The sequence below is a fragment of the Gossypium arboreum genome, chromosome 5 (genome assembly GCF_025698485.1).
Source record: "Gossypium arboreum isolate Shixiya-1 chromosome 5, ASM2569848v2, whole genome shotgun sequence".
In the NCBI taxonomy this organism is placed as follows: domain Eukaryota; kingdom Viridiplantae; phylum Streptophyta; class Magnoliopsida; order Malvales; family Malvaceae; genus Gossypium; species Gossypium arboreum.
The window spans coordinates 36,037,266-36,181,444 of NC_069074.1; the positions used below are offsets into that span (position 1 = coordinate 36,037,266).

The 144,179-nt window shown below is 35.1% G+C and overlaps 1 protein-coding gene, 7 long non-coding RNA genes and 1 other non-coding gene across 10 annotated transcripts; 6 read left to right on the forward strand and 3 right to left on the reverse strand.

The window, feature by feature from the left end:
• Positions 1–11,118: 11,118 nt before the first annotated feature.
• LOC128293140 (uncharacterized) lies at positions 11,119–11,672 on the reverse strand. The gene is made up of 2 exons (XR_008283219.1): positions 11,473–11,672; positions 11,119–11,297 (listed from the first exon to the last, which is right to left on the reverse strand). It is a non-coding gene; the product is annotated as an uncharacterized LOC128293140 (long non-coding RNA).
• LOC108451943 (uncharacterized) lies at positions 11,205–11,890 on the forward strand. Its single transcript, XR_001866326.2, has 2 exons — positions 11,205–11,339; positions 11,672–11,890. It is a non-coding gene; the product is annotated as an uncharacterized LOC108451943 (long non-coding RNA).
• Positions 11,891–24,568: 12,678 nt separating this feature from the next.
• On the reverse strand, positions 24,569–25,264 carry LOC128293149 (uncharacterized). The gene is made up of 2 exons (XR_008283228.1): positions 25,065–25,264; positions 24,569–24,888 (listed from the first exon to the last, which is right to left on the reverse strand). It is a non-coding gene; the product is annotated as an uncharacterized LOC128293149 (long non-coding RNA).
• On the forward strand, positions 24,799–25,663 carry LOC108451927 (uncharacterized). The gene is made up of 2 exons (XR_001866319.2): positions 24,799–24,930; positions 25,264–25,663. It is a non-coding gene; the product is annotated as an uncharacterized LOC108451927 (long non-coding RNA).
• A 43,889-nt stretch (positions 25,664–69,552) lies between these two features.
• LOC128292770 (uncharacterized) lies at positions 69,553–71,767 on the forward strand. The gene is made up of 3 exons (XR_008282682.1): positions 69,553–69,693; positions 70,610–70,653; positions 71,528–71,767. It is a non-coding gene; the product is annotated as an uncharacterized LOC128292770 (long non-coding RNA).
• Positions 71,768–74,543: 2,776 nt separating this feature from the next.
• On the forward strand, positions 74,544–76,577 carry LOC128292611 (uncharacterized). Of its 2 annotated transcripts, none has more exons than XR_008282597.1 (4): positions 74,544–74,597; positions 75,715–75,772; positions 76,091–76,204; positions 76,320–76,577. It is a non-coding gene; the product is annotated as an uncharacterized LOC128292611 (long non-coding RNA). The 2 variants fall into 2 exon arrangements; XR_008282596.1 differs by having other exon boundaries at positions 76,091–76,200.
• Positions 76,578–88,312: 11,735 nt separating this feature from the next.
• Positions 88,313–89,097, reverse strand: LOC108451284 (uncharacterized). The gene is made up of 3 exons (XM_017748989.1): positions 88,916–89,097; positions 88,670–88,856; positions 88,313–88,567 (listed from the first exon to the last, which is right to left on the reverse strand). The coding sequence occupies exons 1-3, from the start codon at positions 89,095–89,097 to the stop codon at positions 88,313–88,315; spliced, it is 624 nt and encodes a 207-aa protein (XP_017604478.1).
• Positions 89,098–108,154: 19,057 nt separating this feature from the next.
• LOC128293021 (uncharacterized) lies at positions 108,155–109,658 on the forward strand. Its single transcript, XR_008283042.1, has 2 exons — positions 108,155–108,256; positions 109,422–109,658. It is a non-coding gene; the product is annotated as an uncharacterized LOC128293021 (long non-coding RNA).
• Positions 109,659–121,007: 11,349 nt separating this feature from the next.
• Positions 121,008–121,114, forward strand: LOC128293652 (small nucleolar RNA R71). The gene has a single exon (XR_008283831.1). It is a non-coding gene; the product is annotated as a small nucleolar RNA R71 (small nucleolar RNA).
• Positions 121,115–144,179: the final 23,065 nt, after the last annotated feature.

Genomic DNA, 144,179 nt, shown 5'->3' on the forward strand with positions numbered 1-144,179 from the left:
ATATATATATATATGTTCTATAGCAAGGTATACTTACAAATTTGGAAAGTTTAAGTTCTTGGATAGTTCTAATGCTGACAAATGGCACCATTGGTTGTTTGACACCTCAGCTTTTTAAATATTATGATTAGTGGACCCATTAGTATTTAATAAATTAATTTAATTTTAATGTTTTAAATAAATACTAGTTTTCTATATAATAATTCATGGAGTTACACCTATCATAGTTAATTTTGAAATCAAATAATTATATTTACATTTAAAGTTTACAAAATTTAGTCACTTATATTACAATTTAGCCAATGAAAGTAAGAGAATTTTAACCCTAATTTTAGTCTATCAATTCTCCATAGGATTAATTATTGATCTTGGATGCTATAAAAGAAATTAAACAAAGAAAAAATTGAATTATAAAATTAGCAACATCAAAATTTGCCATCAATTTTAGGTTTTCAAAGAAATAGCAACCTATTTTTTTATATTCTACTATTATTAATACTACATGTAACTATTTAAATTAGAATTATTTTATACTCACCAAAATTTCTATGTACAATTACAGCAAAAACAATTTTAATTTATTAAATAATAAATTTCAAAATAAAATAGCATATATTAAGGCATGCTACATAAATCAACAAATAAAAGGGAATTACCAACCTTTTCTATAACGATTATGAATATCATTACAAATTAATGAAAATTTATTCCTTAATTTCATACCTTAATTTTTGCAACCACATATTTAACTTAAATATCCAATTAGTTCTACTTATCAATAAATTATTTCTTTGCAAGTCTTAACCTAAAGGAAAATACTCTACAACCATTTTATAATTCATGTCACATCTCGAAAACTAGGTTGGAAGAAATTGGGTTAGTGAAACCCAAAGGGGTCACATTATGATTTTTAAGTTAAGATTCTGAAATTATGCTAAGTAATTTGCTTTAGTTAAGAGGTTAGTGGTTGTACTTGTGTGAGGAAGGTTTTGGGTTCGAATCCTTTCGCTTGTATTTTTGCCAATTTTGTCTAAATACCTAGTTTTTGGTATTTGGTTTAAGAAATATTTGAGTGCATCTATTAATGAGAATGAGCTGTTAGTTTGGTGGTAAGGTGATTGTTAACTTATTTTTTGGTCCTGTGTTTGAGTACTTGTGTGTGCAAGTGGAAATTATTTTTATTTTGAACTATGAGGGAATCTAGTGGGTGGTTATTTGTGGGACTTAGTGGGATGTGGATGGTTAATTATGGGACTTAGTGGGATGTGGGTGGTTAAGAAATTATCCCAAATTGTCTCTCCCACTCTCATGTTCTTTTCTTCCCCTCTTTCCATTTTTCTTCTGTCTTTTCTTTTATTTTCTTTTCTCCGTTTCCATTGGTTTTGCTTGTTGTCCTTTCAATTTTATTTTGTGTAAGTGTGTAAGATTCACTCTTCGATTATAGTTCAAAGTGTGGTGTAAGTTTGTTATTTTAGCTTTAATTTGTTCTTGAATAAGATTTGAGGTGTTGGTGTTTAGTTTTCATTCCAAGTTGTGTTAAGTGTGTTTGTTATTTTGATTAGGCGAAAGCTATGAAAACCAAAACCCTCCAACGGAGTAGATACAGTTACAACGTTGTTTCGGAGAAGTAAGTGTTTGAATTTAGTATTAGGGGCTAAACGTTTGGTTTATGGATGCTATTTTTTGGACAAGTTTTGATGATTAATTAGTGAGGTTTGATGAATGATTGTAGGATTTAGAGTGTGATATTTGTGTGTTTTATCAAAATTATCATCAGGTGTATGATTCTAACCCAAAACGTAATTTAGAACTCGAAAAATTCAAGAAAACTGAGGTGTTTTCTTTTTTAGATAATCCATCGGATTTCCTTTTTATTCAATCGAGACATTTTCTCATAACATCAAATTATTCATGAATTATCATACATTAAATATTTCTATTATAAGTCATACATGAACATACATTTTAGTATATTTTGAAATAGTTTACATTCGAGTTACCTGAACTTACTTGGAAGATGTTTTCATAATCTAATTTCAGTTACTCCGAAACCTATTATTTTCCACGGTCGACCTCCGGAACTGGTCTCTCGGGGTTTATATAAGCAAAATTGAATCATTAATATGTCACATTATTCATATTGAGCCTAATTTACACCTCGGGAAAAATGACCATTTTCCCCCTAACATTTCACAATTTTACAACTTAGTCCTTAAACTCGTAAAATGAAATACATGTAATTCCTTAGTTACCCAAGCCTAGCTGAATGTATCCTAAGCTCATAACAGCCCAAATTTTCCTCTATTTCGCATTTCTACCACACATTTTTACACCTTTTGCAAAAAGGTCTTTTTAGGGGTTTTTCATGAAAATCACTTAGGAAAAGATGTTTAACATACATCAAACTTTCATATTCCTCCATTAAACATCAAAATACAAACATGTCACACATGGGTCATTTTTCATTCATGAACCCTAGCTCAAAATATGGGTAGAAATGGAGAGAACATGTTACAAGGATCTAAAAAATACAAAGAACTTACTATTGAGCTTGAAAATGTTGAAAACCCTAGCTATGGAGAGCTTGAGAATTTTGGCAGCCACAAGGAAGAAGATGGCTTATTTTAGCTCTCTTTTTCCCTTTTTATTTCATTTATTACCAAATGACCAAAATGGCCCTCTTTACTAAACTTTCAAATTTTTCCATGCATGCCCATTTTTGTCCAAACTCTTAGAAATTGGGAAAATTCCTATTTAAGACCTCCTAATTAATATTCCAAATCTATTTCATACAAATTTCTTCTAAAACCTAAGTTTTACAATTTATTCAATTTGGTCCCTAATTTCCAATTGGACATCTTATACTTAGAATTTCTTCATAAAACTTTAACACATGTTTATTCTCATATCCTAAGCCTCATAATAATCATAAAATAAATATTTTAACGTCGGATTTATGGTCCTAAAACCACTATTTTGACTAGACCCTAATTTGGATGTTACATTTCTTCCCCCTTAGGGACTTTTGTCCTCGAAAGTCTTACCAGTATACAGGTTCGGATATTGAATTTTCATGGCTTCTTCAGGTTCCCATGTGGTTCTTCCACTCCATGTCTATACCGTAGAACTTTCACCAAGGCTATATTCTTATTCCTTAATTGTTTGACTTCTCGAGCCAAAATCTTAACAGGTTCTTCACTATAAGTCATATCCGGTCTAATATCAACTTCCGTCTGTGAAATCACAAGAGAGGGGTTTGATCTATATTTTCATAACATGGACACGTGAAATACATCATGAATCTTTTCCAATTCGGATGGCAAAGCTAAACGATAGGCTAATGGTCCAACTCTTTCGGTAATCTTATAAGGCCCAATAAACTGCGGGCTCAATTTGCCTTTTCGACCAAATCTCAAAACCTTTTTCCATGGAGACACTTTCAAGAATACTTTATCTCCAACTTGAAACTCAATTTCTTTCCTTTTCAAATCAGCATATGACTTTTGCCTATCCGATGCCGCTTTTAAACAGTCGCATATCACTTTAACTTTTTCTTCTGTATCCTTGATTAAATCAACTCTGTGAATCTGGTGTTCCTTGAGTTCCTTCCAATACAATGGAGTCCGGCACTTCCGGCCATACAATGCCTCATAAGGTGCCATTTTCAAACTCATCTGAAAACTATTATTGTAGGCGAATTCCACCAATGGTAAGTATTTTTCCCAACTACCCTGAAATTCAAGGGCGTAGCACCATAACATATCCTCAAGAGTCTGAATCGTCCGCTCAGATTGACCATCAGTTTGTGGGTGGAATGCCATACTAAAACTCAACTTCATTCCCAAAGAATCTTGTAGTTTCTTCCAAAATCTCGAAGCAAATCTCGGGTCCCTATCTAAATGATCGACAACGGTACCCCGTGTAGTCTCACAATCTCAAATATGTACAAGTCAGCCAATCTATCAAGATAATAATCCATCCGTACAGGAATAAAGTGAGTCGACTTCGTTAGCCTGTCAACTATAACCAAAACAACATCTTTCTTTTTCGGGGTTAACGGTAATCCCATTACGAAAACGAAATCCATGGTAATCCTATCCCATTTCCATTCAGGAACCATCACAGGCTGTAATAAACCCGAAGGTACTTGGTGTTCTTCCTTGACCTGTTGGCATATCAGACATTTTGATATGAATTCAGAGATATCTCTTTTCATACTATTCCACCAGTACATTTTCTTCAAGTCATTGTACATCTTAGTACTTCCCGGATGAATAGATAAACGGCTATCATGTGCCTCTTGCAAAATTTTCTGAATAAGTTCATTATTTTTGGGTAGATAGACCTGATCTCAAAATATCAAGCAACAATTAGAATCAATCCAGAAATTTGATTCAACACCCAATTCATATTGTGCTCTTTTGACTTGTAAGTCACTATCATTGATTTGAGCTGCGCAAATCTCTTGGAAAAATGTCGATCTGGCTCTTAACTCCGCCAAAATTGAACCATCATCAGACAATGACAATCATGTGTTCATAGACCTCAATGCAAACAATGACTTCCTACTCAAGGCATCGGCGACTACGTTCGCCTTTCTAGGGTGATAATCAATTATCAACGCATAATCCTTAATCAGTTCTATCCATCTCCGCTGTCTCAGATTCAATTCCTTTTGAGTCATTAAGTACTTCAAACTCTTATGAACGGTGAATACACGGCAAGTCTCACCTTACAAATGGTGTTTCCAAATCTTCAAGGCAAAAACAATGGCAACTAGCTCCAAGTCGTGAGTCGGATAATTTTTCTCGTGCGATTTCAGTTGCCTCGAACCATAGGTTGTCACCTTGCCCTCTTGCATAAGTACACAACCTAGTCAACTTAAAGACGCATCACTGTGGACTGCAAATTCTTTTCCTGGTTCAGGTTGCACTAAAACTGGAGCTTCAGTCAATAATGTCTTCAACTTATCAAAACTCTGCTGACATTTCTCCAACCATTCAAACTTAACATCTTTTTGCAGAAACCTCGTCAAGGGAGTTGCAATCATAGAAAAATCCCTTTACAAAGCGTCAGTAATAACCGGCTAAGCCCAAAAAGCTTCTAACCTTTCTTACGTTCTTTGGCGGCTTTTACTCGACAATAGCAGAAATTTTATTCGGATCAACTCGGATGCCATCACTCGACACAATATGACCGAGGTATCCAACCTCTCGAAGCCAAAACTTACTTTTGCTAAACTTAGCATATAGTTTCTTATTCCGTATAGTCTGTAAAACAATCCTCAAGAGTTCGGCATGGTTGGACTCATTTTGGGAATAGATCAAAATATCGTCTATGAATACCACAACAAACTTGTCCAAGAACGGTCGGAATACATGATTCATTAAATCCATAAATGTAGCTGGGGCATTTGTTAGACCGAAAGGCATGACAAGAAACTCGTAGTGACCATATCTCGTCCTGAAAGCAGTCTTAGGCATGTCTGCCTCTTTGACTCACAACTAGTAGTAGCCGAATCTCAGATCTATTTTTGAAAATATGGTGGCTCCCCTCAACTGATCGAACAGGTCATCAATCCTTGGTAAAGGATACTTATTCTTAAGACTCACCTTGTTGAGTTACCGGTAGTCTATACACAACCTCATCGATCTATCCTTCTTTTTCACGAACAATACAGGAGCACCTCAAGGTGAAGAGCTCGGTCTTGCGAAACCTTTGTCAGTCAATTCTCGCAACTGTGAGTTTAACTCTTTCAACTCAGTTGGGGCCATTCTGTACGGAGCAATGGAGATAGGCATAGTTCCCAATACTAGCTCAATACCAAATTCCACCTCTCTAATAGGAGGTAATCAGGTAGCTCTTCTGGGAACACGTCGGGATATTCACAGACTATCGGTACTGACTCAATCTTCAACTCAGATTCTTTAGTATTCAATATAAAGGCAAGGTAAGCTTCGCACCCTTTTCTCATGTACCTTTGAGCCATCATTGAAGTAATCACAGCTGGTGGTGCATTCAACTCATTCGAATCAACCAGAAGAATTTCACCATCTGAGCATTTTAATTCTATGTACTTACTATCGCAATTTACAATCACACCATGGACGGTCAACCAATCCATGCCAAGTATTACATCAAATTCATCAAATGGAAAAAGCATACGATTTGCCAGAAAACAATGACCTTGAATTGTCAAAGGACAATTCTTACAAACCTTAGCTACTAGTACCGACTTGCCTAGAGGGTTTGATACTTTAATTACAAATTCTGTTGATTCCACCAACATGTTCATGCTAGACACCAATTTTATGCATATGTATGAATGGGTGGATCTTAGATCAATCAAGGCAATAACATGAGTATTATGGAGAGAAAATGTACCCGTAATGACATCGGTAGTTAAAGCTTCCTCTCTAGCGCGTATCGTGTAAGTTCTCGTTGGGGCTCGAGCCTCTGATTTTGTTGTAACACCCTGAATTTGGGCCTAGAAGTTTTGGGCCTTGAGCATGGGAGCGGTTGAAGGCAGCTTATAATATTCTGATGTGCGTGAAAATTTTGTAGTTGAAGGCTTGTTTTAGTGGTTAAGTATGCTGAGAAGTGTAGGAGAAGTCCTGGGTTCAAACTTAGACTCTAGCAAAAATTTTGGTTTAAGCTGAATCAAACCCTGGGTGTAGTAGGTAGGCCTTAAGAATATTGTTGGAGAAATTGTGACAAAAAGCCTCGTGGCTTATTGGCAAGTAGCATGTGGAGCATTTAAGGGAGGCATGGGTTCGAATCCCATGGCAAGCAAAGAGCATTTATTTTGCTAACAGGGGGCTGCAAGAGTTGGTGTTGAATTTAAACTCTGATGATGGAGGGATCCCACATCAGGAAGCTAACATAAGAGTGGATGCGTAGCTGGCTTTAAATAGAGAGAACCATGAGGAGAGTAAAGGTACCCTTCTTGGCTGATCCCTTTCGCTTTGTGGCGTGCTCGGTTGGGTTGGGCGCCGACTAAGAGTGCTCGGAGCGTGGATTAACTCCAGTCTCCAATCAGGTGTGTATTTCTCACTACTCTAGCTGTAGGGTGGCTACTTCGGGCCGCGATGGGCCGAAAGGTGCCATGTGGGCCCAATAGGCCTACGGGCCCAATTGGATAAGTTGTTTGATTGTGTAGTAAATATTGAACTAGGCTAGGTGAATCTCATGTCTGTTGCTAGATTTGGGCTACAAGGGTCACACGAGCGTGTGGGTCCATTTGGGCCGAGAAAGGGCTTTAGGCCCATTCGTATTGTTATCCCTGTTTAGAATACTTTAGTTTACAAAATTATCGAAATACCCTTGTAGGGTAGAAATACCGAAATACCCTTGTAGGGTAGAATTACTAAAGTACCCCTGTAGGGTAGAATTACCGAAATACCCCTGTAGGGTAGAAATACTAAAATACCCCTGTAGGGTAGAAATACTGAAATACCCCTGTAGGGTAGAATTACTAAAATACCCCTGTAGGGTAGAATTACTAAAATACCCCTGTAGGGTAGAATTACCGAAATACGCTTGTAGGGTAGAAATACTGAAATACCCCTGTAGGGTAGAAATACTGAAATACCCCTGTAGGGTAGAATTACTAAAATACCTCTGTAGGGTAGAATTACTAAAATACCCCTATAGGGTAGAATTACCGAAATACCCTTGTAGGGTAGAAATACCGAAATACTCCTATAGGGTAGAATTACTGAAATACCCCTGTAGGGTAGAATTACCGAGATACCCTTGTGGGAAAAATTACCATTTTACCCCTAGGGTGTTAAATGACTGTTTTACCCTTGTGGGCAAGTGACTGACTTGGACTGTGTCGTTGACGGATTTGATTGTGAATATATGTTGGTGATGTGAATGACTTGACTGTGATTGTTTGATTCAAATATGGACATGATATTTTGATTCTGTATGTTGTATGCGATGACATGTATATCATTGCATGTGATATGGGTTATATTGATGGAGGAAGCGTTACAGCGACCTTTTGCAACTGTGGCCTCGCCACATATATCTGTTCTGGTGACTTCGTCACAATATCTGGCAGCCTCGCTGCAATCTAGTGGCCTCACCACATATATCTATTATGGTGACTTTGTTACAATATCTGGCGCTTCATTGCAATCCGGTAACCGCCACATATATATATCTGCTCGGTGGCCTAGCCACAATATCTCAGATCTGGTGACTTCATCACAATATCCGCAGACCTCGTTGCAATTTACGTGGTGTGTAACGGTTGGGTGGGTCGAGTAGTCTCCTACATGGTGTAAGGTTGGTACGGGGTGTATACTACCGGATTGGGTTGGGATAGCATTCACATTCGATTTTGATTACATTACGACATCGATTCTATTTCGATTCATCACCGATTCGATTCGATTCGATTCTAGTTCGATAATATTTCTTATTCGTAATGGGTTAAAGCCCATCTGTCTTGTCTGTTATAGTGGGCTAAGGCCCAATTGATATCGAATCGTAAGTAAGGTGGGGCGGACTTTTAATTCTTTTATATGACCGATTGTTGCTTTTTATAGTAGGGATTTCACACCTGAGTTTTCGTAAACTCACCCCGCTTATTAACCTTTCGGTAATTTCCACCTTAGACGGATCGGAGTCATGCGAGGGCTAGGAGGAAGCCACACACTTGTTTATTTTATAGTTTTGATTATTACTTTTAAATGTTTTATGTGGGTTGTAGTAAAGTCATTGTAATTTTCTAGATTTCAAATTTGAAATTTTACTTATTGTTCTTATAATTGTTAGAACACGGTTTTCCAAAGCAACTACTATTGTTCAAAACATTACGTATCCGCAATTGTTTTTAAATTAAGCTTCCGCAACTACCAAGATTTTTACAAAGTTGTTAAGAATGTTATTCAGCTGAGGTTTTCTCACAAGGTTTAAAAAGGGTATAAGTTTTTAATTATTAAGAAGGGTTTTTAAAGGAAACATGGTTTTCAAAATACACTTCAATGTGACACGCCAGATTCGAGCCAAACTTCCAGGCCAGGTTTGGGGTGTTACATTTAGTGGTATCAGAGCCTGGGTTGCAACAACTCGGCTGTGGATTGGGTTTTCAAAGGTTGAATTTCAGAAAATTGGTACCAAATTGATTTACTGCTATCTTTATATCAAAAGTTTTAAAGGAAAAGATTTCCCGAAGTATGATTTTTTTTCTTAAAAATGTTTGAATTGCTTAAATTAGTGGTAAAAAATCTCTCGTTTCAAAGACATGCGGTTTCATACCCAGTACGATTGGATACGATCCCTTACACCTTTAAGATGCGATCAATTTTCAACTTTTAAAAAACTCGTGCATTAAAATTATAAAAGGTTATCTAAATATTTGGTTCACCGGAAAAGTCATACCCAGTACGATTGAGCACGATTTTCCGAATTCCCCAAATATTAGATATTACCTTATTTCAGATTTTTTGAATAACAGAAAATTGAAAATTTTCTCAAAAACACGTTTATTTGCATAGAAACCTGGGATACATGTTTATTGAAATTGTTATTACAAAATACAAAGTTCAAATCAAATTATATATGAAATATTTAAAACACAAATCCATTCAAAAATTGATAATTCTCATGATACCTTAAATAATGTATTAAGAATGACAATACATGATATAAAATAATGTACAAAATAAATTTATGAAACATGTATATACAAGTAAAAATTGGGTATATTTATTTGTAAAAAAAATTAATAATGTATGAAAGAAATGAAGTAAATATATAAGTTATATAAGTAACAATATATATATAAAATAAAAATAAAACATAAGGATAATATGAGAGTGTATATAATAAATTATATAGTTTAAAATAGGGTTCTTAAAAAAATATTATACACATAAATAATTTTAAAAGAGGATATATACATAGAAAAATATTTACATAAAGTTACATGAAAATAATAAGATGTACCATAGTAAAAATAATTTAATATGTGCCATATACATGTGAAAAATGTTAGAAATAATTATATGTCAAAATATCATTTAATTAAAATATGAATTATAAAATTAACCATAACTTATATACGTAATAATTTTAAAAACACCATTATATGAGTTTATTTAAAAATATATATGTATAAGAATGTCTTGGCTTTAATAATGAATACAAATTAAATATAAGTTCTAAATATATGTTTAATAATAACTTAAATAATACACAAAATATGTGGGATTTTCTTTTGAATAAGAAAGATATGTGAATAAATCTAAAAGAAATTATATGTATAAAAATACTAATGTTTAAAATGTATTTAAATTATATATACCAATAATTTTGTATATGTATAGTTAAAATTTAATTAATGTATACAACATGCGATTTCATTTTGAAAAACATATACATATATAACATTAATATGTGAAAAAAAAGTTAAATGTATATAATAATTTAATGTTAATAATGTTCATGGAATAAAACCAATTATTATGAGGTATATACGTGTATAATAACGCATAAAACACTACATAAAATAATATGCAACATGGGGAACTTCAATTATTCAAATTACAACAAATAAGTAACCAACAATACAAATAATACAATTAATATTAACATTACAAATAATATAAACAATAAAAACAAAACGAAAATAAAATAATGATGAATATACATACATTAATAAAAGGACCGAAAATATATGAGTGAATAAACCCAAATTTATAAGATAAATCTAATAAAATACTTAATTGAAATCAAAGTAAAAATAAAAGATAATTTACAAAATAAGTAAACTACTAATGGAGACTCATATATAACACACATGAATTCACAGGGATCAAGATTGAAATAATCCCTGATCCTGAAACATTGTGTTGAGATGCGGACTAAAACATAAAAATACTTCAAATTTTGGGAATAATCTAAAAGAAAATAAAGCAAATCAAATGCAAATGGGAGCAGATTACAACGCGGTGCAAGGAGGAAGGATCAAACATGCAAATTATCCATTTAAATAAAAAGGCACAAATCCAACTTCTAAATCAGGTTTTCACGCAAACCTTTACCTTTCTCAAACGGTGCCATTTTGTTTGTTTTATAAAAATCAAAAGGAAAAAAAAACCTAAAATACTAACAAAAGAGAAAAGACAGAAGCACTCTAATTCACTCCTCTCCCTTTGGCTGATTCCCATAGCCCCCTTATCTGCATGTTCTTGCTTCGTTTTGATCAGTGACTCAAGATGCACAGAAGAGCCATGGAGGGTTAAACCTTGAAGACTATTTGCTTCGATTTCAAAATCCCGTCCCTGCTTCGATTGCGACGAAGAAGACAGTTATTGACTACTAAGGTAAATCCCTACTTTTTATTTTAAAATTTCATGTAAATCCCCTTCTTTCTTTTGTTTTAAAATTTCATGTAATCCTAAAGAAGAAAAACGCGAAAAAAAGAAAAAAAAGGAAAACAATAAGACTGGAAATCACCTTTTCGATTTTTATTTCTCTTTCAATATGCGTCTGTATTTCTGTTGAAAAAAATAATAATCCCCCATTTACAGTATACAATTGGCTTTATATAGCCAAAATCAAGATTTACAAATTTCCCCTTTTTCCCCCTTAATTTGTTTGCTATTATTCTGTTATATTATCTGTCATTTGCTGTTGTGATTTCCATTTGTTGCAGGTATGGAGCCAGCTGGCTGATGGCGCACGTGGGACTGGCCGGAGGTAGCAGCGGTGTTGGAAGCTGCTGGAAACCTGTTAGGCGCAAGGGAACCTTAGGGTTTCTGCTGAAAATTTGGTTTAGTTTTGGGCCATGGGGTGCTGGGCTATTTGGGTTAATTGGATTAATAAATGTAAATGGACTTGACTTTTAAATTATTTTGGTTTTATTATTTTTCTATTTTGGTTTTGGTATAGGCCCGGGCGAAATGGCCCTATTACACAGACCTCAGCCTTTTACTACTACTAGAAGTAGCTCATTGTACGAAAACTGAAGTATGGCTCTCAGCTCTTTCGGACTCATGCTGGGCTTGATTGGAAGACATTTACTATATTCAAATACAATTAAAAAGGTTAAGAAATGTCACACTATCATAACTTGTATAATGGCATGTATAGCTAGACCCGATACACGCTACGTTAGTCCGAGAATTGACTAAACTGTAGCTCTGATACCACTAAATGTAACACCCTTTACCCGTACCCGGGACCGGGACAAGGTATGAGGTATTACCATACAAAAACGTGAATGTTCCGAGAAAGACGGGTTATAAAATTTCATTCCAAATTTAAAACCAATCAAAAAAAATCATGTTGTCCCTATTATGGACCTACGAGGTCCAAAACGTATGTTAGAAGCGGTCAGGGACTAAACCGAGAACATAAGAAAATTTTTAGAAAAATTTCATGATTAAGCCTCACACGCTCGTGTGGAGGCAATGCACACGCCCGTGTGCTTTGGAACACTCCCGTGTCCTTTACTCGTGTGAAATTATTAAAATTTTATTTTTCTTTTTGAACCTACAAGGGTTTTCACACGGCCGAGCACACGCCCATGTCCCTCACACGGCTTAGACATACCCGTGTTGTCACCCGTGTCTAAAAACCTGGACATTCTGTTTATGACGTCATCACTCATTTAGGGCACATGGCCAAGACACACGTCTGTGTGTTAGGCTATGTCCTCCACATGGTCGAGACACATGGCCGTGTCTCTACCCGTGTATTTACTACCATGCATTCTGACTTTAAAATTTTAGGTGCAGAGGACACACGGCCGGACAACACGCCCATGGGTCGATCAGTATGTCACACACGGCCTAGACATACGCCTGCAGTGTCTACCTGTGGACCATTTTGGTGGCTATTTACCAAGCCTTTGGTCACCCACACTCACCATACGCACTTATACCTCCAATGATGTTTGACATGGTAACTTGTACACTCATATCTCTTGTTAACCTATGTTAACATTACCCTTTTATGTTAGGGTTACCATTTCAAAATCAGAAGCACCCCAAACCCGCCAGACGTTAAGGTAGAATCCGACGTGCCACTTTGAAGTCAAAACCCGTGTTCCCTTTTAGTGTTTTAAAAAACCGAATTTTGTCAAACTAACCAAGTGAATGGAAGTGGGCACCGGTAGGTATCCATAACAGAGGAGGTGAGCCATGAAGGTCGCTTAAGTACCAAGCTCTCCGATTGGATCCAATCCTGACATGTCCACATCCATTGCCACACTTGGTTATAACAAGTTGAAATTTCTTTGAGTGGTTAACTTTGGTAAATTGAATATTCGTGTCATCATGTTATTTAAAAAAAATATCGTTTTGAAATCGTGTTCTAAGTCTAGCCCATTTGAATTATTATTATCCATCAATTTAAAGTTGTTTAAAATAATATAATCCCGTAAAATCAAAGAAGAAAATAAAGTTAAAATGGCCTTATTACATCCCAAAACTTAAATAGTAATTAAAAATAACTTAAGAAAACCACCACTTTTTCAAACCTAAAAGTGTTCACAATGGCCACTCTGAATCCCTCCCATTCTAAGTCACCCACATCAAGACTCACCGCAAGGTTAAAGAATGGGTGAGTTTGGGGAAACTCGATGTGTAAGGAAAACCCATTCAAAGCCCAAGTCGGCTCAAGCCCATTGGGCCTAAGCCCATTCAAGTAATGATGGTATTGGGCGAGCCCTTTTCAGATTATAATAAAGCGGGCCTTAGCCCTTATTCAGATAATGAAGATGGCCCATAGGCCCATTTCAAAATACATGCAACATCAAGAAACATATGTAAGCCCATTTGGGAGACTACTCAACCCACCAACCACTACACTCCACCACTGCACCACCATACGCTCCATGTGGGGAATAGATCAACCCACCCATTAACACTCCACGATTGCTTGCCTTACTTCGCTCGATTATCGAAGAATTGAGGCAAAGCCTCCATTACGTGGACAAGCCATTTTCATGCTTCCTCCGTCAATATCCCAGTCCATGCATCGATAATAACAACATGGCATGCATAAATAACAACGATCAAACATGCATTTAGGTCAATTTAACCCTAGGGTATTTGGTAATTTATCTCCCGGGGTAAAAGCGTAAATTTTCCACTTTTAAAGGTATTTCAATAATTTATCTATTTTAGGGTTTTTCATGCATATTCCTACCTTTCACGTACTAATGAGAATCACTACTGAGGGTTCTTACCAAATTGGGCCGTTGGCCCATCATTCCAATTTTGGCCCATTAAGCTCAAAAATATCGAGGGCACGTAAATCATGCACTTTGCGGTCCAAACATTGCAGCTTACCAAAACATTAATCGATTTACCTCACGAGCATTCGCACACTCGTAAATCTACAAAATACGGTTTTCGGCATTTGACTTTTCGACTTTTGCCGATCTAGACTAAGAAAGAGGGTGTTAGTTACCGCTGTTTATGCACGATATCTTGACGAGATCCACACGAACCGCCTACAATTGGATTACTAACACGTTAATCTAACTATTCAAATACAAACTACATATTAACCCCTTACAATATTCGCCAACCACACCTATAGATCATAGTGAGCTTATAAGAAATTAATAAGCAACTCATTAACAAATTTTTGTCAATGTTTACCACATAATCATAATTTCACTGCAAGCTGTCTTCCTGAGCAACAGTCACTAAATCATTTATAACTGGAGCTACGAAACTCCAAATCAAGTGCCGTTAATTTTCCCTGAAAATAGACTCATATATCTTCTATCCATAAAATTTTCAGAATTTTTGGTTTAGCCAATAAATACCAGATATTTCTCAAAGTTTCCCATGTTTCACTGTTTGACTAATCTGACCACTCTTCATTACGAATCAAATTTCTCATTGTACAGAATTCAAAATATGTTCTAGTTTATTTCATTTGAAACTAGACTCATTAAGCTTTAATTACATAATTTATTCAGCTTCTAATTCATCTCCCACAATTTATGGTGATTTTCCAAAGTCACATTACTGCTGCTGTCCCAAGCAGATTTATTACCAAATCACTCTTTCGCACCTAACTTGCATGCTTGTTATTTAAACATGTATATCACCAATCAATCATCACATATCTATGATTTTACTTAAGTATAATCTCCATTTCATCATTTTAAAGCACAACATGTTAGCCGATTTTTCCCTTTAGCATCTAAGGCACATGCATGCTCATTTGTTTGGCTCAACTTCACCTATCTTCCATTTTTCATCAAAAGAACATGAAACAACAACCAAAAACTAAAATATGCTTCATGAGTTAGGGTAGAATCAAGAAGAACTCATGAACATCAAGATAGAAGCAAAGTACCAAGAACTTACCTTCAATTTTTCCTCCTCCTAGTGATCGAATATTCAAGGGTTTCCTCCCCTATTTTCTCTCTCTCAAATTTAGCTATGGAGAACAAAGAATGAACAACAACCTTCCTTTACTTCCTTTTGTTATTCTTATCACTCAACATTTTATGACACATAAATGATATACTAATATTTGTGCCATACTCATGCCATAATTCCAATAAAAATATGCCCATAATGCTTATCATGCCCATCATCCATTAACTATTAAAATTTCATGTAATCCTAAAGAAGAAAAACGCGAAAAAAAGAAAAAAAAGGAAAACAATAAGACTGGAAATCACCTTTTCGATTTTTATTTCTCTTTCAATATGTGTCTGTATTTTTGTGGAAAAATAATAATAATCCCCCATTTACAGTATACAATTGGCTTTATATAGCCAAAATCAAGATTTACAAATTTACCCTTTTTCCCCCTTCATTTGTTTGCTATTATTCATTATATTATATGTCATTTGTTGTTGTGATTTCCATTTGTTGCGTGTATGGAGCCAGGTTGGTGATGGCACGTGGATCTGGTCAAGGTAGCAATGGTCTTTGGAAGTCATTGAAACTTGTTCGCATAAAGGAACCTTAGGGTTTCTGCTGAAAATTTGGTTTAGTTTTGGGCTATGGGGTCTTTGGGCTATTTGGGCTAATTGGATTAATAAATGTAAATGGACTTGACTTTTAAATTATTTTGGTTTTATTATTTTTCTATTTTGGTTTTGGTATAGGCCCAGGCGAAATGGGCCTATTACAGCTGCCCCTCTTTGCTTATTGTTGTGCAACGAGAATAGAGCAAAGACTTCAAATAGGGCCAATTTTGCCCGATTTTTCTGAATCTGGACTGTAACTTAAGGGAAATAGGCTTGATGACTTAGATCTGCTCCATTGCCAATACATAGAGATAAGAGTCGCCATTCTCGATCTGCTCCACAACTGCTTAGGGAGATAAGATCTTCAAACTTTAGTCTACTCCGCTGCAATCTCAGGGAGATAAAATCTTCAATTCTTAGTCTACTTCCTTGCTACCTCAAGAAGATAAGACTCATTCTTCAACCTGCTCTCTTGTTACCTCAGAGAAATGAGGCTAGTAATAAAATCTGCTCCATTGCCAATACATGGAGATAAGATTCATCATCTACGAAGATCTGCTCCGCTGCAACTTCAGGGAGTTAAAATCTTCAATTCTTAGTCTACTTCCTTGCTACCTCAGAAGGATAAGACTCATTCTTCAACCTGCTCTCTTGCTATGTTAGAGAGATAAGGCTTGGTGGTAAAATCTGCTCCATTATAGATACATGGAGATAAGATTCACTATCTTCAATCTGCTCCACTGCAACTTCAGGGAAATAAATCTTGGGGCTTAAACCTGTTCCATTGCCGATACATAGAGATAAGATTCGCCTCTTTCGATCTACTCCGTTTCTGCTCATGGAAATAAGATCTTCAATCTTTAGTCTGCTTCCTTGCTACCTCAGGAAGATAAGACTACAATCGCCAACCTGCTCTCTTGCTACCTCAGAGAGATAAGGTCAATAGCTAAAATCTGCTCCATTGCCGATACATGGAGATAAGATTCTCCATCCTCGATTTGCTCCGCTACTGCTTAAGGAGATAAGATCTTCAATCTTCAGTCTGCTTTCTTACTACCTCAGGAAGATAAGACTTGTTATGATTTGCTTTACTGCAACTGACACTTCAACCTGCTCCACTGCAACCTCAGGGAGATAAGGTTTCTAATCTTCGATCCATTCCGCTGTAACTTCAGGGATATAAGATCTGACTTCACCGATATTACTACACCATCCTCTTGACATGTCCTGTAGTCTCGGTTTCATGTATCATGCTTATGCCAAATAATTAGGATGTTATGATCAAAATGAATCAAATGCTCCTAACTAGATGTGATGTTTATGTCAAATAATTAGAATGCTATGATCAAAATGAATCAAATGCATCTAACTAGATGTGATGAATGATATATGAACGCAAAAAATGAAAATGATCTTTTTTCTTTTTTCTTCTTCTTAGTAAAAAATGCTTAAGGCATCATTGCTCGTTGTTCACCAGAGCATTATCACTGATTTATTATGCTGTCATCTTGTTCAGCTGGTATTCTTGACAAAAAACCCAAAGAAACAATCACATTCTGCTCAGTAAGCTTGACCCGCTGTAATTCCAGAGTCCCTTACAATTTAGCTTCTAGGACATTTGAACGTCCCACTGCGACCTTAAGGGAATAATCATTTGATTTCTTCTATCCATCCTGTAACCATTCAGAGGTATAGAATTTTCATTATCTTCAATCAATTTGACCTATTACACCCTTCTCTAGGTATAATAAACAAATGTATATGCTTGATATCTGCATGAATACAGAATACCATTTTCTTTTTCTGAGAACAATCCCATTGCTCATTCTTTGCTAGGATCATAACACCAATTAATATTTCTGACAGAAAATCCAAGGAGATAATCTCAATTTGGGCTTAAATATTTCCAACCCTTAAGCTTAGTGAGTTTTAAACAATAGTCCATTTTCAGGCTCCTGTATTATTTAGAAACTCCCTAAAGCAATATGCGAAACTTCCTTTATGAAAGTATTATTAGTCCAAAAATTGTTATTTCAATCTAAAATTCTTGAAAAAGATCATAACCATGAACAAGAAAGGAATTAATTGAGAACATAGCTTGAAACAAATAAGCAAATGTAACCAAGAAAGAAATGTATTAGGACGTGACCAGAAAAGAACAAGGTAATTAAAGATAACAAACAAAAAATGGGTAAAAATGGAAAGCTAGGTGCCTCAGATATTGCAGCTTGAGCTTCTCTGTACCAACTTCTTGAGGACCATTCTGAGTTCAATCTGTGTTTAGGGGATCTGAAGTACTTTGTAAACGCCCCAAGACGTAACATACTTCTTTCATTATTAACTCAAGCATAGCAAGACTACTGTATGCCCCATTTTGATCCAAATTTGAGCCGCCCTTTTCGGGTTTTCAGTACAAATCCCCTTTGGTCCCAAAGCGCCCTTTGCGGGTTTTCACCCTGGCCTCTCCTTTTTCTTTCTTTTTTCAATTTCTTTGATTGATTCTTTCTTCTTCTTTTTTTTTTGATTTTTATTTCTTTTTTTGATTTTTTTAATTCTTTTTTTTTTGAATTTTTTAAGGTCTCAAGGCGCCCTTTGCGGGTTTTCACCTTAGCCTCTCCTATTTTAGGTAGAATACTCTGTGACTGTATTTTGAATTCCCCAAACTAGGCAAATCCTTTAGTTCAATATCAATGCTCCTCCAAAACAAGGCTTCTTTACATAAGGTCTTTCTTAGTTTGGCATATTTCTTCCTTTGAAGTCCTTTTGTATAGGAAAGATCTTCTTAAATATCAAGCTCCCCTCATGAAATTCTCGAGGATAAACCTTTCTGTCATATGCCTGCATCATCTGACTGTGACGGATACCCTTTAAATTTGACTGATCATATCAGGATTGAACCCATTCTGATTCATCCAACTTTAATTCTGCCAAGACTCGAAGAAAAGGAATCTCATTTTCAAAAATTATTTCAGTCCTATAAATTAATGTGTTGCCCCGGTGAAGGTTTCAGCCCACGTTCGATAAACATAAAGGGTAAATGATAACTTATTTATGCCAATCCTTACAAGACTCAGTCATTTTTCACTATGACCTTTGTTCTATTATTTGCTTTTCCTTTTTTTTTCTATTTTTGAACTTTTGTTTTTCTTTTTGAATGCCTTTACTGCACTGTGATATAGTGTCTGATCTTTGAACAAACTGCAAACTTTTGACATTGTGCAGTTGTATTTGAAAGTGATCCTTTCTGACATTACTTGTCAGCAACCCCTTTTTTTTTTTAAATTTGATAACTATTGATCTTGTAATATTGACATATGAAGCGACCTTCACCCCCTTCGTGAAGTAATCAATGACTGCCAAGATGAATTGATGAGAATGGCCTGATAACATCCTTACCCCATATAGAGAAAATCTGTGAAGAAATGAATGTGGCTTTAACCAATGCAATCCCCTTCCATAGTGGATCAACAATACCCAAACCTCATGATTAGCGTGGCTACCATAAAACCTTTAACATGTGTCCTTCTAACACTGTATAAACATTTTGTATCATCCACAGATCTTAATATCTCAAATATATCTCGACATGATCATGTGAAAACATCTTTGAATTTCTTGAAGTAACTCAAAGACAATTCATTTTGTCCTTGTGGTGACTCAGGTTTCAATCTTTGCCTCTTGTTCACAATGTCCATTGACCCTTTGTAAAGTAGGATCTGTTTTTTCATCTTTTAACAAATCAAGAAATAAGTCACAATCTCTGTCATCTTCAAAGTCCTGAGATCCGCTTAAACACCTATCTCACCCCAAAAGGGAGTCAGTTACAGCGCTGCTCATGTCATTGATATCTGGGGACCTATAGTAGGTACAAAGGCAAATTCCAAGGATAGTTATTTGTATGGTATGATCGTGAATGAAGAATGAAAGAATATTTTAAAAAAAAATAGTCCAAAGAACAAAAGAATATATAAAGAATGAAAGAATATTTATTCAAAAAGAATGCATTTTATTGAAATAAAAATTTTTGGACACAAGCCTATTTCACAAAAAGATTCTTATTGCCCCTAGGCAAAAAGCAACAAGCGCATTTTGAACATTACTTTAGATTAGCTCTAAAAATACAAGGATCTCTTCCACAGTCCTATTGCTTAAAATATCCTCAAGTACATAAGGGTTTGAAAACTTTTATTCCCTGGACCTCTCTTTGAATATGTCATTCAAATTTTCTTTAATAACTAGTGATTATAACCCTTGGCTGGCCTATGTTAACCAATTTGGAAGGCATGCTCACGACGTTCACTTCATTTTCCTTGTTTCCCGGGGTTGACCTTTTAGCACTTTCTCCCATATCTATTTTCCCATTTCTTATCGCATCTTCAATCATCTCACCGGACACTACTATATCTGAAAAGCTCAAAGTAGCGCTTCCTAACATATAATCAATGAACGGGGCTTTCAGAGTATTGATGAAAAGCATCGTGGTATCCTTTTCCAAAAGAGGCGGTTGGACTTGTGTTGCTACCTCTCCCCATCTTTGGGCATATTGCCTGAAGTTCTCATTTCGCTTCTTTTCCATACTTTACAGGGTAATTCTGTCGGGTGCCATGTCTGTTACATGACTATACTGCCTCATGAAGGTTTGTGCTAAATCTTTCCATGATTTGATTTTAGCACGACTCAATTGATTATACCATTTAGCTGCTGACTCGATCAGACTATCTTGGAAGCAATGGATTAACAATTGATCGTTATTAACATACCCTGTCATCTTTCGACAGAACATTGTGATGTGAGCTTTAGGACAACTGGTCCCATTGTATTTTTCAAACTCTGGAATCTTAAATTTTGGCAGGAGTACCAGATCGGGGACCAAACTTAGATCCTTAGCGTCAATCCCACAGTAGAAGTCAACATTCTCCATTGCTTTCAATTTTTCCTCCAACCACCTATACCGATCCTCAAGTTGTTTTGGCAATTCCCTCTCTATTTTTTTCCATTTTATCTAGATCAAGAACTTCAGGATTAGTTAGATTGCCCCCCAGATTAGAGCCTGAACCTGTCGGATAATCAAAGGTACCGGCCTGATATTGCTGATTTTTGACAATAGGTACACCTTCAGGATACGTCTGAGCACTTACCAGGGTAAAACCCGGAGGGTCCTCATTGTCTTTCCCAATATTTATCACTGAACTTTTTCTTTCTTCAAGACCCTTTTTCAGCAATTGAGACAACTGGTTCAACATATTCCTTTGAGACTCTAGCACCAGATCTCTCATATCTTGCCTAATTTTCGCCAGTTGCTCTTCTATCTGTATTTGTAACTGGTCTTGCATCTCTCTTTGAAGTTGTTCAAGTCTTTCCAATCTTTCATCCATATCTTTTATCTTAGCACGGGTACAGTAACGACGCTTGGTTGGTAAGTTTTTATTGGTCCCCAGATTAACTGAAATGATTTCAACTAATTAGGGACCCCTTTTATGACAATTTAATGCAAATTATGAGATGATGCAATGCAATGCAAATGCATGAGATGAATGCAAAAGAAAGAGGTGTTGATTTTGAATTTAATTCCACTAGAACAACTTTTCTAGAAAACAAATTCCTTTACATAAAACGGACTACATATACGGCCTTGCTTTCATATTCCAAGTGAGGACACCGATTCCTTTTCTTCGTGAAATCCAAATCTCTCAAGCCTCTAATAAATGCCTCCACTAGCTCTTCTTTGCTTGATCCAGGCCACGACTCATTATCCTAATGACGTTGATTAGCTCCATTAAGAAAATTGAGATGTGACGGCTCTCAAACAATCTTTATCGGCTTGAATCTTCAGGTAAAGACTTGTTTTTCTCCACAAACTGTCAGCCTTCTTCCGTCAATTCAGACAACCGTATTATAATCTACTTTATCAGGAAATTCATTTTCTTATGACAAACTGTTCTATTTAGTAATCAAATATGAATCAACACCTCCTTTCTATGATGATGTAATGCAATACAATGCAATTATAAACAAAATAAAAACAAAACACGTTAGTACAAGTGAGATAAATATCAAATAAAGTACCTATTCAGGTAATCACTAAATTTGGGCAAGGTTCTACTTAAGATGGGTTCTTAAAGTTCACTATATGTAGCTCGGTTCTAGAGAAAGGGTACCTGAACCAGCAAATTCCTCAATTCTCACCCATTATAGGCTCATATGGATCGAGTTCGGTTCAGGGGAATACATTTCCCTATGACCATGCGGAGATGAAAATCTCACGAAATCATAGGTACGGATGTATCCCGGAAGCAATCCACTAGCCCATGCGGAGGTGAAAACCTTACGAAAGCATAGTTTCTTACTCCCACTTAACGGGTATAACCATAGCGGTCATGCAATGCAATGTAATATTATTCTACAAGACCCACAATCATACCAACAATTGCAATCAAAAGAATCATAATTTCTAAAACCAATTTACAAAAGGACAGCAATTAATCAATTTTATGGCCTGACTCTCTTGTTCAATCCCCAGTGGAGTCGCCAAGCTGTCGAAACCTTTTTTTATTTTGAAAACAATGGGGATCGACATTTGAAAACAAAAATATGGAGTCGCCACCAATCTCTTGATTTAGGTGTGATTAGACCACCTATTAAAACACTTTATTCAATGAAAAATAAATTTGGTTTAGGTAAAAATAAAAAGAAACGGGTTCGGGAGCCGGTTACGCATGAGAAAGGGTTAGCACCCTCATTACGCCCAAAAAACTGGTACCAAATTGATTTACTGCTGTCTTTATATAAAAAGTTTTAAAGGAAAAGATTTTCCGAAGTATGATTTTTTTTCTTAAAAATGTTTGAATAGCTTAAATTAGCGGTCAAAAATCTCTCGTTTCAAAGACATGCGGTTTCATACCCAGTACGATTGGATACGATCCCATACACCTTTAAGATGCGATCGATTTTTGACTTTTGAAAAACTCGTACATTAAAATTATAAAAGGTTATCTAAATATTTGGTTCACCGGAAAAGTCATACCCAGTACGATTGAGCACGATTTTCCGAATTCCCCAAATATTAGATATTACCTTATTTCAGATTTTTTGAATAACTGAAAATTGAAAATTTTCTCAAAAACACGTTTATTTGCATAGAAACACAGGATACATGTTTATTGAAATTGTTATTACAAAATACAAAGTTCAAATCAAATTATATATGAAATATTTAAAACACAAATCCATTCAAAATTGATAATTCTCATGATACCTTAAATAATGTATTAAGAATGACAATACATGATATAAAATAATGTACAAAATAAATTTATGAAACATGTATATACAAGTAAAAATTGGGTATATTTATTTGTAAAAAAAATTAATAATGTATGAAAGAAATGAAGTAAATATATAAGTTATATAAGTAACAATATATATATAAAATAAAAAATAAAACATAAGGATAATATGAGAGTGTATATAATAAATTATATAGTTTAAAATAGGGTTCTTAAAAAATATTATACACATAAATAATTTTAAAGAGGATATATACATAGAAAAATATTTACATAAAGTTACATGAAAATAATAAGATGTACCATAGTAAAAATAATTTAATATGTGCCATATACATGTGAAAAAATGTTAGAAATAATTATATGTCAAAATATCATTTAATTAAAATATGAATTATAAAATTAACCATAACTTATATACGTAATAATTTTAAAAACACCATTATATGAGTTTATTTAAAAATATATATGTATAAGAATGTCTTGGCTTTAATAATGAATACAAATTAAATATAAGTTCTAAATATATGTTTAATAATAACTTAAATAATACACAAAATATGTGGGATTTTCTTTTGAATAAGAAAGATATGTGAATAAATCTAAAAGAAATTATATGTATAAAATACTAATGTTTAAAATGTATTTAAATTATATATACCAATAATTTTTGTATATGTATAGTTAAAATTTAATTAATGTATACAACATGCGATTTCATTTTGAAAAAACATATACATATATAACATTAATATGTGAAAAAAAGTTAAATGTATATAATAATTTAATGTTAATAATGTTCATGGAATAAAACCAATTATTATGAGGTATATACGTGTATAATAACGCATAAAACACTACATAAAATAATATGCAACATGGGGAACTTCAATTATTCAAATTACAACAAATAAGTAACCAACAATACAAATAATACAATTAATATTAACATTACAAATAATATAAACAATAAAAACAAAAACGAAAATAAAATAATGATGAATATACATACATTAATAAAAGGACCGAAAATATATGAGTGAATAAACCCAAATTTATAACATAAATCTAATAAAATACTTAATTGAAATCAAAGTAAAAATAAAAAGATAATTTACAAAATAAGTAAACTACTAATGGAGACTCATATATAACACACATGAATTCACAGGATCAAGATTGAAATAATCCTGATCCTGAAACATTGTGTTGAGATGCGGACTAAAACATAAAAGTACTTCAAATTTTGGGAATAATCTAAAAGAAAATAAAGCAAATCAAATGCAAATGGGAGCAGATTACAACGCGGTGCAAGGAGGAAGGATCAAACATGCAAATTATCCATTTAAATAAAAAGGCACAAATCCAACTTCTAAATCAGGTTTTCACGCAAACCTTTACCTTTCTCAAACGGTGCCATTCTGTTTGTTTCATAAAAATCAAAAGGAAAAAAAAACCTAAAATACTAACAAAAGAGAGAAGACAGAAGCACTCTAATTCACTCCTCTCCCTTTGGCTGATTCCCATAGCCCCCTTATCTGCATGTTCTTGCTTCGTTTTGATCAGTGACTCAAGATGCACAGAATAGCCATGGAGGGTTAAACCTCGAAGACTATTTGCTTCGATTTCAAAATCCCGTCCCTGCTTCGATTGCGACGAAGAAGACAGTTATTGACTACTAAGGTAAATCCCTTCTTTTTATTTTAAAATTTCATGTAAATCCCCTTCTTTCTTTTGTTTTAAAATTTCATGTAATCCTAAAGAAGAAAAACGCGAAAAAAAGAAAAAAAAAGGAAAACAATAAGACTGGAAATCACCTTTTCGATTTTTATTTCTCTTTCAATATGCGTCTGTATTTCTGTGGAAAAAAATAATAATCCCCCATTTACAGTATACAATTGGCTTTATATAGCCAAAATCAAGATTTACAAATTTCCCCTTTTTCCCCCTTAATTTGTTTGCTATTATTCTGTTATATTATCTGTCATTTGTTGTTGTGATTTCCATTTGTTGCAGGTATGGAGCCAGCTGGCTGATGGCGCACGTGGGACTGGCCGGAGGTAGCAGCGGTGTTGGAAGCTGCTGGAAACCTGTTAGGCGCAAGGGAACCTTAGGGTTTCTGCTGAAAATTTGGTTTAGTTTTGGGCCATGGGGTGCTAGGCTATTTGGGTTAATTGGATTAATAAATGTAAATGGACTTGACTTTTAAATTATTTTGGTTTTATTATTTTTCTATTTTGGTTTTGGTATAGGCCCGGGCGAAATGGGCCTATTACACAGACCTCGGCCTTTTACTACTACTAGAAGTAGCTCATTGTACGGAAGCTGAAGTATGGCTCTCAGCTCCTTCGGACTCATGCTGGGCTTGATTGGAAGACATTTACTATATTCAAATACAATTAAAAGGGTTAAGAAATGTCACACTATCATAACTTGTATAATGGCATGTATAGCTAGACCCGATACACGCTACGTTAGTCCGAGAATTGACTAAACTGTAGCTCTGATACCACTAAATGTAACACCCCTTACCCGTACCCAGGACCGGGACAAGGTATGAGGCATTACCATACAAAAACGTGAATGTTCCGAGAAAGACAGGTTATAAAATTTCATTCCAAATTTAAAACCAATCAAAAAAAATCATGTTGTCCCTACCAAAACGTATGTTAGAAGCGGTCAGGGACTAAACCGAGAACATAAGAAAATTTTTAGAAAAATTTCATGATTAAGCCTCACACGCTCGTGTGGAGGCAATGCACACGCCCGTGTGCTTTGGAACACTCCCGTGTCCTTTACTCGTGTGAAATTATTAAAATTTTATTTTTCATTTTGAACCTACAAAGGTTTTCACACGGCCGAGCACACGCCCATGTCCCTCACACGGCTTAGACATACCCGTGTTGTCACCCGTGTCTAAAAACCTGGACATTCTGTTTATGACGTCATCACTCATTTAGGGCACATGGCCAAGACACACGTCTGTGTGTTAGGCTGTGTCCTCCACATGGTCGAGACACATGGCCGTGTCTCTACCCGTGTATTTACTACCATGCATTCTGACTTTAAAATTTTAGGTGCAGGGACACACGGCCGGACAACACGCCCATGGGGCTGACCGTATGTCACACACGACCTAGACATACGCCCGTGTGTCTACCTGTGTGGACCATTTTGGTGGCTATTTACCAAGCCTTTGGTCACCCACACTCACCATACGCACTTATACCTCCAATGATGTTTGACATGGTAACTTGTACACTCATATCTCTTGTTAACCTATGTTAACATTACCCTTTTTATGTTGAGGTTACCATTTCAAAAATCTGTAGCACCCCAAACCCGGCCCAGACGTTAAGGCCGAATCCGACGTGCCACTTTGAAGTCAAAAACCCGTGTTCCCTTTTTAGTGTTTTAAAAAAAAAACCGAATTTTGTCAAACTAACCAAGTGAATGGAAGCTGGGCACCAGGTAGGTATCCATAATGAGGAGGTGAGCCATGAAGGTCGCTAAGTACCAAGCTCTCCGATTGGATCCAATCCTAGACATGTCCACATCCATTGCCACACTTGGTTATAATAAGTTGAAATTTCTTTGAGTGGTTATCTTTAGTAAATTGAATATTCGTGTCATCGTGTTATTTAAAAAAATATCATTTTGAAATCGTGTCTAAGTCTAGCCCATTTGAATTATTATTATCCATCAATTTAAAGTTGTTTAAAATAATATAATCCCGGAAAATCAAAGAAGAAAATAAAGTTAAAATGGCCTTATTACAACCCAAAACTTAAATAGTAATTAAAATAACTTAAGAAAACAGTCTCTTTTTCAAACCCAAAAGTGTTCACAATGGCCACTCTAAATCCCTCCGGCTCTAAGTCACCCACATCAAGACTCACTGCAAGGTTAAAGAAGGGTGAGTTTGGGAAACTCAGTGTGTAAGGAAAACCCATTCAAAGCCCAAGTCGGCTCAAGCCCATTGGGCCTAAGCCTATTCAAGTAACAGTGGTCTGGGCGAGCCCTTTTCAGATTACAATAAAGCGGGCCTTAGCCCTTATTGAGATAATAAAGATGGCCCATAGGCCCATTTCAAAATACATGCAACATCGGTAAACATATGCAAGCCCTTTTGGGAGACTACTCAACCCACCAATCACTACACTCCACACCGTACCAGCCATACACTCCATGTGGGAATAGCTCAACCCACCCACCCAACACTCCACGATTCTGACCTTGTTGCTCGATTAAGAATTGAGGCAAAGCCTCCAAGACGTGGACAAGCCATTTTCAGTACTTCCTCGTCAATATCCGGTCCCATGCATCGATAATAACAACATGGCATGCGATAAATAACAACATCAAACATGCATTTAGGTCAATTTAACCCTAGGGTATTTGGTAATTTATCTCCCGGTGGTAAAGCGTAAATTTTCCACTTTTAAAGGTATTCACATAATTTATCTATTTTAGGGTTTTTCATGCATATTCCTACCTTTCACGTACTAATGAATCACTACCGAGGGTTCTACCGAATTGGGCCCGTGGGCCCATCATTCCAATTTTGGCCCATTAAGCCCAAAAATATCGAGGGCACGTAAATCATGCACTTTGCGGTCCAAACATTGCAGCTTACCAAAAACATTAATCGATTTACCTCACGAGCATTCGCGACACTCATAAATCTACAAAATACCGATTTTGGCATTTCGACTTTTCGACTTTTGCCGATCTAGACTAAGAAAGAGGGTGTTAGTTACACACTGCTTTTGCGACGATATCTTGACGAGATCCACACACGAACCGCCTACAATTGGATTACTAACATGTTAATCTAACTATTCAAATACAAACTACATATTAACCCCTTACAATATTCGACCAACCACACCTACAGATCATAGTGAGCTTATAAGAAATTAATAAGCAACTCATTAACAAATTTTTGTCAATGTTTACCACATAATCATAATTTCACTGCAAGCTGTCTTCCTAAGCAACAGTCACTAAATCATTTATAACTGGAGCTACGAAACTCCAAATCAAGTGCCGTTAATTTTTCCTGAAAATAGACTCATATATCTTCTATCCATAAAATTTTCAGAATTTTTGGTTTAGCCAATAAATACTAGATATTTCTCAAAGTTTCCTATGTTTCACTGTTTGATTAATCTGACCACTCTTCATTACGAATCAAATTTCTCATTGTACAGAATTCAAAATATGTTCTAGTTTATTTCATTTGAAACTAGACTCATTAAGCTTTAATTACATAATTTATTCAGCTTCTAATTCATCTCCCACAATTTATGGTGATTTTCCAAAGTCACGTTACTGCTGTTGTCCCAAGTAGATTTATTACCAAATCACTCTTTCACACCTAACTTGCATGCTTGTTATTTAAACATGTATATCACCAATCAATCATCACATATCTATGATTTTACTTAAGTATAATCTCCATTTCATCATTTTAAAGCACAACATGTTAGCTGATTTTTCCCTTTAGCATCTAAGGCACATGCATGCTCATTTGTTTGGCTCAACTTCACCTATCTTCCATTTTTCATCAAAAGAACATGAAACAACAACCAAAAACTAAAATATGCTTCATGAGTTAGGGTAGAATCAAGAAGAACTTATGAACATCAAGATAGAAGCAAAGTACCATGAACTTACCTTCAATTTTTCCTCCTTCTAGTGATCGAATATTCAAGGGTTTCCTCCCCTATTTGCTCTCTCTCAAATTCAGCTATGGAGAACAAAGAATGAACAACAACCTTCCTTTACTTCCTTTTGTTATTCTTATCACTCAACATTTTATGACACATAAATGATATACTAATATTTGTGCCATACTCATGCCATAATTCCAATAAAAATATGCCCATAATGCTTATCATGCCCATCATCCATTAACTATTAAAATGCTAATGCCCATCATTCATTAACTATTAAAATGCTAATGCCCATCATCCATTAACTATTAAAATGCTAAAATGCATACATTATCAACTATCCATCACCTTGGCTGGCCACTACATTAAAAGTGGGGAATTTGACATGCAAATCCTCCTATTTTGCACTCCTATTTATTTGGCCACTACAAATTAGCCTATAGCATTTTCAAACATTTTCACATAGGTCCTATTTCATAATTTCACTCCTTTTTCTTATGGAACAAAAATTAACTAAAATTACCGGGTTCTATCTTAGCTTGGGCCTTCTAGAGGCCCACTAACATAATTAAACCTATGCCAACATTCACGAATTCCCGAAAATTGGGGCGTTACAACTCTACCCCCCTTAAAGAAATTTCGGCCTCGAAATTTACCTGATCCAAATAGTTGAGGGTATTGTTGATGCATAGTCTCTTCTGATTCCCAAGTAGCTTCTTCTTTCCCATGATTACGCCCACAAGATTACTTTTACCAATGAACCAACTTCCTTCTTAGAACTTTAACCTCTCGATTTAAAATTTGTATGGGTTCTTCTTCAAAGGTCAAATCGGTCCTTACTTCAATCTCCTCCTTTGGCACAACATGTGAGGGATCCGATCGATATCTTCTTAACATAGACACATGAAAACGTCATGGATTCATCTAACTCGGTGGTAACTCTAACTGATACGCTACTGGCCCTACCCGCTTAAGAACTCGATAAGGCCCTATAAACCGCAGACTCAATTTGCCTTTCTTGCCGAATCTCAAGATCTTCTTCCAAGGTGAAACCTTTAAGAAAACCATATCCCCAACCGCGAACTCTATCTCTTTGAGCTTTAGGTCCGCATACGACTTCTGTCTATTAGATGCCTCTTTTAATCGATCTCTTATCAACTTAACCTTACTTTCAGTATCTACCACCAACTTCGGTCCAAGCACTTGTCGTTCACCCAACTCTGTCCAACACGTAGGCGTACGACATCTCCGCCCATAAAGTGCCTCATATGGAGCCATCTGAATACTTGCTTGGTAGCTGTTATTGTATGCAAACTCCGCCAATGGCAAGTAGTCCTCCCAACTCCTACGAAAATCGATGATACAACCCCTTAACATATCCTCCAAAATCTGAATAACCCTTCCGACTGTCCATCCATGCGTGGGTGAAAGGCGATCTTGAAATCAAACGTGTACCCAATGCCTCCTGCAACTTCTTCCAGAACTGAGATGTAAACCTAGGGTATCGGTCGGAAATAATCGACACTGGCACTCCATGTAGTCGCACTATCTCTTCCACATACAACCTAGCCAACTTTTGTAGGGAGTAATCAGTACGAACTGGTATGAAATGGGCAGATTTTGTTAACCTATCCACCACTACCCACACAGAATCTTTCTTGGTGGGTGTCAAAGGTAGCCCACTCACAAAGTCCATAGTGACTCTCTCCCACTTCCACAATGGAATTTTCACCGGTTGCAGTAATCCAGAAGGAAATTGATGTTCAGCTTTCACTTGCTGGCATGTCAGACATTTCCCCACGAACTCCATTACTTCTCGTTTAAGCCCGTGCCACCGATGCAGTTCTCGCAAGTCGTGATACAACTTATTCCTCCGGGATGCATGGCACAAAGTCCTCCATGAGCTTCCTTCAATATTGACTGTCTCAAGTCGAGTCCTTGAACACAAATTCTTCCTCGGAAGCATAAAACTCCTTGAGATTCGGTCCAAAATCCTCATTCTCACCCTTCTCAACTTGTCAAACCGAAGAATCAACGAGTTATCCTTCAACTGTTTTTCTTTAATTTGTTCAGTCCAAATAGGCCTCACTTGCAATTCTGCTAACAGACTTCCATCATCAAACAGACTCAAACATGCAAACAAGGCTCTCAAATCAGAAACAACCCTTCGACTCAACGCATCAGCCACCACGTTAGCCTTACCTGGGTGGTACTCAATCGAGCAGTCGTAATCCTTAAGCAACTCTACCCATCTTCGTTGCCTAAAGTTTAACTCCTTCTGAGTTAACAGATACTTTAGGCTCTTATGGTCCGTGTATATGATACACTTTTCTCCTTATAAATAATGTCTCCAGATTTTCAACGCGAATATCACTGCTGCTAGCTCTAAGTCATGCGTAGGGTAGTTCGCTTCATGAGACTTAAGTCGTCGGAAGCATAGCGACCACCTTACCCTCTTGCATCAAGACACATCCTAACCCCACATGTGACGCATCGTGTACCACAGTGAAGTCCTTCCAGACTCGGTTGAATCAACACCGGTGCTTGGTCACTACCTTTTTCAAATGGTCAAAAGCTTTTGTCGACTCTCACCCAGACAAATGCTACCCCTTTCCTTAACAGTTTCATCAATGGTGCAGTAATCAGAGAAAATCCTTCTACGAACCTTCGGTAATAGCCTGCCAAACCTAGAAAACTCCAAATTTTCGATACTGATTTTGGTGGTTTCCATCCCAGAACTACCTCAATTTTTCGAGGATCCACTCTAATTCCTTCAGCAGAAACCACATGACCTAGAAAAGCCACTTCTCGCAACCAAAATTCACACTTACTAAACTTTGCATACAGTTCCTTCTCTCAAAGACTTGCGGACTGTACGTAGATGCTCCTCATGTTTCTCCTCGGTTTCGAGTATACCGAATATCATCGATGAAAACTACCACGAATCGGTCCAAGTAAGGTTGGAACACTCGATTCATTAGATCCATAAGCGGCAGTGCGTTCGTCAACCCAAGCGGCATAACCAGAACTCGTAATGACCATATCGAGTCACGAATCTTTGTCTTATGAATATCCACTTCCTTTACCCTTAAGCGATGGTATCCGGATCGAAGGTCAATCTTGGAAAATACCGAAGCTCCTCTAAGTTGGTCAAATAAATCATCAATCCTTGGCAGAGGGTATTTGTTCTTTATCGTCAGTTTGTTCAACTGGCGGTAATCGATGCACATGCGCATTGTCCCGTCCTTTTTCTTTACAAATAGCACCGGTGCTCCCTATGGAGACACGTTTGGCCTAATGAAGCCCCTATCCAACAACTCTTGAATTTGAGCCTTTAACTCCACTAACTCCTTCGGTGCCATCCTATACGGTGCGATGGACATAGGCGCCGTTCCAGGAAACAAATCTATTCCAAACTCAACTTCTCGGTTCGGAGGCAATCACGAAGCTTCTCGGAAAAACATCTTGGAACTCTTTACGGTCCTAACCTTATCCACTTGTCGGTCCCTCCTCTTCGACCGACTTACAAATGCCAAATAGACCTCACAACCTTTCCGAATCCACTTTTTGGCTCTTAATGCCGACACCACATTGGACAAATAATCCCTTCGCTCACCTATCACCTTAACCTCCTCATCCTTTGTGGTCCTTAACACCATTCGTTTAGCGGCACAATCCAGTCGCGTTATGCTTAACAAGCCGACCATTCCCAAAATGAGATCAAACTCTTGAATGGTAACTCCATCGATCTCCGGGAAAATCTTACCTTGAGTTTCTAAGGGTACATCCCTATACGCTTTGTCTACCCTAACCAAAGTGACCCAAAGGACTTAGTACAGATACCCCACTCACAATCTCCTCGAGTGCACACCCAACGACCCAGATATGGCACATGCAACATAGGAATGAGTAGATCCAATATCCACCAAGGCAGTATACGACATGCTAAAAATAAAAAACGTACCAGTTATGACGTCAAGTGCGTCACCCTCCTCGCGGCGACGAGCATCATATACCAAAGCTGGCTGATGAGCCTCAGTGTTAATAGTACCCTTGCCAGGTGCCCCACGTCCATGGCCATTTCCACCGCGACCTCGGCCATGACCTCTCAACGGAGACGGTCCACCTCGCGCTGTTTGCACAGGTTGCACAGCCCTTTGTTCAACTAACCAAGTGAATGGAAGCTGGGCACCAGGTAGGTATCCATAACAGAGGAGGTGAGCCATGAAGGCTGCTTAAGTACCAAGCTCTCCGATTGGATCCAATCCTAGACATGTCCACATCCATTGCCACACTTGGTTATAACAAGTTGAAATTTCTTTGAGTGGTTATCTTTGGTAAATTGAATATTCGTGTCATCGTGTTATTTAAAAAAAAATATCGTTTTGAAATCGTGCCCTAAGTCTAGCTCATTTGAATTTTTATTATCCATCAATTTAAAGTTGTTTAAAATAATATAATCCCAGAAAATCAAAGAAGAAAATAAAGTTAAAATGGCCTTATTACAACCCAAAACTTAAATAGTAATTAAAAATAACTTAAGAAAACCAGTCTCTTTTTCAAACCTAAAAGTGTTCACAATGGCCACTCTGAATCCCCTCCGGCTCTAAGTCACCCACATCAAGACTCACTGCAAGGTTAAAGAAGGGTGAGTTTGGGAAACTCAGTGTGTAAGGAAAACCCATTCAAAGCCCAAGTCAGCTCAAGCCCATTGGGCCTAAGCCCATTCAAGTAACAGTGGTACTGGGCCAGAGCCCTTTTCAGATTACAATAAACTGGGCCTTAGCCCCTTATTCAGATAACAGTATGGCCCATAGGCCCATTTCAAAATACATGCAACATCAGTAAACATATGCAAGCCCATTTGGGGAGACTACTCAACCCACCAACCACTACACTCCACCCGTACCAGCCATACACTCCATGTGGGGAATAGCTCAACCCACCCATTAACACTCCACGATTGCTTGACCTTCTTTGCTCGATTATCGATAAATTGAGGCAAAGCCTCCAAGACGTGGACAAGCCATTTTAGTACTTCCTCCGTCAATATCCCGGTCCATGCATCGATAATAACAACATGGCATGCGATAAATAACAACAATCAAACATGCATTTAGGTTAATTTAACCTAGGGGTATTTGGTAATTTATCTCCAGGGGTAAAATTGTAAATTTTCCACTTTTAAAGGTATTTCAATAATTTATCTATTTTAGGGTTTTTCATGCATATTCCTACCTTTCACGTACTAATGTAATCGCTACCAGGGTTCTTACCGAATTGGGCAGTTGGCCCATCATTCCAATTTTGGCCCATTAAGCCCAAAAATATCGAGGGCACGTAAATCATGCACTTTGCGGTCCAAACATTGCAGCTTACCAAAAACATTAATCGATTTACCTCACGAGCATTCGCACACTCGCAAATCTACAAAATACCGATTTTCGGCATTTCGACTTTTCGACTTTTGCCGATCTAGACTAAGAAAGAGCGTGTTAGTTACACACATTTTGCGACGATATCTCGACGAGATCCACACACGAACGCCTACAATTGGATTACTAACACGTTAATCTAACTATTCAAATCTGAACTACGATTAACCCCTTACAATATTCGCCAACCACACCTACAGATCATAGTGAGCTTATAAGAAATTAATAAGCAACTCATTAACAAATTTTTGTCAATGTTTACCACATAATCATAATTTCACTGCAAGCTGTCTTCCTAAGCAACAGTCACTAAATCATTTATAACTGGAGCTACGAAACTCCAAATCAAGTGCTGTTAATTTTCCCTGAAAATAGACTCATATATCTTCTATCCATAAAATTTTTAGAATTTTTGGTTTAGCCAATAAATACCAGATATTTCTCAAAGTTTCCCATGTTTCACTGTTTGACTAATCTGACCACTCTTCATTATGAATCAAATTTCTCATTGTACAAAATTCAAAATATGTTCTAGTTTATTTCATTTGAAACTAGACTCATTAAGCTTTAATTACATAATTTATTCAGCTTCTAATTCATCTCCCACAATTTATGGTGATTTTCCAAATTCACGTTACTGCTGCTGTCCCAAGCAGATTTATTACCAAATCACTCTTTCACACCTAACTTGCATGCTTGTTATTTAAACATGTATATCACCAATCAATCATCACATATCTATGATTTTACTTAAGTATAATCTCCATTTCATCATTTTAAAGCACAACATGTTAGCCGATTTTTCCCTTTAGCATTTAAGGCACATGCATGCTCATTTGTTTGGCTCAACTTCACCTATCTTCCATTTTTCATCAAAAGAACATGAAACAACAACCAAAAACTAAAATATGCTTCATGAGTTAGGGTAGAATCAAGAAGAACTCATGAACATCAAGATAGAAGCAAAGTACCAAGAACTTACCTTCAATTTTTCCTCCTCCTAGTGACCGAATATTCAAGGGTTTCCTCCCCTATTTGCTCTCTCTCAAATTCAGCTATGGAGAACAAAGAATGAACAACAACCTTCCCTTACTTCCTTTTGTTATTCTTATCACTCAACATTTTATGACACATAAATGTTATACTAATATTTGTGCCATACTCATGCCATATTTCCAATAAAAATATGCCCATAATGCTTATCATGCCCATCATCCATTAACTATTAAAATGCTAAAATGCATACATTATCAACTATCCATCACCTTGGCTGGCCACTACATTAAAAGTGGGGAATTTGACATGCAAATCCTCCTATTTTGCACTCCTATTTATTTGGCCACTACAAATTAGCCTATAGCATTTTCAAACATTTTCACATAGGTCCTATTTCATAATTTCACTCCCTTTTTCTTATGGAACAAAAATTAACTAAAATTACCGGGTTCTATCTTAAGCTTGGGCCTTCTAGAGGCCCACTAACATAATTAAACCTATGCCAACATTCACAGAATTCCCGAAAATTGGGGCGTTACAAAATCACATACATTCTTGGCCAATTATCTAATTCATACCATTTATGGCCTAATACAGCTCTATGTGATTTGGCCACATTCCACATATTCCTTCATGATATATCATATTAACCATCACAAGAAACATTCAAGCATGAACTTGTATAATTAGTAGGTTTACAACCTACATCAATGTAAGCCATATCTCATGGCCATTTACAAAATGAATAAACATATCATTCAAGCCCTTACATTGGCTAGCCAAATGACACATATAACCAAAATGACCAAAATACCTATACATGCCATTATAACAAAATAAAAGTTTCTATATACCAAGTAAGACAAGTTGATAGTGTAGACAATGCTCCTATCATCTTCCAATCTTCACGAGTCCACAAGCTCTGTAAAACAAGGGAAAGGAAAAGGGGGTAAGCATTAACATGCTTAGTAAGTTCGGTAACGAGAAGGTAAACTTACCGATTATTTAACGTACATTCATATTATGTATTCATACCCAAAAAGTATAATATAATCCCATATCACAATCACTCAAACATCAAGTTAGTCCCATGTCAATAAATTATGACATCAACATTTGATGAGCTCATCCATTTCAAGAATTTCCATTTCCATTTCTTAGGTTAGTCCCATTGAATTTTCTCGGAATCTCGATGGATATCCATTTACCCTTAAATCATGCCAATGATCATTTCAAGTACGTACTCCTACGAACCTCGCATCTTACGGCGGGATTATTAGTCCAGGCTAAATCCCCCGTAATGTAACTCATAGAGTAGATGTCAGATTACCAGTCCAGGCTAAATCCCTTACAAGGACATGTACTCTAATGAGCTCGAATCTGAATTACCTGTCTAGGCTAAATTCAGACCCTAATCGGATTACCCGTCCGGGCTAAATCCATAATTGCACACATATTCTTCTGGAGGCTAGATCACATGAGGAACACCCGTCTGGTCTAGATCCTTTTTACCGTCAATTCATTTTTAGATAATCCATCAGATTTCCTTTTTATTCAATCGGGACATTTTCTCATAACATCAAATTATTCATGAATTATCATACATTAAATATTTCTATTATAAGTCATACATGAACATACGTTTTAGTATATTTTGAAATAGTTTACATTCGAGTTACTCGAAGTTACCTGGAAGATGTTTTCATAATCTAATTTCGGTTACTCTGAAACCTTTTGTTTTCCACGGTCGACTTCCAGAATTGGTCTCTCGGGGTCTATATAAGTAAAAATGAATCATTAATATGTCACATTATTCATATCGAGCCTAATTTACACCCCAGGCAAAATGATCATTTTGCCCTTAACATTTCACAATTTTACAACTTAGTCCCTAGGCTCGTAAAATGAAATACATGTAATTCCTTAGTTACCCAAGCCTAGCCGAATGTATCCTAAGCTCATACCAGCCCACATTTTCCTCTATGTCACATTTCTACTACACATTTTTACACCTTTTGCAAAAAGGTCCTTTTAGGGGTTTTTCATGAAAATCACTTAGAAAAAGATGTTTAACATACACTAAACTTTCATATTCCTCCATTAAACATCAAAATACAAACATGTCAAACATGGTTAATTTTTTATACATGAACCCTAGCTCAAAATATGGGTAGAAATGGAGAGAACATGTTATAATGATCTCAAAAATACAAAGAACATTAAAAACGGGGCTAGAGAGCACTTACTATTGAGCTTGAAAATCTTGAAAACCCTAGCTATAGAGAGCTTGAGAATTTCGGCAGCCACAAGGAAGAAGATGGCTTATTTTAGCTCTCTTTTTCCCTTTTTATTTCATTTATTACCAAAAAACCAAAATGCCCCTCCTTACTAAACTTTCAAATTTTTCCATGCATGCCCATTTTTGTCCAAAATCCTAATTAATATTTCAAAGCAATTTCATACAAATTGCTTCTAAAACCTAAGTTTTGCAATTTATTCAATTTGGTCCCTAATTTCCAATTGGACACCTTATACTTAGAATTTCTTCATAAAACTTTAACATATGCTTGTTCTCATATCCTAGGCCACTTAATAATTATAAAATAAATATTTTAACTTCAAATTTGTGGTCTCAAAACTACTATTCCAACTAGACCCTAATTTGGGATGTTACAAGAAATGTGACTTGGAAAATGGCTTATTTTTGTCCACACAGGCAGAGACACGGGTGTGTGTCTCAGCCGTGTGTGACACACGGCCAGGTGACACCGCCATGTGTCCCCTGATACTTCTATAGATATCATGTCATTAGCTTCACATGGCCTAGCACATGGGTGTGTGGCTTGGTCGTTTGGCACAAGTCAGTATCCCCTCCAGTTTTTACACGGCTTAGCACATGGCCTGGCACACGGGCGTGTGAGGCCATTTCCAAGGGTACATGGCTTGGCACACAGGCGTGTGGGTTGGCCGTGTGACCCAAGTCAGTGAGTTACACGAGGTCGGACACGGGCTGGGACACGTCCGTGTGTCCCCATTTCGAATGCCCACATGGCTTGAGACACTGGCTTGTCTCCTGGCCGTGTGAGACACATGGCCTGGCCACACGAGCGTGTTTCCCCTGCACTTTGAAAAATTTTAATGTTTTTCTAAAAATTCCTTGAGTACTCGGTTTAGTCCCGAACCATTTTTAATGACTATTTTGGGCCTCGAGAACTCGTATTAGGGACCATATGAATGTTTATGAATGGTTTTTGATTTGAATGAGAATTGTACTTGAAATTTTTGAATGATTGAGTTATATGTCTGGTAATACTCTGAAACCCTATTCCGGCGTCAAATACAGGTTAGGGGTGTTACACGTAGCACGTTAAATCATCATTTCAAACAAAAATTTTAGGTTAATTTATACATTTAGTCTCCATATTTTTTCATTTTGAGTAATTTAATTGTTTTCTTCTATGTTCTTTTAATTTTTTTTCTTTATTCCCATTCTCTTCTACTTCTTCCTCTGTTATCCTCCCTTCTCCATTTCTTTTAATATAGTTTTTCTATATTTTTCATTTGTTAAAACTAGTCCCTATATTTTTTTTAAAAAATTTAATTTTTTTCAAGCGAGGCAAGCTTGTGGAATAGTTTTAACAAACAAACAAAAAAATAAAAAAACTACGTCAAAATAAATGAAAAAGGGAGGAAAACAAAGGGAGAAGCGGAAGAGAATGGAAAATAAAGAAAAAGAAAGAAAGTTAAAAGAACATAAAGAAAAAAATTAAATTGCTTAAAATGAAAAAATATAGGGACCAATTGTAGAATTTAATCTAAATTTTTTGTTTGAAATGATGATTTAACGTGTCACGTCAACTTACTATTACACCATTAACAACAATTAATGGCTCAATGACTAAAATATTACAACACGATAATATAAGTGACTAAAATGTAATTCGAGGCAGATAAAATTGACTATTTTGATAGTTTCCCCTATTTGTTATGTTTAAAAGATTTGGTAGAAATATTTCATTAATTTAAGATACGTTGATTTTCTCTTTATTTTCAAAATAGTTTAAACAAATTAAATATTAGTATTTATCATTATGTTAATTAGATATCAAAATAGTTTAAATATACTATACATTAACTGTAGTTAATTAAATGATATCAATATTATTTATGTTTATTTTATTATCATGTATATTTTATTTTATGATTAGATGTATATATAGTTTAACATTCATGAAAGTTAATACTTCTTACATTGTATGTTTTCACTAGTGAAATATTTAAAATTACAATATTGTTAAAACATTTATTAAATTTTACTTATCACTTATTATTATAATTTACATTTTACAACAACTATTTTTCAATTAAATTATATATTATTGATTATAATATACGTTGTAAATTTTTTATTAAATTGTTATTTAAATAATAATTTTATAAAATGCAATAATAATTTGCGCATCGCACGAGAAAGAAAATTAGTGTATATTACCCTATATTCACACCAAGTGACGTTCTCTCAATTTTTTTCATTTAATTTCTATTTTTATTTAATATTTTTTAGACTTATGAAATATACGATTGTGTTTTTTAGAAAATGATGGAATGTATATCTATATTTAAGTCTTTTTAATTTTATATTAATTCAGTTAAAAATTAAAAATTAATTTTATAATTTTATAAAAGTATTTATATATTTATAATTTTTAAATTAAATAATTCAGATTATAGTTTTAAGAAAATCAAAATGGATGAATAGTTAAAGTCAATAAATTCAAGTACATCTGCTCATAAATCACATTGATTTTACTAACTAAAGTTATGTGTTGTGCATACATAACTTTACCACAAATTTATTCTAAAAGACTTGAGAACCATGCGTGTGTTAATCTAAAATTTTCATAAAATTAAAATAAATGACATTCATATACATTCATAAGGAAAGGATATCACATTTAAACAAATATAATAAAATATGTTAGTAACTATACAAGGAAAGGATATCACATTATTCAATAAACTTGAACATTAAACTGCTTTTTCAAGATTCACAACTGCCCTTTATTTGGAATAAGTAATACTCTGGTAATCAATCATTATCATAAAAATAGGATTTAATTATTGTATTATAAAAATACTTAAATTGTTATGAATATCTTATTAAGTGGGATGTCTATCAAGATCAAAATAGGTTTTGATATACTTTAAATTCTAATAGTAATGAGAAGTAGATCTCTATTTCATTTATACTTATGCCTATAAATAGAGATTTTGGAGAAGCTTTGTAAATATCTCCATTGATCAATAAAATATGCTCTCCCATTTTCTTTGTTCTTTACTCTCTATCTATTTATTTTATAACACGTTATTAGCACGATTATGTTTTAATTGATTTTCTCCATAAGTCACAAAAAATTTTCCCTTTCACCAAGCCTTACCCCTTTCAAGCAACAACCAATGGAATAGCTAGTCACTCAAATTTGCTACTCAAGCTATTGTCGATTACCTTCTAGAGCTACTATTATATCAGTCTACAGTTAAGGCTTGCACATTATGGGTAATCATTATGCAAAGAAACTTTATATAATCCTTACATGTGCTCGTTTAGAAGTTTAGAAGTTTGTCCTACCAAATTTGTTGCATTCCCTAAAGTGAATGCAAACATAAAGAAAATAAAATATATAATCATGGACCACTAAAAGTGGGAATATAGTAATAAATAAGAGAACAATGAGAGTTCTCAAGATAACTCTTTAAAAGGTAAAAATAATCTATGTTACCAATGTGATATGAAAGATTATTGGGCACATTATATCCAAATATTTTGTTTTTGCTAATATTCTTTGAGGAAGGATATGAGAATGTATTAATGAATTCTATCATTACAGATAGAAAATATTTATCTTATTTGGTACTAAAACAAACAAATATAATTCTAATATTTGATAGTACAAAATTAGATGAAAGCTCCAGAAGAGCAGCTAATATATCAGTATCTAAAAGAACAAAATTTGTGATAGTTGATGCACTGGTTTGAAAAGATATTTATTGTAATGGATATCATATTGAGATTATGAATGAGGAAAATATTATATTTCACATAAATCACTATTGCTATAAATATCTACTTTGAAAAGGTAGAAAAAAAGAAGGAAGATTGAGTTATTGATTACTCTTGTTATTAAATTGAATTGATTGTAACTATCTTTGTGATCTTCTTTTGTCATCATCCCCATTAAGGGGTTGAAAGCAAAATATTTGACTGTAAAAGATCTTGTAACACCCCAAACCCGGCCCAGACATTATGACCGGATCCAACATGCCACATCGAAGCGTTCAAAACATTTTATATTGTTGATCCAGAAAAACTTACTTAGTGTTTTAAAGATAATTTCATTATAGGTTAAAGTGAATGGAAGTTGTGCACGGTAGGAAGCGGAAAAGAGGTGGTGAGTCCATCGGATTGCTTAAATACCAAGCTCCTTCGGATCCAATCCTAGACATGCATCTTGCCATTGCCACACCTTAACGTCATGGATATTTCTAGGAAACCGATTTGATTAAGTCATTTTAGGAAAAGTGATTAATTTTGGAAAATACTTTCATTATGGAAGCTTTGCTTGTTGTCGTGTTATTTTGAAATCAATTGTTGTTTTTGAAAACACGCCTAAAGCTATCAATTTCAACAGTTAAAATAAGTAATACCTATCTTAATAATACATATTAAAACCATCAAAAATAATTAAGCGGCCTTATTACAACTTAAAACCCAAATCATAAAAATAAAAGAAAAGATGTCCAATTCATAGGAAGAAAAGCAGAATTTGCGAGCGTGTGGCCACTCAATTCCCTCATAGCTCCAAGCCCACTATGGTTGGGGATTTCTGCGTGGATGAAAATAAAAGGGTGAGTTTGGGGAAACTCGTGTGTAAGGAAAACCCATTCAAAGCCCAAGTCAGCTCAAGCCTATTGGGCCTAAGCCCATTCAGTGTGCATGGTCTTGGACGAGCCCTTTTCAGATTACAATAAACTGGGCCTTAGCCCTTTATTCAGATAACAGTATGGCCCATAGGCCCATTTCAAAATACATGCAACATCAATAACATATGCAAGCCCATTTGGGGAGACTACTCAACCCACCAACCACTACACTCCACTCCACCCGTACCAGCCCTACACACCATGTGGGGAATAGCTCAACCCACCCAGCCCAACACTCCACAGTTGCAGCCTTGCTGCTCAGTTAACAGTAAATTGAGGCAAAGCCTCCAGTACGTGGACAAGCCACTTTCAGTACTTCCTCCATCAATATCCCAATCCCATGCATCAGATAATAACAACATGGCATGCAGTAAATAACAACAGTCAAACATGCATTTAGGTCAATTTAACCCTAGGGGTATTTCGGTAATTTATCTACTAGGGGTAAAGCGTAAATTTCCACTTTTAAAGGTATTTCAGTAATTTATCTATTTTAGGGTTTTCATACATATTCCTACTTTTCACGTACTAACAGAATCACGTCGAGGGTTCTTACGAATTGGGCCGATTGGCCCATCATTCAATTTTGGCCCATTAAGCCCAAAAACATCGAGGGCATAGAAATCATGCACTTTGCGGTCCAAATTTTGCAGCTTACCAAAAACATTAATCGATTTACCTCACGAGCATTCGCACACTTTCATAAATCTACAAAATACCGGTTTTGGCATTTCGCTTTTCGACTTTTTCCGATCCGGACTAAGAAAGAGGGTGTTAGTTACACACATTTGCGACGATATCTTGTGAGATCCACACACGAACGCCTACAATTGGATTACTAACGCATTAATCAAACTATTCAAATACGAACTACGTATTAACCCCTTACAATATTCGGCCAACCACACCTACAGATCATAGTAAGCTTATAAGAAAACAATAAGCAACTCATTAACAAATTTTTGTCAATGTTTACCACATAATCATAATTTCACTGCAGCTGTCTTCCTGAGCAACAGTCACTAAATTATTTATAACTGGAGCTACGAAACTCCAAATCAAGTGCCGTTAATTTTCCCTGAAAATAGACTCATATATATTTTATCCATAAAATTTTCAGAATTTTTGGTATGGCCAATCAATACCAGATTTTTCTTAAAGTTTCCCATGTTTCACTGTTTGACTAATCTGAACACTCTTCATTACGAATCAAATTTCTCATTGTACAGAATTCAAAATAAGTTCTCGTTTATTCCATTTGAAAGTAGACTCATTAAGATTTAATTACATAATTTATGCAGCTTCTAACTCATCTCCCACAATTTATGGTGATTTTCCAAAGTCACGTTACTGCTGCTGTCCCAAGCAGATTTATTTCCAAATCACTCTTTCACACCTAACTTGCATGCTTGTTATTTAAACATGTATATCACCAATCAATTATCACATATCTATGATTTTATTTAAGTATAATCTCTATTTCATCATTTTAAAGCACAACATGTTAGCCGAATTTTCCCCTTAGAATCTAAGGCACATGCATGCTCATTTGTTTGGCTCAACTTGACCTATCTTCCATTTTTCATCAAAAGAACATGAAACAACAACCATTTCCTTCATTTTAATTCATGACTAAATGCTCACAACACAACTAAAAACCAAAATATGCTTCAAGAGTTAAGGTAGAATCAAGAAGAACTCATGAACATCAAGATAGAAGCAAACTACCATGAACTTACCTTCAATTTTCTTCCCCAAGTGACTGAACATTCAAGAGCTTTCTCCTCTCCTTTCTCTTCTCTAACTTTAGGCTATGATGAACAAAGATGGACAAAACTTTGTTCTTTTCACCCCTTTTTCTTTTAATAAAATTTCATATTTCATCCATTTAATTCTTTAATACAAAATATATGAAATTCCCATCATGGAACATTTACCTAAACCATTATCATGGAACATTTACCTAACCCATTATCATGGAATATTTACCTAATCCATTATCATGGAACATTTACCTAACCCATTATCAATTTGTACCATGAATTATGGATATCAAGTGCTCATATTGTCTACAATAACATGATGGCTGGCCACTTCATGTAAAATGGGAGGTTTGTCATGCAAATCCTCATATTTTGCACTCCTATTTATTTGGCCACTTCAATTTAGCCTATAGCATTTTCAAACATTTTCACATAGGTCTTATTTCATAATTTCACTCACAAATGACAAAATTAAAGCATGAAATTTTGCCAACATTCAAAGAATTCCCGAAAATTGGGGGGTTACAACTCTACCCCCCTTAAAGAAATTTCGGCCTCGAAATTTACCTGATCCAAATAGTTGAGGGTATTGTTGACGCATAGTCTCTTCTGATTCTCAAGTAGCTTCTTCCCTTCCATGATTACGCCACAGTCCTTTTACCAACGGAACCGACTTCCTTCTTAGAACTTTAACCTCTCGATCTAAAATTTGTATGGGTTCTTCTTCAAAGGTCAAATCAGTCCTTACTTCAATCTCCTCCACTGGCACAACATGTGAGAGATCCGATCGATATCGTCTTAATATAGACACATGAAAGATGTCATGGATTCTGTCTAACTCTGGTGGTAACTCTAACTGATACGCTACTGGCCCTACCCACTTAAGAACCCGATAAGGCCCTATAAACCGCAGACTCAATTTGCCTTTCTTGCTAAATCTCAAGATCTTCTTCCAAGGTGAAACCTTTAAGAAAACCATATCACCTACTGAGTACTCATTCTCCTTACGCTTCAAATCTGCATACAACTTTTGCCTATCAGATGCTTCTTTTAACCTGTCCCTAATTATTCTGACCTTATCCTCAGTATCAGCTACCAACTCTGGTCCAAGAACTTGTCGCTCTCCTAGTTCGGTCTAACAACTAGGTGTACGACACCTTCGTCCATACAGTGCTTCATACGGTGCCATTCGAATACTCGCCTGGTAATTGTTATTGTACGTAAATTCTGCCAACGGCAAGTAATCCTCCCAACTACCTCGAAAGTCAATCACGCATCCCCTCAACATGTCTTCCAGAATCTGAATAACCCTCTCTGACTGACCATCAGTTTGGGGATGGAAAGCTGTACTAAAATTCAATCGCGTCCCCAACGTCTAATGCAACTTTTGCCAAAACCGAGATGTAAATCTGGGATCCCGGTCAGAGACAATCGAAACTGGGACTCCATGAAGTCGTACAATCTCCGCGACATACAGCTTGGCTAGCTTTTGAAGCGAAAAGTCAGTACGTACAGGTATGAAATGGGTTGATTTGGTTAACCTATCCACAATCACCCACACCGAGTCTTTCTTTGATGGTGTCAAAGGCAACCCACTCACAAAGTCCATGGTTGCCCTCTCCCACTTCCAAAGTGGTATCTTCACCGGCTGTAATAGTTCAGAAGGTAATTGATGCTCAGCTTTCACTTGTTGGCATGTCAGACATTTTCCTACAAACTCCGTTACTTCTCGCTTAAGTCTAGGCCACCAGTACAATTCTCGCAAGTCGTGATACAACTTATTCCCTCCAGGATGCATGGCACATAGTCCCCCATGAGCTTCCTTCAATATTGTCTGCCTTAAATCAAAGTCCCTCGAAACACAAATTCTTCCTCGGAAACACAGAACTCCATCACCATTTAAACCAAACTCAGAAGTTTCCCCTTCCTTAACTTGTTGAAAACGAGCAACCAAAGACTCATCTTCCAACTGCTTTTCCTTAATCTGGTCCACCCAGGTTGGCCTTACTTGCAATTCAGCCAACAAACTGCCATCATCATACAGACTCAAACGAGCAAATATTACTCTCAGATCAGATACGGTTCTACGACTTAAAACATCGGCTACCACATTAGCTTTGCATGGGTGATACTCGATCGAATAGTCATAATCCTTAAGCAACTCAATCCGTCTCCTTTGCCTAAGGTTCAACTCCTTCTGAGTCAACAAATACTTTAGACTCTTGTGGTCTGTGTATAAAATACACCTTTCTCCGTACAAGTAATGTCTCCAAATCTTAAGTGCAAATATCACTACTGCCAACTCTAAATCATGAGTCGGATAGTTCCCCTCATGAGGCTTAAGCTGTCGTGATGCATATGCAACCACCTTACCCTCTTGCATTAACACGCAACCCAAACCCACGTGTGATGCGTCATTGTACACACTAAAATCCTTCCCAAACTCCGGCTGAATTAACACAGGTGCTTCAGTCAGAACTTTCTTCAACTTCTCAAAAGCTCCCTGCTGCTTCTCAGTCCATACAAACGGTTCTCCTTTTCTTATGAGTTTTGTCAGGGGTGCTGCCATAACAGAAAAACCTTCCACAAACCTTCTGTAGTATCCTGTCAACCCTAGGAAACTTCGAATTTCTGACACCGTCCTAGGTGGCTTCCATTCCAAAATTGCTTCAATCTTTCGAGGGTCCACCTTAATCCCTTCGGCAGAGACCACATGTCCTAAGAAGGTTACCTCCCTCAACCAAAATTCACACTTGCTGAACTTCGCAAAGAGTTCCTTCTTCCTTAACACTTGCAGCACTATACGGAGATGCTCATCATGTTTCGCTTCAGTTTCAGAATATACCAGGATATCATCAATGAAGACGACTACGAATCGATCCAAGAATGGTTGGAACACCCGATTCATCAGATCCATAAATGCTGCAGGAGCATTCGTCAGTCCAAATAGCATAACCAAAAACTTGTAATGACCATACTGAGTCCTGAATGTCGTCTTATGGATATCCGCCTCCTTGACCCTTAACTGATGATATCCAGATCGGAGGTCGATCTTGGAAAATACAGAAGCTCCTCTAAGCTGGTCGAACAGATCGTCAATCCTTGGTAGTGGATACTTATTCTTAATCGTCAGTTTGTTCAATTAGAGATAATCAATGCACATCCGCATCGTACCATCCTTCTTTTTCACGAATAGCACCGGTGCTCCCCATGGAGACACGCCTGGCCTAATGAAGCCCCTATCCAACAACTCTTGAATTTGATCCTTTAACTCCACTAACTCCTTCGGTGCCATCCTATACGGTGCGATGGACACAGGCGCCGTTCCAGGCAAAAAATCTATTCCAAACTCAACTTCTCGGTTCGGAGGCAATCTTGGAAGCTCCTCTAGAAAAACATCTTGGAACTCCTTTACGGTCCTAACCTTATCCACTATCAGTCCTTCCTCTTCCGACTGACTTACAAATGCCAAATAGACCTCACAACCTTTCCGAATCCACTTTTTGGCTCTTAATGCCGACACCACATTGGACAAATAATCCCTTCGCGCACCTATCACCATAACCTCCTCATCCTTTGTGGTCCTTAACACCATTCGTTTAGCAGCACAATCCAGAGTCGCCTTATGCTTAACAAGCCAATTTATTCCCAAAATGAGATCAAACTCTCCGAACAGTAACTCCATTAGATCTCCAGGGAAAATCTTACCTTGAGTTTCTAAGGGTACATCCCTATACAGTTTGTCTACCCTAACCGAGTGACCAAAAGGACTTAGTATAGATACCCCACTCACAATCTCTTCAGAGTAGTCCAAGTTGTCCATAACCCGTTCTGTGGCCTCCAACCAATATTCCGCCACATTCGGGGTTATACCAGACACGCCCCTAAAGATCTTCGCTCTGTTAGCCTAAAGTCGTTCAGAAATAGATCCCCGAATTCCGTTGCCCATACTTGCCCCGGCAACTCTTTTCAGAACACGAAGCATTGCCTGTGACAGGGCATCATCCTCGGCACCGCAGTCATGAGACTCTACCTCTGTTGCCGGTGGTACCGGTGCATCCACCGCTGGCATGTCCCGAAGACAAAGATCTGGCTCGAGCACTTCCTCGGCCCCGTCCACGGCCTCTTCCACGAGCGGCTCTTGTACTCATATCGTATTATCTTGATTATGAATTTTTATGCATCAATTAATATTCTAGTGTTTATTACAGATGTTTTATGAATCAGATAGTAATTCAGAGTTTGTTTTCGCAGAATCGAAGTCTAGCTACAGTTTCAGTCTCTTATCAAATTTTTCTATGGTTTTAGTATCATCCTATCTAGAGTATCCTAGCAGGATTTTAGTACAGACAGATAATTCAGAAAAATATTCAGAGAAGTTCAGAGTAATACTTACAGACTTGAGCCAGAGATTCGGAATGCCACCTTCTAAAGATCTAAATTTTGAAAATCGCGTTTTTTGCAAAAAAAAATTGTTTTTGAAAATCTTTGTTTTTTTTGTAAACCCATTCCACAGTCGAGTTGTTGCAACCTAGGCTCTGATACCACTAAATGTAGCACCCCAAACCCGGCCCAGACATTATGACTGGATCTAACATGCCACATCGAAGCGTTCAAAACATTTTATATTGTTGATCCAAAAAAACTTACTTAGTGTTTTAAAAGATAATTTCATTATAGGTTAAAGTGAATGGAAGCTGTGCACCACGTAGGAAACCGGAAAAGAGGTGGTGAGTCCATCGGACTGCTTAAGTACCAAGCTCCCTTCGGATCCAATCCTAGACATGCATACCACCATTGCCACACCTTAATGTCATGGATATTTCTAGGAAACCGATTTGATTAAGTCATTTTTAGGAAAAGTGATTAATTTTGGAAAATACTTTCATTGCGGAAGCTTTGCTTGTTGTCTTGTTATTTTGAAATCAATTGTTGTTTTTGAAAACACGCCCTAAAGCTATCCAATTTCAACAGTTAAAATAAGTAATACCTATCTTAATAATACATACTAAAACCATCAAAAATAATTAAGCGGCCTTATTACAACTTAAAACCCAAATCATAAAAATAAACGAAAAGATGTCCAATTCATGGAAGAAAACAGAAATTTTGAGCGTGTGGCCACTCCGAATTCCCTCACGACTCCAAGCCCACTATGGTTGGGGATTTCTGCGTGGATGAAAATAAAGGGGTGAGTTTGGGAAACTCGGTGTGTAAGGAAAACCCATTCTAAGCCCAAGTCAGCTCAAGCCTATTGGGCCTAAGCCCATTCAGTAGTAACAATGGTCTTGGACCGAGCCCTTTTGATTACAATAAAGCGGGCCTTAGCCCTTATTCAGATAACAAGATGGCCCATAGGCCAATTTCAAAATACATGCAACATCAATAACATATGCAAGCCAATTTGGGAGACAACTCAACCCACCAACCACTACACTCCACTCCACCGTGCATTCAGCCCTACACTCCATGTGGGAATAGCTCAACCCACCCAAATTTAACACTCCACGATTCTTGATTGCTTTCGCTCATTAACGATAAATTGAGGCAAAGCCTCCAAGATCGTGGACAAGCCACTTTCAATACTTCCTCCATCAATATCCCAATCCCATGCATCGAGATAATAACAACATGGCATGCAATAAATAACAACGATCAAAAATGCATTTAGGTCAATTTAACCCTAGGGGTATTTGGTAATTTATCTACTAGGGGTAAAGCGTAAATTTTCCACTTTTAAAGGTATTTCAGTAATTTATCTATTTTAGGGTTTTTCATACATATTCCTACTTTTCACGTACTAACGAATCACGCATCGAGGGTTCTTACGAATTGGGCCGATTGGCCCATCATTCCAATTTTGGCCCATTAAGCCCAAAAATATAGAGGCACGTAAATCATGCACTTTGCGGTCCAAATTTTGCAGCTTACCAAAAACATTAATCGATTTACCTCACGAGCATTCGCACACTCGCAAATCTACAAAATACGGTTTTGGCATTTGACTTTTCGACTTTTGCCGATCCGGACTAAGAAAGAGGTGTTAGTTACACACCTGTTTGCGACGATATGCTGACGAGATCCACACATGAACTGCCTACAATTGGATTACTAACGCATTAATCTAACTATTCAAATACGAACTACGTATTAACCCCTTACAATATTCGGCCAACCACACCTACAGATCATAGTAAGCTTATAAGAAATCAATAAGCAGCTCATTCACAAATTTTTGTCAATGTTTACCACATAATCATAATTTCACTGCAAATTGTCTTCCTGAGCAACAGTCACTAAATTATTTATAACTGGAGCTACGAAACTCCAAATCAAGTGCCGTTAATTTTCCCTGAAAATAGACTCATATATATTTTATCCATAAAATTTTCAGAATTTTTGGTATGGCCAATCAATACTAGATTTTCTTAAAGTTTCCCATGTTTCACTGTTTGACTAATCTGACCACTCTTCATTACGAATCAAATTTCTCATTGTACAGAATTCAAAATATGTTCTCATTTATTCCATTTGAAAGTAGACTCATTAAGCTTTAATTACATAATTTATTCAGCTTCTAACTCATCTCCCACAATTTATGGTGATTTTCCAAAGTCACGTTACTGCTGCTGTCCCAAGCAGATTTATTACCAAATCACTCTTTCACACCTAACTTGCATGCTTGTTATTTAAACATGTATATCACCAATCAATCATCACATATCTATGATTTTACTTAAGTATAATCTCTATTTCATCATTTTAAAGCACAACATGTTAGCCGAATTTTCCCCTTAGAATCTAAGGCACATGCATGCTTATTTGTTTGGCTCAACTTGACCTATCTTCCATTTTTCATCAAAAGAACATGAAACAACAACCATTTCCTTCATTTTAATTCATGACTAAATGCTCACAACACAACTAAAAACCAAAATATGCTTCAAGAGTTAAGGTAGAATCAAGAAGAACTCATGAACATCAAGATAGAAGCAAACTACCATGAACTTACCTTCAATTTTCTTCCCCAAGTGACCGAACATTCAAGAGCTTTCTCCTCTCCTTTCTCTTCTCTAACTTTAGGCTATGATGAATAAAGATGGACAAAACTTTGTTCTTTTCACCCCTTTTTCTTTTAATAAAATTTCATATTTCATCCATTTAGTTCTTTAATACAAAATATATGAAATTCCCATCATGGAACATTTACCTAAACCATTATCATGGAACATTTACCTAACCCATTATCATGGAATATTTACCTAATCCATTATCATGGAACATTTACCTAACCCATTATCAATTTGTACCATGAGTTATGGATATCAAGTGCTCATATTGTCTACAACAACATGATGGCTGTCCACTTCATGTAAAATGGGAGGTTTGTCATGCAAATCCTCCTATTTTGCACTCCTATTTATTTGGCCACTTCAATTTAGCCTATAGCATTTTCAAACATTTTCACATAGGTCCTATTTCATAATTTCACTCACAAATGACAAAATTAAAGCATGAAATTTTGCCAACATTCCCAGAATTCCCGAAAATTGGGGCGTTACAGATCTACTTATGAGCAATAGAATATGGTAAATCTATCTAAAGCTCGTTATGATTGGATGCACCTGAAGGTGCAAGTTTTTAAAACTATGAGTATAACTCTATAATATACAAAATAAGTTCTCAATTAAAATTATGTGGAAAAATATTACTGATGATAAATTTGCAAGAGAGGACTTATTCAACTTTTCATAATTCAAATATTCTCCTACGATAGTAATATCATGAAAAAAATTTACTTATGATTGAACAAAATTTTTTAATCACGAAACCTAACCATTCCCTAAAGAGAATGTAGCAATATGTAATAAATTAGAAAGACATAATCTTTAATGTGGATGTAGTAAATTGGACTATAATAATAGTCAAGGGGGATTGTCGTAATAAATTTTCTCACCACCAGAAGAAGAAAAATGAAGAAAGCAAGAAAAGAACAAGAATTTCCAAAAACTTTTTAAGAATAGAGACAATTTGTTTATGAAGAGTCCTTGGTTATGTACCTATTGTACACTTGAAAAATAAGATCCACTCTCAAAGTTTGCTATTAATAGATTTTGATTGGATTCAAAGTCTACTACTGAAATTTAATTTGCTTACTTCTTATCTTCAAGACTCAACTATGAACAAAAAAATGTACGTCTTTAAATATTAAATCAACTTGATATATAGTTTAATGATTTGAGATGGTCTTCTTTTTAAGTTTTGATTACATGGATTACATATTGTTTTAAGCATTTCATTTGTTCATGAAAATGAATATTAACTGATTTATTTATGTCGCTATTGTAGGTTTTATAATTAAATAATATATTTGATTAAAACATATCTAGTATGCAAATTTATGTTAACAAACCAATGAATTTTATGGTTATTCGGATTTGATTTAGTAGTCATTCGTACGTTTTATATTATTCCATGTGTTAATTATTTAGAGAAATGACATGAGCAATTGTAAATGAAAAGTTCTATGAGCTTGAATAGTTGGATTTTGAATTAAATTTCATGCATGTTTAAGATGATGGTTATGAAAAAAATTGCTAGTTTCCATTATGCCATATTTTTATGTTTGAGATGTGATGTTTATTGATATATTTAGTATAGGCTTGTTTCTATACATGACCTAGTCAGTTATTCTTGGTAGTTAACTGATTATGCAAAACTCTTGTTAAAAGGGTTTTAAAAGTATTTTGAATTGAACTCGGGACTTCTCGCATCTGAAATGACGATCATACCACTAGGACCAAATGCCCTGCATTTGAAGATTTTGACATATTCCCTGAAGCGAATATTGCATATAATTATTTGAAAATTATATTTATGGCATTATAGACTTCACATTGATTTAGACATTTCTAATAGTAAATGTCACAATAGTACTTATATGTAGATACAAAGTAATAGGAATGATAGCAAAATGATCAATTTGTTACAATTTAGTAAAATTGTAACGTATGTTAAAATAAACTGGAAGTTTACTAATACAAATGCATCTACTACTTGGCGTGGCCAATTAGACCATCTTGGATCATATATGATACGTAAATTAATTGAGAATTCATATGGACATTCATTAAAGAACCAAAAGATTCTTTAATTTAAAGAATTCTCGTTGTTATTTGTTTTGAATGAAAATTGATAGTTTGAAACTCATTAGCTAAAGTTGAGATTTAATGTCTTGCATTTCTGAAATAAATATGGGTCCATTCATCCACCATGTGGATGATTTTGATATTATATGATTTTGGTAGATGCATCTACAAAATAATCACATATGTGTCATCAACTTGCAACCCGTCATTTGCAAGATTGCTTATTTAAATAATTAATTTCAAATCATGCAATTAAGACAATTCATCTTGCTAATACTGATGAGTTAATATCTCAGTCTTTTATTGATTGAGTTTTAAAAACTTTTGTAAAAGTTTGTTATTTATGCACATAATGATTTAAAGAAATTATTGATTGAACGCAGCTGTTTAATGTCTAAACCATTACTTATAAGAGCTAAACTTCCTATTTCAACATGAGAATATGCTGATTTATGTGTTGTACGCATCAAGCCAATAAGTTATAAATACTCCCCATTACAATTGGTTTTTGATCAAGAGCTAAATATTTCTTATCTTTGAATTTTTGTATGTGCGTATATGTTTCAATTACTCCACCACAACGTACAAAGATAAGTGAATTTTCAAAGAAAGTTGAGAAAATATATTAATTACAAGTTTCTTTGTACTATTAGATGTTTTGAATGTATTGAAGTTTCAATTATGACATGATTTGCAATTACAATTTTGATTCGATAGTTTTCTGGACTTTAAGGGGAGAAATAATAACTTGTAATGAGTTAGGGGGAGAGTAATTTGAACCAGAAGCTCAACCAGGATACCTCATTACAAGTTAACTTTCAGATGTATTTACAAATTTAATGCGAATAACCAACCGCTATATAACATCTAATATTTTAATTTGAATCAAAGTCTTAGTAGGACAATCAGTTAGAATAACTAATAGATTGATCAATTCCAAAGATGAAAATTCTTCTAGATGGTCATATAGTGGAGGCGAGTGCTCTAGAAGAGACCCAAGACATAACTAATAAGTAAAACTCTAGAAGAGATTCAGGTACCTGAAACAGAATTTTAGAATAATGAAAATAAAATATCTTGATAAGTTATGTTAATCCGAGAAAATGTTGAACCGAATAATAAAAGTTGTCGACAATGATTTTGCATACAATATTATTATTGAAATAATGAAATAAAAGGAGGATCTTGAATAAATCTATTGAGAAATATATATATGAAATAAATTGATCAAAATAGAAAGACGCAACTTACGTACAATTAAATTTGTGGAGTTTTTTTGGACCAGTAGTCCAAATATCTAAAGGTATAAAGCCAGTGAGGGTGCAAATGAAGTAGTTTTGCAAAAGCAAAATAAAAATATGAAGTTTTTTTTTGTTAAGTGTTGGCATTGATTATGGAAAGATATAATATTATTTTGTGGTGGATGCAATAACCTTTAGATATATTATTTTAAAAATTCATAAAAGATTTAACTTATGTCTAATGCTTGTTGTTATAACCTTTTATGAACCACTATATAGTAAAGTTTATATTAAAATCCTTGAAGGATTTAGGATGCTAGAAGCATATTAAAATTCTAGGAACTTATTCATTTATATGAAATGAAATAATTTGAACATATTTGGTAAATATTAGTTGAATGAGTATTATAAAATGATCTAAAATACCTATTTGTGTTTTTATAGAAGAATCGTGATTAAATTTTGCTATGATTATTGTTAAAATTCCTGAAGAGACCAAAATATATGTCCTCAAAATTTTCCCTCACTGATGACTTTCAAAAAGAATGGTGATATAGATGCTTAGAAAATACATTCAAATAGTCATTTGAAAGACTAGTATTTAAGATTGAATACGTAGAATATGAGAAAGTATGTTATGTTTTCATGAGGAGGAGTAAATATGCGTTGTACTCTTTTTCTCTTAACCAAGGTTTTGTCCCATTGGGCTTTCCTGGTAAGGTTTTTAATGAGGCAGTATATTATGCGTATTATAGATATGAGTATTATTTTTCCTTCACTAAGAATTTTTTTTCTCATAGGGCTTTTATCTTAGTAATGTTTTAACGAGGCACATTATCTACCAATAGACATTCAAGGGGGAGTGTTATGAATATCTTATTAAGTGGATGTCCATCAAGGTCAAGATAAGTTTTGATATGCTTTAAATTCTAATAGTCATTAGAAGTAGATCTCTACTTCATTTATACTTCTTATGCCTATAAATAGAGACTTTAGAGAAGCTTTGCAAAAATCTCAATTGATCAATAAAATATACTCTCTTTTTTGCTCTCCCATTTTGTAATGCCTCAAATTTTGGGCCTAGAGGTTTTGGGGTTTTGTGGTTAGGGTCAGTGAGGAGGTTGCACTTATGAGTATAGTTGTGCGTTTAAGTGGCAAAATGGGCCTGCTGGTTTGGTGGTTGTGTATGTGATGGTTTTACTCTAGGTTCTGTGTTCGAGGCACGACATGGGCGTTTTGGAAAAAAAACATTGCATCTATTTTAGTTTTAATAATCATTTAGCTATATTTGTTTATCTGTTTTATTATTTATGATTTATTTTTATTTAGTTAATTTTGGTTTTTCTTTATTTTTTCACGTTCTCTTCTTCCCCTCTCTCGCTTGGCTTTTCTTTTTGCTATTTCTCTTTTCTGTAAAAACGAGTGTTGTTAACTGATTGTGGATCTTCGTTCCTCTGTCATTTCCTTCGTCATCGAATCAGGTGTGGGATTCGAACCCTTACTCCATTGTTTTATTTTCACAAAGTTTATGTTCGGCTTTTCTTGACCTTATTCTAATAATTGGTTTAGGGTTTTTAATCGATGGACGTGATGAGAAATCATCATTTTTTGATGATTGTTGATAAGGCAAAGGTTAAGGGCAAGTTTGGTGGCTAAAGCGGTGGTTTTGAGGTGGTTTCGTGACCTTCTCGATGGTCACACGGCCGTGTGCCGACTCACAAGGCCGTGTGCTTTTGAGAATTAGGGTTTCGGGTGAATTTTGGTGCCACACGGCCTGACCACACGAGCATGTGTCTCACACAGGCATGTGAGAAATCCACATGGTCGTGTCTCGTCTATTCTTAATTTTTAGCATTTTTGGACAGAGAGTTACACGGGCTGTTCACACGGGCGTGTACCCCCTCCACACGGGCGTGTGTAGCCTCTACATGGGAGTGTAGATCCCCACACAGCCTGGGAAATTCCACATGGCTGGGGCACACGGCCGTGGGTTTCTACCTTGTGAAATTATTGTATTATGTTAATTTTTACCCTGTTTGTGGTTCTGTGTGTTTCAATCTTCAACTAAGCCTTATTGATGGTAATTATAACTCTGGTATGGACTTGATATGTACATTATTTGTGATTGGTTATGTGATAAGCTTGGCACTGAATTCGAGTTCTGAGTGTGCTCATGTCTGATTCTGTAACCGGTTGATTGAATGTGAATGTTTGCTTTTGATTAAATGTCTAGAATTGGTATTCTGATTGTGAACATCTGACTGCATACATACATATGCATACACTGTTTTGGGTGGGATTTTGAAGAGAAGGAAAATTGACTGATCTGAACTAGCAGCTGATCTGTTGGCTGAAAGCCCTATTACCTAGAGGGATGTGGGCGGTCCTAATACCCTGAGGGTCGTGGACATTACTGATAACGGTATAGCAGATTATCGCCTTGCACTGTACCGCATGTACGTTAGCTATGCTACGTACCACTATTTGATCTGGCAGTTTATACTGCACGTCTGTACCGCGGTTTACCACATTGCATAGTACAGTTTATACGCTAGCTTTTCTACATAATATATTTGATCTGGCAGTTCATACTGCATGTCTGTACCGCGGTCTTTTGCATGGCACTGTACAGCTTACTGATAGCCCAATACCTAAAGGGTCGTGGGCAGTCCCAATTCCCTAAGGGTCGAGGAAAATACTGATGTCCATCATTGCCGGGCAACCCGGGATGACATCATATAGAGTGTAGGATTGGATGGATGGGTTGATTATATCCCCACATGGAGTGATTGGTTGGACGAGCTTAATAGCTCTATTGATGTGTGATAGGGGACGGAGAGGTGTGTTGGCTAGATGGGTGGGCTTTCTTTAACTCGACTGCACTTATATGCATTTTATCGACTGTTTGTGAATACAACTAAGCGTAGTAATTGTTTGACCGAAAGTCTTGACATTGTGTACTGATTTGCATTGTCTGACTGAAAAATTATAGTGGTTGTGTAACTGAGTGTGTTCGAATATGTACTAAATATTGATATTGTAATAACCCGAATTTTACAGTTATCGAAAAAGTGCATTTTCGGGTCTCCGTTTCTGAAAAATGGATTCTTAATATTTATTAAAAATATTTATGAAGTTAAGTGGGTGGTTAATTAAAGTTTAATTAAGTAAATTTAGCTTAATTAAGGATAATTGGATAAAAGATTAAATTGAATATAGTGTGAAAGTTTAGTTCTAAAGTAATAGAAAATAAAAAGGATCAAAATGACAATTAAGCCATACCCATGAAATGAGGCGGTAAATGAAAGAAAAATCAAGATTTTTCTTGAATTATGTATATTAAATGTTATAATTGTTATTAATATTATTATTATTATTATGGTTTTATATTAAATTATTATTATTTAATAGGTATTATTATTAAGTTAAAGATATTTACTAAATTAAATAAATAAAAGAAAGACAAGTGTATGGTAAAAGTAAAATACATGTGTAATAAATATTATACATACAATTATAATACATGTATGTATTTACTTATTATTTAAGTAAATATTAATATATTTATTATTATTTAATTCATATTATATTATGAAATAAATTAAATAAAGACAAATATATGGTAATGATTAGATACAAGTGTATTAATGAAAATACATACAATTGTAATACATGTGTTTAATTATTAAAAGTAATTATTATTTATAAAAGATATTTATATGATAAATAAAGAAAAGAATGACAAATGTATGGTATGTATAATGACATGTGTAATATTAGTATACATACATTTGTAAAATACATGTATGTTTACTTATTATATAAGTATATTATTAAGTTATTATATATATATATAAGAGAAGAAAAACAAGTGTATAAAATGATTGGTACAAGTGCTAAATAAATATTTGTTATTAAATAGATTTTATTATAGTTATTATTGTTATTACATATAAAAAAACAAAAGAATAAAAAGAAGGAAAGAAACAGAATAGCAGGGGACGAAATAGAGAAGGGAGAAAGAAGAAAAGAAAAAGGAAAAAATAAGGTTTTAAAGGTTTCAAGTTAATTTGGTAAGTCAATTTAGCCCTTTTCCTATGATTTTTGAGTTTTTGGAATCCTAGAGATAAATACTACTTGTTTTAAGTGGAAATTTTGAAAGTTATTAGATTTCTAAGTATGGTTCATGTTGAATAAAATGATGGAATTGGGGGTTTATTTGAAAGAAATTTTGATTGGAATTGAATAAAGGATTGAATTGTAAACTAAGCTATAAGTTTTGAGTTTTAGGGACTAAATGGAAATAAATTCGAAATTATGAAAATATGCTGGAAATTTAATAGTTAAATTTGAGTTTGGATAAAATTTGAATGGAAATAAAGAGTGAATTTAATTAGGAAAGTGAGTAAAATTAGTAAGGATTAAATTGGGAATTAGGAGAGAATTGATTAGAAATTTAATTATTTATTATAATTATACTATAATTAATAGTATAATTATTTTAATTACTGTAGCTAACATTGTGCCGGAAGCCTCGGCTAAGCAAGGAAAAAGGCAAAGACAACGAGAGTTAGCTTGGAAATTACGGTTTGTATTTCTATAATCCGAACTTAATACTTAAATTGTAAGATTTATTATTTAATATATATATGTAGTAGGTGTTTTGAGATGATTATATGAATTGGATTGAATATTGATTATATTGAATTGATTCATGAATATATGTGAATGTTTGAATTGAAATGAATATTGATGTGGAAATTGAAAAATAAATATTTTTTATATTGGAAAATATATGTAGTTGGAAGTGTGATGAAATTGATAGAAAAGTGTGATTATTGTGAAATTGAATATTTATTAGTGAAAATTGAATGGAAGTATATTGAATTAAAATATATAGTTAATTAATTAAAATATGAATTAATTGAAAATTGAAAAGTGAATTAAATACCCTATTACTAGTCGGGCTAGTCGAATATAGTTGGCATGCCATAGGATATGGAAGAGTACGGGTTTTGCCGACTTACTGATCAGGCACTTATGTGCCGACTACTGTTACTGTTATCGTCACTGTTACCAATTCGGCACTTTGTGTGTCGGATGTTGTTACTGTTACCGTTATTATTACTGTTTCGGATTTGTTCCGATGAGGTACTCCGTGTACCGTACTGTTACTGTTACTGTTCCGGCTTTGGCCAATGAGGCACTATGTGCCGTACTGGTGTGTTGGTTGGATCCGTGTATCCATCTAGGTCCAAGTCATGTTAATAGGGGTAAATAAAGGAACTGGGAAGATCGACTGTAGTACCCCAAACCCAGCCCAGAAGTTATGGCCGGATCCGGCATGCCACATCAAAAACATTAAAAAAAAATCCATTCTAAGTCCAGAAAATCGTACTTAATGTTCAAAAGATTAATTCATTAAGGGTTAAAGTGAATGGAAGCTGTGCACCAGGTAGGAAACCGGAAAAGAGGTGGTGAGTCCATCGGATCGCTAAGTACCAAGCTCCTTCGGATCCAATCCTAGACATGCATATCGCCATTGCCACACCTTAACGTCATGGATATTTCTAGGAAACCGATTTGATTAAGTCATTTTTAGGAAAAGTGATTAATTTTGGAAAATACTTTCATTGCAAAAGCTTTGCTTGTTGTCGAGTTATTTTGAAATCAATTGTTGTTTTTGAAAACGCGCCTAAAGCTATCCAATTTCAACAGTTAAAATAAGTAATACCTATCTTAGTAATACATATTAAAACCATCAAAAATAATTAAGCGGCCTTATTACATTTAAAAGCCCAAAACTTCAAACGTAAATAAAAGGATGTCCAGTTCACCGAAGAAAATCAAACTTTCGAGCGGTGGCCACTCGAATTCCCTCACGACTCCAAGCCCACTATGGTTGGGGATTTCTGCGTGGATGAAAATAAAAGGGTGAGTTTGGGGAAACTCGGTGTGTAAGGAAAACCCATTCAAAGCCCAAGTCAGCTCAAGCCTATTGGGCCTAAGCCCATTCAGTAAGGGTGGTCTTGGGCGAGCCCTTTTCAGATTACAATAAACCGGGCCTTAGCCCTTATTCAGATAACAAGATGGCCCATAGGCCCATTTCAGAATACATGCAACATCGGTAAACATATGCAAGCCCATTTAGGGAGACTACTCAACCCACCAACCACTACACTCCACCCGTACCAGCCATACACTCCATGTGGGGAATAGCTCAACCCACCCAACCCAACACTCCACAGTTGCAGCCTTGCTGCTCAGTTAACAGTAAATTGAGGCAAAGCCTCCAGTATGTGGACAAGCCACTTTCAGTACTTCCTCCGTCAATATCCCAATCCCATGCATCAGATAATAACAACATGGCATGCAGTAAATAACAACAGTCAAACATGCATTTAGGTCAATTTAACCCTATGGGTATTTCGGTAATTTATCTCCTAGGGGTAAGCGTAAATTTTTCACTTTTAAAGGTATTTCAGTAATTTATCTATTTTAGGGTTTTCATGCATATTCCTACTTTTCACGTACTAACGAATCACGTCGAGGGTTCTTACGAATTGGGCACATTGGCCCATCATTCCAATTTGGCCCATTAAGCCCAAAAATATCAAGGGCACGTAAATCATACACTTTGCGGTCCAAATTTTGCGTTTACCAAAAACATTAATCGATTTACCTCACGAGCATTCGTGACTTTTCGCAAATATACAAAATACCGGTTTTCGGCATTTCGACTTTTCGACTTTTGCCGATCCAGACTAAGAAAGAGGTGTTAGTTACACACTTTTTATGACGATATCTTGACGAGATCCACACACGAACTGCCTACAATTGGATCACTAACACATTAATCTAACTATTCAAATATGAACTACGTATTAACCCTTACAATATTCGGCCAACCACACCTACAGATCATAGTAAGCTTATAAGAAAACAATAAGCAACTCATTAACAAATTTTTGTCAATGTTTACCACATAATCATAATTTCACTGCAAGCTGTCTTCCTGAGAAACAGTCACTAAATCATTTATAACTGGATCTACGAAACTCCAAATCAAGTTCCGTTAATTTTCCTTGAAACTAGACTCATATATCATCTATCCATAAAATTTTCAGAATTTTTGGTTTAGCCAATCAATACCAGATTTTTCTCAAAGTTTCCCATGTTTCACTGTTTGACTAATCTGACCACTCTTCATTACGAATCAAATTTCTAATTGTACAGAATTCAAAATATGTTCTTGTTTATTTCATTAGAAACTAGACTCAATAAGCTTTAATTACATAATTTATTCAGCTTCTAATTCATCTCCCACAATTTATGGTGATTTTCCAAAGTCACGTTACTGCTGTTGTCCCAAGCAGATTTATTACCAAATCACTCTTTCATACACCTATCTTGCATGCATGTTATTTAAACATGTTTATCACCAATCAATCATCACATATCTATGATTTTTACTTAAGCATAATCTCCATTTCATCATTTTAAAGCACAACATGTTAGCCGATTTTTCCCTTTAGCATCTAAGGCACATGTATGCTCATTTGTTTGGCTCAACTTCACCTATCTTCCATTTTTCATCAAAAGAACATGAAACAACAACCATTTCCTTCATTTTAATTCATGACTAAATGCTCACAACACAACTAAAAATCAAAATATACTTCAAGAGTTAAGGTAGAATCAAGAAGAACTCATGAACCTCAAAATAAGAAGCAAGGTACCAAGAACTTACCTTCAATTTTCCTCCTCCTAATGACCGAATACTCAAGAGCTTTCTCCTCTCCTTTCTCTTCTCTAACTTTCAGCTATGATGAACAAAGATGGACAAAACTTTGTTCTTTTCACCCTTTTTTCTTTTAATAAAACTTCATATTTCATCCATTTAATTCTTTAATACAAAAGACATGATATTCTTATCATGAAACATTTACCTAATCCATTATCATGAAACATTTACCTAACCCATTATCATGGAACATTTACCTAACCTATTATCATGAAACATTTACCTAACCTATTATCATGGAACATTTACCTAACCTATTATCAATTTGTATCAATTTGTACCATAAATTATGGATATCAAGTGTACATTTTGTCTACAACAACATGATGGCTGGCCACTTCATGTAAAATGGAAGGTTTGTCATGCAAATCCTCCTATTTTGCACTCCTATTTATTTGGCCACTTCAATTTAGCCTATAGCATTTTCAAACATTTTCACATAGGTCCTATTTCATAATTTCACCCCCTTTTTCTTATGGAACAAAAATTAACTAAAATTGTCGGGTTCTATCTTAAGCTTAGGCTTTCTAGAGGCCCACTAACATAATTAAACCTATGCCAACATTCACAGGATTCCCGAAAATTGGGGCGTTACATCGACTGTTACTGAATAATTTAATTGTTACAGTATATCTAATTTTTACTTAATAATTGACTGTTACTAGATAACCGATCAATTGATTGATATTGAATAACTGATTATTATTGAATAATTGATTGTTACCGAATAACCGGTATTCTTGAATAAATAATTTTTCGATTGGTGATTGTTAATGAATATTCTTGATTGATTAATTACTATTGAAAAATAATAAATGATTTTGAATTTAAAGTAGACCAAAACATTGGTTTGAAAGTGAATGTTTGAATACTCATTGAGTTTGAATAGTTCAATATATATAAATTAATATGTTTTATAATTGTTTAAGTGTTCAGATTATAGAAATACCACTGTAACACCCCAAACTGGCCGAAGTTATGGCGGATCCGCATCTACATCAAAACGTAAAAAAAAAAATTTCCATTCTAAGTCTAGAAAATCGTACTTGATGTTCAAAAGATTAATTCATTAAGGGTTAAAGTGAATGGAAGGCATGCACCGGTAGAAAAGCGGAAAAGAGGTGGTGAGTCCATCGGACTACTTAAGTACCAAGCTCCTTCGGATCCAATCCTAGACATGCATACCGCCATTGCCACACCTTAACGTCATGGATATTTCTAGAAACCGATTTGATTAAGTCATTTTAGGAAAAGTGATTAATTTTGGAAAATACTTTCATTGCGGAAGCTTTGCTTGTTGTCGTGTTATTTTGAAATCAAGCTGTTGTTTTTGAAAACACGCTCTAAAGCTATCCAATTTCAACAGTTAAAATAAGTATTACCTATCTTAGTAATACTATTAAAACCATCAAAAATAAATAAGCGGCCTTATTACATTTAAAAGCCCAAAACCTCAAACGTAATAAAAGGATGTCCAGTTCACGGAAGAAAATCAAACTTTTAGAATGGGTGGCCACTCAGAATTCCTCATGACTCCAAGCCCACTATGGTTGGGGATTTCTGCGTGGATGAAAATAAAAGGGGTGAGTTTGGGAAACTCGATTGTAAGGAAAACCCATTCAAAGTCCAAGTCAGCTCAAGCCCATTGGGCTAAGCCCATTCAGTAACATGGTGCTGGGCGAGCCCTTTTCAAATTACAATAAAGCGGGCCTTAGCCCTTATTGAGATAACGAGTATGGCCCATAGGCCCATTTCAAAATACATGCAACATCAGTAAACATATGCAAGCCCATTTAGGAGACTACTCAACCCACCAACCACTACACTCCACCGTACCAGCCATACACTCCATGTGGGAATAGCTCAACCCACCCAGCTCAACACTCCACGATTCTTGCCTTGTTGCTCGATTAACGATAGAATTGAGGCAAAGCCTCCAAGATCGTGGACAAGCCACTTTCAGTACTTCCTCGTCAATATCCCGGTCCATGCATCGAGATAATAACAACATGGCATGCGATAAATAACAACAGATCAAACATGCATTTAGGTCAATTTAACCCTAGGGGTATTTGGTAATTTAAATCCCGAGGGTAAAGCGTAAAATTTCCACTTTTAAAGGTATTTCAGTAATTTATCTATTTTAGGGTTTTCATGCATATTCCTACCTTTCACGTACTAACAGAATCACTACTGAGGGTTCTTACTGAATTGGGCCGTTGGCCCATCATTCCAATTTTGGCCCATTAAGCCCAAAAATATTGAGGCACGAAATCATGCACTTTGCGGTCCAAATTTTGCAGCTTACCAAAAAATTAATCGATTTACCTCACGAGCATTCGCACTTTTCGCAAATCTACAAAATACCGGTTTCGGCATTTCGACTTTTCGACTTTTGCCAATCTAGACTAAGAAAGAGGGTGTTAGTTACACACTGTTTCCGACGATATCTTGACGAGATCCACACACGAACCGCCTACAATTGGATTACTAACACGTTAATCTAACTATTCAAATACGAACTACGTATTAATCCCTTGCAATATTCGGCCAACCACACCTACAGATCATAGTAAGCTTATAAGAAATCAATAAGCAACTCATTAACAAATTTTTGTCAATGTTTACCACATAATCATAATTTCACTGCAAGCTGTCTTCCTGAGCAACAGTCACTAAATCATTTATAACTAGAGCTACGAAACTCCAAATCAAGTGCCGTTAAATTTCCCTGAAAATAGACTCATATATCTTTTATCCATAAACTTTTCAGAATTTTTGGTTTAGCCAATCAATACCAGATTTTTCTCAAAGTTTCCCATGTTTCACTGTTTGACTAATCTGACCACTCTTCATTACGAATCAAATTTCTCATTGTACAGAATTTAAAATATGTTCTAGTTTATTTCATTTGAAACTAGACTCATTATTCTTTAATTACATAATTTATTCAGCTTCTAATTCATCTCCCACAATTTATGGTGATTTTCCAAAGTCACGTTACTGCTGCTGTCTCAAGTAGATTTATTACCAAATCACTCTTTCACACCTAACTTGCATGCTTGTTATTTAAACATGTATATCACCAATCAATCATCACATATCTATGATTTTACTTAAGCATAATCTCCATTTCATCATTTTAAAGCACAACATGTTAGCTGATTTTTCCCTTTAACATCTAAGGCACATGCATGCTCATTTGTTTGGCTCAACTTCACATATCTTCCATTTTTCATCAAAAGAACATGAAACAACAACCATTTCCTTCATTTTAATTCATGACCAAATGCTCACAACACAACCAAAAATCAAAATATACTTCAAGAGTTAAGGTAGAATCAAGAAGAACTCATGAACCTCAAAATAGAAGCAAGGTACCAAGAACTTACCTTCAATTTTCCTCCTCCTAATGACCAAATACTCAAGAGCCTTCTCCTCTCATTTCTCTTCTCTAACTTTCAGCTATGATGAACAAAGATGGACAAAACTTTGTTCTTTTCACCCCTTTTTCTTTTAATAAAACTTCATATTTCATCCATTTAATTCTTTAATACAAAAGACATGAAATTCTTATCATGAAATATTTACCTAACCCATTATTATGAAACATTTACCTAACCCATTATCATGAAACATTTACCTAACCCATTATCATGGAACATTTACCTAACCTATTATCATGGAACATTTACCTAACCTATTATCAATTTATATCAATTTGTACCATAAATTATGGATATCAAGTGTACATTTTGTCTACAACAACATGATGGTTGGCCACTTCATGTAAAATGGGAGGTTTGTCATGCAAATCCTCCTATTTTGCACTCCTATTTATTTGGCCACTTCAATTTAGCCTATAGCATTTTCAAACATTTTCACATAGGACCTATTTCATAATTTCACTCCCTTTTTCTTATGGAACAAAAATTAACTAAAATTACCGGGTTCTATCTTAAGCTTGGGCCTTCTAGAGGCCCACAAACATAATTAAACCTATGCCAACATTCACAGGATTCCCGAAAATTGGGGCGTTACAACCACTGAGTGTACACTCAGCATACGGTTTGTTTCCGTACGCAGGTTAGGTTAAGGCTAGACTGTTGAATCAGCGTCCCAGGCTGATCCCGAATTCGATGAGGTAAAGTATGTTGAGTATTTGTAATGGCATGTACCTAGGATGTCTTATGAGAGTCATCTAGATTGTGAAAGTATTGATGAAATAAGTAAATTATGATTGGCAATGGTATATAGTATGAAGTTGAAATAATTGATAAAGTAAGTGATATACTTAAAAAGATTCATTGGATAAGTTATAAAATGTTTTAGATTGGTAAGATTTGAGTATATTTAAGTGTATTTGGATTATTTGAATGTTGGCAATTTGTATTGGTTGAAGTTTTAATTTGTAGGGTTAGAAACATTTATTTTAATAAATGACTATAATTGAACTGTACAGACCGGTAATGCCCTGTAATCCTATTCCAGGGACGGATAAGGGTTAAGAGGTGTTACATTTAGTGGTATCAGAGCTATTCAGGTTTAGCAGATTCTCAGACTAAATCGAGCTCGGAATTGAGTCTAGAGGTACATGCCATAATTGAGTCGAAATTGAATCGGGATCGGATGCTGATATATTTATTTGTCTCTGTTTTATAGTGAAAATGTTAGACGAAAATATTGATAGTATTGATCATGAAATGTATACTGAAAACGAAACGTCTCGTGAATTAGATAAAAACTGAATTGACAACACTGAGTAATAACTTAATGAGTAATTAACCACTGAGTGTCCACTGAGTACTGTTGAATAATGTAATGATAAAGAAAGAGATAATTCGAAACTGTTTTGGAATTATAACTGATGCTCTTCAGTGAATAGAAGAACTGTATCTATTATGATATCTACCCTCCTGTTTCTCAATCGGTTCCCAAAGTGCTTCAAGGTATAGAGCCTGTCTGAACGGGTAAGTTATCTGTTGTTAATACTCCGTAAATATAGGGTGGAACAATTGAGAATTTTAGCTGAAAATGATCTTAAAAGAACTGAAATTTGGTTAAAGAACATTATCAAGGTCTTGAATGAATTGTTTTGTTCACTGAATAAATGTTAGGAATGTATAATATTTCTATTAAAAGATTCAGCTTACGGGTGGTGGAAATATTGATTTATGTTGTGACTATAAAAGGGATATTTGGAAATTTTCCGAAATGAGTTCTGAAAGAAATATATATATCAGCCAGATATTTCTTGATTAGAGATATGAAGAATTCTTGAAGCTTAAATAGAGTTATATGACTGTAATTGTGTATGAAGGAAATTTTTCTGATTGAATAAATATACCAGAGGGTGTATTCCAACAGAAACTATGAAATACAAATGGGTTGAAAATGGTTTAAATGAAGACATAAAGCCTAAAAATATAGAGTAAAGAGTGGAATATGTGCTGAATATAATTCTTTTAATTATTATCTTAGTGATTGCTTGAAGAAAGTTGAAAAAGATATTATTTAGATTTCAAGACTGAGCAACACAGCTACCAGAGGTAGGTTACTCTGTAACTCCGGAAATACGAGTGATAGTCGAAGCGTGACAAAGGACTTCACTGAAAAATCTGGAGAATGAACATCAGCCAGGGCATATGTTAATTGTATATAAGAAGATTTATCTCTACTGGATGTCATTACAGGTACTATCTTCTTTTATCGACACTGATATGATTATTTTAAATTGATCTTGGTTTGACTTGTTCCTATGATTGTATAAATTCAGTATTTGCTAAAGACTTGCTTGTTGAGTTTACTGAATTATGGTGGAAGTATCAAGTTTTCTAGATCAGTATTTATTGGCTAATAAAATCTGCAGGAACTATTTGATAATGACACTAGAGTACTGTTTTTTTTATCGATTTGATGTTATTATTGTTTGATGTGATTCTGAGAATGGAATGGTTAATTTTGCATGATGCTATGGTAAATTACAAGCAAAAGTATATTATATTACGAAGTTAGGATGATGAAATGTTTTATTTTGAATCAGAGAAGATTGGATGATTTACCTATTGAAATATTGATCATGTCGAAACAGAAATGTGCTAGAAAAGGGTTATGATACTTACTTTGCTTGTGTGTTGGATATTAAGGTATTCAAGTTAAAGTTTAAATCAGTGGCAATAGTGCGAAAGAATTCTGATGTGTTTCTAGAAAATTTAACCGAACTACTGTTGGTTGAAGAAATTAAATCAGCTATAGATCTTGTGCCTAAAATAATATTGAAAAATGTATCTGAAATCAGAGGTTTTCTGAGACTAGTCGGTTATTATCAGAAATTTGGAAAAAGAGATTTTTGGATGATATGATTGCTATAGAAAGATATGGCATTGGAATAATCTGATAAGTGTTAGCAAGGTTTTGATTAGTTGAGAGCTCAGTTAACTGAAGCACTAGTTCTGGTTTAGCCTGAAATCCAGTGAAGAAACTTGTAATTTATGGGGATAGCAGTGTTTTGATACAAGAAAGTCAACTAATGGTTTATGTTACGAAAGGTTAGAATCATAAGGGAATAATTATTTGATACCTGATTTGGAAGTGGTAGTTATTGTTCTTGCATTAAAAGATCAAGATATGATAATTAATTATCATCTGAGAAAGACAAATGAAGATATGTATATTCAGAATTGAAAGTTTTGATTTGTGATATGAGCTATGAATATTCAACTGTTCTCATCTGATGATGGCTCAATTCTAGTTGAGATGAAAGTTAAATTAACTCTGTAACGCCCCAATTTTTGGGAATCCTGTGAATGTTGGCATAGGTTTAATTATGTTAGTGGGCCTTTAGAAAGCCCAAGCTTAAGATAGAACCCGACAATTTTAGTTAATTTTTGTTCCATAAGAAAAAGGGGGTGAAATTATGAAATAGGACCTATGTGAAAATGTTTGAAAATGCTATAGGCTAAATTGAAGTGGCCAAATAAATAGGAGTGCAAAATAGGAGGATTTGCATGACAAACCTCCCATTTTACATGAAGTGGCCAGCCATCATGTTGTTGTAGACAAAATGTGCACTTGATATCCATAATTTATGGTACAAATTGATACAAATTGATAATAGGTTAGGTAAATGTTCCATGATAATAGGTTAGGTAAATGTTCCATGATAATGGGTTAGGTAAATGTTTCATGATAATGGGTTAGGTAAATGTTTCATGATAAGAATTTCATGTCTTTTGTATTAAAGAATTAAATAGATGAAATATGAAGTTTTATTAAAAGAAAAAGGGGTGAAAAGAACAAAGTTTTGTCCATCTTTGTTCATCATAATTGAAAGTTAGAGAAGAGAAAGGAGAGGAGAAAGCTCTTGAGTATTCGGTCATTAGGAGGAGGAAAATTGAAGGTAAGTTCTTGGTACCTTGCTTTTATTTTGAGGTTCATGAGTTCTTCTTGATTCTACCTTAACTCTTGAAGTATATTTTCATTTTTAGTTGTGTTGTGAGCATTTAGTCATGAATTAAAATGAAGGAAATGGTTGTTGTTTCATGTTCTTTTGATGAAAAATGGAAGATAGGTGAAGTTGAGCCAAACAAATGAGCATGCATGTGCCTTAGATGTTAAAGGGAAAAATCAGCTAACATGTTGTGCTTTAAAATGATGAAATGGAGATTATACTTAAGTAAAATCATAGATATGTGATGATTGATTGGTGATATACAAGTTTAAATAACAAGCATGCAAGTTATGTGTGAAAGAGTGATTTGGTAATAAACCTGCTTGGGACAGCAGCAGTAACGTGACTTTGGAAAATCACCATAAATTGTGGGAGATGAGTTAGAAGCTTTATAAATTATGTAATTAAAGCTTAATGAGTCTAGTTTCAAATGGAATAAACAAGAACATATTTTGAATTCTGTACAATGAGAAATTTGATTCGTAATGAAGAGTGGTCAGATTAGTCAAACAGTGAACCATGGGAAACTTTGAGAAAAATCTGGTATTGATTGGCTAAACCAAAAATTCTGAAAATTTTATGGATAGAAGATATATGAGTCTATTTTCAAGGAAAATTAACGTCACTTGATTTGGAGTTTCGTAGCTCCAGTTATAAATGATTTAGTGACTATTGCTCAGGAAGACAGCTTGCAGTGAAATTATGATTATGTGGTAAACATTGACAAAAATTTGTTAATGAGTTGCTTATTGATTTCTTATAAGCTTACTATGATCTGTAGGTGTGGTTGGCCGAATATGGTATGGGGTTAATATGTAGTTCGTGTTTGAATAGTTAGATTAACGTGTTAGTAATCCAATTGTAGGCAGTTCGTGTGTGTGGATCTCGTCAGCATATCGTCGCAAACAGGTGTGTAACTAACACCCTCTTTCTTAGTCTGGATCGGCAAAAGTCGAAAAGCCAAAATGCCGAAAATCGATATTTTGTAGATTTGCGAGTGTGCGAATGCTCGTGAGGTAAATCGATTAATGTTTTTGGTAAGCTGCAAAATTTAGACTGCAAAGTGCATGATTTCTGTGCCCTCGATATTTTTGGGCTTAATGGGCCAAAATTGGAATGATGGGCCAACGGCCCAATTCGTAAGAACCCTCGATGCGTGATTCTGTTAGTACGTGAAAGGTAGGAATATGCATGAAAACCCTAAAATAGATAAATTACTGAAATACCTTTAAAATGGAAAATTTACAGTTTTACCCCTAGTAGATAAATTACCGAAATACCCCTAGGGTTAAATTGACCTAAATGCATGTTTGATTGTTGTTATTTTGCATGCCATGTTGTTATTATCGATGCATGGGATTGGGATATTGACGAGGAATCTGAAAGTGGCTTGTCCACGTCTTGGAGGCTTTGCCTCAATTTATTGATAAGCGAGCAAAGCAAGGTCAAGAATGTGGAGTGTTAAATTTGGGTGGGTTAAGCTATTCCCACATGGAGTGTATGGCTGGTACGGTGGAGTGTAGTGGTTGGTGGGTTGAGTAGTCTCCCAAATGGGCTTGCATATGTTATTGATGTTGCATGTATTTTGAAATGGGCCTATGGGCCATCATTATCTGAATAAGGGCTAAGGCCCGGTTTATTATGTCTGAAAGGGCTCGCCCAATACCACTGTTATACTGAATGGGCTTAGGCCCAATGGGCTTGAGCTGACTTGGGCTTTGAATGGGTTTTCCTTACACATTGAGTTTCCCCAAACTCACCCCTTTTATTTTCATCCATGCAGGAAATCCCCAACCATAGTAGGCTTAGAGCTGTGAGGGAATTTGGAGTGGCCACCCGTTCTGAAAGTTTGATTTTCTTCTGGTAAACTAGACATCCTTTTAATTATGTTTGAGGTTTTGGGCTTTTAAATGTAATAAGGCCGCTTATTTATTTTTGATGGTTTTTATATGTTTTATTAAGATAGGTAATATTTTTATTTTAAATGTTGAAATTAGATAGCTTTAGGGCGCGTTTTCAAAAACAGTAATTGATTTCAAAATAACACGAAAACAAGCAAAGCTTCCGCAATGAAGATATTTTCCAAAATTAATCACTTTTCCTAAAAAGGACTTAATCAAATCGGTTTCCAAGAAATATACATGACGTTAAGGTATGGCAATGGCGGTTTGCATGTCTAGGATTGGATCTGAAGGGAGTTTGGTACTTAATCAGTCCAATGGACTCACCTCCTCTTTTCCGGTTTCCTACCTGGTGCACAGCTTCCATTCACTTTAACCTACAATGAATTAATCTTTTGAACATCAAGTACGATTTTCTGGACTTAGAATGGAATTTTTTTTTTTACGTTTTTAATGTGGCATGCCGGATCCGGCCATAACTTCTGGGCCGGGTTTGGGGTGCTACAAACTCCTCTACAGTAAGTCTGTAAAGTTCAGAAATGCGATAATGAGTTACAGGTTAAATGGATATAGTGAACAAATGACTTTGATTGAAAATTTCAGATTGAATTTGATGATTGTCTGCTATTTAAAAGCAAAGTGTCTTGAAGAATTTGAATCATTATATCGATGATGATATCAGAATGGAAATGGGATAGAATTCTTATAGGTTTGAATTGGAATTATCTTTATCTGCGAAAAAGGAAAGATAATATCTGAATAATCATCGAAGGTATGGAAAAATCTGCATATTTTATCTCAGTATGAATAAGTTTTCTACTTAATAATTGTCTGAAATATAGGTTTCTGAAATTGTCAGATTTCATGATATGTCAGTTTTTATTATTTCTGATTGAGATAGATGGTTTATGTCAGTTTTTATTATTTCTGATTGAGATAGATGGTTTACATTCTAATTCTAGAACGAGTTTTAGAAGTTCTGGGTACACGATAATAGTTTTCAGCACTGTATGAAGCTTCGTATGATTATGAATGAAAAACTGCACAGTATTTGATTGAATATGGTGAAAAAAAAGAATATACAGAGTTATTTGATTCAAGAAACCGAAGAAAAGTGAAAGTGATCGAGATAGATTGAAAACAACTTCTGACAGACAGAATTCATATGTGGACTTGAAATGTCGGAATATCGAGTATTCTATTAACAAAAAGTATATTTTTTTTAAAGTTTTACATTGGAAGAAAATTTTGAGATCAGGTTGAAAAAGGGAATTAAATTCTCATTCTATTGGGCTACGTAAAATTATAGAAAAGTCGGATCGATGACATATTGATTAGATTTGCCTCCAAAGTTACAGGAAATTTATGGGGTTTTTTTTCCAAGATTTGGCGTTCAGAAGATGTAGATCAGATAATTCACATGTTATTTCGACAAGGGATATTGGAATTTGAACTGATTCATAATATGAAAAAGAAGAACCGATTGAGATACTAGCTTGAGAAGTGAAGTCATAATATTGAGGAAGCAATATAGGAACCGAAAGAAACAGTGAGATCTCTGTATCCCCACATCTTTTAAGGAAAATTTCGAGGACGAAATTTATTAAGGGGGGAAGAATTGTAATAACCCGAATTTTATAGTTATCGGAAAAGTGCATTTTCGGGTCTCCGTTTCTGAAAAATGGATTCGTAAATATTTATTAAAAATATTTATGAAGTTAAGTGAGTGGTTAATTAAAGTTTAATTAAGTAAATTTAGCTTAATTAAGGATAATTGGATAAAAGGATTAAATTGAATATAGTGTGAAAGTTTAGTTCTAAAGTAATAGAAAATAAAAGGATCAAAATGGCAATTAAGCCATACCCATGAAACGAGCGGTAAATGAAATAAAATCAAGATTTTTCTTGAATTGTGTATATTAAATGTTAGTATTATTATTATTATTATTATTATTATTATTATTATTATTATTATTATTATTATTATTATTATTATTATTATTATGGTTTTATATTAAATTATTATTATTATTATTTAATAGGTATTATTATTAAGTTAAATAAAAGAAAGACAAGTGTATGGTAAAAATAAAATACATGTGTAATAAATATTATACATATAATTATAATACATGTATGTATTTACTTATTATTTAAGTAAATATTAATGTATTTATTATTATTTATAAAAGATATTTATATCATAAATAAAGAAAAGAATGACAAATGTATGGTATGTATAATGAAATGTGTAATGTTAGTATACATACATTTGTAAAATACATGTGTGTTTACTTATTATATAAGTATATTATTAAGTTATATATATATATATATATATATATATATATATATATAAAAGAGAAGAAAAAAGTGTATAAAAATTATTAGTACAAGTGTTAAATAAATATTTGTTATTAAATAGATTTTTATTATAGTTATTATTGTTATTATATATATAAAAGAAATAAAAGAATAAAAAGAAAGAAAGAAACAGAATAACAGGGGACGAAATAGAGAAGGGAGAAAGAAGAAAAGAAAAAGGGAAAAATAAGGTTTTAAAGGTTTCAAGTTAATTTGGTAAGTCAATTTACCCCTTTTTCTTATGATTTTTAAGTTTTTGGAATCCTGGAGATAAATACTACTTATTTTAAGTGGAAATTTTAAAAGTTATTAGATTTCTAAGTATAGTTCATGTTGAATAAAATGATGGAATTTGGGGTTTATTTGATAGAAATTTTGATTGGAATTGAATAAAGGATTGAATTGTAAACTAAGCTATAAGTTTTGAGTTTTAGGGATTAAATGAAATAAATTAGAAATTTAGTTACTTATTATAATTAATCTGTAATTAATAGTATAATTATTTTAATTACTGTAGCTAACATTGTGCGGAAACCTCGTCTAAGCAAGGAAAAGACAAAGACAACGGGAGTTAGCTTGGAAATTACGGTTTGTATTTCTATAATCCGAACTTAATACTTAAATTGTTGGATTTATTATTTAATATATATATATATGTAGTAGGTGTTTTGAGATGATTATTTGAATTGGATTGAATATCAATTATATTGAATTGATTTATGAATATATGTGAATGTTTGAATTAAAATGAATATTGATGTGAAAATTGAAAAATAAATATTTGTTATATTGAAAAATATATTTAGTTAGAAGTGTGATGAAATTGATAAAAAATGTGATTATTGTGAAATTTAATATTTATTAGTGAAAAGTGGATGGAAGTTTATTGAATTGAAAATATATAGTTAATTAATTAAAATATGAATTAATTGAAAATTGAAAAGTTAATTAAATACCCTATTAATTAGTCGGGCTAGTCGAATATAGTTGGCATGCCATAGGATATGGAAGAGTACGGGTTTTGCTTGGCTTCGATCGAGCACTTATGTGCCGACTCATCGTTATTGTTACCATTACGCTCATCGTTACTAATTCGGCACTTTGTGTGTCGGATGTTGTTACTGTTACCGTTATTGTTACTGTTTCGGATTTGTTCCAATGAGGTACTCCGTGTACCGTACTGTTATTGTTACTGTTTCGGCTTTGGCCGATGAGGCACTATGTGCCGTACTGGTGTGTTGGTTGGATCCGTGTATCCGTCTAGGTCCGAATCATGTTAATAGGGGTAAATAAAGGAACTGGAAAGATCGACTGTTACTGAATAATTTAATTGTTACTGTATATCTGATTTTTACTTAATAATTGATTATTACTGGATAACCGATCAATTGATTGATACTGAATAACTAATTATTATTGAATAATTGATTGTTACCAAATAACTGACTATTACTGAATAAATAATTGTTCTGATTGACTAATTGTTAATGAATATTACTGATTGATTAATTGCTATTGAAAAATAATAAATGATTTTGAATTTAAAGTAGACCAAAACATTGGTTGGAAAGTGAATGTTTGAATACTCATTGAGTTTGAATAGTTCAATATATATAAATTAATATGTTTTATAATTGTTTAAGTGTTCAGATTATAGAAATACCACTGAGTGTATACTCAGCGTACGGTTTGTTTCCGTGCACAGGTTAAGTTAAGGGTAGACCGTTGAATCAGCATCCCAGCCAGATCCCGAATTTGATGAGGTAAAGTATGTTGAGTATTGGTAATGGCATGTACCTAGGATGTCTTATGAGAGTCATCTAGGTTGTGAAAGTATTGATGAAATAAGTAAATTATGATTGGCAATGGTATATAGTATGAAGTTGAAAATATTGATAAAGTAAGTGATATGCTTAAAAAGATTCATTGGATAAGTTATAAAATGTTTTAGATTGGTAAGATTTGAATATATTTAAGTGTATTTGGATTATTTGAATGTTGGCAAATTGTATTGGTTGAAGTTTTAATTTGCAGGGTTAGAAACATTTATTTTAATAAATGACTATAATTGAACTGTACAGACTGGTAATGCCCTGTAATCCTGTACCGGGGACGGATAAGGGTTAGGGGGTGTTACAGATATCTACCGGTACGTCTGTTTCAAATGTACCAATTGGTTCCATATAGTTCTGTAAGTATGTTCCGCTTCCGAACTGTTTTCTGGATTCTCTGTTTCTAATTCTGTAGTAGTTGGCTTTGATCTCACACTGAGCTCCAGTAGCTCACCCCCTCTTCTGTTTCCCATTTCAGGTACGTTTCGGAATTTGGAAGCTGGACTCGGTACGCGGAGGTCTTGGACAGTCTTGCAAACTATGAATTATCAGTTTTGTTTCCAATTACGATTTTGTTATTTGGGTTACTTTGAACTGTAAGGCTTTATAATGTTGTGGAATAGTTTTTGTTTTTGATTTTTATACGTACGTTTATTTCGGGTTTTATATTGAGTTTTACTGTAAATTCTACTGATCGATTATTAAATGGTTTTATATACTTTTGGTTTACTGAGAAGAGTCGTTTTGTAAAATTTTCCCTACGATCACTCCGGTAATCAATGTAGCTTTCTGGATTCGGTCTAGACTTCTAGGCCGGGCTTGAGATGTTACACATTTTTTTTTTGTTTTTTACTCTCTATCTATTTATTTTATAACATTAATTTATTTATAGTGTTATAAGTTATTTTTTATGAGTTAGATTGTTTAATTTTTTTATCAAAAACTATTCATTCCTGAACTTAAATAAAAGTGTACATAATAATATTTTTAAAAGTTGACGTTTAGTGTTAAAATGAATTGTGGTTTATATTTTATGTTAAGTTCTTAGGTGTAATATACTTAGGTTAATAAAAATATGTAAGTTTAAGTAATTAATAAACCACATTAAAAGTAAAATGGAGAAAACTGCCAACTTTCTCGATGTTCATCGTCTTAAACAAATTAAAACATTTGATACACGATCGACGGATCATAATCACATAATTTGTATATTAAATCGTGTTTGTTCATGTTAAATTCTTTTTAAAGTATATTAACTCTTTTATGAAATCAAACCAACTTTTAGTAATAGGTTTAATCTACGAATCAGTTAATAGCATAAAAAATTTCTAGAAAAAAATTACAATTTAAAAATATACCTACTTTTATAACCATCACAAAAATATTTTAAAAAACGAGTCGTTTGATTCTTATTTTTTGTTTTGCTTAGTAACAATGTTAGTTTTTGAGCTGATTATCGCCCGCCTTTTTCCTCTTCCATCAACTTTTTCTTTCTTTCTTCTTCTTATTCACTACATACGTCTTCTCTCTTTTCAGTTTGCAAATCTATTTTGTGGGTATCTTTGTTATCTTCACAAGTTGTGATGGACATATGATGGTACCTGTTGTTCGCTAAAACTCCATCGGCCACCAATAGTTTTTCTTAGAAAGTGGGTGGCTCTTCGTCAACTTCTTAATTTGTTTCAAGTTTGAGAGTATTTTAGAATAATAAATGATTTCACGCGTCAATTTAGACCCGTGTTGTCATAAGTTTTATATGTTTTTTATTTGTTTTTCCATTGTTTAATAAGTCTTCAGTTTTAGAAGTTTTTGTATGCTCTTGTAGCACATTTTTTAGTCTTACTTATGCATGTAATTTTAGTTTTACAAGTGATTTCATGGATGATTTTTTTGTCGTCCTCTTTAGTTTGGTGAATGCTCAATTCTTTTGTTGATTTTTGCTTGCCGCTTTGGACCATCCGGGGCTGATTTCATTATCGTATTAAGTGCTCGCAATCACTCTAGATCTGTCATGCTTGAGTTGTGACAAAGTCAATTGTCAACGTGTCATAATGTTCTATTGATGCTGAGACTAAAGTCTTAGTTGTGTTGATGGAGTTTGTCCTTCACCATCTACGACTAGTGTTTACTATTTTTTTTTCTCCCTGAATTGTATGGTTCCATTCATTGAATGAATTAATAAATTTACTTTTTAAAAAATATTTTAAAAACTACTAACAATGAAAATCATTAATAATTATGTATTTTCATTTTTTCCTACAATTTTCCCAATTACATATCACTTTTAAGTTGATTATGTTTTTCCCAATTACATTAAAATTTATACCCACAATCGATCCGTGCAACTGCAAGCAAATGTTAGATATATATATATATATATATATATATATATATATATAATGTGGATAAAAATATGTAAGGGATAGATATGAATATATATAATATGGATAAAGATATGTAAATAAAATGTGAACGTTTTCTTAAAGTTTTTCCCAATATGACGATATCTTATATGTAAATCTGTAGGAAACCAAACAGGGATCTTGCATACGAGTTCTTAAGAAAAGAAAAGTAAGAGCTCCTTCACTTTCTTTGTAATCAAACCACATAATGTTTGATCAAACTCATTAAATGGGAAAAAATGATGCCTCAAAATGGACATCTCCTTGTTTGGAACTGGAGATCCCATCAACTTCAAATAGTGGATGACGTTTACAGAATGGGAAAATTTTATCTAATAACCCTCCAAATTTCTTCAAATAAATGAAAAAAAAAACTTGAATATATTCATATAACATACAAATCCACATCCGAAACTCACATTTCACTTTGAAAAACTTAGATATATGTTATAATTTCATATATTATTAAAAGCTCCAACCGAGCACAGTAATTTATGGAGACGAATTTAGGCAAAAGTTTACAAGAAATTAACTATTAAATAGGGGAGGGAATGAAATTGTAACTAAACATTTGTATGGAACCATAACCCAGAATTTATAACCCACATTTGAATTCAATCATATAAGCATTTCAGTTTCAAATTCAGCATGGCCTTCAGATGGTGGACGGCCGTTGTTATTGACCTCTGATTGTTCCAACGAAAACGAAATCGATGTTCAAATGTATGAACAATGTAAAATCATCCTCACGCCGCTTTCACAATCCAAAATTTCGACCAACTTGTTACAGACACATTCAACCTCTTGCTGAAGCCAGTGGAATACAGGTTGAAAAGTTTGAGGTATCACCTCCAACCCCCCTAGTTTTGCTATCTTCTTCTTAAGTGTTGTTGTAATTCCACACATGCAAAGGGAATCCTCAAATTTCCACCCAAGTTGCTTTGTATTTCGAGGAGAGTGGAGTCCGATCCTCAATTTCCATGAACCAGTCCTTAACTTTTTGCTAGAATTTGAGACCCCCTATAAACTTTACCACCACCGTCATCCTTCATTTATGTTACAAGTATGTTATATTTACACATAAATCGAAACGATTTGAGAAACAACAAAAAAGCTACCCTAGGTTCGTTGTGATAAATCGGATTAGTAGTGTCGAAGATTTAAAAAGAAAATTTGTTACCTTGGATAGCAATCCGCTACCAACTTTTCAAATTTGGGTTTCAAAGATATACACTTGCTTGCCATCCTACAAGTTCAAATTACTTTGTTTTATGATCAAACTTGAAATATCATAAGAAAATCAAGTACTAAAACATGTCGATTTGCAAAATGAAAAGCTTTTTGTACATTAACTCATCTCAACACTCTGTTTTGCTAATTTTTAAAATAACAACTATCCTTTGCAACAATAATATCATCATCCTACTTTCTATTGTTTCCACTCTTCAGTTTCTTAAAACATTCATGTTTGATACTCATGTCTGATGTATATGTATAAAATATGGTCCCACAAAGAACTTTCAAATACATGCAAAAACTTTAAAAAGAAAAAAAAATATGAAGAAGTTAAACATACCTATATCAGACACATGCTCATAACTGGCATTTGCCCAAGTCCAAGTAACATATCCTTCATTTAAGTTTTAGCAACATCATAGATAAAATTTTAAAATTAAACATGTTACACTACAAACGTCGCGAATCTCACGAATATACAAGACTATCACTAAGTAAATGAAATTCAATTTTGCCAAAACTTTTTACATAAGAATTATAGGTCATAACTCAAAAATTTTTATAAAATTTCATTTGAAAATAATTTTTGAGATATGTAGTAAATTAATAAACCTTAAAAAGACAACTCAAACTTTTAATAGTACTGTATTGAAAATCTATAAAAATAAAATAAAAATTGAAACGTCTTGAAAGTTTTAATGAAATGCAATAATATCAAAAATTGTCCCAGACTTCTCATGTTAACGAACATAGTAAAAACTAGTAAAAATTATTATAAGAGAATGAGTTTAACTATTAAGCAAACACGAAAACATTAGACCAAATATTTAATAAAAAATTACATAATTGTAAAATTTATGGGTAATTCATATTAAATAATTCAAAGCATAATCCCTGTCAAAATTGTAATAAAGACAAATTAATAATTTTTGAAATACCAATCTAATTCATTTTTTTATACTTATGGTCACCTTTTAACCTCGGTGACAAAAGTCTAAACCATAATTAATTTTAATGGTAATGGATTGGAACAAAAAACACAATTGACTCCAATGGCAATAGGTCAAAACAAGACCATAAATCACTCCATTGGCAATAGGTCAAAAACCACTATTCTAAATCAGTGGCATAGTTGAAATCAATTTCTAAGCATAAAATATATGTTTGCATGACCAACGTTTTAACCCCATTGGTAGGGTTAGAACATAACATTTTAGGAGCAAGTTCAAAATCATAAAATTAGATTATCGTAATGTCTCAAACATATGCAAATTGTACTTTATATACAAAGACATAATTCAATAGTATGCTTTTTCATAACATAATATTTATATATATAACAAAATATAATTTGAGTAGCATAAGTATACCAAAGCACAATCTAATAACATATTTCTCTAAAATAATCATATTAGCATGTTTAATTTAATTTTTATAAAACATAAATAAAAATACTATATTTCACAAATATAACATAAAACATTGAAGACTAATTTTGGGGAATTAAGCATGAAAAGAATGCTGAGTCACTTACCTAGTCTACTCAATCAACACTTCAACAACAGTTATCAAAAGCCTTATTTTCAAAAGACAATATATAAGAATTTATCACAAATTATTCAAATTTTTTAGGTTAACAGTTTCAAGTAGTCCGCTTTGGATCTCGAGATCTTTCAACACGAACTCATATAATTAAGATATTAATACCAAATGAAAATTTATAATTTCATACTACAAAAAATATTTAAATTTCAAACAAATGAACATTTATAGATAGATTTTAGTGTGTCAAAATTGACTATATGAAATTGTTAAAACTTAGATTACAAAAACTTAAAAATTATTTTCTCCTAAAATACTTTATCAAAAGATACCAAACATACCATTTGAAAAATCTTAAAGACAAATTTCATTTATTACCAAAAATGTCTCCAAAATCTCACTGGAAAGACAATGGAATTTGGCAAACTATGAAACTAACCCAAATGAAATACGTGAACTTTAAGAAAATTAGTTTAAAAACATTGACTAAGAAAAATACTGTAAAATGATTCTATCTTTTCTTTTCCTTGTATTCTTTTATTCAAAATAACCTATAAAATACACATAAAGTTGGTCTTCATAACAAACGGGCTAATGGACCATATAATTAATTGGACATTATATATATATATATATATATATATATATATATATTATAAGTTTTTGAATAGTTCTAATGTTAAAAAGTAGGGGTGAGTATTCGATTGAGTCGAGTTAAAAAATTTTGAGTTAGTCAAGTTAACGAATCATATTTTAGCAACTGAACTCAATTTGAAAACTTTTGAATTGAATCGAGACAAAAAAAATTAGTTAAGTCAAGTTGAGTTATCGAATCTTATCATTTATACTCAATGTTGCGTTTACATACACTGGTTATTTAACTAGTAGACAAATTACAAGATTATTTAATTATATAAACAATATAATGGTTTTTCCATTTAACTTAATTAATGGGTAAACTTTTATCAAAACGCCTAAGTTTTGTATTTTCTTATTCGGATTTTTTGATAACTCGAATTGTATAGTTCATATTCAAGTTAAACAAAAAATTTTGATTTTTTATTCGAGTTGATCCGAATAACTTGATTAACTCGAACTATTTAATTCAAAATTTAAATTTTTTATTAATTTTTCAAATTGAATAAAATTTTGCTCACCCCTAATGATAAGTAGAACCATTGGTTACTTGACACATAGTTTATTTTTCAATATTATGATTAGTGGGCCCATTGTATTTAACATTTTTAATTACTTTAATTTTAATGTTTTAAATCAATACTATTTTTCATATATTGCAATTCATAGAGTTACACTTATCAAGATTAATTTTGAAATCAAATAATTATATTTACATTTAAAATTTACCTAGTTTTGTCACTTATATTACCAATCAGTCAATGTAATATACTTGATTTACTAAAATATAAGATTTTTAACCTTAATTTTAGTTTGTCAATTCTCTCGTAGATTAATTATTGAGCTTGGATGCCATAAAAGAATTTAAACAAAGAAAACATTAAATTATAAGAGTAATTAGCAACATCAAATTTTTCCATCAATTTTAGGTTTTCAAAGAAAGAGGAAACGGTTTATATATATATATATATATATATATATATATATATATATATATATATATATATATATATATTCTACTACTATTTTTTTTGGTAAACTATAACAAAGGATTACATAGAATGAATCATAAGGGAATTGTCAACAAAATTCTCGCCCTGCAAGATTTCTTTAATTCTCAAGGGGGGTTCCTCGAAAGTGCGCAACGAATCAACGCTTGACAGTGCCATTTTTTCCAAGGCATCAGCTACCCGATTTATCTCTCTGGGACCATAAGTCAAGTACCAATTCTCTTCAAAGGCCTGAATTTGTTAAATCCTCCTTATCAGTGCATTTTTTGAACCACCAGACCTGCTTTCATTGATAGAAATCACATTCTCAAGATTGTCCGAGCGAATAATGACCTCATTGTATCCTTGTTTCTGAAGGATAAGTAGACCATCCAATAGACCCCATAGTTCAGCAGTCTCTGCTGAGCATATTCCCAAGGAACGATTAAAGCTTAAGATCCACTCCCCTTTGTTATTGCGTATCACACCACCTGCAGCAGAGCAACCAGACATAAAGTTAACCGCACCATCAGTATTAAGAAATACATACATACCTGAGTTATGGCGAACTGAGAACTGCTTTAACTGCACATCCGCTTCATTATGCATGTAGAGGAAATGTTTCGCCCAACTATAGGAGACGCCGAGAGTATCCTTTGGACTCATACCATTTCCTTGAAAAATACTCAAATTTCGATTCTTCCAAATGTGCCAAAGGGTGATCCCAAAGAAGCCAGCCCAAGAAGAAACACTTAGCTTGTTCATAGAATGAAGTTGCAAATTCAAGATAAGCCACTCCGAAATATTACCAAAAAAGATATTCTTAAATTGATTAGTTGGAATGATCTGATGCCAAATATCCTTTGCAAAAGAGCAATCTCTAAGAATGTGAAGAACATCCTCTATAAACTATCCACAAAGCTTACACGACGCGTCTTACGTAATACCCCTTCTAACTCTCTCCGAGTTGGTTAAAAGTCGCTGTTTGAAAATTAACCAGATGAAGTGTTTCGCACGATGCGGCCCAAGAATTTTCCAAATCATATTCCAACTCTTCTCCTCCAGACACCAGGTCTCCTCCTTCAACAAATGATAGGCACTCTTAACAGAAAAGACCCCAGATGTCATTCTAGACCAAGAAAGGATATCTGGTCCAGCTTGGTTTAAGGGAGGAGAAATGCTAATTTTACGATCAATCACTTCTTTAGGCAGCCACAATCTGAAAAAGTCGAGATTCCAGTCACCATTGGCCAAAACCATCTCACTAACTATGGTCTCAAAATCAATATTGCCATGCCTTGAAACATAATGATTAAGGGACCCTACATTAGGAACCCAAATATCCTCCCAACAACGAACAGTCCTACCATTACCAATGGACCAAATCATATTATTACATAACAGAGGCCAAGCTTTGGCAACTGCTCTCCACATATAAGAACAACTACTCGTCATTATAGAAGCCTACATACTTTCACTCACTCCATACTTAGCTCTAAAGACCTGGACCCGTAGAGCTTCAGTCTTAATAATAAGGTTGTAGCCAATTTTCATCATAAAAGCATTATTCTGATCCCCCAAATGATGAAAATCAAGGCCTCCATGAATCTTAGGCTGACAGATATCATCCCACCCAACTAAAGCCATATTCCTTTTACCTTCAGTAGCTCCCCAAATGAATTGTCTAGCTAACCCTTCAATAGAGTCACAATTTCCTTTGGGGACAAGAGTCGATTGCATGAGATAGCTTGGAATAGACAACAGTACAGACTGCGTTAAAGTGACCCTTCCCTCAAAGGAAAGTAGTTTAGCATCCCAACTAGAAAGCCAGCTACGGACTCTTTCCACCAGAAATTTTAAAGTGCTCTTAGTAATTCTTTTGTGCAGAAGTGGCGCCCCAAGGTAATGGCCTAAGTCATTAACTTCTTGAAATCTTAGAATGTCCTTAATATCATTCCTTAAAGGTATATTGACCCCAGAAGAAAAGAACACATTCGTTTTCCTAGCATTCACCTTGTGACCAGAATACTCACAAAAATTACTAAGAAATCTCTTAAGGAGGCCATAGTGTGTCAAATCAACTTGACTAAGATCACCAAATCATCGGCAAAAAACAAGTGTGAAAGACTTGGTCCAGTGCGCCATAAATGAATAGGGTTCCACTCTCTTGCAAAGATACTTCCATGAAAACTATGACCCAACCATTCCATACAGAGAATAGATATGGTGGCAAAGGGCAACCTTGTCGAATACCCCTTACTGGCCTGAGTTGGCTCACCATTCCACAATACCTGCATAGAGGATAAAGAGATAGCATTCATAATGACTTTAACCAAATGAGAAAGAATACTTACTGCATTGAGAGAAGCTTCTACAAAGTCCCATCTGACCCTATCATATGCCTTTTCCAGATCAATCTCGATTGCCATTCATTGAAGACTCTTCTTAGTTCTCATAGAGTGTAAGACCTCCTGAGCGATAATGACATTATCAATAATACTTCGACCTATAATGAAGCCTGCTTGTTCTTGACCTATGATCTTTGGAAAGATGCTCTTAAACCGATTAGTGATGACCTCCATGACCAACTTCTACAGCATCGAACAAAGGCTGATAGGTCAGAATTAAGAGAAATTTTCCAGATTCTGAACTTTGGGAATTAACACAATAAAAGTGTTATTAAATTCCTGGTCAATGATTTCACCTTCAAAAACTTTTTTAACCCATTCATATATGGCATCTCCTGTAACACCCCCATACCCGAGAACGTCGCCAGAGTCGAGCATGAGACATTACTAAACTTATTTTAGCATTTAAATAAGTTCAAACAATTCTCGCAGTAAACTATCCATCTGTGTCACAGTCGCTAAAAAAATCATATCTCGAGTTAAAAAACTTGAAATTCAATTCTGTAAATTTTCCCTGAAACTAGACTCATATATCTACTTACTAATTTTTTTCTAGAATTTTTGGTCAAGCTAATTAGTACAGTTTATTAGTTAAAGTCTCCCCTATTTCAGGGTTCGACTACTCTGAACCCTGTGCACTACGAATCAAATTTATTGTACAGAAATCCAATGACTATGTGTTTGTTTCACTTAAAAATAGACTCAATAAGGAATCTATACATATAAAGTGTGAGTACTAATTATTTTTACACAATTTATGGTGAATTTCTAAAGTCAAAACAGGGAATCTAGCAATTGCTCTGGCCCTGTTTCAACAAAACGTAAATATCTCATAAAATACAACTCTTTTACCTATTTTGTTTCTTCCACATGAAAATAGATTCATTAAGCTTCAATTAAATATTTTATTAATCATCTAATTCTATTTCTACTATTTTTAGTGATTTTTCAAATTCACGTCACTGCTGCTGGATGACACTATTTTATAGCCAATTTCACCATTTTATGGTTTTCCATGGATTTGGTAATACATTAAGCATACATATCACTAAATGTAAATTTTGATTAGCCATTCCAATAGCTAATCATCAACAAGCATTTCCACATCACTCATTCACCATATCATAAGATTATATACATAAAAGGATTATAATGCTATACATGCCATATTCCCAAAATATGCAAGCCACTATACTGAGATGGTTCGTTGATAGTGTGAGCGTGCCTCCGACCGTCCTGATCTCCAAGCCGGCTTGTTAAAACTACAAGGAATGGAAGGGAGGGAGTAAGCATAAATTCTTAGTAAGTTCACATGTAAATATCAAGTAACATAACCATGCAATAATACGAAGTCCACATTTGCATAATATCACCAAAGCATTCATATCATATTTCTCATTCATGATCTTACCATATTATTGTTATATTGAAGTCTCAACCCGAGGGTTAAGTACATACCTGTACAAAGTATCCATTCCACAACACTTACCAACTAGTCACTTTTATCTCGAGAATTCTTCTATTTCACTAGAACTTTACCTATTGAACACATCGGAATATAATTCGGATACACGAAATCAAGCTACCATAATCTCACCCATAATGAGCTCGGAACACAACTCAATGAGCTCCGGTGTTTGCATCCATAATGAACTCAGAACACAACTCAACGAGTTCGGATGCTTGCATCCATAAGTGAACTCGGAACGCAACTCAACGAGTTCGGATGCCTCATAATTCTCACGAACTCGGAACACAACTCAACGAGTTCAGATCTCAATTTCCTAGTGACATGTCACTTGTATCCTAACCTATTCCTAAGGTTCAAACGGGCTCTTTCCTCGATCATACTCCTTTGCCATCTTCCACGAAATGTCGAAATCGATACTTCGGTGATAGTTCATACTCATCAAGTAATTCACATAATTACATATTATTCAACAATAACCACAAAACATAACATTTCATGATAATAAGCATCATATCATATAAACAACATTAAATTGCTTAAAACAACAATTATGTTACCTCATTTACTCATGAACTTACCTCGCATGCAAAAATGGTCATTTTTACCATTTTGTCCACACTTGGTATTTCGTCGATTTTAGCCCGAATTTCGATTTTCCTTACTCTATCATTTGAAATATAGCCTAATTAGGACTCATATTATTCAAATCAACCCAAAATCATATTTTGGAAAAATTACAATTTTACCCTTAAACTTTCACATATTTACACTTTTTCCCCAAATCTCGTAAATTAAACTTCATCCTATTTTCTTATGTTTTATGATATGTTGATCATTTTCCCTTCTATAGCAACACCCAATTCTCACTCTAACATGTACTTATGAACATTAGGTATTTTTACCGATTATGCCATTTTACTCGTTTTCACGTAAAATCGCTTAGCAAAAGTCGTTTATCTAACACCCAACCTTCATTTTCTATCATTAGACATCAAAATACATGCATATTATTCATAGGTAAATTTTTAGACATGAACCTTAGCTCAAATTAATGGTAGAAATAAGTAGAGCAAGTTACCAGGATTTCAAAAATGTAAAGAACTTTAAAAACGGGGCAAAAATGGACTTACAATCAAGCTTGGAAGTTTTAAAAACCCTAGCCATGTCTTCCATCTCCATATACGGTTATGGCATGAGAAAAATGAAGAAGATAACATCTTTTTCTTAATTATTTTAGCTTTATTAACCAATTTAATAAAATACCCTTAATGAAAAATAAATAAAAACATACCATGCCATGTCCATTTTTGTCCACTAATTACAAAATGGGCTATTTACTATTTAAGGACCCCCAATTTAAAAACCCATTACTCACAAGTACTTAGTACCTTTGTAAACTAGAATACACATTTTGTAACTTTTACAATTTAGTCCTTTTGACTAAATTGAGTGCCCGAGCGTCAAAATTTTCGAACAAGATTTTCACAGAATTATTCTGTAAAATCGTAAACCATAAAAATATAATAAAAATAAAAATTTTCTTCATCGGATTTGTGGCCCCGAAACCATTGTTCCGAGTAGGCCCAAAATCGGGATATTACATCTCCAATATTATCCCATTGATTCTGAAAAAAACCAGCCTGATAACCATCGCTACCAGGGGCTTTAAAGGGTGCCATATCAAAAAGAGCAACCCTTATCTCTTCATTTGTCACATTCTTCTCGAGAAAGTTAGCATCATCAGAACTTAGGCAAGGGAAAGCACTAGGAGGCATATTTCCTAATGATCACAGATTCTCCCCATAGAGCTTCTGAAAGAAATTAGCTGCTTCAGCCTTGAGAACATTAGGACCAAAGATCCAATCCCTATCCTCATTACATAAAGCAGTGATTTTATTAAAATTCTGCATCTGAATAGTACGTCTATGAAAATAACTAGTATTGCCATCCCCCAATTTTAGCCACTCATGTCTCGATTTTTGCTTCCACAGCATCTCTTTATGGTGAAGAATGCTTTCGAGTTCATCCCAAATCAAATTTTCCTATTCACGAAGGGAGACGGACCCTGAAAGATCCACGGCTCATTGGATTTTGGAAAGCTCATGCATTAACTATCTCTTCATCTGATAAATATGACCATATACGCATTTATTCCAGCTTTTAAGCTTATCCGTGAAAATAGAAAACGCACTAGTCATATTATCGTCAAAATTCCAATTATCCCTGACTAAGTCAAAGAAATTATGGTGCTCCAACCATCCAGCTGAAAACCAGAAAGGACGATTAGGAACAATTCTATCTTCATGACATAAACGATGATCAGACTTAATTCTAGGCAAATGGGTCACCAAACAGTTGGGAAAAAATTCCAACCAAATTTCATTACTCACAGCCCTATCAAGTATTTTCGAAAGATTTCCATGGTGCCACGTAAAAGGAGGTTCTTGAAAGCCCAATCATGTAATTGGGCTTTGTCCATAAAATCACCAAAAGATTGACATCTGCAACCTTTGATATGACTGCCTTTTTTATCATCTGAAGAGAGAATGGCATTAAAATCTCCAATGGCCATCCAAGGGTCATCTTCCAGCAGAACTGAGTGACTAAGATCATTCTACAAAAACTTCCTTTTCATTTTATCAGGATTCCCATGCACAAAAGCAACAAGGATTGGCCTAGAGAACAAATTAGAACAAATCCGAGTCAAAATGAATTGAGGATGGTTACCAATCACCTTTAAGTCAATCGAACTTTCCATCCTATCCAGATACCCCTCGAGAAACCAACTGCTTCTACACGATGAGACTTGTCCTAGCCCAACTTCACGATAGTTAGACCAGCTTTGTTCTCGCTAATTCTCGGCTCAAGGAGACTAATGATATCAGGCTTGTGTTGATTATTGTACTCATGATAAGCCCACATAAATTTATCCTACACACATCCCTGTACATTCCAAGAAAAAATATACAAATTCATAATATTAAAAAAATTAAAAAGGTAAAGGACTTATCTTATTGACTATCAGAAGAAGAATACTCCACTTCCTCTCCTAGATGTATCGACAAATCCCTTTCAGATTCTCTATCAATTTCAGATGTAATAAGATCCGCTGCCCTCTTCATAGAATCAAAGAATGAAACATGAGTATTTTCTGAATTTTTTAATCAATTTCCTGATCATTATAAAGTTTTGTTAAGCTTCCATCCTCCTTTAAAACCATTTCCTTTGACAGTCTGACTTTTAAAACCCACCTTATTTAAAAAACTACCAGCCGGTTGACTACCTTCCGATTCCTCAACCACGGCCTCCAGAGGCCTTTTATTACTAAACACAACTGCTGAATGATTTTTGGCCTCCAAAACTCCTTTCACCTCCACATTCACAAAGGAATTTTCTTCAAATGTAGGGTTAAAATGCCCCACATGATCTGTTTGTTTATAAAGGGAAAATTTGGGCTCCAATTGTTTTTGACCTGCAACAACATCAAATTATGAATTTAAATTTAAAGGAAAATACAGGCTAGAATTACCAGCAATTAAAGTCCTGGAATTATCTTTAACATTCGGCATGGAATTGAGCATGGCATTAGAATCCTTTATCGGGTCTACTACATGGTTGTCCAAAATTTGCGCCTCCTGCTGTGATCCATTACTTGTGCTGCAAGGGGTCTGTCTGTTATTCACCAAAGGAGATGAATTGTTGCCAGCCCAAGCCATCAGAGAGTCTAGGCCCGTCTTAGACCCATCCACGAAAAGGCCATCAATAACTTTATTGGACCTAGTGGCGCGTGTCTATCCCTTCTGAGCTGTACCCACCGTCAAGCCCAAATTAGAAATTTTAAAACCCTTATTAATGGATTTTTTACCTGTTGAAAAGTTGACTTGAGCGTCTGTTTAGGGATCTTTTCCTTTTTTATTCAGATCAGATTGAGGGTTCTTAGGTATTTCTTCCCCTGTTGAAACCGCCTCCAAATCAGCAAGGGATTGAAATCTTGATCCCAAGATTTCCCCCCTTTTCAAAGTGTTTCCTTTTTTCACTCCCTCCATGGTGTCGCGCCTGGAATTCCACTCCACCAGCATCTAAGGTCCGTACTTGTAACACCCCTAACCCGTATCCACCGCCGAAATAGTGTTTCAGAGCATTACGAGAATTTACAGATCATAAAAAAATTTTCACTTAAATACTTATCGATTTAATGCATCATATAAATAAATATATTACCATTAAAGCAATAATTTGGCTCTTGCCTAAACTTCAAGTAACAACATTGGTCAGCGTACTTTAATATTGACAAACTTATTTTCCTAACATGTCTCACTTGAATTTATTACTCGTCTTAATATACATAATTTTCCTTGAATCAACGTATCAAATATAGTCTTATATTTACATGTCATGATACATATCATTCTCTTGTTGTTTCTTCCTAAATATAAATCATTAAATTCATTATGACAATATTCCATGTACCATCATTTTCATGAGTTTAGTGTATATTTATTCCAGTAACAGTTCATAATCTTGAATATGCATAATTATCAGGCAAGTTTTACATACATGTATTTTCCATGTCATATTTCAATATATCAAATAATTATCATTTCTATGTATTTCAAGTTTAATTTTTCGTGATTTCAAGTACTTACCATTTTCTATATTTATCCCGTTGGATTTCTCAGAATTTCAATGGATTTCCAGTAGTACACTTATAGTGTACAATCTCATTAACTGTCAATTCGTATGCATATATACATAAATCCTTTTCAGAGAGCACACTCCCGCAAACCTCATTGCTTACAGTGGGATTACCAGTCCAGGCTAAATCCCCTGTAAGAGAGCACACTCCCGCGAACCTCATTCTTACAGCGGGATTACCAGTCCAGGCTAAATCCCCTATAACATATACTCAAAGAGTATTGTCGGGATTACCAGTTCAGGCTAAATCCCCTGCAATGACAAATACTCTATAGAGCTTTATCTGGATTACCAGTCCAGGTTAAATCCAGACTCACACATATTCTTCGGGAGGGCTAATACCAGGATCACCCGTCCGGGCTAGATCTTTTTTACCGTCAAATCCTTTTTAGTGATCCATCGAATTCCATTCCATCCAGCCGGGATTTATTTCTCTTTTTATCAATTATTATCAACATTTCATCTATTATCATACATTAAACATTCAATTCACATTTATGTCACATGAATATACAATTCAAGCATTCAAGAATTCAATTCAAGTTGCACAAACTTACCTTGTTGCTTGTTCGTGTTTATAATTTTACTAATTCGATATCTTTTCTTTCCCATGTTCAAGTCTCATATTTGAGTCGTCCGGATCTTTATAAATAAATTTGATCATCATTTTCATTCATTTCATGTTATGATATATTCAATTAATGCTCTAGGCAAAATTATCATTTTGCCCCTAAACTTTTAATTAATGAAAATTTCATCCTTAGGCTCAGAAAAATAAATTCTTGTAATTTAATCCTTATTTCAAGCCTAATTATTCTCATACATATTGATAACAACCCATGGATTCAATGAAATATCAAAATTTTCTATAATTTTAATTCTTTTCAATTTGATCCCTAAAACATGTTTTCACTCGATCATGATCTAAATTAATAATTTCATTCAATTTTTTAATTTAAATAATAAAATAATCCATTTCATGCAATTTGGTCATTTCTGATATTTTTACAAAATTGCCCATAAAGTTTTACTTTTATTCAATTTAGTCACTGAGCTTAAAACATGCAAATTAGCAATACTAGCTGGATATACATATATATTTTCCTCCTCCTCCTCTCCATTCCACATCCTTAATTTATATAACATGCTTATAAGTAACATTATCTATGATTTCACTATTTACTTATAAATTTATTCAAAGCTGTCCATTTGAGTCATAGTCACTAAATCATTTTTATCTTGAGTTATGGAACTCCAAATTAAGATCCGCTAATTTTTCCAGAAACTAGACTCACACATATTCTTACCATAAAATTTTCATAATTTTTGGTTTAGCCAATAAGTACAGTTTATTCTTCAAAGTCACCCATGTTTTGATGTCCGACAGTTCCAACCCCTCTTCACTAAAAATTAATTATCTCCTCATACCGGATTTGTATGATGTTCCCGTGATTTTAAGCATATAAATTATAACCCATAAATATTTTTATATCATTTTTAATGATTTTCCAAAGTCAGAACAGGGGAGCCCAAACTCGTTCTGACCTTGTCTCATTAAATTTACTATATCTCCTAATCTACAATTCCATTTCTTACACCGTTTCTTCTATGAAAAACTAGACTAAATAAAATTTAATTTCATATTTTATTCAACTTCTAATTAGATTTCCACAATTTTTGGTGATATTTAAAAGATAGACCACTGTTGTCCAAAACTATTTTAGTACAAAATGTTGATTACCAAGTTTATAACACCCTTATTTCCTTTCTGTACAATATTTTCCATACTTTCTCTTATTTCCTTCACTAACATATCAAGAACATAAAACTTTATATAAGAAAACTCTACATTCACATCATTTTCATGTTTTTTCAATAATATTAAACTTAAAAATATATTGAAATCTTGATATTCTTACCTTGTTCTATTGATTTCAATCTTTAACTTGATTTTCTTTCTCCTCCAGCTTCTATTTCTTGAATCTAACTTGATATTCTAGCTCTCCATTGTAACACCCCAAACCCGGCCCGAACGTTATGCCTGGATCCGGCGTGTCACATTGAAGTGTTTTATTAAAAACCTTGTTTTCATTGAAAACCCTTCTTTAAAATAAAAACCTTGAGTAAAATCCCAGCTTGTATTTTTAAAAATACTATTCCTTCTTATATGATAATAATTACTTTGTAAAATCTCTTTTCAGTTACGGAAGCTTTATTTAAAATAGATGATCTATGAAAACTTGTCATTTAAAAATTGAGTTGCGGAAACATAGTATTTAAAAATAGTTAGGGTTTAGGAAAACCATGTTCTACTTCTAACAAATATAAAGCATAAAAATAATGATAATCCTAATTTGAAATAATAACCAGAGGAAAGGCCTTATTACAATCCAGACTGAAATAACTTTAAATACTAGAAATTATAGGCTCAAGAAAACAAGTCCAAGTCGTCTTGCTAACTGGCCACCTCAGATCCCTCCAACCGTCAAACCACCTACTGAAGATCACCTGAGAAAAATAAAAGAGGGGGTGAGTTTTCGAAAAATCAATGTGTACAAACCTTGGCAAATAGTAAAGCATGCAATCGCAAGTCTTTTTGGGCCTAAGCCCAATTCAATATCAGAGCAATTGTAAAGCAAACAAGTATGCATGGATCCCACTCATCCAACCACTACACACCATCTTCATCCCCCGATACACACCATGTGGGGATATAAATATCGACCCACCCATCCGATACACTCTAATGGTATCCAGGTTGCGGTACTGCCTAACATTGTAGCAAGCTGCTACTCATATATTGGGCTTAAAAAGCCACTGGTGGATCCACTGTCGCCAAGCAACCATGCGATCCACATATACTTCCTCCATTCCATAATTCCCAACCCATATGCAACCTAGACAGAATATCATATGAATGCATCAGTTTACATGTAACACCCATAAATCTTACACTCAACACATAGGGGTATTTTAGTCATTTTCACCCTTAGGGGCATTTCGGTAATTTCTTTTTATTATGGGTTTATTACTTACCTTGGCCCGTTAACAAGTCCTCGTTAGCTAAAGTGAACAGATACTATGCACCAGGTAGGATTCCAGAGAAGAGGAGGTGAGTCATTAAGACCGCTTAAGTACCAAGCTCTCCCTAGATCCAATCCTAGACATGCATATACCCATTGCCACACCTTAACCTTATGACTCATCCACGATCGCAATTAATTAATTATTTAAGTTTTATGTATGATTGAGTAGTTACCAAAAACTAGGTCCACAACCCCTTACTAAACACTAACAAATCCACACTTATTCATTTGGCCCCTTTAGGCCCAATCTCATTCATATGGCCCATCGACCCAATCACATTCATATGGCCTATCAGGCCCAATCACATTCATATGGCCCGTCAAGCCCAATCACATTCATAGTCATACAATCATATAATTTTTCATCACTTAGTATCAAATTGCCAATTTTGCCTATTATAGGCACTACAGCCCATCGGGCCCATTTAGCCCATTCTGGCCCGGTTGGCCAATACATGACCCAAGTCCATGGAATCGCTCATGGAGCCTCTGATAACCTATCGATTTCTCCCCTTATGAGTGTTCGCGCACTCGCAAGACTATTGTAGCCAAACTTCTGGCTTTTCGGCATTTCGAGATTTGTCGGTCTACTGTGTGTGTGCAGTGTATGTACACATCTGGTACTAAAATGTGCTGCGATCTCCTTAACCACGTACCTACAAATGATGTCACTCAACAATTAATCACACACTTATCAAATACGATCACCAAAAGCTACAAATCTCACCTTTGCCTTACCTTGAACGACAAGCCTTAACAGCCTTCCTTGATCACTAATCACAAGTATTTCTTAAATCTACATCAATCTTAATCATCAAGAACTAAACAAAAAATGATTCAAAATCATCTTAAGTCACTCTTAAATCATCCATGACCATTCGGCCAACCTTAACCAATAAAAAAGGAACACTTACCCAAAACCCCAAAACGCCTAAGGAGCAATTCGGCATAGATCTGAAATCCAAGATTCGATACTAATCCCCTACCAAAACCGATTTAAAGAGAGTGAGGGAGAGAAAAAATTGGTACTAAGAAAATCAACTGAAAGAGCAAAGCACTTACACAAGAATCAACCGAAGTAGACGGAGTGGTGGTGGCACAGAGGGTCTTCAGCCAAAGAGGTATTCGGCTTTTGAGATTTGTATGGTGAAAGGGGTTATTCGGCACAAATAAGAAGAAGAGAAGAAGGAATAGGCTAAAACCAAAGGTGAATCAAAAGAGAATTTGAGAAGAGAAAGGATGGAAAATCGGTAAGCAAGGAACAAGGAATTCGGCTTCTGAGCACTCAGAGAGAAAAATGTTTTGGCAACACAACAATGAGGAATTTGGCTAAAGGAAGAGAAGCAATTTTGGCACTACTGTAGAATCCCCAAAATTGGCACCTATATATACTATAGCCGAATTCACCTATCCCTAAATTCCCACTTCGGCTCCATTTCTCTACACCACTCATCTCCTAACTTTTCTCCCTGATAACTCCTTAATCCCTTCCTTAAATTTCTTCTCTGATCACTCCCTTCAGAGTTCACATCCAACGCCACTATTGGCCATTTATTGAGCAAAAATAAATCCTTCTTTTGAGCCAAGAGGGATTCGAGCCCCAAACCTCCTTGCCATGCATGTGACGCCACCTCTATGCCCCACATGTGACGCTACTTGCCACTCCAACACAAGGCTCCTTGTGTCCAATTCCTCCTTCATTTATTTAAAAACCAAACTACTTGCCATCAAGGTTCTTTTAATTATTAAACTATAATTTCCTTGTCATCTTTCTCTCTTGATAGCTATGGAAATTCTTTTGATTTCTAAGTGAAAATGGTAGATTTTTTATGAAAGGACCAAATTGTAAAGAAAAGAAAGTTTCTTTCTTTCTTTTCTCTTCATACGTTGGGTGCACGGAAAAATTCTTCATCTTTCTTTCCTTATATATACTAAATAAAATAATAATAATAAAATAATAAAATATCTTATTAATAAAATAATAGTTATAAAATATCATCAACATTATTATTACTTTTTAGATTTCTCTCTCTTTCAATTGACGATTTTACCCTTTATTATCATTTAAAATTCCATCCTTGAGTCATCATTTCATTTGGTAAAATTGTAATTTAGTTCCTCATAATTCTTCACCTATTCAATTTGGTCCTAATTCATCCATTTTCCTTAGTTTCTAGATCATTCTACTCTACCCTTAAAATATTTGCACTATTGGTCCTTCAACTTTTTCATATTTACACTTTAACCCTTAAGTTTTGAATATTTACTCTTAGGCAACAAAACTTTTCTCACTTTTACAATTTAGACCTTTCCTGAATCAAGATATCATAATTTACTTCTCAATGTTGTCATAACTCAAAATTTCCCTTTTTGTCACTTTATTTCCTTATTTTACTATATCAAAGATAATATCTTACTGTAGAAATTTTCAGGGTATTACAGTACTCTCCTTCTCCGGCCACTGTAATAGTTGCAGAAACCTGTTCCGATGACTCACCTTTCTCAACGACCTTGGAAGATTGTGTGATCAGTGAACATGTCTCTTTAGTGTGGCCGTAGTAACCACACTTGAAACACACTACCGGTAAGTTTTCATACTCTATTCTTTTGGGATTACTGTTCATAAGAATTTTAGAGCCCAATGGTCTCCCCAAATTGACAAACACTACCATACGAGCGTACTATCCCCTTGCCCTACTATCCGTATTAAAATCCAACTTTGTAACTTTACCAATCAAACCACCAATCTCTATAAGAATTTGTTTCTTGTACAAGTGACTAGGTAAATCGGGGAAGCAAATCCAAGTGAGCACCACATTCGGGTAGGGTAAATTAGGGTCAAAATCAATCGTCTACGGCTAAACTGTGAGATAGTGGCCGAAAATAACCCGCAGCCCCTGAGAAAGTATCTTGTCATAGTTTTTCAGAATTCTGAAATGTTGCAAGAAAGTAACCATTTTCAATGTCCATTAATTGAAAAGGCTTAGTCGGCCTCCAAATCCCATATAACCTATTTTGTAAGGTCGTGATTCTGAGATTTCTTCCATTTCTTCCCAGCATCTTAAGAACCACAGAGATTGACATTTCCTTTTCCAAAAGCCAATAGACTCTCTACGAGAAATCAATGAAGGGAACACCATCGACAAACGATTTCTTGGCATCCTAGTCAATAAGGGAGAAACTATTAGCAAAAGGTTCGCCATCTTTCTTATTATTTGGATTTGAAGTTTCCTTTCACACTAACATATCCTTCCATGTCAACGTAGGCACTGGTATTGGATCCACGACCATCACATCTTCCAGAGTTGCATCCGTGTCCTTAAAACAGATCTTCTTAGAATTAGAGTCCTCAATAATAGAGATATCATCTCCATTCTTTATCGCAATATTAGCGGGGAGACGAGAGCATTTTTAGTGATGAAATGATAATTTAAGTACGGATCTAAAAAATACTATTCTACTACTATTAGTACCATATGTAACTAATTGAATTACGATTATTTATTACTTAACAAAATTTCTATGTACAATTATAATAAAAACAATTTTTATTTATTAAATAATAAATTTCAAAATACAATAACGTATATTAAGGCATGTTACATAAATTAATAAATTAAATTGATTTACCAACCTTTTCTATTACAATTATGAATATCATTACAAATTAATGAAAATTTATTCCTTACGTTCATACTTTAATAACCGCAACCACATATTTAACTTAAATACCCAATCAATTGTACTTATAAATAAGTTTTTTTTCCTTTTGAGAGAATTCTATGAGAGTTAGGGCTTTGTATTTGGGGTTTTGGGTAATTTATGTTTGGTACATTTAGGTTTATTTTCTCCATGTTGTACTTTCATTTATTTACACATTTAGTGAAAAGCTAAAGTCCCCTTTGCCTGTCATTTTTCTCCTCTTCAGATGAGGTTTCACGTAAATAATTGTGTGTTTGACCTTCTCTATTTTTCTCTTTCGTTGCTTATATGAGTCAATCCCCAATAAATTGGTATCAGAGCTAGGTTCAGCATTTGCAGATTGGCTCGTTTGATGACACAACAACGAATTTGGATATCGAGAAGTTTAATGAGATCACAAATTTTAATTTTTGGTAGTTTCAGGTAATTACAGAGGTGGATGATGTGGCCGAGCACAAGGGTGATGATTCGTTGTTCTCTACATATAATCCAGTTGAAAGTGGTATCATGTCAGATGTCAGACATGCGCTTGATTTAGAGAAGAGTATCATCCCCTTTTGGTCTTTAGGAGTCGAATAGTTCGTAAAGTGTTTGAGACAAAGTTGGTCGTAGAGGGTTACAGTCAAGTGGAGAGAGTTGATGTTTTCTCTCATCCTCAGGTATTATTGGCTCTTGTTGCATTATACAACTTTGATTTGAAGACTAGGAGTCTTTTAGTTTCCAAGTTCGAGCACAATTTAGACTTGGTTAACCTCGTATCTTTCGGATACGTTGTAGGCACCTTTGACGAAAATCAATAAGCAACCAAAGAAGGACCAAAATAGGCCTGACGAAAGGATAAGGCGGTTCCTGACTATAACGCCCTAAATTTCGTATGATTGATTCTATAAAATTTTGACTGCTTCAGTGGTTAACTGTTCTGGGTGTGTGTGTGAGGTCCTAAGTTCAAGCTTTACCTTTGGAAAATTTTGGTATTTTTCTAACTTAAGCCTTATACTTGCTTAGTGGGCTTATATTAAATTATTTGTAAAACCACATCAGAATGAGCCTGCTAGTTCAAGTGGTAAAGCTGTTGGTGTGTTGGAGGTCCTATGTTCGAATTACTGCGTTGGCTTAGGTAGTTATTTTTGCTCGGCTTTGGGATAGAGTTTCGGTTGCTTTCGAGTTCTAAGTAAGGGGTGATTAAAGATGAGGATTAGAGGGGAATTGTCAAATTTGGTTTTTATCTTTTTTTTTTTCAAAATTTTATTTTTCTTTCTCCTGCCGAATTTCTGCTCAGATTTTTGACGTTCTTTCTTTCTCCTCTGTTGTTTTTCCTTTTCTTTTTTTTCAAACACAATATTTTCTCTCTTCATTAATTATTTTGGCAAAAAATCGTGTGTTCTTGTTGTGGGTTTTCGGGTTGCGTGCTTTTCATTTGGTAAGTGGTAGTAAGTTTTATCAAAGAGGAAGCTCTGTTTATTCTTTTAGGCCTTGTCGAATTCTCTGTTAAATGTGGTGCTTGTGTTTTGACAGCAACAAATTAGGAGAATAGGTGCTTCTCTTGTTCAGAATCATAAGTGGATCATCGGGGTAATTGAGTAAGTGCTGGATTTTGGTATTGGTTTCGTAGTTAAGATTTAGTTGTGAATTAAGTCTGACTCTAAGTGTTGGGTTGTCGATTCTTAGGTTTCTAAAGGCTTGGGAGTGGTTTTTCACCGTAACGTTACCGGGTGTGTACTCAAAATGTAGAAAATGAGGTTTCAGTAGAAGCCAAAAAAGGCCATTGTCGACACCACACGGGCGTGTGGTCACCCATGTAGGCCGTGTGCGACAACACGGCCGTGTAGTCAACGAAGGCATGGCCGTATCAGCACACAATCGTGTAGTGGCTCAGTGTGGCCGTGTGAGCCATATGAGCAAGACACACAAGCGTGTCGATTATTGGGCCAAGCCGTGTGGGCCACACGTGCAAGGCCAATCTAGGTGTGTGGGCCTATGTATCTGAATTTTTTCGTATGGTCGCATGGGTCGTCCTAATCGACTGTGAGCCTACCGTAGGGTCGGTAAATGCTATCTAACCCTAAAACCAAGTGATCTGCTAGACTGAAATATGATTATGAGCATACTTTGTTTGCATATCTGTCAACTATTTATAGAAAGCATGTTAAGCATGATATATGAGTTAATTCTGTATGCGTGATCTGTTACTGTTATTGGGGTGGGATGATGTATATCGGAGAAAGTGTTTTGAAAGGAAGTTTATGCCTAATATCTGGCAGCATGGCTACATTATATTTGCTATGTGTCGCATCGGTACAACATTGGTTTGTAGGGCTGGGTGGGTGTTTTGAACCCCACATTGTAACACCCTTTACCTGTATTCGACGTCGAAATAGGGTGCGAGGCATTACCGGACTTATACACAAGCAATTATGCAAAATTGAGACATAAATTTCCATCCAAATTAAAACCATCATTATTCAATCATAACGTCCCTATTATGGGCCTATGAAGCCCAAAACATGCACTGGAAGTGGTTTGGGAATAAACCGAAAACTTTGGAAACTTTTGGGAAACTTAAAAAATTTTTCATGAAAATAAGGCCACACACCCATGCGGACGAAGGCACACTCCCGTGTCCCTAACCCGTGTAACTCTCTGCTTATGAAGTTACAGAAAAATTAGGGTCACACGACCAAGACACACGATCGTGTGCTTAGGCCGTGTGGACGATTAATTTTCATAATTTTTCATAAAATAGGTGCAGACTTCACACGCCTTGGACACACACCCATGTCCCGGGGCCGTATCCTTCGCACGGCCGAGACACACTACAGTGTCTCGTACCCATCTGCACGATATTGAAATTTTGTTTGACTAATTAGGGTGCAGGGGACACATGGCCAGAACACACGTCCAAAGGGCTGACCGTGTGTTACACGCGGCCTAGACACACGTCCGTGTGTCTACCCGTATAGACAAAAACAAGGCTATTTATCAAGCCATTTTGCCACCCTTACTTGTACATACCTACATAACACCATACCGCACTAAACCAAGCATATACAAGCATCAAAACCATCACAACCAAGGCATTATCACATCACACAAGTTCAAACATCTAACATGCATAAACATCACATATCTTCCTTTCCATTTATGCTATATTCACATTCGTGATAGGCATTATCAAAAGAATATATCAACGGCCAATATAACCAAAATAAGCCAATTCCTATGGCCTTTACAAAATGAATTATCAACCATTAAAAACCAACCCTTTTGACCAATTAAATATAAAACATAAAAAAATAGCCAAGTCTCCTATACATGCCATATCACAAAATACTTGAGATCATTGGTACCAAAATAATTGTCATAGATAGTGTGAATGAATCTCCGATGAATCTACGATCCCGAGCTGCTTGGCGACACTCTAAGACAAAGGGAAAAAGAAAGGGAGTAAGCTTTATAGCTAAGTTCACATGCAAATAATAAACAACATTAAGCAACATTAACCATAAATATCATAGAATTAGCTTAACATAAGTCCCATAATTATCATCATAATTTCATAAGCATAACTTAATTATTCTTAGCCTTACCAAGTGTTCATCACATACCGAGCTCATTCTTATGAGTTTATCGTACATACCTCTACCAACTCATAACATATCACACTCTTTCTCATCTTTAACATACCGGTTGAACACTTGGAATACTAATCGGATACACAAAAAGTCTTTCCACATAAGTGCCATATATGTAGCTAAAGCTACCTCATATCTCATATCACATAAATGCTCGCTCTCGAGCTAATCACGAGCTGTTAACACAAACTGCCAGTCAAGACGTAACTGCACGTGCTACGTACACAAGCTGTCAAGTATCCGCAACACATGCCGGACTACCCAGCCACCGATAGGACTGTAACAGCCCGTTTTTAGGTCAAATAGAAACAGTGGTTTTGGGACCACAAATCTGAAGTCAAAATATTTATTTTATTATTTTAATAAATTTTACAGCATGATATATTATTTATGTGAAAGTTTCGTAAAGAAATTTTACTGTTTAAATGCTTAATTCGGTAAAAAGGACTAAATCGCGTAACGCGTAAAAGTTGAGTACTATTGTTTAAAGGTATTATATGGCTATAGTTTGAAATGTGGGAGTCCTTGTATGTCAAATAAACCATTATAAGGGTTAGTTGAAGTTGTTAGATTGGTATTTTTGAAATGTTTAAAGTTTAATAAGGTTAAAAAGGTAAATTGATTAATAATGTTAATTATAATAAAAATAAAACAAAAATTTTCATTTTGTTCATCTTCTTGTCGAAAAACTAGGGTGAATAAACACCATTTTTGCTTCATACATTCGGCTAGTTTCAATCCTTGATTAAGGTACGGTTTTGACTCAGTTTTTAATGATTTCCACGTTTTTGAGCTCGTTGCAGCTTAATCTAGCTAACCCGTACCTTTATTTTCAAAATTGTTATAGATTTTGAAATGTGCCATTTTTGAATACTTGAGTTATTTGAAGTTTAATGATAGATTATGGAAGCTTGATGATAGTTATACAAGTTTTATAAAGTGATTTTTTACAAAAATGAGAATTAGGGATTGATTTGTAAAAGATAGAAATGTTGTGGTTGAAATTGTGAATAAAATGAAAATATGGGTTGTTATGTGACTAGGTGAAATTTGGCTAAGGTAAATTTTGGTTAAAAATGTGTAATTTGTCATTTTGTGTATAAAGCATTAAATTGCAAAGTAGTCAAAAGTCTAGGGGTAAATTTGTAATTTGGCCAAAAATGTGTGTTTTATGCTAAATTGAATTGAATGAAAGTTTGAATGAGTTAAATTGATATCATATAGATCAAGATAAGCAAATACCGTAATTAGATCGGGGGAAACGAAAAGTAGACGAGTAGTCGATGGTTATTTGAGCAACTCGAGGTAAGTTTGTATAATTAGAATCGAACTACACTATACTTGCAATGGTTGAATTGAATGTATATAATAGAATTATTTGATATATGAATGCTTTGATGATATATCAAATCTGTTACCGAGCTTTAGTTGAACTATGTAAATTCATTGGATACGAGTGACATGTTACTGTACCTACCGAAATGGTCAAGCTCCTGCATTTGTTGCGAACTCACCATAGCTTGTATGAGCTTACTGATTCAGCTTGAAAGAGCTTACTGTTCAGCTCAATAAAGCTTCCCATTTTCAACTCAATAGAGCTTACTATTATCAGCTCATGAAGAGCTTACTGGCCATATCTCGAAGAGCATGTATGATGATGAATTGATGGATTATGGACATTGTTCACTCGGTTATCCTTTGAAGTTCTAATAGATTCAACGGGCATGAATAATCTTATATGAACAAGTTACGATTTATGTATTAGTTAAATTGCTAACATGTTATGATATTGTGTAATTAGGATGGCTTATATTGAATGGTTTGCATTATACTGTTGCTTTGATTACTTTAATTGTAAGTTTAATTCTGAATTATACGGGCTTAGTAAGCTTAGAAGCTTACTATGTTTCCTTTTTTATGTCTTATAGAGGTTCATTAGCTCGCTCGTTCTGGACAAGTCGGAGCTACACGTCACACTATCCAAATTTCCATTTGGTATTTTGAACTTATGAACTTATGTAAATATGGCATGTATAGGCTAGTTTGATAGTAAAAGTTATGTTTTGGAATCATGGTTTGAGTATGAATTTGTATATAAATTAAGCCATGTGATTTGACTTATTTTTGTACCATGTTATGATTGTATATATATGTCTTTGAATATGGTATATTTTGGTATGATAATGTTTGAATGAAATTATGCAAAGCTAGTCTTGATTTATGGATGTTAAGTGGATGAATTGCATATGTTGTTATATAGGTATATGGTCATATAAATGGTAAGTTTGGATATGGCTTATAATGTGTATTGAATTGGTTCATTTGGTTACAAATTGAGTTGTTTAAATATGGTCAAATTTAAATGTATATGCGTATTTTTTAGGGTGGCAAATTTGGCTATTCAAATGGCCTATTTTTTTGTCCATACGGGTAGAGACAAGAGTGTGTGTCTCAGCCGTGTGCGAAACACGGTCAAGTTACATAGCCGTGTGTCTCCTGGGGTACCCTACAAATTAAAGTCAGTATACCCTCCAGTTTTGACACGGCCTAGACACACAGGCGTGTCTATTGGTCGTGTGTGGCACACGAACGTGTAGTCAACTGTGTGGTCAAGTCAGTAACCTCCTTAATTTTCACACAGCCTAGCACACGGGCGTGTCATGTGGCCTTGTCAGTATGTATGCCCTGTTTTGCCTTGGCTTAGACACACGGGAGTGTTTAAGGCCGTGTGCCACACGGGCGTGTGACCTTTGAAAAGTTGAAAATTTTTCTATGTTCTGAAACTTTTATATGTTACTGATTTGGTCCCGAATACATGTTTTAAGTATTGTTGATGGTTGCTAAACTGACTAAAAATTCGACTAAGGTAAGCGCACCTATCGAATATTAGTATAGTTGTGGTGAGACCGGAAATATCGTATCCACAAGGACTAAAAGTACTAGTAATTACAATCTTTTTATTATCTAGCCTAGGAATTAAAGGAAAGTTTTTAAACTAAGATTAACTACTTAATTAACTAAAAACACGATAGAGGTAAAAATTGGAAAATACTGTTGGAAAACCGATGGAGAAGACAATACCCAAGGAAGAATCCACCTAGACTTCACTTATTACTTCCAAATTAGATGATTTATTCACTTGACTTAGTCTGTAGAAATCCCTGATTTATGTTAACATCTCTCTCGAGACTAAGAATAACTGACTCTAGGTTGATTAATTGAAATCTCTTTCTAATTAGAACCCTTATTGTCGCATTAACTCAATCTATGGATTCCATTATTAGATTTGACTCTAATTCGGTAGATTTACGTCGTCCTATGTCTAGGATTGTATTCAAATCCGTTTAATTATGATATATCTACTCTTAAACAGGGACTTTTGCTCCACTGAATAAGCACATTAGACTTGAGCTAATATCCTGAAATATTAAAGCAAGAACTAAGAACACATAATTAAGAATAAGAACAAGTATTTATCATATAATTCAAATAGTAATAAGATCTATCTTAGGTTTCATCTCCCTTAGGTATTTAGGGAGTTTAGTTCATAACGATGGGGGAAAACATCTCAAAATTAGGAAAACAACAAAACATAATGAAACCCAAAGAACTTCTTAAGGAAATTGAATGGAGATCTTCAGTCTTGAAGTAGATCCTGCTTCTAAGCTGATTCCAATGGCTGACTTCAAGTATTCTCTGTGTTCTACTCTACGTCCCTCTTTTTGATCCTCTTCTAGTGTGTTTATATAGACTTTGGAATGCTTCAAAACCCTGAAAATTATCCTTTTCTGAGTAGAATTAGACTTGGGCTCGATAGGGGCACGGCTGTGTGGCACGCCCATGTGAAGGTGCCTTAAGCCGTGTGTAATTCTGACATGGTTTTAAGTCGACACGGCCATGACACACAGGCATGTGGACTACCCGTGTGTCTCACACGGGCATGTGGATTACCCGTGTGGGAGTGTCTAGGCCGTGTGAAGCACTAAAATAAACCCATTTTGTCCGTTTTTGGCCTTTTTCTTGCACTTTTCCCTTTCCTATGCTCATCTGGATATAAAACATGAAATAGGAAGGATTAGGAGCATCAAATGCACTAAATCTTATGATAAATCATCCAAAAATATGCCAAGCATAGGGTTAAAATATGTTACTTTTGAGGTTTATCAAATATCCCTACACTTAAGCATTTGCTTGTCCTCAAGCAAAATCCTCAACTCACAATTAAAGTTAATTCTTGTCAACTTATAATTCTTATCAAATAATGTTTTGAAATGATCCACAAATAATCATACATTGAGAATTCAATTAAAAGAATATTAAAGTTTCAAACAATCCAAGTTGAGCATTTTAATCATAAGACCATAGGTATCCCCTTTTATCTAAGTAATTACCTTTAATTCCAAATCGACAAGGGTTGACATCCTCACTAAAGATTCACTCAAATCACTCAAAATGTTTAAGGTTTAATAATTAAGCACTCAATAGTCAAACATGAAAAGTTATTACCATAAGCTTGCATCAAAATCAAATTTCCACCACTATAAATGAGATGATATACAAATCAAAAGGTCTTTAACATGGTTGTAATGGGGCTTGGGTTAAAGGTGTGGATAAAGGCTGAAAAAGAAGGTTAGAATTGAGATTTATTTAATAAATTACCAAACTTAAAAAGATAGCCTAATTACTAAATTACAAACAAATGCCAAAATTAAAGCTATCCAAGACTAATGAAGTGAGCTTTCTTTCAAAATAGTAACTTTGACTTGTCTAAGCTCTTTATGAAGGAATAGCAATATGTAGTTACATGACTATATAATTTTTTTTAAAGAATAAGAATAAGAAAGTACATAATAAGAAATAATTCAACAACTAAAATGAACGATCATAGTTAGGTAACTAATCAAATCAAATCTCGATAAAAAAGGAGTCAATAAGAAGAGAAAAATTCTTAATGAATCAAAAAGGGTTGAGTTGTGGGTTAATGTTTAATGAGACAATATCAAGATTTGGTGTTTACAGTTCAAAGGGGTTCACTAAGAGTTAATTATATGGGTAGGCTTTTTATGGAGTGAGTGAGTTAAAACCTAAGTGCCTTCATCATCTCAGTATATCAACTCAAAAGTGTGCTCTCAACATGTATAATCAATGCAAGTTCTAGAATAACAAATCAGTGTTGACTCACTCATAACCATCAATAAAAGTGAGAAATAAAGATATATGCTCTAAAAGGTTCAAAATCTTACAAAATTTATGGGTTTTTGATGTTAATCCTATAGATTTATAACTTCAAGATAATACCTCAATTCAGGGAAACAACCTAACAATTTTAGTTCTCAAAAATTCAACTTATCATGCTTGATTCTCTATTGTCCTAAAGTTTAAATAATCAATGCACAATTACTTATGTTTTAATCCAAAACATATTAATAAAAATTATAATTCAATCCAAATTCATTCTAATAGTAATATGAGAAATTTATTTGAGAATAAGATATAATTCAGGGACTTTCTGATAATCATATAAGTAACCTACCCACACTTAAGATGTACATTTTCCTCAATGTACAAAGATAAATAATATCAATATAAACATAATATCATAAAAGAGAGGGAGAGGCGGAACTGCCCTAAATTTGGATGTAATCCTTGGAATAGCGAAAGCGGATTTATAGACATTAGAAATATAGTGCATACGTAACTAGGTAGAGGTGAAGGTGGGGTAGGATACTCCGGTGGTGGTAGAGGTTGGGTTCCACAATTACAGTGCCAAGTGAAGAGGTTATCGTGATGGCTATGGTCGTGGTCGAGCAGAACATGGCAGGCGTGGATTATCTTTTCCCAGAAGGTTGTTTGTATATTCCTGAGTAGCACCAATCGACTGAACTGTAACACCCCGAATTTGGGCCTAGAAGTATTGGGCCTTGAGTGGGGGTCCGTAAGGAGGTTGTGTATAGGTATTTAATTGTGCAATGAAATGAAACAATTAAATGTTTGCTTTAGTGGTTAATGGCTTTGAGAAATGTTGGGGAAATCTTGGGTTCAAACTTGGGCTTTAGCAAAAATTTTGGTATTAAGTGAAAGAAACCTGGATGCTTGGATGAGGGCCTTTTAAATTATTGTGTTAAATAAATGACACAAGGAAGCTTACAGTCTAGTGGTTGTAGCGTCATTAAGGTTGTGTGGGAGCCTGGGTTCAAGCCTTGGCTCTTGCAATTTATTTTGGTTTTTTTTTAAGGGAACTTGGACTTTGGCCTTTAGACCTTATAATTAATTGGGGATAAAATATGACACAAAAAGCCTTGTGGCTTAGTGGCAAGTAGCGTGTGGAGCATTTGAGGGGAGGCATGGGTTCGAATCCCATGGCAAGCAAGGAGCATTTATTTTGCTAACAAGGGGTGGCAAGAGTTGGTGTTGAATTTAAACTCTGATGTTGGAAGGATCCCACATCGGGAAGCTAACATAAGAGTGGATACGAAGCTGGCTTTAAATAGAGAGAACCATAAGGAGAGTAAATGTACCTTTCTTGGCTGATCCCTTTCACTGTATGGCATGCTCGTTTGGGTTGGGCGTCGGCTAAGAGTGCTCGGAGAGTGGATTAACTCCAGTCTCCTATCAGGTGTGTATTTCTCACTACTCTAGCTGTAGGATGGCTACTTCGGGCCGCGATGGGCCGAAAGGGGCCATGTGGGCCCAATGGGCCTACGGGCCCAATTGGATAAGTTGCTTGATTGTGTAGTAAATATTGGACTAGGCTAGGTGAATCTCATATTTGTGGCTAAGATTTGGGCTAAAATGGCCACACGAGCGTGTGGGCCCATTTGGGCCGAGAATGGGCTTCTGGGCCCATTTGGGTAAATTTGGTAGAAAATGGAATCCTGTCGGATTACGCGTTAATAGACTAAGACCGTTATGGAAGATGGGCTAAATGGGCCTAGATGACTAATTCAGCTATATAGGGCCCATTGGGGGTTTTTGGCCCAATAACTCGGTTTCGCTAAGAATGGGCTAGAATCGCTGTCAAAACACATGGAATTGTTAGTAACTGATAATGAACATGGAAAACCCTAATATTTGGTAAAATTACGAAATTACCCTTATAATATGAAAATGACCGTTTTGCTTCTAGGTAAAAATGATCATTGTACCCCTAGGGTTTAATTATGAATTTGATGCATGAGATTTTGATGTACATGATTTGACATGATATGCACATGATATGTATGATATGCACATGATGTATTCATTTATGCATGGGTTGGGTTTATATGGATGGAGGAAGTGCAAAAGGGCTATGCCCCAGTTACCGAAAAGAGCTTTGCCCAGTTACGTAAAAGGGCTTTTGCCCCGTTTATCAAAAGGGCTTTTTCCCGATTATTAAAAGAGGCTAGGCCTCCGGTTATATGATAAAGCAACTATCTTGCCGATGGAAAGTTTGGTTGGGTGGGTTGAGTTATTCCCACATGGAGAGCTTGGTTGGTACGGTGGAGAGTAGCGGTTGTTGGGTTGAGTAGTCTCCCAAATGGGCTTGCATATGTTCATTGATGTTGCATGTATTATTGAAATGGGCCTATGGGCCATATTATTACTGAGAAAGGCTTGCCCAAATGATATGAATAATGAAAAGGCTTGCCCAAATGACATGAATAATGTGAAGGCTTGCCCAATATATCTTTGAGATTGAATTTGGGCTTAGGCCCAAGAAGTCGGTATTGTTTTGGGCTCTGAAAAGGGCTTGTTGCACACTGAGTTTCCAAACTCACCCCTTTTCCTTAACCTTGCAGGTGAGCCTTGATATTGGGACTTGGAGCCGGAGGGGATTCAAAGTGGCCACAATGATCGTTTTTGGGCTTTGAAATAAGTGATTGGTTTTCTTTAGTTTACCTTATTTATTATTTATTTTTGGGTTGTAATAAGGCCATTTTAACTTTATTTTCTTTTCTGGGATTATTTTATTTTTAATAACTTTAAACTGGTTATTAATAATTCAAATGGGCTAGAATTAAAACGCGGTTTCAAAACGATACTTGTTTCCAAAATAACACAACGTCACGATCATTCAATTTATCAAAGATATCCACCTAAATAAAACTCGTTAAAACCTAGTGTGGCAATGGTTGTAGGCATGTCTAGGATTGGATCCAATCGAAGAGCTTGGTACTTAAGTAGCCTTCATGGCTCACCTCCTCTGTTACGGATTCCTACCTGGTGCCCAGCCTCCATTCACTTGGTTAAGCTTAACAGAAGATGGTTTTTAAAGCGCTAAAACGAAACGTGGATTTTTAACTCCAATGTGGCACGTCAGATTCGGCCGTAACGTCTGGGCCGGGTTTTGTGGCGTCATTAAGGTTGTATGGGAGCCTGGGTTCAAGCCTTGGCTCTTGCAATTTATTTTGGTTTTTTTTTAGGGAACCTGGACTTTAGCCTTTAGACCTTATAATTAATTGGGGATAAAATATGACACAAAAAGCCTTGTGGTTTAGTGGCAAGTAGCGTGTGGAGCATCTGAGGGGAGGCATGGGTTCGAATCCCACGGCAAGCAAGGAGCATTTATTTTGCTAACAGGGGGCGACAAGTGTTGGTGTTGAATTTAAACTCTGATGTTGGAAGGATCCCACATCGGGAAGCTAACATAAGAGTGAATGCGAAGCTGGCTTTAAATAGAGAGAACCATGAGGAGAGTAAAGGTACCTTTCTTGGCTGATCCCTTTCGCTGTATGGCATGCTCGTTTGGGTTGGGCGTCGGTTAAGAGTGCTCGAGCGTGGATTAACTTCACGCCAATCGTGTGTATTTCGCTACTCTAGTCAGTAGGATGGCTACTTCAGCCGCGATGGTAGAAAGGGGTCATGTGGGCCCAATGGGCCTACGGCCCAATTGGATAAGTTGTTTGATTGTGTAGTAAATATTAGACTACATTAGGTGAATCTCATATCGTGGCTAGATTTGGGCTAAAAGGGCCACACGAGCGTGGGCCCATTTAATGAGAATAGGCTTTAGGCCCATTCGTATTGTTATCCCTGTTTAGAATACTTTAGTTTACCAAATTCTTGAAATACCCTCAAATTGTAAAATTACCAAAGTACCCTCGATTTATAGAATTACCATTTTACCCTCGACTTACAAAAAATTACCATTTTACCCTCGACTTACAGAATTACCGTTTTACCCTCGATTTACAAAATTCTTTGTTTTACCTCGATTTATAGAATTACTATTTTACCCTTGATTTACAAAATTTTGTTTTACCTCGATTTACAAAATTACTAAAATACCCTTGGTTTACAAAATTACCAAAATACCCTCGATCAGTAAAATTACCAAAATACCCTAGTCTGTAAAATTGCTAAAATACCCATGATTTGTAAAATTACCAAAATACCCCTAGTTTGTAAAATTACCAAAATACCACTAGTTTGTGAAATTACCGAAATACCCTCAATTTGTAAAATTACCAAAATACCCCTGATATACAAAGTTATAGAAATACCCTTGAGTTTTTAAAAATTATAGAAATACCATTGGTTTACAAAATTACTGAAATACCCTTGGTTTGTAGATTTACCAAAACACCCTTGTAGGATGAAATGACTAAAATACCCCTATTAGGTAAAAAGACCGTAAAGCCCCAGTAGGGTAAAGTGACCGTAATATTTCGTATGGTAAAATGATGAATATGCCCTTATGTTAGTATGGTGATGTGTTTAGGATTTACATATATTGATATTGGATTAGTTAAGTTTGAGTGATGGTGGTGGTTATTGTAGGCGATTGATTTTGGAAACGTTTCAACTTCAACCCGTAACAGGTGTGTACTAACCCTCGTAATAGCTTAGATTAATATTTGCTAAGAAGCCGAAATGCTAAAATACCGGTATTTCGAGAACTTGTAATGTTGCGTTTGGGTGTAGATGCGATAAATACGATATGATCGGTGTTTGGATCGATGGAACAGGTAAGAACTCAATTTTGTGCACGATGGTAAGTTGGGCCTCAATGGGCTGGAATCGGGCCCAATGGGCTTCGGGCCCGTTTGGGTAAAACTGATAGAAAATGGAATCTAGAAAAGTTACATGTTAACACAGTTAGTACTGTTGTAAAATTTGGATTATGTGGGCTTAATGGGCTAAATCGGCATTCGTAGGGCCCATTAGAAGTTTTGGGCCCAAAAGCCTGAGTTTGATAAAGTGGGTTAAAGATCATTGTTTAAACACTCGAAAATATTGATAATTGTTGATGAACATGGAAAACCCCGATATTTGGTAAAATTACGAAATTACCCTTATAATGTGAAAATGACTGTTTTGCCCTTGTGGGCAAGTGGTGACTTGGATTTGTGTGGTTGTGGATTTGATTGTGAATATATGTTGGTGATATGAATGACTTGACTGTGATTGTTTGATTCAAATATGGGCATGACATTCGCATACATGACATGTTGCATGGGTTGGGTTTTATAAATGGAGGAAATGCTAAAAGGGCTATGCCCCGGTTTACCAAAAGGCTTTGCCCGGGCCATCAAAAGGGCTTTGCCCGGTTTATCAAAAAGGGCTTTGCCCGGTTTATCAAAAGGGCTTTGCCCATTATTAAAAGAGGCTAGGCCTCGGTTATATGATAAAGACTATCTTTGCCAAGAGAGAGTTTGGTTGGGTGGGTTGAGTTATTCCCACATGGAGAGCTTGGTTGGTACGGTGGAGAGTAGCGGATGGTGGGTTGCGTAGTCTCCCCAAATGGGCTTGCATACATTCATTGGTATTTCATGTGATATTGAAATGGGCTTGCATACATTCATTGATATTTCATGTGTTATTGAAATGGGCCTATAGGCCATACTGTTTACAATAAAAGCTTGACCCGATGATATGATTTATGAAAAGGCTTGACCCGAAGTAGATTAAACGAAAGGCTTCACCCAAGATATGTCGAGACTGAATAGGGCTTTGGCCCGATTGTCTTGATCTTGTGTTTTCACTGTTTGTTTGTTATTAGGATTACACATCGAGTTTTCGTAAACTCACCCGTTTCTAACTGCAAGGTAATCCCTAAGCTTAGATGGTTTGGAGCTGCGAGGACTCGGAGATGGCCATACTCTCTGCTTTACATTTATTTTAATTGCAATAAGTAGCCGATTTATTTCTTTATAAGTTTTATCTTATTAATATTATTATTTGGTTTTGGGTTGTAATAAGGCCATTTTATTTATTTTTCTAGGATTATTTTATTTTATACCCTATATTTTTCTGATAACAATATGAGTTAGACCTAGGGAGCATTTCCAAAATGATAATTGTTTTCAAAATAGCGCAACGATACAATTAATCGGTTTATCAAAAATATCGACTTAAATGAATTGCAACTCATTTTTTTTTTCAAAACTAACCTAGCACCAAAATGTGGCAATGGTTGTGGGCATGTCTAAGATTGGATCCAATCAAGAGCTTGGTACTTAAGCAGCCTTCATGGCTCACCTCCTCTGTTTCGGATACCTACTTGGTGCACAGCTTCCATTCACTTTATTAACTTAGCAAAGACTATCTTTTAAAACACTAAGAAAGACGTTGAAAGAGGCATGGGTTTTCTTAAAAACTTCAATGTGACACATCGGATCCGGCCCGATTTATACCGTTTTACCCTTGATTTATAGAATTATCGTTTTACCCTCGATTTACAGAATTATCATTTTACCCTCTATTTATAGAATTACTGTTTTACCCTTGATTTACAGAATTACTATTTTACCCTCGACTTACAAAATTACCGTTTTACCCTCGATTGTGAAATTCTTGAAATACCCTATAGGGTAGAATTACCAAAATACCCTAGTTTGTAAAATTACCAAAATACCACGGTTTGTGAAATTACGAAATACCCTCAATTTGTAAAATTACCAAAATACCCCTGATTTACAAAATTACAGAAATACCCTTGACTTTCTAAAAATTATAGAAATACCATTGTTTTACAAAATTACTAAAATACCCTTGGTTTGTAGATTTACCAAAACACCCTTGTAGGATGAAATGACTAAAATACCCCTAATAGGTAAAAAGACCGTAAAGCCCCTGTAGGGTAAAGTGAGAACCTTTTGAAACTGCGATATCACCAGTAATGTTTTAGGGAGTTATATCGATGGGGTTATCATAGTTACTCTTAAAGAAACAGCCATATAAATAAAAGGTTCAAAATTTACTAATAAAAGTCTGTTAGAACATGAAAATAAAAATAGAAATAAAAACACAAAGAACAGAAAAATAAAGTGAAAAATAAATGGACTCAAAAGTCCTCATCGGCAGTTGGATCGTGAGATGGTGGTGCTAGAGGCGAAATGTGGAAATGTTGGCAAATTTGCTACAGAGTTGCCTCAATACTTTCGAACCGCTGAGCGGAGCTGTTGAACTGCTGAGTGCAATAGTGCTCGAATCGAGTCAGATGGTCAGAAATTTCTGTCAATAAAGTAGCCCCATGAACTGGTCTGTGACTCGACTGTGGCGGATGAGGTGGGTTCTCCTGAAAGGAAGGGATATCATCAGTAATATCCTCGGGGTCATCCTAATAGGTGGCCCGGGCTAATCGGTATTGAGGAAAATCGAACCCACAATGACACTTTATCATCCTCATGTGGAGCATGCTCAAGATGCCCTGTCGGGACATCTGACCGTTGAGTGTGAGTGACAAGGATTGCACCAATGTGTTAAGGAGCCCAAAGTGTCGAGTTAGACGAGTCACGTAAGGGCCGATACAAATTGCCCCCTTCCTGTGTCGTTCGGTTTGATGGCGAAAGGCGAGTGCTATGAAGTAGGCGAGGTCGAAAACTTGCCCTTGCCTCTGCTCTATAAGAAGTATGCGTCGTGAGTATTAACGACGCCAGTGCTCTCTCGTTGCCCTGTTAAGGTGTGAGCTAAAAGGGCGTGCAGATATCGTAATGCTGGAGAGAGAGTCGATGCCTTGGAGCAGTTGAGGTCATAGATGCCCGTAGTAGGAATGAGGGCTACCCAACATGAAGAAGGTATGTAATGAATGTGACGGTGGAGATGGGGAAAGTTGTCGTCCTTCATAAATTCCTCTGTGTAAAGTCCCAAGGCAACTCTGAATTCTAGGACACTCAGTTGATGCGCTAGACCGCCAAGACGGAGCTGGACTGTGCCAGGGTCATTTTACTCTGACATAACCATCTGCAAATGAAATGTCGAACAAAGTTCCAAAGTGAACCCCAGGTATGTCGGCTCAATAATGTCGAAGAAACAGTTCTAAGGAGCAGTAGTAAGAAGGGTCCGAACTCAGTCAGCAAGATGGACCTGTTCCAATGCAGCCCAGTCAATACACTGACCCACGCCGAGGGGTCGAGCACATAGAATCTAAAACATCTCCTCCTTAGGTCTTGGTGGGAACTGTAGAAAGGGATGCTGTATTTTATGATATGGTTAAAATGAATGCACTAACAACAATCATAAATCTTCAATAAAAATAAATGCTAAAAAATAAAGTTAACAAAACAATAATCAAAAGTAAAAGAATAAAATAGGGCATAGAGGGGTTGAAGAACATGGGCACTGACGGTTGGTGGTGGTAAGCGCAAGAGGCGAGTGGTACAGTGGTACGTGGTGGTTGGTGCAGAAGGCGAACGGTACGGGGGCTGCAGGTGGGCGGTGGTCGGAGGGGAAGAAAAGAAAAGAAAAGAAAGGGAAAGGGAAAGGGAAAGAGGGGGAAAAATGGTGGACGGAATGATTGTGGTGGCTGGGGTGAATAGTGAAAAGGGTGAGGTGAATAGTAAGTTTAAATAGGGATGGGGAAATTTAGGGTTAGGGTTTTAAGTAAAAAGGGGGCCACGATCGTGCAGACCCCGTTTTGGACCACATGGCCATTGCCCACGCCCGTGTGTCTTGCTCCTAGCCCGTGTTTTTCGTGAAATTTTAAGTCAGTATCTCATACGGCCTTTAGGCACGCCCATGTGTCCAGGTCGTGTGGTACACACAGCCAAATCACACGGCTATGTGCTCTTTTGTTCGCTTCTCTTACGCCCATTTGAGTTCTAACACGCCCTGTCTTAATGTGTGCTTGTGGTCTGATGTTTTAAGTCAGTGTCACCCATGGCCTTTGGACACAGTCGTTTGTCCAAGTCGTGTGTACGCATGGCTGAATCGCACGACCTTGTCCTCTTTCATTTTCTTCTCCTACGCCTGTTTGAGTTCTAACATGCCCGTGCTTTATGGTTAGGATTACACACGACTGTTGGGCACGACTATGGGACCTGCTCGTGTCTTATTCTGACTTGTTGAAGATTTCAATGTGTACGCTCAGGTTCCCACACAGCCTCAGGCATGCCTGTGTTTTATCCCACACACCCGTGTGTCTGAACACACAGCCGTATACCTTGCCCGTGGAGCTCCCTATTATATTTAAAAGTTGAAAGTTTAGCTCCAATTCTCATATGGCCTAGGACACGCTCATGTGTCCAGGCTGTGTTCGCCACTGTCGAATGTCAACACTAATACTTTAAGAGTTTACACGGCTCAAGGCATGCCCATGGCTCCAACCCGTAGTGAGCACACAGCCTAGGACATGCCCGTGTGTTAGGCCGTGTGTGTAAAAAGTTTCCTGCATTTAAACTATGAAAAAGGGAAGAAAAATAAACTTATTTAGTGGGGTTAGTGCTCGGGTTGTCTCTCGAGAAGCGCTAATTTAAAGTCTAAGCTCAAACCTTGAGGGCATATTTAGGCAGGTTCGCAGAGTCGTAGCTCCTCTCTATTATGTTTAAAATCCTCACTGTTATAAAGTTTAAGATGATGTATGTTTACCTTGAAAGTGTCTTGGGTTGGATGACTTACCTCTACTGTGCCATATGGAAAAACGGTTTGGACTACGAATGGACCTAACCATCGTGATTTTAGCTTCCTAAGAAACAATTTGAGCCTTAAGTTGTATAGTAGGACAAGATCTCTAGCTTCAAATTGCTTGTGATGCTTTAAACGAGCATCATGGTGGCGCTTCGTTGCTTCCTTGTATAATCGTGAATTTTCATATGCATTAGCTCGCCACTCATTTAGCTCATTCAGCTACATCAACCTTTTCTCACCTGTAAGTTTGAGATCCAAGTTTAGAAATTTTATAGCCCAGAATGCCTTGTGTTCTAGTTCGAACAGTAGATGACAACTTTTCCCATAAAAAAGTCTGTAAAGAGATGTTCCTATGGGGGTCTTAAAAGCAGTTCTATAGGCCTATAAAGCATCATCTACTTCTATTCCCCAATCCTTCCTATTTGACTCTACAGTCTTTTTTAGGATATGTTTAAGCTCTCGATTTGCTACTTCGACTTGTCCACTGGTTTGAGGATGGTAAGGGTTAGCTATCCTATGATGCACTCCATATTTCTGAATCACTTTATCAAATTGAGCATTACAAAAAAGTGTTCTTCTATCACTAATAATTGCTCTAGGTGTTCCAAATTGAGAGAAGAGTTTCTTAAGGAACCTAATCACCACTCTAACATCATTATTAGGTAAAGCCCGAGCTTCTACCCACTTTGACATATAATCGACTGCTACTAGTATGTATTTATTGCCATATGAACTAGGGTATGGGCCTATAAAATCGATACCCCAAATATCAAATATTTCACAAGAGAGCATATATGTCTGAGGCATTTCATCACGTTTGGAGATGTTACCTATTCGTTGGCATTTATCAAAAGAAGTAATATACCTGTTGGCATCTTTAAACACTATGGGCTAATAAAACCTGATTTGAACGCTTTATGTGTGGTCCTAATCCCACTGTAATATCCTCTAGTCGGTCCTGAGTGACAATGTTCCAAGATTTTAATTGCTTCTGACTTTGTGACACATCTTCTAATGACTTGATCTGCACATATACGAAAAAGAAAAGGATCTTCCCCAAAGTAGTTTTTAACATTAGTAAAGAATCGCTTCTTTTACTGATGGGTCAACCCTTTTGGTGTAACGTTAGTAGCTAAATAATTCGCAATGTCTACAAACCAAGGTACCTCAGAGTTATATATAGCAAAGAGTTGTTCTTCAAGGAATGATTCATTTATCTCATGTCCATCAAGCTCCTTAAGATGTGGGTTCTCTAATCTGGAAAAATGATCTGCTGCAAGATTTTCTACTCCCTTCTTATCTTGAATTTCTAAATTGAATTCTTGCAACAGTAAAATCCATCTTATTAGTCGAGGTTTTGCATCTAATTTAGTGAGGAGATACCGAAGAGCTGAATGGTTAGTGTATACGAAAACTTTAGATAAAATTAAATATGGTCTAAATTTATCGAATGCAAAAATCACAGCTAATAATTCTTTCTCAGTCATTGTATAGTTTTCTTGTGCGGCTGTCAATGTCTTGCTAGCATAATAGATTGGTTGAAAATGTTTGTCTCTTCGCTTTCCAAGAACTGCACCTACTGAAAAATCACTCGCATCACACATTAGTTCAAAGGGTAAATTCCAATCATGTGCAACTACAATCGGGGCATTAATTAATTTATCTTTCAGAGTGTTAAATATTTCTAAACATTCCTGATTGAAATCGAAAGGCACATCCTTTTCTAGTAAATTTGTTAAAGGCTTAGCTATTTTAGAAAAGTCCTTAATAAATCTTCTATAAAATCCAGCATGTCCTAAAAAGGTTCGAATAGCCTTAACTGTACTAGGGGAGGTAATTTCTTGATAGTTTTAATTTTCGCTTTGTCAACCTCGATCCCTTTACTAAAAATTTTGTGTCCTAACACAATCTCTTCACGAACTATGAAGTGACATTTTTCCCAATTTAGTACAAGGTTCGTTTTCTCACATCTCATTAGAACTCGTTTTAAATTTTTAAGGCAAAGGTGGAAAGAGTTACCTAATACCGACAAGTCATTCATAAATACCTCCATAATGTCTTCTACGAGTTCATCAAAAATGGCTAACATTCATCGCTGAAAAGTAGCAGGAGCATTACATAATCCAAAAGGCATTTTTCGATAAGCAAACATATCGTACAGACATGTAAATGTCATTTTCTCTTGGTACTCAGGAGCTATTAGGATTTGGAAGTAACTAGAGAGTCCATCTAGGAAGCAATAATACATATGCCCAGATAATGTTTCCAACATATGGTCAATGAAAGGTAAGGGAAAGTGATCTTTTCTCGTGGCATCGTTCAAATTCCTATAGTCAATGCTAACTCTCCATCCTGTGATTGTTCGTGTTGGGATCAATTCATTCTTCTCATTAGCCACAACAGTCAAGCCTCATTTCTTAGGAACAACCTGTACAAGACTTACCCAATAACTATCAGAAATAGGATAAATAATTCTAGCATCTAGAAGTTTAATTACCTCAACTTTTATTACTTCTTTCATGCTAGGATTCGGTCGTCTTTGAGCTTGCACACATGGTTTATATTCATCCTCCATTAAAATTTTGTAGGTGCAAAAGGAAGTGCTGATTCCTTTAATGTCAGAAATTTTCCAAGCTATGGCCCTTTTATATACTCTTAATACTTGAAGTAACTCTTCTTTCTCCTTGGGTTGCAAGTTAGAAACAATAATCACTAGTAATGTAGAATTATCTCCAATGAATGCATATTCCAAGTGATTTGGCAATTGCTTTAGTTCTAATTTAGAAGGTTCTTCGATAGAGGGTTTTTTCTTAAGTTCTCTATTTACCTCAATACCCTCATATTTTGCTTATTTTGGAAAGGTTTCATTAGTTTGTAACTTCCATAACTCAATGGTAATGTTATCTTCCCCCTTTCCTTGAGTAAGACACAGTTTCAACGTGTCTTTAAGGGCAATTTCCTGAAAAGAGTCTTGAACAGAATGATCAATGGAATTAATAAAATAACAAGAATCGTCTTACTCTTTAGAGAATCGCATAGCATCATAGATTTTAAAGGTAATTTCTTCATTGCCTACCCTAAGCATAAGTTTACCATCACCCACATCAATAACAGCCCTAACAGTGGCTAAAAAGGGGCGCCCTAAAATTAAAGGCACCTCAACATCCTCATCCATGTCAAGCACAAAAAAATCAACAGGGAATATGAATTTATCTACTTTTACGAGTACATATTCAATAATACCCCTAGGATATTTAATAGATCTATCAGTTAGTTGAATACTCTCCTAGTAGGTTTTGGTTCTCCAAGGCCAAGTTGCTTGAACATTTTGTAAGGCATCAAATTCATACTAGCGCCTAAATCAGCTAGTGTCTTCTCAACATGTAAACTACCAATTAAGCAGGGAATAGTAAAACTTCCTGGATCTTTTAGTTTGGTTGGCAGTTTATTTTGGAGTATCTCTGAGCACTCCTCATTGAGTTCTACTATAGACAAATCTTCAAACTTCCTTTTATTTGCTAGAAGCTCCTTCAAGAATTTTGCGTATGTAGGCATTTGCGAAATAGCTTCAACAAAAGGTAAGTTAATATGCAACTGTTTATAAAGTTCAAGAAATTTACCAAATTGTGCATTCATGCGGTCTTTCTTCAACTTTGCTGGATATAGGATCGGTGGTTTATACTCCTTCAATACCGGTTTTTCACTTATTCCGGGTTTTATTTCCTCATCCTCTTTCCTATCAGTTTTTTTATGGTAATTTCTTCTCAGATTCAGTTAACACTTTCCCACTCCTTAAGGTAACTGCTTTCACGTGCTCTTTTGGGTTGGGTTCAGTGCTACTAGGCAGGCTCCTTTGTGGTCTCTCTGAAATCATCTTAGCTAGCTATCCTATTTGATTCTCGAGCCCTTGAATTGATGCCTGTTGATTTTTAAGTGCAGTTTCAATGTTTTGAAAATGGGTTTCTGCCACTGAAATAAACTTCGTCATCATCTCTTCAAGGTTTGACTTTTTCTCTTGCTGGTAGGGTTGTTTTTGGAAGCCTGGGGGTGGTGGCGGTCTCTGATTTCCTTGACCTCCCCATGAGAAATTTGGGTGGTTCCTCCAACCTGCATTGCAAGTGTTACTGTAAGGATTATTTTGAGGTCGAGGATTATTACCCATATAAGTCATCTACTCGTCCTCCATGCTAGGGCCGAAGGGTAAATATTCTAAATTGTCCATTCCACCTCCACTGATGTCACACTGCACCACAGGATGTGCATGAATAGAATCACATAGACCATCAATCTTTTTATTCAAGAGTTCCACCTGGTTTGATAACATGGTGACTGCATCTAAGTTGAAAACACCAGCTGATTTACTAGGCTTTGTCCTCATGACTTGCCACTGATAGTTATTCAGTGACATCTCTTAAATAAATTCATAAACCTCTTTGGGTGTTTTGTTATTTAAAGTTTCGCCAGCTGCTACATCAATCATCTGTCTAGTTGAGGGGTTCAAACCATTGTGGAAAGTTTGAAACTATAGCATTAAAGGTAACCAATGGTGAAGGCACATTTTCAATAAATCCTTATATCTCTCCCATGCGTCATATAGTGTTTCTAAATCCATCTGCACAAAAGAAGAGATATCATTCCTTAATTTAGCCGTTTTAGTCGACAGAAAATATTTAATTAAAAATTTTTCAGTCATTTTCTCCCAAGTAGTGATTGACCCTCGTGGTAACGAGTTCAACCAATCTTTAGACTTATTCCTTAATGAAAAGGGAAATAACTGAAGGTGAATGGCATCGTCAGAAATGCCATTGATCTTAAAGGTGTCGCAGAATTCCAGAAAATTTGCTAAATGAGTGTTTGGGTCCTCGTCCTGCAAACCATCAAACTGAACAAACTATTGTATCATTTGAATAGTGTTAGGCTTCAGTTCAAAATTATTTGCAGCAACAGCAGATCAAACAATACTCGATTCAGTTCTTGTTAAAATAGGCTTAGCATAATCATACATAGTACGAGGAGCAGGATTCTGATTAACAGGATTTGTGGCAACTACAGGAGGTAACAGATTGTTCTGATTATCGGCCATCTCTTCAGTAAAATCTATACCTTCTTCTTGTTCTTCCTCTATGTATTGTAGACTTCGTCTTATTTCTCTTCAGTTTCTACGAGCTGTACTCTCTATTTCACTATTGAAAAGCAAAAGTCCTGACAGGTTCCTTCTAGTCATAAACTAGAGACACCTGCCAGAAACAATTAAAAGAAAAATTAGAAAAGAACAATTAAGCTAAAAAAATATAAATTGCAATAAAAGTAAAAATGGCTAAAGTAATAAAAATCAAGCGTTGCTAATATCTTAGTCCTCGGCAACGGCGCTAAAAACTTGATGGTCACTAAACTGACTAAAAATTCGACTAAGGCAAGCACACCTATCGAACAGTAGTATAGTTGTGGTGAGACTAGAAATATCGTATCCACAAGGATTAAAAGTACTAGTAATTACTATCTTTTTATTATCTAGCCTAGGAATTAAAAAGAAGCTTTTAAACTAAGATTAACTACTTAATTAACTAAAAACACGACATAGGTAAAAATTAGAAAATACTGTTGGAAAACCAATGGAGAAGACAATACCCAAGGAAGAATCCACCTAGACTTCACTTATTACTTCCAAATTAGATAATTTATTCACTTGACTTAGTCTATAGAAATCCCTGATTTATGTTAATATCTCTCTCGAGACTAAGAACAACTGACTCTAAGTTGATTAATTGAAATCTCTTTTTAATTAAAACCTCTATTGTCGCATTAACTTGATCTATGGATTCCCTTATTAGATTTAACTCTAATCCAGCAGATTTATGTCATCTTATGTCAGGATTGCATTCAACTCTGCTTAATTATGCTAGATCTACTCTTAAACAGGGACTTTTGCTCTACTGAATAAGCGCATCAGACTTGAGTTAATATCCTGAAATATTAAAACAAGAATTAACAACACATAATTAAGAATAAGAACAAGTATTTATCATATAATTCAAATAGTAATAAGATCTCTCTTTGGTTTCATCTCCCTTAGGTATTTAGGGAGTTTAGCTCATAACGATAGGGGAAAACATCTCAAAATTAGGAAAACAACAAAACATAATGAAACCCAAAGAACTTCTTAAGGAAATTGAATAGAGATCTTCAGTCTTGAAGTAGATCCTGCTTCTGAGCTGATTCTAGTGGCTGACTTCAAGTATTCTCTATGTTCTACTCTACGTCCCTCTTTTTGATCCTCTTCTAGTGTGTTTATATAGACTTTAGAATGCTTTAAAACCCTGAAAATTAGCCTTTTCTGAGTAGAATTAGACTTGGGCTCGACAGGGGCACGGCCGTGTGGCGCGCCTGTGTGAAGGTGCCGTAAGTCGTGTGTAATTCTGACATGGTTTTAAATCAACATGGGCATGACGCACGGGCATGTGAACTACCCGTGTGTCTCACACGTGCATGTGGATTGCCTGTGTGGGAGTGTCTAGGCCATGTAAAGCACTGAAATAAACCCATTTTGTCCATTTTTGGCCTTTTTCTTGCATTTTTCGCTTTTCCATGCTCATCTGGATATAAAACATGAAATAGGAAGGATTAGGAGCATCAAATCCACTAAATCTTAAGATAAATCATCCAAAAATATGCTAAGCATAGGGTTAAAATATGTTACTTTTGAGGTTTATCAATTGTATGCTCGGTTTTAAGTTCTTATTGAATGTGAATGACTGAAATTTTCTTTAATGCGATGATATTCGATATAGATTGTTCTAAACTGAGTCACGAGTCTAATAATGCCTATTAACCTATTTCGACGACAGTTATGGGTTAAGGGTGTTACATATTATTGGTATTAGAGCTATGGTTTAGTCGGTTCTAAGACTAACGTAGCGTATGTGAGTCTAGCTATACATGTCATATATAAAACTGTGATAGTGTGACGACTCCTGATGTTCTTAAATGTGTTTTTATATATAGTAATGGATCCTGAACGAGCTGTAGCAGATGACATAGAAAGTAACGCTCTAGCTACCGCTCAAGGAGTAGCGCCTACTGAATCTAGACCTGTGACGAATAGTCACGGGGGTGAGGCTAAAGAAGCCTTCTTTCAGATATTAAATGAATGGTTCACACAGTATATACGTACGAACCCCGCTATTTCGCAACTTCTACCCCCACCTATTCCCCAACTGATTCCAATAGTTCCTCAAGGTACTGATCTTCTGCGATTGAATAAAACACCTGTTGATAGAATATGGAAACATGGGGCTGAGGAATTTAGAGCTACTGCTAATGATGACCCAGAAAGGGATAAATTTTGACTCGAGAACACGATTCAGGTATTCGATGAATTGCCCTGCACACACGAAGAATGTATGAAGTGTGTAGTATCGTTGTTAAGAGATGCTACGTATCAATGGTGGAATACCTTGATATCCGTAGTTCTGCCAGAATGAGTCACTTGGGATTTCTTCCAAGTTAAATTTAGAAAGCAATACATTAGCCAAAGATTCATCGACCAGAAGTGAAAAGAATTTAGTATGTCAGTTACAGAATATGAACGAGAGTTTGTACGACTCAGCAAATATGCCCGTGAATGTGTATCGTCTGAAGCTATAATGTTTAAATGATTCGAGGATGGATTAAATGAAGAAATCAAAGTGTTGGTGGGAATTCTTGAGCTAAAAGAGTTTGTTGTTCTGTTTAATCAAGCCTGTAAGGCCAAAGATACGTGTAAAGAGAAAAGAAAAGTCGATTCTAAGGTTAGAGAGTCTAGAAAAAGATTTACATGTAAATCACATCAATCAGTATCAAATAAATTTAAAGAATATCAACCTTGTTCTACAGCTTTTGCGAGAATTTCTATCAAAGACAAAAATGCGAGACAATCAAGCTCAAAAGCTTAGGCAACATCTGTGGCCAAGGCGGGAAGTGTTAGAAATACTACATCTGAATGTAAACATTGCAATAAGCAACATTACGGTGAATGCAGATTAGTGAGTGGAGCTTGTTTTAAATGTGGATCTTTGGATCATTTTCTCCATGATTGTCAAGAAAAGTTCACAGCTGAAAGAGAACAACAAGTGAAAACAAGTAACACGGATGCTAGAGGGAGACCGCCCTGAAACACTGAAAATGTGAGTGGTAATCGAGGTGCTACGAGAGATTCGACTGTGAGATCCGAGGCACGAGCACCAGTCAAGGCTTATGCTATACGTGCACGTAAGGAAGCATTATCACCAGACGTTATCACCGATACTTTTTCTCTTTTTGTTACTGATATAGATGCGTTGATAGATCCTGGATCAACCTATTCATATATCTGTATGAATTTAGTATTAAAAAAGAGTTTACATGTTGAGTCTAAAAAATTTGTAATTAAAGTATCGAACCCCTTAAGCATGTTTGTTTTAGTTGACAAAATTTGTAAAAATTATCCTCTGATGATCCGAGGTTATTGTTTTCTGGCTGATTTGATGCTTCTACCGTTCGATGAGTTTGATGTGATTCTGGATATGGACTGGCTGACTATGCATGATGCAGTTGTGAATTGTAGACAAAAGACTATTGAATTAAAATGTCAAAATAGTGAGATTCTTCGAATTAATTCTAATGATTCGAATGAATTACCTACTGTAATATCATCTATGCTAGCTCAGAAATACTTGAGAAAAGGTCATGATGCATATCTTGCATATATATTAGATACGAAGGTGTCAGAATCAAAGATTGAATCCGTACCTGTTGTTTGTGAGTTCTCGGATGTATTCCCAGAGGACTTACTGGGATTACTGTAGATCAGAGAAGTCGAATTTGGTATTGAGTTAATACCGGGAACAACTTCGATATCGATAGCTCCGTACAGAATGGCTCCAACAGAATTAAAAGAGTTGAAAGCACAGTTGCAAGAATTGTGAAATAGAGGTTTTGTACAACCGAGTTATTCTCCTTGGGTTGCACCAGTAATGTTTGTGAAAAAGAAAGATGGCTCGATGCGCATGTGTATTAACTATAGAAAATTGAATAAAGTGACTATAAAGAACAAATACCCTCTACCACGGATTGATGACTTATTTAATCAGTTGAAAGGGGGTACGGTATTTTCAAAAATTGATTTGAGATCGGGTTACTATCAGTTGTGAGTTAAAGAGTCAAAAGTGTCGAAACCCGCTTTTAGAACAAGGTATGGCCTTTATGAATTCCTTGTTATGCCTTTTGGTTTAACTAATGCTCTTGCCATTTTTATGGACTTGATGAATCGTATATTCAGACCATATTTAAACAAATTTGTTGTAGTATTCATTGACGATATTCTGATCTATTCACGAGATGAATTTGAGCATACCAGACACTTGAAAATTGTGTTACAAACTCTACGTGATAAGCAGTTATTTGCAAAGTTTAGTAAATGTGAGTTCTGGCTCAAAGAGGTTGGATTTTTGGGACATATTGTTTCAGTCGACGGTATTAGAGTTGATCCAAGCAAGATTTCTGCTATTGTTGACTGGAAACCTTAGGGAAACATATCTGAAGTTCGTTGCTTTTTGGGCTTCGCAGGTTATTATCGAAGATTTGTGAAAGGCTTCTCAATGATTGCAACACCAATAACTTGATTGCTACAAAAAGATGTAAAGTTTGAATGGTCAGAAAAGTGTCAGCAGAGTTTTGAACAGTTGAAAGCACTGTTAACAGAAGCACCAATTTTGGTTCAACCTGAATCGGGTAAAGAATTCGTGATGCATCGCTGAATGGATTGGGTTGTGTTTTAATGCAAGAAGGAAAAGTTATAGCTTATGCTTCCCGATAGCTGAAACCGCATGAAAAAAATTATCCGACGCATGATTTAGAACTGGCTACGACTGTATTTGCATTAAAGATTTGGTGACACTACTTGTACGGTGAAAATGCTACATTTATACAGATCATAAGAGCTTGAAATATATGATATCACAGAAAGATCTGAATTTGCGACAACGAAGATGGCTTGAACTATTAAAAGATTATGACTTTGTGATTGATAATCACCCGGGAAAAGCTAATGTAGTTGCTGATGCTTTGAGCAGAAAATCATTGTTTACGTTACGAGCCATGAATACTAAATTGATGATAAGTGATGATAGATATATTTTACCTAAATTGAAAGCTAAACCGGTATTTCTGCAACAAATATGTGAAGCTCAAAGAAATGATCATGGACTACAAGCTAAACGAATTCAATGTGAGCCTATTTCTGATTCAGAATTTCATATTGGGATTGATGATTGTTTAATGTTCCAAAATAGGATTTGTGTATCGAAAAATACAGAGCTTATTCAGAAAATTTTGTATGAAGCACACAGTAGTCACTTTTTTGTTCATCCGGGTAGTTCCAAGATGTATAATGATTTCAAACAGCAGTATTGGTGGTCAGGAATGAAACGGGGTATCTCGGAGTTTGTATCGAAATATTTGATTTGTCAACAAGTGAAAGCTAAACATTAAGTACCATCTAGTTTACTGTAGCCTGTATTGATTCCTGAATGGAAATGGGATAGAGTCACCATGAATTTTGTATCTAGACTGCCCCTAACTCCGAAAAAGAAAGATGCTACTTGGGTTTCCGTGGATCAACTAACAAAATTTGTTCATTTCATTCCGGTACATATGGATTACTCTCTGGATAGATTAGCTGAATTGTACTTGTCTGAAATCGTACGATTGCATGGTGTACCACTGTCTATTATTTTCAATAAAGATTCGAGATTTACATCAAGATTCTGAAAGAAACTACAAGAAGCTCTTGGAACGAAATTGAATTTCAGTACAACTTTTCATCCCTAGACGGATAGTCAGTCCGAAAGAGTTATACAGATACTTGAGGATATGTTGCACTGTTGCATTCTCGAGTTTGAAGTTAACTGGGAGAAATATTTGCCTCTGATTGAATTTGCGTATAACAACAGTTTTCAAATAAGTATAAAGATGGCACCGTACGAAGCTTTATATGGTCGCAAGTGTCGAACACCGTTATACTGGACTGAATTGAGTGAGAAAAAGATTCACGGGGTTGAACTAATCAAAGAAACAGAAGAAAAAGTGAAAATGATCCGAGATAATTTAAAAGCAGCTTCAGATTGACAGAAATCTTACGCAGATTTGAAACGTAGAGAGATTGAATTTCAAATAGGAGACAAATTGTTTCTAAAAGTGTCACCATGGAAAAAGGGTCTTCAGTTTGGTTGTAAAGGAAAGTTAAGTCCGCGATTTATCGAGCCGTATGAGACTGTTGAAATAGTAGGGCCTGTAGCATATCAACTATCATTACCATCTGAGCTAGAAAAGATACATAATGTTTTTCATGTTTCGATGCTACATCGGTATAGATCAGATCTGTCACATGTGATTTCTCCTGTTGATGTAGAGATACAGTCTGATTTATCGTACAATGAAGAACCGATCAGGATTCTGGCCCAAGAAATCAAAGAATTGAGAAATAAACGTATAGCACTTGTGAAGGTTCTTTGGCATAAACACGGGACTGAAGAAGCCACGTGGGAACCCGAGGAAGCTATGTGAAAATAGTACCCCAACCTTTTTACCGGTAAGATTTTCGCGGACGAAAATCCTTAAAGAGGGAGAGTTGTAACAGCCCATTTTTAGGTCAAATCAGAATAGTGGTTTTGGGACCACAAATTTGAAGTCAAAATATTTATTTTATTATTTTAATAAGGTTTACAGCATGATAGATTATTTATGTGAAAGTTTTGTAAATAAAATTTACTGTTTAAATGTTTAATTCGGTAAAAAGGACTAAATCGCGCAACACGTAAAAGTTGAATACTATTGTTTAAAAGTATTATATGGCTATAGTTTGAAATGTGGGAGTCCTTGCATGTCAAATAGACCATTATAAAGGTTAGTGGAAGTTGTTAGATTGGTATTTTAGAAATTTTTAAAGTTTAATAAGGTTAAAAAGGTAAATTGATTAATAATGTTAATTATAATAAAAATAAAACCAAAATTTTCATTGTGTTCATCTTCTTGCTGAAAATCTAGGGCGAATAAACACCATTTTTGCTTCATACATTCGTCTAGCTTCAATCCTTGATTAAGGTATGGTTTCGACTCGGTTTTTAATGATTTCTACATTTTTGAGCTAGTTGCAGCTTAATCTAGCTAACCCGTACCTTCATTTTTGAAACTGTTATAGATTTTAAAATGTGCCATTGTTGAATACTTTAGTTCTTTGAAGTTTAATGATAGATTATGGAAGCTAGATGACAGCTATACAAGTTTTATAAAGTGATTTTTGACAAAAATGAGAATTAAGGATTAATTTGTAAAAGATAGAAATGTTGTGGTTGAAATTATGAATAAAATGAAAATATGGGTGACATTCGGCTAAGGTAAATTTTAGTTAAAAATGTGTAATTTGCCATTTTGTGTATAAAGGATTAAATAGCAAAGTAGTCAAAAGTCTAGGGGTAAATTTGTAATTTGGCCAAAAATGTGTGCTTTAGGCTAAATTGAATTGAATGAAAGTTTGAATGAGTTAAATTGATATTGTATAGATCAAGATAAGTAAATACCGGAATTAGATAGGGGGAAATAAAAAGTAGACGAGTCGTCGACGATTATTCGAACAAATCGAGGTAAGTTCGTATAATTAGAATCGAACTATACTATACTTGTAATGGTTGAATTGAATGTATATAATAGAATTATTTGATATATGAATGATTTGATGATATATCGAATCTGTTACCGAGCTTTAGTTGAACTATGTGAATTCATTGGATACAAGTGACATGTTACCATACCTACCGAAATGATCAAGCTCCTGCATTTATTGCGAACTCACCATAGCTTGTATGAGCATACTGATTCAGCTCGAAAGAGCTTACTGTTCAGCTCAATAGAGCTTCCTGTTTTCAGCTCAATAGAGTTTACTGTTATCAGCTCATGAAGAGCTTACTGGCCATGTCTCGAAATAGAATGTATGATGATGAATTGACGGACTATGGACATTGTTCACTCGGTTATCCTTTGAAGTTTTAATAGATTCAACGGGCATGAATAATGTTATATGAACAAGTTATAGTTTATGTATTAGTTAATTGACTAACATGTTATGGTATTGTGTAATTAGGATGGCTTATATTGAATGGTTGGCATTATACTATTGCTTTGATTACTTTAATGGTAAGTTTAATTCTGAATTATACGGACTTACTAAGCTTAGAAGCTTACTCTGTTTCCTTTTTTATGTCTTATAGAGGTTCATTAGCTCGCTCATTCTGGACAAGTCGGAGCTACACGTCACACTATCCAAATTTCCATTTGGTATTTTGAACTTATGAACTTATGTAAAATGGCATGTTTAGGCTAGTTTGATAGTAAAAGTTATGTTTTGAAATCATGGTTTGAGTATGAATTTGTATATAAGTTAAGCCATGTGATTTGGCTTATTTGGTACCATGTTTTGATTGTATATATATGTGTTTGAATATGGTATGTTTTGGTATGATAATGTTTGAATGAAATTATGCAAATGTAGTCTTGATTTATGGATGTTAAGTGGATGAATTGTACATGTTGTTAAATAGGTATATGGTCATATAAATGGTAAATTTGGATATGGCTTATAATGTGTATTGAATTGGTTCATTTGGTTGCAAATTGAGTTGTTTAAATCTGGTCAAATTTGAATGTATATGCTTATATTTTAGGGTGGCAAATTTGGCTATTCAAATGGCCTTTTTTTTGTCCACACGGGCAGAGACACGGGTGTGTGTCTCATCCGTGTATGACACACGGTCACGTTACATGGCCGTGTGTCCCCTGGGGTACCGTCAGTATACCTTCTAGTTTTGACACGACCTAGACACACGGGCGTGTCTATTGGTCGTGTGTCGCACACGGGCTGCTGCACGGACGTGTGGTCGGCCGTGTGGCCAAGTCAGTAACCTCTTTAATTTTAACATGAGCTGGCACATGTGCGTGTCATGTGGCTGTATGGACAAGTCAGTATGTATACCCTGTTTTTCCAAGGCCATATTTTCCATTAAATTAGATTTTTACTATAACACCCCGAATTTTGGGCTTAGATGTTTAGAGATTTGAGCATAGGCGCAGTGAGGAGGCTGCACATAAGTGATTAGTTGTGCACTTTAGTGACAAGAATGGCATGTTGGTCTGGTGGTTAAGTGAGTGTTAGCATACCTTGAGGATCTGGGTTCGAGTCATAGGAGGCACATTTTTAGAGAGTTTTTGTTTTATTTATTTTATTTTGGTTTTTTTTAGTTAATAAATATTTAGCTATTATATTTTGTATTTGTATATTTCTATTTCTATTTTTGGTTTGGATGTTCCTCTTCTTTTTCTTTTTGTTTTGCCTTCTCTTTTTTTTCTTCTTTTTGGGGGTTTTTGTGAATGCTTTGGAAGCGTTTTGCCTGTTGATTTTGGATTGTCGCTCATTCATCGCCTATACTAATCACAAAAATAGGTATGGGATTCAAACTTTTACTACACTATTTTATTCTTTGCTAAGTTTATGTCGACTTCTCTTAACTATAGACTACCATTGGTTTTGGGTTTTTAGTTGATGGAAGTGATAGGAAATTGTCACTTTTTGATATATGTTGATAGGGCGTAGGTTGGGGACAGAAACTGATGGTTGAAACGGTAGTTTTTGGGGCTATTTTAGGGTGGTTTCGTGACCACTCCGATGGCTACACAGGCGTGTGTTGACCCACACGGCTGTGTGAAATTGGGTGTTAGGGTTTTCAGGCCAAATTGGGTGCCACACGACCTGGCCATACGGCTGTGTGGCCGATTTGAGGATTTTGTTAGAATTCACACGGCTGTGTCCCTTGGGCACACGAGTGTGTGAGTTTAAGGATTAGGGTTTGAGTAATTAGGTACCACAAGACCTGGCCACATGGCCGTGTGGCTAATGGGGAATTTAGGGATTCCACACGGGCGTGTGTTTTGGGACACATGACCGTGTGGCTAATTGGGAATTTAGGGATTCCACATGAGTATGTGTTTTGAGACACACGGTCATGTCTAATGGGGCACAGGGGCGTGTAAAACTTTCACACGGCTCTGTCAGCCCTGTACTCAAACCTAGTGCAAATAGACATTGAGTTACACGGCCTATTCACACGGCCGTGTGCTACCCTACACACGGGCGTTTAGACCCCCACAGGGCCTAGATTGTCCCACACGGCTGGGGCAAACGGGCGTGTGGCCCTATTTCGCCAGATTTTGTTTTTAGGACAAATGTAAGTGCAATCATAACTCTTTGTGTTTCAACCCTCGACTAAGCCTTACTGAGGGTAATTATGACTCTAATTTGGGCTTAATTTGTGTGTATTTGTGATTGGTTGTGTGATAAGCTTGATGCTGAATTCGAGTTATGATTGTGAACATGTCTGATTCTATAATTGACTGACTGGATGTGAGTGACTGCTTTTGAATGATTGTCTAAAATTGTTGTTTCATTCTATTTGTTCGACTGCATACACACATTCATGTGCATAAAGTGTTTTAGGTGGGATTTTTGAAGAGAAAAAAGATTGACTAAACTGAACTGGCAGCTAATCTGTTGGTTGCTAGCCCTAATACCCAGAGGGTCGTGGGCAGTCCCAATACCCTGAGGGTCGTGGACTTTACTGATAATGGTATAGAGGGTCACCGCATTGCACTATACCGCATGTACGTTAGCTACGCTATGTACCATTAACGGAACTGGCAATTTTACTGCAATCTATCGGTATAGCGGATTACCGCATTGCACTATACCGCATGTACGTTAGCTATGCTACGTACCATTATTTGATCTGGCAGTTCATACTGCATGACTATACCGCGGTTTACCACATTACATAGTACAGCTTATACGCTAGCTTTGCTGCGTAATATATGTGACTTACAGTTTATCTGCATACTGTTAACCCCAATACCAAGAGGGTTATGGGCAGTCCAAATACCCTGAGGGTCGTGGACAATGCTGATGGTCATCGTTGCCAGGCAACCTGGGATGACATCATATGGAGTGTAAGGTTGGATGGGATTTTCGAGATCCTATTTGGAGTGATTGGTTGGATGAGCTTAATAGCTCTATTGAGGAGTGATGGGAGACGGAGAGGTGTGTTGGTTGGATTGATGGGTGTTCTTTAACTTAACTGCATTCATATGCATCTTATTGACTGTTTTGTGAATGCGACTGTCTGTTGCACGGTTCGACTGAAAAGTATTTATAACACTGTGAAATTGTTAAACTCTGATTGTATCTAACTGACTAAACGGGAACTAGTGACTATTAAGAGTTTTGTTACTGAACTGAATAGTATTTACGATTGTGTGACTAATTGTGGTTCTTAGTATGCTTCAAATACTACTGTCTACCGGTACGTCCATTTCGAACGTACCAACTGTTTCTATATAGCTCTGTAAGTATGTTCCACTTTTGATCTGCTACGGATTTTCTGTTTCTGATTCTGTAGTAGATGGTTTTGATCTCACATTGAGCTCATGTAGCTCACCCCCTCTTTTGTCTCCCCTTTGAGGTACACTTCGAAATTTTGGATGCTGGACTCGGTACGCGGAGGTCTCAGACAGTCTTGGCGCAAAATCAGTACAAGTTATATTTTTAGTTTTTATTTGTCATTCAGATTTTGAACTGTAGGGATTTGTAAAACTATGGTACAAATTCTGCCTTAAGTTCTATCGTTTTTATTCTTATTTTATATACTAAACCTAGCTGAAATTTTACTGTTCAAGTTTTATATAATTAAATGTTTTGATACGACGTGATAATTTATTTTTGTAAAAATTTACTTACGATCACCTCAGTGATCAATGTAGTATTTCGGATTCGGTCTAGACTTCTAGGCTGGGTTTGGGGTGTTACAATTACTACCCATTTTACAAATTTTTACAAATAGGTCCTTTTTAAGTGTTTTCATCAAAAATCACTTAATAAAAGTTGTTTATTTAACATCAAACAATCATATTCTACCATCAATTATCAAAACACATAAATGTCTAACATGGGTCAGACCCTAGACCTTAATCATATCTTAAATTAGTGATAGAAATAGGTAGATCGAGTGATAACAACTTCAAAAATGTAAAGAGCATTAAAAACAGGACTAGAATGGACTTACAATCAAGCTCAGAAGATGAACAAACCCTAGCTATGGTTCTCCTTCTAATTTTTGGCTGGAGGTAGAAGATGGACAAAGATTTTGGCTTTATTTTCCCTTTTAATTCATTCATTTACCAAATGACCAAAATACCCTTAATGCATAATTTTGAAATTTCACCCAATCATGTTCATTTTTGTTCATAAAATTAATCAATGGTCCAATTACCAACTAAGGACCTCTAATTTAAAATCTCATAGCAATTGAACACCTTTAACATTTAGAACTCAAGTTTTGCACTTTTTACAATTCAGTCCTTTTGACTAAATTGGGTGCCCAAACGTCAAAATTTTCGAACAAAATTTTCACAAACTCATTCGTAAAACTGTAGACCATGAAAATATAAAAATAATAAATTTTACTGCGTCGAATTTGTGGTCCCGAAACCACTATTCTGACTAGGCCCAAAATCGAGCTATTACACACATGGTGTGTAAGGCTGGTCGAAGATGGTGTATAGAGGATGGAGGTAGGATATCTGAATTTTGATTCTGATTTGCATATATGCATCTGCATCTGTAATGGGCTTAGGCCAGAATCTGTATCTGATTTATTCTGATTTTCTGGTTGTGTGCATGCTTAATTCTATGGGGTTACACACTGAGTTTATGTAAACTCACTCTTTTTTATTTATTTTGTTCAGGTAATCCACAAAGTTAGGCAGATTGGTGTTGCGGAGCCCCTCGATGACCACATGTTCGAATTGATTACAGTTATGAATTAAATCTTATATATTCTGGTTTATTCTGGGTTTTTTTATGTAATTCGGACTTTATGGACTGTTTTATTTTTAATTTGGGTTAGACTGCAATTTTATGATTTATAAACTGCAAAACGCAATTTTACTCGGATTTTACCAAAAGCATGGGTTTTCTAAAAATGCGAACTGTTTTCCTTAAACAAGATGGTTTTCTTAAGCTTCCACTAAAATGGTACGTTTTAAAGCAAGTCGACTACTTGAAAACATGTTTTAAATTAAATGAAAGCAATTAAGGGTTTTCTGAGCTTAAGGTTTTTATCGAGTTAGCTCCATTTTCAAATCCCTTCTATGTGACACCACTAGATTCGGCCATAACGTCTAGGTCGGGTTTGGGGTGTTACACTGATGTTGGGACGACACAACAATTTTTGGCAATGGATGTGGCGACGACTTCGTGATGAGGAGAGACGGCACATCACAACAATTCCTGATGTTATGCAGCCACGTTTTGTACAGCCGAACATGACTTCTTCTCCCAATTAGACTCTAAATACTTCAGGGTTATGTTAACTGTTTTAGCTCTTAGTATTGAGTCTATTTAAAAGGTCTTTGTAACCCTGATTTAAACATGCCATTAGCAAGGGCTTTTCTGTGAGGGCGACAAGATGTAGCCTACCTATGGAGCTTTGGTGAGAGTTTGAGAGAATTTTGTGAAACCCTTTTATGAGAGCGTTAGGTGTGAGCTTTGTATTCGGGGCTTGGGTTTTTGTATTTTCATTGTATTATTGTTTTTTTTACTCTATTAATGTCAAGCCGATGCCTCCTTTGCTTATGGTTTTTTATCCCTCTTTGAAGGTTTTCCACGTAAAATATTTGTGTCCATTTTTTTCTACTTTTACTATCTCGTTGTTTATACGGATCGATCCCCAACAATAATATTTTTACAACAACAAAATTTAAATGTTATCCTACTACTTAAACATTTATTTTACTAACTAAAGTTATGTTTTGTGCACACATTTTCTCAATATTCACTTGACATAACTTTATCATAAATTTATTCTAAAAGACTTGAGAACATGTGCATGTGTTAACCTAAAATTTTCATATATGAATATTATAATTAAACATAAATCACATTCATATACATACATAAAAGGATATAAATAACTTCACATTTAAACAAATATAATAAAACATGTTAGTAAGTATATAACCTCATCATTATTCAATAAACTTAAACATTAAACTACTTTTCAAAATTTACTAACGCCTTTTATTTGGAATAAGTAATACTCTGGTAATGGATCATTATCACAAAAGAGTATTTTTAAAGAAAAACTTTGTAAAAATGTAAAGATTAATTGTAAAATGTTAGGATTTAATCTTTGTATTATAAAAATACTTCGTGTTATAAGTTATTATGTGACATCCCAAAATTGACCATAGTCGGGAAGTGGTTTCGGGACCGCTAAACCGAGTCACCGACATGTTCGAACGTAATATTTATTGTCTAGAATGTGTGAAAATGCATGTGTGAATTTTGAATTCTTTGATTTAGTTAATTTGATTGTGAATTGAAAGAAAAAGGACTCATGTGAAAGGATTTAAATAGATGTGGCTAATTTTAAGAGATTAATAAAAGGATGAAGTAAAATAAATGGACTTGCATGTCAAATAGCCCATTCCTAAGGGTAGTGGCCGGCCATGTCAAGAGTGATGGGCAAGGGAAAACATGTTTCAAACATGTTTAGCTAATGGATTATGCTTGAAAGAATAAAGAAATGAAATTGAAAAAAAATAGGGATATGATGAAAACAAAAGAAAAAAAAAGTGTTCATTCTCTCATTTTCTCCTTGCTTGGCCGAATATACTAAGAAGAAAGGGGGAAAAGCTTGAGAAAATCAGCCATGGGAGCTTACTAGACTAAGGTGTTTTGATACAAGAAGGTATGTTTTATGCCACTCTTGAAAATGCATGCATGATTTGGAGGATTGGTTCAAAATTTTCCTTGAATCTCAAATTGAAACTAAGTTGTTAGGTGAGTTAAAATTCGCCATGCATGTTGTCTTCCTTGGTGAGTGTTTTGATGTTGTTGTGATGAAAGCATGGAGATGAGTGAGTTGAATGTTTAACAAAAGGAAATTTTGTGCCATTGAGTTCTTGTTGTTATGTGTGTGTGTGCATGAGTATTCGCCATGCTATAGAATTTATGTTGCAAAATGATTAATACTTAATGAGATGTATAATAGTACTTGTGAATGAGCTTGAGAGTATTTAAACAATTAGACATGAAAAGGGTGGTAATGAGGCTGAAAAATTGTTGGATGGTTAATTGGGTAAGGAATGAAGCATTCGGCCATATGGGGTATAAATGGGCATAGGTGTTAAATACCTTGTATTGGAAACTTTGATAAATAAGTAGCAATAAATTAAGATGAGATTGAGTAAATTTTCAGCTTAGTTGTGTTAAGTATTCGGCAATAACCATAATAATGCATGTGAATGCCGTATGTTTGTGTTTGATGGAGAGGTAAATTGTTGATTTAGCTCAAGAGCAAAGGGGAACTAGATTGGACAAAGGAAAGGAGAAAGCAAACGAGTAGCCGATTTGGAACCGTTCTACCCCAAACAAAGTAAGTCATTAAGCACATATGTTTGATATTGCTTAAATGATTGGAAAATCTATGCAATTGTGTTTAATGTAATGCTATATATGTATAAATGAAATTGTATGTGTATGGAGTGAGGATAATTGTTGAATGTAAAAGAAATAGTGGAATGTGTAGAAAGTTTGCTTTGACACTTTGTGTGTCTGGGCAATACGTGTGTATGGTGACGAGATTGGCACTAAGTGTGCGTGCTGGAAATATATGGCACTAAGTGTGCGTGCTGGAAATATAAGGCACTAAGTGTGCATGCTGGAAAAATATGACACTATGTGTGCAAGCTGGAAAAATACTGACCTTTGGGTGTGCGAGCTCGGAGGGTATGGCTTGTGTGTGCGGGCTTAAATTACGTGGCACTAAGTGTGCGAAATCGAGTAGTAAGCACTGTGTGTGCGTACTCTATATATATATGGAGGTGTGTCTCCATTGAATTGAGTATGGACAGCGGATCGGGTAAGTACCTCGAGCTCATGACGAATAGAGAATACGTTCATGCTTGGGGTTGAATTTGGTAAGCCTTAAATCTATGTGATGATTGAAATTGTATGGTTGTGCTGGAAAATGAGTTAATGTGTAAAAATGCTTGATTATCTTGTTGTGTAGAATATGAAATGTGGATGTATGACTTGGTGCGAGATTGGACCGAAAGGTCCGAGGTATTATGGTATAGATTCGATATGGATGAGTACCTAGCCTCGTTTGTTGTACATGTTGTAGTAACTTTATCGGTGGATTGATGAATGCTTATGACTTACTGAGTTGTAAACTCACTCGGTGTTTTCTTGTCACCCATTTTAGGTCTCTCGGACTCGTATTGTTTACGTGATCGGGACCGTCGTTGAAGTCATCACACCGGCTGAAATCTTGTGGTATTGTTTTCGTTGTTGAAGAACATTTGGCATGTATAGGCTATTATATTTTGTCGAATTGTGGGTTGTAAACTTTAAGCCATGTGAAAATGGCCTATGTGGTCGTCGAGTGGGATGCTAGAACCTATAGCCACGAGTCTTAGAAACTCTAATTTTGATAAGGTGGCCATAATTTGTGTCATGTATGATGGATGATTAAGGCCAAGGAAAGATTCATGAAATTGGCATAGTCTACTGCAGTAACTGTTGCGGACAGCAGCAGTGAGATGAGATTGAAAAATCACTAAAAATAGTAGAAGTATAATTAAATAGTGAGTAAATTATGGAATTGAACCTTGATGAATCTATTTTTATATGGACGAAACAAAACGACCATATGAGCAGTATACTGAGAAATATTAAAGTTCTCGCGAGACAGGGCCAGAACGGTCTCTGGGTCCCCTGTCGCGACTTTGAAAATTTACCATAAATTATCCAGAAAGAATTAGGAGTCATGCCTTATATGTACAGATTCAATTTTGAGTCTAGTTTCATTAGAAACAAACGGCACCAGTATTAAAGCCCTGTACAGAGAGATATTCAAGTTGTAACACACGAAGGTCAGAGCAGTCGATCCCTGTAACATGGGTGACTTTAACTAATAAACTGTACCAATTGGCCCGACCAAAAATTCTAAAAATAAATCCATAGATGGGTATGTGAGTCTAAATTCAGGGAAAATTTACGAAACCAGTTTCTGAGTTTTGAAACTCGAGATATGATTTTAAGGCGACGGTGACGCAGTTTTCCAGCCTGACTGGTAATGTCAAATTGGTTGGTACCTTGAGAGGATTTGGCCGTTAACCCTCGTGTCCGACAATCGCACGGTCACTAGTTAGGTGTTACATATTAAATATATTTTTCATGAGTTAGATTGTTTAAATTCTTTTTATAAAAAAGTTTATTTATTCCTAAAATTAAATAAAAAGAAATTGTTCATTAGGTGTATCTGTTATTAATATATTATTAAGTGGATGTCCATCATTATTAAGATAAAGTTTTAATATACATTAAATTCTAATAGTTATTAGAATTAGATCTTTACTTCTTTTATAATTATTATACCTATAAATAGAGACTCGATGAAGCATTGTAATAATCCCTTTGATCAATAAAGTACATTCTCTATTACTTTCATATCTTCTTTGTTTTTATTCTCTCCATCTCTCTTTATTTTATAACACATTATCAGTACGATCTTGCTCAAAGTAATAGTTTCAATATCTTTGACGACAAGATGCAAAGTTTTTAAAGAAAGTTTCTTTTATTTAATGTTTCATATCTGATTATTATTTTTCATTCTTCTTTCATTATACGTTATCATTGTTTTGATTAACTTATTTTACTTTTTGTTCTTAAGAACAGTGAAAGATTTGATACTATCATCTATATGAAATCGAGAAAAAAGATCCACGCTCAAAGTCTATTTTTTTGCTTGGGGATGATCTCTTTCTTTACATTACAAAGGATGTTTATGATCACTACTTCTCATCCATGTTAACGTAAGTCAATCTAATCAACTTCTTTTGAAATTTGATTTAATTTCTATTAAAAAGTTCAATTATATATTTCAATATCCATATCTCTATGAATTTATAGAACCCTTCATGCATTTAGTTATTGGGATTTTTATGTGGAGATAAATATTTTTCATTTTAATAGAATTGATTAGTTTAATTTTGATTTTGATTAAGATATATGGTTATTGCAGAATGTAAGTAAAATTCTTATTTCTAAAGAACTTTAGGATATTCACCTTGTCTGTAATAATTTCATATCATTGTAAAATTTGAGATGAAATTATGTCATAAGAGGTGGAGGTTAGAAAATGTTTATGTTTAAAACTTTATAGTTGTAAAGTTATTTTAATTTGACATTATACTATTTTGTATTTTATTGTGGTATGATATATAAAATATATATTATCTAACCGAATGATTTATTAGTGGCATGAATTTATTATTTGTTACGTTTAATATATGTTTTATTTATACCTATTCATTTTATTTTATATGAATAAATAAAAAATTTTAAAATAAATTAAGCATTCATTAAGGTTATACAATAAAATAATTATATGCTTCGAAGAGCTAATATTGCATCAAACTATAAAAAGCTCTTTAAGACCTTATATTTTAGCTCATTGTGATGCAAAATTTTATAAAATATAATATTATTTTTCAAATCAAGAAGATATATGTTGAATAAAACCTTCATGTGTTTTACATTAAAACCATATATATAAATAACATGAGATACTCATGTATTTGTATTATATATATTCCCAAAGGAATACATTACACTATATGATTGAAATATCTAATGTGCTCCTACAGTAGCAATATTGTGAAAATGACTTTAACAGTATTTTCGAATAATTCCATACCTTCTAGTGGCTAAGAAAAATAATAAGTTACTAATGAAAAACTATGAAACTCTTTCCACTAGTTTTGTTTCATTCCCTGAAGTGAATGTAGTAGTACATAACAATAATGAAAATATAGAGATCATGATTGTTGTTGTAATTGAGGATGTGATTAGAGACTAATAATGACAACATTTATAGATAGATTTTGATTTGAAATCCACGCATGTTTTGCAATGTTGATTATGAAATAAAGAATCAATGGAGGCGTTTAGACTCTATCCTACTAGATTTATTGCATTCCCTGAAGTGAACGCAAATATAAAGAAAATAAAAGATATAATCATAGACCACTAAAAGTGAGAACATAGTAATAAATAAGAGAACAATAAGAGTTCTCAAGATAACTCTTCAAAGGGTAAAGATAACTTATGTTGTTAATGTGATATGAAAGATTATTGACCACATATGTGGCATATGCCTAAATCTTTTGTTTCTATTAATATTCTTTGAGGAAGGATACGAGAATGTAGTAATAAATTCTATCATTATAGATAGAAAGTATTTATCTTATTTAGAATTAAAACAAACAAATATTATTCCAATATTTGATAGTACAAAATTAATCGAAAGCTCTAGAAGAGCTAATATATTAATATCTTGTGATGGTTAACCTATTGGTTTTAAAATATATTTATAATGAATCTTATATTGAGATTGTGAATGATGAAAATATTATATTTCATATGAATCACTATTATTATAAATATCTATTTTGAAAGGATGAAAAGGAGAGGATTGAGCTATTAATTAATATTTATTTTATAATATTTGTAATCTTTTTTGTCATTATCCCCATTAAGGGGTTGGAAGCAAAATATTTGAATGCGAAAGATCTATTTATGAGCAATAAAATATGATAATTCTATCTAAAACTCGTTATGGTTGGATGAACCTGAAGTTGTAATTATTATTTTTAGATATTTGAAGATTTTGGTATATTCCCTGAAACGAATATTGCATATAATTGTTTGGATATTTATTTTTTTGACTTAGTGACATTATAATATTCACATTGATTTAAACATTTCCAGTAGTAAATGTCACAATAGCACTTATATGTGGATACAAAGTAAAAGGAGTGATAGTAAAAGTATTAATTTGTTACAATTTAGTACAATTGAAACACATGTTAAAGTAAACCAGAAGTTTACTGATACAAATGCATTTACTACTTGGCGTGACCAGTTAGACCATCCCATATCATATATGTTGCAAAAATTAATTAAGAATTCATATGGACATTCATTAAAGAACTAGAGGAGTTTTTAATTTAAAATAATTCTCATGTGTTGCTTACCCTCAATGAAAATTTATTATTAGAAACTCATTAGCTAAAGTTGAGATTTAATGTCTTGCATTTCTGAAACGAATATAGGCTCATTCATCCACCATATGAAATGATTTTGATATTATATGATTTTGGTAGATGCATATACAATAATTGTAGCACCCCAAACCCGACCCAAAAGTTATGGCCGGATCCGGCATGCCACATCAAAAACATTAAAAAAAAATCCATTCTAAGTCCAGAAAATCGTACTTAATGTTCAAAAGATTAATTCATTAAGGGTTAAAGTGAATGGAAGTTGTGCACCAGGTAGGAAACCAGAAAAGAGGTGGTGAGTCTATCGGACTGCTTAAGTACCAAGCTCCCTTCGGATCCAATCCTAGACATGCATACCGCCATTGCCACACCTTAACATCATGGATATTTCTAGGAAACCGATTCGATTAAGTCATTTTAGGAAAAGTAATTAATTTTGGAAAATACTTTCATTGCGGAAGCTTTGCTTGTTGTCGTGTTATTTTGAAATCAACTGTTGTTTTTGAAAACTTGCCCTAAAGCTATCCAGTTTCAACAGTTAAAATAAGTAATACCTATCTTAGTAATACATATTAAAACCATCAAAAATAAATAAGCGGCCTTATTACATTTAAAAGCCCAAAACCTCAAACGTAATTAAAAGGATGTCCATTCACCGAAGAAAATCAAACTTTCGAACGGGTGGCCACTCGAATTCCCTCACGACTTCAAGCCCACTATGGTTGGGGATTTCTGCGTGGATGAAAATAAAAGGGTGAGTTTGGGGAAACTCGTGTGTAAGGAAAACCCATTCAAAGCCCAAGTCACTCAAGCCTATTGGGCCTAAGCCCATTCAGTAATGATGGTATTGGGCCGAGCCCTTTCAGATTATAATAAACGGGCCTTAGCCCTTATTCAGATAACAAGATGGCCCATAGGCCCATTTCAAAATACATGCAACATCAGTAAACATATGCAAGCCCATTTGGGTAATAGTGGTCTGGGCAAGAGCCCTTTTCAGATTACAATAAACCGGGCCTTAGCCCCTTATTCAGATAATAGTATGGCCCATAGGCCCATTTCAAAATACATGCAACATCAAGAAACATATGCAAGCCCATTTGGGAGACTACTCAACCCACCAACCACTACACTCCACCCGTACCAGCCATACACTCCATGTGGGAATAGCTCAACCCACCCAAATTTAACACTCCACAGATTCTTGACCTTGCTTCGCTCGATATCAAAGAATTGAGGCAAAGCCTCCAATACGTGGACAAGCCACTTTCAGTACTTCCTCCGTCAATATCCCAATCCCATGCATCAGATAATAACAACATGGCATGCAGTAAATAACAACAGTCAAACATGCATTTAGGTCCATTTAACCCTAGGGGTATTTCGGTAATTTATCTAGTAGGGGTAAAACTGTAAATTTTTCACTTTTAAAGGTATTTCAGTAATTTATCTATTTTAGGGTTTTTCATACATATTCCTACTTTTCACGTACTAACAGAATCACGTACCGAGGGTTCTTACCAAATTGGGCCTGTTGGCCCATCATTCCAATTTTGGCCCATTAAGCCCAAAAATATCGAGGGCACAGAAATCATGCACTTTGCAGTCCAAATTTTGCAGTTTACCAAAAACATTAATCGATTTACCTCACGAGCATTTGCACACTCGCAAATCTACAAAATACCTATTTTCGGCATTTCGGCTTTTCGACTTTTGCCAATCTAGACTAAGAAAGAGGGTGTTAGTTACACATTTTTGCGACGATATCTTGATTGAGATCCACACACGAACCGCCTACAATTGGATTACTAACACGTTAATCTAACTATTCAAATACGAACTACGTATTAATCCCTTACAATATTCGGCCAACCACACCTACAGATCATAGTAAGCTTATAAGAAATCAATAAGCAACCCATTAACAAATTTTTGTCAATGTTTACCACATAATCATAATTTCACTGCAAGCTGTCTTCCTGAGCAACAGTCACTAAATTATTTATAACTGGAGCTACGAAACTCCAAATCAAGTTCCGTTAATTTTTCCTGAAAATACATTCATATATCTTATATCCATAAAATTTTCAGAATTTTTGGTTTATCCAATCAATACCAGATTTTTCTCAAAGTTTCCCATGTTTCACTGTTTGACTAATCTGACCACTCTTCATTACGAATCAAATTTCTCATTGTACAGAATTTAAAATATGTTCTTGTTTATTTCATTAGAAACTAGACTCAATAAGCTTTAATTACATAATTTATTCAGCTTCTAATTCATCTCTCACAATTTATGGTGATTTTCCAAAGTCACGTTACTGCTGCTGTCCCAAGCAGATTTATTACCAAATCACTCTTTCACACCTAACTTGCATGCATGTTATTTAAACATGTATATCACCAATCAATCATCACATATCTATGATTTTACTTAAGTATAATCTCCATTTCATCATTTTAAA

Excerpts from the sequence above, each read along its gene's own strand:
- LOC108451284 (XM_017748989.1), bottom strand. The coding sequence starts at position 89,097 with ATGGCCATTGGAGATTTTAATGCCATTCTCTCTTCAGATGATAAAAAA. Across the intron at positions 88,857-88,915 it reads CGAAAATACTTGATAGGGCT|AATTAAGTCTGATCATCGTT; the intron begins GTGAGTAATGAA and ends CCATTTGCCTAG. Across the intron at positions 88,568-88,669 it reads TTAAAAGCTGGAATAAATGC|GAAAATTTGATTTGGGATGA; the intron begins GTATATGGTCAT and ends CTTCGTGAATAG.